The 144,179-nt window shown below is 40.6% G+C and overlaps 3 protein-coding genes across 11 annotated transcripts in view; 2 read left to right on the forward strand and 1 right to left on the reverse strand.

Annotated features, from left to right (window-relative positions):
- The first annotated feature begins 6,678 nt into the window (after positions 1–6,678).
- Positions 6,679–8,430, forward strand: LOC139305618 (doublesex- and mab-3-related transcription factor A1-like). The gene is made up of 2 exons (XM_070929515.1): positions 6,679–7,213; positions 7,459–8,430. The coding sequence occupies exons 1-2, from the start codon at positions 6,754–6,756 to the stop codon at positions 8,235–8,237; spliced, it is 1,239 nt and encodes a 412-aa protein (XP_070785616.1). The 5' UTR covers positions 6,679–6,753; the 3' UTR covers positions 8,238–8,430.
- Positions 8,431–9,500: 1,070 nt separating this feature from the next.
- On the forward strand, positions 9,501–117,158 carry LOC139305617 (glucosidase 2 subunit beta-like). The gene is made up of 15 exons (XM_070929514.1): positions 9,501–9,582; positions 9,996–10,112; positions 10,777–10,872; positions 12,898–12,955; positions 13,944–14,061; positions 18,556–18,685; positions 25,193–25,259; positions 29,280–29,358; positions 44,309–44,395; positions 54,823–54,892; positions 81,052–81,121; positions 82,868–82,957; positions 98,544–98,615; positions 112,997–113,096; positions 116,857–117,158. Exons 1-15 carry the CDS (start codon positions 9,501–9,503, stop codon positions 116,992–116,994), a joined length of 1,374 nt encoding a protein of 457 aa, XP_070785615.1. The 3' UTR covers positions 116,995–117,158.
- A 21,573-nt stretch (positions 117,159–138,731) lies between these two features.
- LOC139305598 (ELAV-like protein 2) overlaps positions 138,732–144,179 on the reverse strand; it is a 19,452-nt gene continuing 14,004 nt past the window's right edge. For 3 of the 9 annotated variants that reach the window (XM_070929488.1, XM_070929484.1, XM_070929482.1), the window contains exons 4-7: positions 144,115–144,179; positions 141,903–142,128; positions 141,125–141,163; positions 138,732–139,059 (exon numbers count right to left, since the gene is read on the reverse strand). The exon at positions 144,115–144,179 is cut by the window's right edge and continues 89 nt beyond it. In XM_070929488.1, coding sequence (XP_070785589.1) covers positions 138,732–139,059; positions 141,125–141,163; positions 141,903–142,128; positions 144,115–144,179 — 658 coding nt within the window. Of the gene's footprint in view, positions 139,063–140,485; positions 140,507–141,124; positions 141,164–141,902; positions 142,129–142,328; positions 142,334–144,110 lie in introns of all 9 variants that reach the window. The other 6 variants (XM_070929489.1, XM_070929483.1, XM_070929487.1 and 3 more) reach the window with 5 other exon arrangements.

A 144,179-nucleotide genomic window follows, 5' to 3' on the forward strand; every position in this document is an offset into this window, starting at 1 on the left:
CATGCACACAAACTCTCTTCTAAATGCTTCCGCTTCTCTGACGGTTTCATGTTTCCTATAATCTCAGTAGCAACTCACATCTGATCGGTTTGCAGATGCCAGTTGCTATCAGAGACAATGTTTAACAATTTCTAAGCTGTTATTGTCTGTAACTGAAAGCCTAGAATATTTTCCCATAACACCCTGGCAGAGATGTACAGCGCTGATGTCTCTCTGTGCTCAGTGTTCATCTGATAGCAGACTCACCTCCGTCTTTATGCTTCACCTCCCCCTTTCCTTGTTTGTCGTTTTGTTCTCAACGGTCCCTTGCACTTTGAATACGGTTATTGCAATCTGGACATGTTGAAGATTGTTTCACAGTGGCCTGGTATTGCAACAGTGAAACAGTTGACTATCATAGATCTGTGGGAAGGGTAGGACTGGAAGAAAAACACACATTTTAAGGTTGTATATAAAGTATTTCTCCTTAAAGCTGCTATGATCACTATTTTTACATTAACAATGAGTCAAATTACTAATTGAAATGTGTAAGGGGTTGCTCATAGTGATGAACCCACAGAAAGTTGTCACCCAATTCTGCCGTTCCTTTCACATTTATGGAGCGTTTTAGCATCTTTTAGCTCAGTGTTTTGTTTTTGCTGCCCACAACTTAACTGTTTTGGTTCAGTCTCACCACTTTCATCTGTGCTTTCCAGCGGCAGCAGGCAGCTGTTTTTATAACAAAACAAAGCCACTGTATGCTACCTGCTCAGCACCAAACAGCTAACGAGACAGATATTTTTTCTGAGGAGTTAGTGGAGACCAAAACAGAGCTACAAGAAGAGTGACTATTGGTCTTCAATTCATTAGGTGACCAGAGACACATCTCCAAATGAACTCTAATGTTGTTCTGTGTCTGCTGGATGTGTATTAAGCTAACACGCCTGCCTAACTTTATAAGGTGATAATGTATCAGTGTTGCTTCTGCTGCCAAGTATCATTGAATTTTGTCCTTCCTGTTATTTTCTAACTTTCCCAAGAGCTAACATCAGATTTAGTGTACTGAGAAGATTCTTAACGCCTCCTCATCCGATCCTAACGTCATCTAAAGACACTCTGGAGGGGCTGGAGGAAATCTTTTCAGCAAACAGAAATGAACCAGAGTCCTTCCCCATTAGGATGACGACAGATCCTCTCACTCGAGACCCTGTAAACAACGCTTTAGAGGTCTGATTGTTTGCTTATTTGTAAATGAGAATGAAGAAAGGGAGAATCTCCCTTACATTAGGGTTTTTATGTGATTTTTAGCTCAGTGCCAAGCCAAAGTTAATTTTATAATTATTATTTTTATTAAATGTGAAATAATCAATACACTAGTTTTTTAAACGTATGTATGTCTTTCTATCACCTCTGACATGTTTACTTAAGCCTCAGTGTAAAGTGTGTATTCATATTTGAAATTCACCAACAGGGAGTTCTTTCCCACGTTGTGTCTATCATTAGCAAATCCATTTCCTTGTAAATGTCTGTCCAGTGCCACATTTTTATGAAAAAATAACACACACTTAGAAACCTGATTCTTCAAACCCTTCACAGGGGGTTGTGCTCATCTGCCACTAAGTTATGCATTGTTGAGGTGCAAAGCTTCTCTTGCAAGTGTATGCGTGAATAAAGAAGCATCTTTGACAGGAAACAAATAGAGAGTGTAGCCAGAGTGAGTGCAGAACCAGGAACTCTCAGGGTTCAATCTTAACCTGTTTAGACAGTGAAGGTTGCATTCATTGGCACCTGACCAGAACCTTCCAAGGTACTAATCCCCCCCCCCCCCCCCCCCCCCCACCCCCCACCCCCCCGCACACTGGTAATTAGCACTTAAAGCACTTAAATGCATACGCAAACACACACTCACACACAATGAGCCAGTATGTAAAAGTGAACCTGCATTTCCTTATAGACGCACAGTGTTGATGCAGATGTAATATGCATGATTAAAACACGTACACATGGGTGCACACACTACCCACCCACCCACGCCCACACACACATCCATACCCAGTGCTCATGAGCAAACTTGGCTGTCTTTGGCCCACCATTGTTCGATGGCGCTGAGGCATTGCCGGGCTAAGTGAGGGGCCCTGATGGATACCTACCAGACTCAGACCACCAATAAAGGTGTGAGGGGAGGAGAAAGGGAGTAAATGGAGGGATATTGAATAGGGGACAAGAAGATGGCAGAAGATAGCAGAATGGAGAATCCAAGGGAGAGGCAAGGAACGGGAGGAAAACCCATTGTCCCATGTATTCAAATGCACAGGTGTGTGTATGAGAGTAATGTGGATGCTTCCCTTCTTCTCTGCGTGGGTTGAAATATAATATGTCAGTTATCTTTACGGATTTGAAAAGCTCAACTCAACAACAAAGCTGTTAGCTGAATTTCCATCCACCCATATTTGAAAAAGAAGAGCAGAATAGATTTAAGATCATTTTAGTTGAGCTTAAGTGAGCAATACCACAATGAGAAAATACATAAAAAATGTGTTTAAAGCTGCTCTGATCAATATTTTTGTATTAAGAATGGGTAAAATGACTATGCATAATGTGAAAGGGGTCGCTTGTGTGGACAAACCCACAAAAAATTATCACAGTTTCCCTCAGCTCTTCAGAACATTTTAGCGTCTTTCAGCTCATTGTTTTGGTTTCATAGACAGCAACGTTACTGTTTTGGTAACATTTAGTGTTTTCGCTTTGCTTCACTCTCACCGCTCTCATCAGTGTCATCAGAATCATTAATTACGAATTACGATTATTATAATCTCTTTTTGTCCACCTCCAAGTAAACTAATACAGCATAATGGTCAGATAATCATAAAGTAATTTGTTGCTTAGTATCTGCTCACAGTTTTGTGTACCGTATTGTAAACTGTTGTAATGTATACAATATCTGAATCTATCAAATGCTTTGCATATAAAAATGTAATCAGTGAAGAGAATCAGGGAATCAGTGAAAAGTAATATAACGAAAAGTACAATATTTCCCTTCAAAATCTAGTGGTGTAGAAGTAAGAAAGTAGTATCTCAAAGTAGTTGACTCATTGTTAGTCAGCCACATGAGTCACCTGCATTCCCGAGTAACATTATTGCTTTTACTTTGGTGTTATCAATGATTTTTAAAGACTTATTGTCACCTTTTTGTCAAACATGACAAAGATTTTATTTTGGAGCAAAACTCCACACAATGCGATTTTTTTGCACCTCAAAGCAAGCTCCTAATCTGATCTCCAGAGAAAGATGTGTGAGAATGTTTCCGTAGGATGCTGGCAGAGGCGTTACTTGTGCTCCAGGCGTTGTAAACAGAGACGCCAAGTCCAACAGCACAGCAACAGTCAGCATCCCCTGGCACAAAAATAAAAACAGGGGAAGCAATCTTGAAAGCTCTACTAAAAGCAAAGTTACTTGTTGAACTCCGCTGAGGCCACACACGTCACATGGAACACAAATCAGTTTGCTCTGTGTTGTTTCTTTTTTCTCCACAGAGCTTTAGTACAACAAAGTGTCAGCGACATGAAAGTGCAACGGTGGAGAGAGACTTGCATTCACATGAAGAGAAATTAAAACCATCATATCTGTTGATCACAGCAGCAGCCCAACTATCCTGAAGGCCATCACTGGTCATCCGCCCGTCAGCGGTGAAGTGGAGGCTACTGTGTGGCACTTAAGTGACAAGGGTGTGAAGTGACAGATGAGAGGGCAAACACACAAAGGTCAAGGCGCTTCGCTTGCTGAAAGAGAGGGAAATTTGTTGTAACTCGAGTGCTGTGTTTCCAGAGACAATGTCTTGAAACTTAAGACTCTGAAATGTTTCCATGTCACAGTTGTGTCACGTGAGGACTCTTTAGCATCTGTGATTCAGAGCAGGCAACAATAACATGATGTGATTTTCACCCTGTGCCTAAGAAGACTTGCAGCTGCAGGGCAATTAACTGGATGTAGATATAATTGGACGGACAGTGTGACAGTATATTTTTGATATGGAATCTGAATGCACAACATGTCTTCATATGACACTATAAAAGAAAATATATACGTCCAGATGCCATGATTTGCTGTTTAATGATGGGCTTCTCTTCCTCTGTGATACCTCCTTAGCTCTCCACCCCCACTCCTTCTTCTCCATCTTTCTATCTCTCTGACAGTGGGAGACATAATCTGGTTTTGTGAGATTTGGGAGTAGATTAGCAGCCACCTTGCTTCAGATAAGAAGCTGTGCTGATAAAACCCGGTCCTATGAGGCACATGGCTGTGATTAAACACCATATCTGACATGAGCACATCTGTTAAGAACACAATTAAGACACTGTCCAGCCATATCTACTCTAACTGCACTTGTCCCTGCTAAGCCATTCGTTCTGTGTCAGGGGTGAGGTTGGAAAATTTCAGATTAAAAACAGATCATTCGTGCAAACTGTGGAACTGGATTTAAGGTTTTCTATTAAGCAGAGATAACAGTAGTGTATACTAGTGGTTCTGTATATTAGATTATGATCAAACAGTAGAATGACACAAACTAGCTGAGAAATTTCCTTGTCTCAAGGTGAAACTGATCTGGTTTGAAGGCACTTTAAACAACCAGCTTGGCTTGGCCTTGTAGTAATCCTATGATCCACAGACAAACAGAAGAGGCAGTAAATGAGTAAATATAACACTACAGCTTTTATCCATAATCCAATTTATAGAGGCTTTTCCAAAACAGCTATTTTTGTCCTATTTTCCTCCTCTGGGTAATTAGAAATAAGACTGAAAAAGGAACCTTTCCAAAAGCTCAATATATTGTGACACACACATTTGCATTTGCATTTTTCAACACCACACTGCTTCCAGCCACCCTCCCTGCCAGAAAAGACTGTAACTGGTCCGAATCAACCGCCTAAGTGATCGGTGAGAGCAGCTTAATGTGCCTGGATAAACTCGCCAGCCACAAATCCAAACCTCGAATTCCACTTCACAGTGGATGAAATGATAAAAAGCTGCATGTGCGTCCACACAGCATCTGCATTCACTGGCGTTTATTTATGCTTTCAGTTTACGTATTCTTTGTTGATGGATGCATTTCAGATTATCGTCATGTCCTGCACAGCTGGAGTGAGTCTGTACCAACCCCTATCTATCAAGGCCCATAACTTGTGGAACATCTTTCTGCAAATAGCAGACTCGCTTCTCATTATCTGGATGCTTTTGTTACGACAAATGCCCGTGCACACATTGGTGCGGATTTTGTGATTTTGCACAACATGTGGTGGCTCTTTGCATATGCACATGCATGATTGTAATGGGGCAGCTGGGCAGGTATGCTACTGATAAGATCCCTCACTTAAGGATGGAGGATGGAGCAGGCATCCGTGCGAAGAAGAGGTTAAAAAAGGCGCCATCTGTCACTCATAAATCTTCATCATTTTAATCTTTTATCAGCAAGCTGAAACACCCACCAATCTGTACGTGTGGCAAGTAGTGATATTAACGAATAATAATAATAGCTATGTCTGCATCCAAATAATTGTGTATTGTACCATAAGTAATTTTCCTGGCCTCTGCTGTAGCAGACCTTCCTCAGAGATGTCCTCCACGGAATCATTATCTCAGTAAAACACTACAAGGGGGTCGAGTGCATCTGCTGCCTCTTTAACCTACATCCATTATTCAGAGCTTGTCTGGTGGAGTCAGAACTACGGTGAGACCAAGAGAAGTCACTGATGTCTCACTCTTATATCTCCAGATGATTAGGAGATGTCTAATAGCTGAGGATACCATCATTACTAACATTGCAGTTACCATTTCAGTGTCTGTTAGCACATGACATCTCAGACCAGTGCAAGCATACACTGTACACATACACATTTGCAGAGAATGAAAAGGAAGGAAGACAGTGTGCCTATGTGCAAATGCATGACCTACAGTGTTTTAGTTATGTGTTTCCCTTGGTGACTGCCACTGTGTTTGTCACATTATGCTCAAGTAGTTTTCCATGTAATAACGGTAAGGCAATCTGTCGGCATGTAACTGGATCCAGTTTGAATGGAGAGAAATGAATGAAACATGTGACAAGGTGTGATTAGTTTTCCATCTTCCTGGGTGTTTGTTGACAGATGGGTCTTTTGTCAAGGTAATTTGTTCAACAGAATAACCAGGTAGATAATTACCTGTTGCTTTTGTGGCCATTGTTGTGTTAAAAACATCCTAATAGTGAATATTCATTGCTCAGTAGGGCAACCAAAGAGGGTCATTGTGTCTCGCTGACCTGAGGCAACATGTTTTTCTTTGCGTTTTGAAAAAGCTATAAGTCACCTAAAAGTCCACCGTATTGACTGGCAGTGCAGATTAAACATAGTAGATCTTAAAGCAACCTAAACTTCAATGCAAATTTGAATGTAATTTCAGATCACAATTTCTGAGTGTACCATTACAGATCATGCAGTCTGGTCTTGGCAGGCCTCCCTGTTTCTTAAACTACAGCTGCATATAGGCTCAGTTGCATCAGATTAGACCACTATTCATCCGGGATGCAAATAAACATGATAGGGTATTAAGAGGTTGGAGCGGAAAGGGGTGTGACCAGGGTGTTGTATTTCACGTCAAACCACCTGGAGAGGAGACACTTAAGGCGCACTGGTTCAGGGTGCCAGCTCAGTACAGAGACGCCAGTCACTAAAGAAGGCCACATCCTCGAATGACGACACTTGCATAACTGTACTGGACTTTGTATTTGCATCCCCTCAGGTAATGGACAGCAGGATCAGACCGCTTGGCCTGGCCGGGCACACCGCCAACCCGCTCGGTGGCATGCAGGTGCCCCCTTCCCTTCTGCGTCCTCCGCCTCTCTTCCTCCGGGCTTGCAACCCCGCGCTGGAGAGGGGATACCCCCGCACCCCGAAGTGCGCCAGATGCAGGAACCACGGCGTGGTCTCCGCGCTGAAAGGCCACAAGCGCTTCTGCCGCTGGAGAGACTGCGTGTGCGCAAAGTGCACTCTGATCGCGGAGAGGCAGCGGGTGATGGCCGCGCAGGTGGCGCTGAGGAGGCAGCAGGCTCAGGAGGAGAGCGAGGCCCGGGAGCTCCGGCTCCTGTACCCCGGCTCAGGGATCGGTGGGGAAACAGGGATCCCTCAGGGGTCACCCGTAGGCACCAGCAACACTCCAACAGCTTCCAGTTTTGATGTTTTTGGAGCAGAGAACCAAAAAGATGGTATGTTAAAAATATTAGATTGGAGATTATTTTACCCGTCTCTGTTTAAATAGAAATGGGTCATCATTCAATTGCTTATTATTATTAATTTGAATTCAAAGTGAGATGTTATTATTTTAGGTTTATTCGCAGTTTGTGACATTCAAGTGACCAGAAAATATAATAGCATATATACTTAATAAGACTGCATTGTTTCAAGCAACTTTTGATTTTAAACCACTTGTTTTCTTTTGTCCACATTTCAGATGAGAAATTGAGCAAGTACAACTTTTACAACGGACTCATGGGTCGGCCCCTCTTTGCACCCCAGACAGCACGGCTGCCCTCCCCAACTGACAAGAGGGACCTGTCTCCTAACAAGGACAGCGCCACCTTATTCAACGACGGCAGCGCAAGTCCGTCCCCGGTGTTTGATCACACAGAGAGTCCGCAGAGGTCGCCTTCCCCCTCGGATCCAGAGTCAGGCAGCGAGTCGGAGAAACCCAGGGACTACCCGAGCCTGGACCGGGACCCCACCGACATCATGGCCAAGATCTTCCCCCATCAGAAACGGGACATCCTGGAGTCTATGGTGAGAACGTGCAAAGGCGACATTGTCAGATCAATTGAACTGGCGTTGAGCTCCAAAGAGAACAAAATTGACTCCGAGAGCTTTTCTCTGTCGAATCACCCAAACGCGCTCAGGCCCTCTCTTGGACTGCCTGGAGCGCTTGGTGCTCTGGGGAACAAGTCCGCCTTCTCCCCGCTCCACATGCCTCCCACGGCCGCCGGGGGAGACAGTTTGTACGGGCTCGGGCCTCGCCTCGGTGCCAGCCCCTTACGGCTAGCCTATTCCTCTGCAAACGGTGGTATGGCAGGTTTCATGTCGCCATACATGACATCCGGACTGATGCCAGTGTTTCCACTGCGTCCACCCTTGGACTCATATTCCTTCCCGAGCATGATCCGAGACCTCTCTTACCTTCAGAGCAAAGAGTCACTATGCAGCACAGGTCTTTTCACACGTCCCAACAGTGAAAAATGACAAATTCAAATTGACACCTGAACATTTTTATTCTTATTGTAAACTGGCTTTTGGATTTAGCTTTAAAGTGTCCCAAACCCAGCAAAAGGGCTTATTGAAATCACTGCTTTCTGACAATTTACTTTTAAAACTTGACTGTTTTTTTTATAGTGTACATGTTGTAAAGAGTGTTTATTATTAATAAAGAAATCAAAAGGTGCTCTTGTTTTATATGTGTTCATGATTTCGTGCCATAAATATATCTACTTTTCTTCCCACAATGAGATAAATAAAAAAAAAACTATTTAGTGTTTATAGTCTCACACAAAAAAACGTTCTCCTTCACCCACACATTTAGTGATGGATTCTGTGTTTTACGGTTGATTTATCCCCTGATATGTATTCTGACCTGTTTTTAGCCTACAGCCCACTACTGGAGATCACTTTAAACTGTATAAGGCTCAACACAATAAACCATTAATGATATCACACAAAGTAAAATCTGCATGGCCAAAACTGCTGTGCAATGGAACTCTTGGGACTGTTTTTCATTTTAGTCAGGCGTCTACAGATTTTCCTTCACCCATCTCCATGATACAGTGATGCAACGCTACAATGCAGTCAGTGAACACAACACTGGGACGTCTAAGAGTTAAAAGCTACAATGAAGGGAATGAACAGGACGCTGGGACTTCACACTATTCAGTGAATGAGTGGAGTGTCGATGGTCAGTGAAGTGTACTCTCAGTATTCAGTCAGCAGACCTATGCGGTTGGTAACAAGGGTAATTACTGCCCCCTTTCGCTTCTGAACAACTTTGCGTATTTGATAAAATGTCCTCATTACTTGATGTGCTTGTGCTAGTGAGGGGTGCACATTTAGTCACAATATTCATCACGTTGCCCGACATGCACTTCTTACCGACTAGAAAACGTGAAAGATGTTTATTCAAAATTACAAAGAAACTTAGTTAAGCCTAAACAGCTCGCAGACTACTCGTCTTTCCATTTTGAAAAACGTCGATAAAGTCTAAACTAATAATGTGAACAAGTGTATTTCTTTCTCCGCCTCACATAGCCATTCTCACTCATGATTGGTCAAAGGAAGCACATGCGGCTCGGATAAAAGCCAATGAAAAGCCTCAGACGCGTCACGTGACCGCATGTTTCAGGAAGTCAGGCCATGGCCAGTTTAAATGTTGGATGTATTATCATGAGTTTGAAACGCCTTTGAGCGGGGTTTTGTGAGGCAAGAGGGAGGCAGTTTACAGTTCTGCCATCTGACATGCGTTTCCACATTATTATCGCCGCAGTCTGTTGGTGTGGTTTCGTAGACTCGCGGAAAATAAGAGGAATATCTTCGTCTTGTAAGTTAACTATCCCCTTCTAGCTAGCTTAAGGCTAAGTAGCTATCATCATATTTGTAAATAACACAGCATGGTGTAACGTGCTGTGACTTTAACAGCTTCTTAGCTTCAACACAGACAACATGTTGCAAGTGCTTATGAGGCTGTCATCGTTGAATATGGTTTGTAACAACTGTACACCGCATTTAAAGTTTGATCAGGGTGGTAGCAATGATACTAGACCTAGTTTGTTTTAATAGTTTCTGTAGCATTTCTTCACAAACTCTAGACTTAAGCACTGAGCTTTTATCCTGAAATAAATACTATAGATACAAAGTGTTGTTATAAGTCTACTCCTTTGCTTGGTTACATTTCTAGCTGCAGTTCAAGGTCATCATCATGCATCAGTCCGTAATGTTTTTGTTCTGTAACAGACAAGCGGTTCTACAGGGAGAGGAAGTCCTTTCTGTGCATTGATGGGTCGAAAATCATCCCCTTTGAGCAGGTGAACGATGACTACTGCGACTGTGAAGATGGCTCTGATGAACCAGGTAAAAAGTTAACCTATGGGTGAGTGGGTGTCTGTTTACCAATGTTAGCAAACTGTGAGTCACCTCTGTGACCTGTGCACTGTTAATAATTATTAGTTTGTGGGAAAATAGTATTTGACTTGACTTACTGTTGTACTGTTTAGGTTTTCAGATATGTTAGATAAGTTAGTGTTTGTGTGCCATTTCTTTGTGATAGGTGGAGGTAAATAATGGGCTGCACTATCTATCAAATTAACTGACACTGACACATTTTAAAACTGACCATGTGCTATTCAGGCTCTATTATAGCCAGACATTTGCTATTTGCCATCATGAACCTAGGTCATGAATTACTGTATTAAATTAATTTTATTTAGATGTCATGCTGTCTCGTGACCACTCCCTCATTGGATTATTAAACATATAAAGCATACAACACATCACTGTCATCATCATCATTCATCATGGTTGCAAAAATGAGGCACACTAAAACAAAACAACAATAACAGAACAGAACTTAAGCATCATCTGTACAAGTGCCTTTTAAAAAGGTTGAAAAGGACATACTATATTTTACTCTCATCAGCCCCTGTGCATGTATTATGAATAGTTTTGATTAGATTAATTTGTCTCTAAAAGTTATTTTATTTATGCAGTGCTGACCTCTGCCCCTACCCCCATGTAGGCACCTCAGCCTGTCCGCGTGGCCGATTCTACTGCACCAATCTGGGTTTCCGCCCACACTACATCCCATCATCGCGAGTCAATGATGGCATCTGTGGTAAGGTTTTTTATATTGCATTATATTGGATGAGATAATACTCTCCTGAGAGGTGACTTTAATAAACTTTATAATCTTTTGAAGTGAGGCAATGGATCAACAATGTGTTCTGCTTCAGTGTTTTTCAAGGACAACAAGGGCAGCTCTGCAAGTGCTGTAGTGATAAACAGATTTCTTCTTGCAGAAAATGAATCGCTGTCTTATTTGTTCAAAATAGCTGGTCGAAGGGTTTGATGCTGAATGTGCTCCAATATCTTGCCACTTATTAATTTCATACGTAGTTGTTGGTTTTAAAGTTCACGTCCCTTTTTTTTATCAAGTAAGAAGTTGTTCTGTTTGCCTTTTCCCCATTTGTGTGTTTTGCAAACATGGACAGGAATTCATATTTTACATGATGTCAAGAAGCTGACATGTTGGTGTACAAACTGTCACTCCCTTTGGAGCACAAACAAACAGATGAAGCAGACACAGCAAACAAAACATGGCTTTCTAACACACACATACCAGCATGCACACACACTCTCTCCTCTCACAGTTTTCCTTGAAAAACATCCTGTCCTTTTCCTCAAGGCTTTTCTCCATTCTCTCTTGTAAAATCTGCCACACTCTATGCCTAATCAGATAGTTTTTCAGCCCCCCTTCTCATCCACTTCCAGTAGCTCTCCACTTTGGATAAAATCAATACATTCCATTGTCGACATCTCCTCTCTGTCACCGGCACTTTCAGCAACATTAGAAGGCATGCAACCATCCAGGGTAAAAAACTGAAGGAATGAAGAATGAAAGAGCAGTACTGGAATGTTTCTCAAAGCCTCCATCTCCCTTTCCTCCTTTCTTTTTTCTACTCCCACCTGTCTTCTCATACCTTCCCTGCCTTGAATGGAGCCGCTTAATAGGTAACACGTTGTCGCTTTTCCTCCTCGGCTGGTTGTTGAGAGATTTTCATTGGCCCCCCTTTCTGGGCTGTAAAGGTCTTGTTCCACTGGTCACCAATGGGGTTCTGGATAATTGAGAAATATCACACTGTGTCCACTCCCTTGGGTGAAACATCTAAGCAAAAGCCAGATCTGAGCACTTACAAAACACCATGCAGCAGATCTTCTAAGTGGTCGATCTCGAGAGACTCTCTCTGAACCAGAGAGCGATAGATATAGCGCAGACACAAAAATCTGCTGGATGCAGGATGAAAAGTGAAAACAAAAGATCAACAATATCTGCACTTAAGAGAGTATTTATACATTTGTCAATTCTATCAGTGTAAGACAGTTGATGTAAGCCACGTAGATATGCCATTTAATAGGTGTTAATTGTCAATATTGGCAATTGGTGCTAATATCAGAATTACACAGAAAATCATCACAATGTAGTTGTTTTGTGCAATCATTTGACAATTTTAAGGATGCTCTCATTTAATGCTGCAACTCACGATCATTTTCATATTGATTAAAGGAATATACAGTTACATACTATCATTTTATCTATGACTTACTGAAAAATGTCCCTTATAATTTCCTGCAGCACAAGATGACATCTTCAAATGTCATCCCAAATATTCAGTTAACTACCATGGAAACTGGAACGAGTGAATATTTGACATTTTCTCCTGGAAAAATGACTGAAATGATGACTCGATTATCAGAATAGTTGCAAATAAATTTTATTTTAATAAATTGTTTTGGCTCGACTATCATTATACCATGTCTTGTTTTTAATGATGCTGTTTATGTGTCTAAATGGCTATGAAAATGATGTGCTGTATGTTGCAAAGTGAAAGATTGTAGTGGCCAAATCTTCAAACGTGAGTGATACTCTGCTCCAAAAGCACCTGAAAACAAATGATTCATAGTTGCTGATAATATGTTTTTCACGAGTATTGTTTTTGTGTCCTTATCTATTGCCAGATGATGTATTAATCACATGATTTAGAATAAATCTCTATTGCTCACCTCTACTTGCTGATATGTTCAATGCTCTTCTGTTCTCTTGTATGTGCATTGGATTGGTTTCTCCCGTGTCTCGTGCCAGATTGCTGCGATGCCTCAGATGAATACAACAGCCACGCTCGCTGCCAGAACACTTGCTGGTCAGTTGAATCAAAACTGAGATTCAATATTTATAAAATAACACATGCAGATTTTGACTCCAAAATATTGCATTAAAGGCCCACACATTACCAAAGAAATAAATATTCAACTAGTCCATTTTAATTTTGGAAATGTATCAAACAGTACATTTTGGGCAATTTGATAAAAAAATGCAAATCTTTTTAAATCCAAGTTGTCTTTATCAAAAAGCTATTTATCATAGCAGCAGTGTCATAGACTGTTCACTTGCTGCACTCATGTGTAAGTGACTCATTCACTGTGCCACCAGGGGGCATGGTGTCACTATGATTTAAAAACTTGATACAGTTCAGACCTTCTCTTGTAATGTTTTTGCGTCACAATATTGTTTTGAAGAATTCATCCATGATAAAGTCAGATCTGACTCACCACCTCATTATATTTTCCTTCTCGCACTATAAATTGTTCTCTCAATAACCCCATTCAGAGGTGTTTTTCATGCAGATCATTCTACAGGATATAAATTGCACACACTGCATAGATTGTAGGTCTGTGAATAAAAATACTTATAGAACACAGGCTCCTGCCAGGTCATATTTATCATCCTCTCTGAGCTGCACTGCAAACATTGACCATGCTATGATGCTGAAATGTAGCCCGCTGTGTAAATGTAACTTCTAATATGGTAACCCACGTCTTTTGTTGACAGTTCTCTGGTATTTCATTCACAGCCATTCGCCCCCAAAACCACATACAAGCCGAGTATATCTCATTATGTTTTCACAAGGTCCACACTCACATTGTGTTTGCCAGACTTCAAAAACAATTTAGTTCAGCCACAGAGCATCAGCCCCCATCTTATTTACTCTTCTATTTCCCATTTGGATTCCTGCTGCATTGTGGGCCCTTAAAAAATTGGATTGCACCATTTCAATGACCGTAGCAGGGGTGGCCGATGTTTTCTCAGTAATGATGGGACTATGCATCCTCTGTCTCGCTCTCCTCCAGGAATCTGGGACAGAGAGAGAGAGCGTATGTGGAGGGCCAGATGAGGACCTTGGACGAGGGTTTGCAACTCAAGCAGCAACTGATTGAGGAGGGAGTGCTGCTGTGGAGGGAGAAACAGGTACAGTGTATTCTGCTGAAGTAACCACTACCGTATGGTATGTAGTAGTAACAGAGGATAGTCATCAGGGTTTTCCCATAAAAGCTTTATCCTGTTCCCATTGTGAGAAAACCAGTGACTTTCACTTTTGCTTTTCAAACTTACTTTAGTTTGACCTGCACAAAATATACACTAGGTTCATTAAGTGATCTATATATAGTCTATAGCGGCCTATATTTTAACTTAATCCCTTGATCAGTAGAGACCAGGTGACCTTACATTGTTGGGAAACACCCTAAATGTAGCGTTTTAATACATGAAGTACCAAAAATATATCTCTACTGAGATCTTCTGAGAGCCACATTTGCCACTAATGACCTCTTTCAACCTTTCTCAGCCCTTTGTGACTGTATTTCACAACTGTTGTTACCTATTGATTAACTGTCCAACCTTTTGGTTTGCTATGGTCATCCCCAGGTTTAGTTTGGTATGGTTTACTGTGCAAACATTCTGTACCTGTAACCTATTTCCTTACACACTGAGATGCAGAGTGTGTCCTGTAGCCTGCATAATAAACACTGGCCTGGTGTCAGAGCCCATTGCAGTCAACATGGTGAACCCATGGATGTATTCTGAACTGCGGCACAGATTCATGTGCGTTGTAAGCTAATTTCTGGCTGCTCTGCATTCAGTGGATTAATTTTGCTCTGGAATATTTGGTTGCAATTTTATAGCAATGTCCTGGGTTTGATTCTGGCCAGTGGATTATGTTGCATGTGGTTTTTCTTCCTCTTTTTTTATCTTTTGTTATTGTCAACTTCCAAATTATAGCAGCATGCCCCTAAAATGATCATAAAAATGTACCAATGTGCGTCTTACCTTGTAGTTACTATGTGTAGATATTTTTCCATTATTCTCAATAGACTTAATTAACTTTTCACCTTGGCTACTGTTGTGTTATTACCTGGTTTGCTAGCTAACACATGTGATTGATAGGGACGTTGAGGTTAATTTGCTTTTATGTGTGTTGCGCTCAGAGAGTTCCTACTCTAAATGAGCAGCTTGTGATATTGTTTTGACCATGCATGTACACGACATCTGCTGCTACAGGCGTCTGCTGTGCAGTTTCCAACACCAACCTCAGCCTGCTGTGCTGTTTTGTTTTTGGCATGTCACCGTGAGATGTTCACTATTTTTTAAGAACTGTTAAAAAACCTTTTCTTAGCCACTACCCACCCATTTTAGCATAACAAACATATCACTATATTATGATTATATTCAAAATGACGTTCAAAATTCGAAATCACGTCTCCTATCCAAACAATTCTAGTCATCTGTAAAACATCATCATATTCTTCTCCTGTCATAAACTTTACATTTTACTGTATCTCAACCACCCTGAAGCCATCAGGAGTAAATGGTTGGCAGTAAGTCGCCAAAAGTAAACGAGTACCTGAGTGATCAAGCCCATTTTGAATCAGCATGCTCCTTTACAGAGCTTCAAGGTAAGCAGAAACTACTTCAGTTTTTTCCCTGCTCTCCATTTGCACATTTAGTTCAACAAGCACTAGGGCAAATTAGAAGCTGGAGCCCTGGAGTTCGGCGCAAATTAAATTGGTAAATTTGGCAGCTGAGGATCTCTTTAGATGTTTGTAAGTTATATTTACTGGTTCAGTGGTCTCATTACGTGACACATTATCTTAATTTAGGAAATACAAGTTGCTCTCCCTGTACTGTTTGATGGTCAAGTCAATTCATTGTCAAAGTGTGATTAGTAATAGAAAACTGAACGTTGTAGGACCAGAGTATTGTTCAACATGTAGTTATGGTAATTTTAAAGTATGTAATTGGGATTCTGAAGGACTCATTTCAAGCCGAAAAATGTTGCTGCAGCACATTTCACAGTTCTGTAACTTTCTCAGGGCTGCCCTCAATCCTAGTGTTATTTATGCATTGATTATGTGAGAAATTACTTTATTTCAAGGTGGCACTTTACCGCAACATTTGTGTAAATAATGCATTTCAGGATTGTCAGGCTTGTTTAAAACACGCATTACTTGTAATTTGGAAGATACAGTTGAAAAGATGCCACTTATTTAACAACAGAGATTTTGATCCAAGGCCACTCTTTGTCACACACACGCTCACATGTGTGGTTTGCCAGCTGATGGTCTCTTGAGTGTGTACCTTGCACTCTTCTTTTCTGTTCTGTTCTCTTTTTTTCTCCCCATGTTCTTTTCTGTTGCGGCTGACTGGCAGATCGAGGCTGAAGTGTCACCCAGCCCTCCTAGCCCAGCCGCACATTGTGATCTTCTTCTCTCTGTGTGTCTCTGTTGATATGGCGGGGTTACCTCAGGGGCCACACAGGGACTCAAAAGTGAACTCCCCCTGCGGTTCAAGGGTTAAAGAAGAATCTGCTGTTAAAGAAAACTTTTAAATCAAATTAGAAACATTTACAGTGAAAGCTGAGTGTCGCGTGTCAGAACCAGCGGAAATAGGAATGCTGCGGTTAATTGACTACAAATTGGTATTCAATGAAATCCTCTTTCAGGTTTGTGATTATCTTTCTGTTGATTGGCCCACTGTAAGATGTAGCAATGTACAATTTAAAGCAGGGACTGGTGTGCAGCATTTGCCTAGTCCTCAAAACCTTTTTAAAATGTTTAATATTTTTAATATGGCTTTGTCTGAATTTTGTCAGGATTTCAGAGGACATAGCAGGGAGAAGTCTCAAACGTGTACTGAATCAGCACTCAATTTTACTCATCCAAATTGGAATATTGCTTATTTTTTCAGGTTAATGTGTAATTTAACAGATATATGTCTTTATGGAGCTCTTATTTTTCTATGCAGTTCATTGAAAGACCTTATGCAGACACAAATACTGTGCGCATTAGTTACCGGTGTTTTATACAGTATTTTTTACATTGTGGAGGAACCTTTTACATGCTATGGGTGTTATTCATAAGTAAATATGTTCTTGTACGCTCAAAATGGAGCCCATAAATCACTGCAGCAAAATGAAGGTGGCTAAGCAAGCAGCGTGGCCTAGAAAGGTAGTCATCCCTATCCGAACCAAGCAGAATCCATCACTGCATTATGAGAGTCTCTGAGGAGGCATTGGAAAGCAGTATTGACACACACACACACACACACACACACACACACGTAAACAAGGAGCCGCTGCTCTTTCATATTAATTGGTCCATTACAGAGACTGATGATAGGTTATGCTTTGTTGTCAAAAGCTGTCATATTTGGGGTGACAGCAACACTTCCTGACGCAATTGATTTAAATAGTTCTTTGCGCAGGCCCGACTGCTAACGCACACGCTTTTGATATACGTGGCCCGGTTGGGGTCTGGAGGTAGATACATTGATGCATAAAGACAGAGAAGGCAAGAGAAGGGGATAAGACCAGAGACTGATTCAATCCTAAAAACATGTTAATAGAAAATAATACTGTGGTTCAGATTAACAAGGTTCTTTTAAATGGAATTGTACTTAATTATACTACATGCTGAATCTGTAGTAGCTAAAAAGAGACTGCAGCCTCTGTGAGGCTGTACTTAGAGCTAAATGCTAAGATCAGCATGCTAACATGCTCACAGTGAAAATGCTAACATGCTCATCTTTAGCAGGTAAAATGTTTGCCATCTTAGTTTAGCGTGTTAGCATGCTAAGATTAGCTAATTAGCATTAAACTCAAAGTGCAGCTGGGGCTGATGAGAATGTATTTAGTTCTGCAGGTATTCGGTCATAAACCAAAGAATTGGACAAATAAAAATGTTGACCTGATGATGGTGCAAGATGAAAATTCAAAAGATCATCAAAAGTTATCACAATTCATCCTGAGGGGAACACGAATGTCTGTACTTAATGTCATTGCCATCTCTAGAGCCACAACACTAGCATGGCTAAAAATGCTCCAAAATGATCTACATTTTCCAAACTGGAAAGTACTAGCTCTACGGTATGCTTAATCTACAATGCAAGCCTTAATAATCAATTTTGAAATATTGTATCTAATATCCAATACCTGAAGTAAAGTGATCCAGTACCCCTGAAGAAAAAGCTAAGACACCTGGCATGCAAACTAAATGTCATTGTACAGTATATGGTCTTTGGTCATTTGTATGTTCATATGCAGTGGATAATAGCTGCAATTTACAAAAAGGACATTTAAGATCGAGTTTGGAGCTAAGAGTGGTGGGAAAGTTACATGGGTGATTTGATTGGGACTGAATGTCCAGAATTTTCAAGATGGAATGGATTTTTTCATTTTTGGAAATTGTATTTTCTATGTAGATATGTGCCACAAATCAGTGATAATATCAGGAAAAAAATATCAGTCTGCAGGTACAGTCAAACTTATTTCCTGACTGTAAACTAGAAAAGCATGGCACTAACTGACTGTACTAAAACTGTGTTTGAATAGTATGAAAGTGTCCATCACCTCTTTGCCATGTTATGCTGATCTTAGACATTGTGTGTTTCTGTATTGTCTCTCTTCAGGCCCAGCTCAGAGAGCTTCAGCAGGTAGCTGAGGACCTACAGATCAAATTAGAGGAACACAGAAGGAGGAAACACGAGGCCGACCGACTCAAAGAGCAAACGTTAAAGGCGCTGGAAGCAGGGGAAGGTGGTAAGTGTCCTGCCACCTTTAACCTGCCATGATTTGGTTTGAGTCCATTCAAAGCAATTTGGACAATCCACAGAATTGCTTCAGTTTGTAGATATAGTTAGTTCCTTGTTACGACGACCACAGGGCAACTTCCGTTTTATTACAGCTCAGCCTTACATTGAACAGAGGTAAATTGACCTTGGCACCTCAGGCCGGATGGTCAGGAAGACAAATGGTAGAACATCAGAAGTGGCTAGAAGGGTTAAATACAGATGCCTATGCCATTGAAATAAATGAACTAGGAGAGGAGTGCTGAGCAGCAGCACATTGCAGTCCAACAGCTCTCCTTTTACGTTCCTGAAACCTTCAGAGAGAAGTTTCTTATGACTCACAGGAAAATTCCCTTATCGCTCCACGCACTAGCTGGCTCGGCATTTAAATGATGTTCAGACTTGCGTATGAGAATGTACAGAACGTGTGTGTGTGTGTGTGTGTTGGGAAGGATAGAGATTAGTGGAGGTAAATTAGCTCAGTTTAGAATTTTTAGATTGTAGCAGAATAGATATTTACATATTCCCATTTGTAATGACCTATAAAACACACACCTTTAACACAAGTTAAAACACAAACTTTTCTTTTTAACACATTTATTCTGTTGTTTGAATGTCAGTACACCAAACAAAAAGCAACACATTTATTCAGAATATCATTTTTTTTACTTTTCACACTTTGCTCTCATGTTCTTCTGTCATGAAATGCTGGCAATTGATTGTTTAGTGTCAAACTGGCCCTCAAGTAAAAGTTTTGGTTGCAATAAAGGTCATTTGACTTTGGTGGTTCCTCTGAGCATGCATCCATCATGCTTCCCACTGTGTGAGCTGACCTTTGCTAGTCGTCACAGGCCCCCCGTGTTCTTATGCCTGTCATCCTTTACTTCCATTACTGCTCATCTTCAGGGTGTAACAACCATCAATTTTCATTTCCGTGGTGGCGTTGGCATGTCTTGTCCATGTTGACTATTCATCTAGGCTTTTATTATGCAGTTCGAATGACAGTTTGTGTGTGTTGAAGTTGAAGGGAAGTTTCAGTGACTTAAAGGCTACTTATCTTGCCTTTTTCAGGCCTGCAGCCTATGACATTACATGTTGATTAATACTTGAATTTTATTTTTTTAACACCTTTAATCTGCAGACATTATAACTCAGGAAATGCTTATGTTTCTTAGTTAAAACATTCACACAGTAAAGCAGATATTGTACAAGTGAAGAAATCATCCAGGATGTATTTTCCCAATGTGTAACTTTTATATTTGATGGAATTCTTAATGTGATCTGGCTGATGCATGGCCCTGAGCTTGTTTTTTAAAATACTTTATCAGAAGAGCAACCTAAGCACGCCCTTACTTACTATCTTTTTTAAAATGCTACTTTTCTTGTGCTAGGCAGCAGTTAGGGATCACTTACACTACAGTTTTAAATGATGCATTTAATTTCATATTCGTGCAGTAAGACCACACCCATATTCAAACCGACTTGAATGCCTTAAATTGGGTTTAGTTTACTTGTCTCAAATGTTTCTTGGATTACAAAGTAAATGGCCACAGTTTTCTCCATGTTATTCTATATCTCTTTAACATCATGTCGTTTTGCCATCATGGCAAAATAAAGAATAATAATAAAGTATTTCTGATTCTGATGACCTGTCAACTGATTGTCGGGCAAGAGGACCTTTAATTGCTTTTTTCACCCCTTATGCATTGACTAATACATCTTTTAACCTGTACCTTCTGAGTGCTTCCACATTATTTGTTAAACCTTCAAAACAATTGCCCTAAAAGATCCTTAAACTACAGAGGACCCAAGAGGACTAATATTGAGATGTCTCAATTAAATATAGGAACATCACAACAAAGAAACAGTTTTTAATGAACGTCTTGTCTTTCCCTTTATGACCTGTCAATAGAGCGTCTCAAAATAGGAATGAAAAGCCAGAAGAACAAGCAGCTGAGCCTGCAAAGTAGAACTTAACAGTCTTTCCCTTTACGGCTGCTGTCGCTCAAACATGTCTCCCGGGCTTCACGCACAGTTATTGAGACATTTTAAAGGGCCAGGTTATTTGTACCCACAAAGACAATTGCAGTTTCTCATGGTGCAGTGCTTTTGGTGTGATGAAACAATAATGGCAGGACTTGGAGAATTGGAGATACTGGATGTTGTTACAGTATGAGTGCCTCATTTTATTCAGCATTAAAGCTTTTTTGCGTACATGCTTTTATAGGACTCTGAGCAGGTGCCAGCTGATGTGATACCATAACACAGTCCATGAAATAATGCACATAATGTATGATTATTACGTTTTCAGGATACAGGGATACTGCACATTGTTTTCACACATTGACAGCACGTTCCTGAGCTGTATCCTGTCAATTTATTAGCTCAGTATTTACGATTCTCTCACATTTTGCAAAGCATGCTAGGAAATCTGGATAAATCCCCATTGAATAACAAAGACTTTGCTGTTCCCGGCTAGTCAGAAAGGACACTGATCTTGTGTGCTTGTTTTTTTGAAAAGATCCTTTTTAATGCCAACCCCAATAAGCGTTAGGTTCACATGGAGGTCTCTTCCTCCTCTGATGATGTTTATTTGATATGATCCCCTCAGATAAAGACATGCTGTATTTTATGTCTGTTACTCTCTCTAATGGTACGTCCCAATATGCAAAGCTACACTGTCTCAGAGTTCACCCACAGTTTGAGGGGATTTCCTCAGGTTCATCGTTAATCCAGCAGTTGACCTGATTTCTCTAGCGGACCATCTTGCGAACCACCTCCCTACTACTCATGTTTCCAAATGTACACGAGTGCAGTTAGACTCCCTGTAGCATAAATTAAGTGTACTGAGATGGTAGGATGCCTCAGCCGTAAGCCCAGCTTAGTTTGTTGTAATCATACCACACCATGTTTTCTTAAACATACTGCACATTTTGTATGAACAAGATTTCAAATCAATAATTTTGCAGTTATGTCAAATATGGACATAATTCACGGTCTGCCCATTTGAATATGAGGATCATGCAATTTCACTTGAAAAAGATGTCCTTATTTGACGTAATTTCATTGCGTTGCTTCTTGTTCACATTTAAATTTTAATGTACCTTAAAGGGTCTGATTGGTAGGTTTTTCCAACAATACAGTCATGCAGCTGTCTGAGTCATATTCATTCATATGTTTCCCCAGCAGTGGTAAACCCATAGCAGAGTGTAATTATTACATAGTCAGATATGTCATTTTTATTTATGTAGGTTTTCCATCCCCTTCTGAATCACTTTTGTCATTAGCAATTCATAAAACACACTGTAGCGCAACAAATAGCACCTAGTTCTTATCAGATGGTAATGTTAGACTGACAGTAAATAATCTATTGTCATCTATGAGTCTATCATCAAATAATTTTGATGCATAAATAAGGAAACCACATGGGCATTCATTTAGTATAAGAATGTGTGGCACTTAAAGTAAATCCTCCTAGAACAACAAAAGCTTATCTGGTGCTCCGCCATACCTTGGCCTAAGGGAGATCATTGTTGTTTGTTAGGGAGATCATTATGGATTTTACCATATTCATTAAGTCATTTGACTAATTATCAGAGGAGGCCTAGAGGCATAGAAGTATTAAGTATTTCACAAGGAAGTGCCAATTACGTAAAAATAAGACATTTACACCTGGTAGTTTTAATTTATACCTGCGTGCATTTACACCAGCATTACCATGCATTTTTCCTCATCCAGATAAGATATCCAGATACAGATTGCATATTAATAGTAGGTGTCATAGGTTTACTGTAGAAACCCCCAAAATGATCCTTTAATCCCAGTTTCAAAAGCACTGGTTTAGTCTTTAGTGAATTGACAACCTTCCCTCAGCCCATCAGGTTGTGCTAACCCTGCTAGAGAGTTTAATGAGTGACTCATACTCAGACTCAGATAGGTTTGCACTCTACCTCCTCTCTTAAAACACAGACCTCTGCTGTTTTTACTTTTGCTTCTTGCTGCTGTTCTGACACATTTAGGATATAGTACGTTCAACTTGCACACTGGCGCTCACTGGTGAGCTTAAATGTAGGACTAATATATCTTATATCTCAGCTATTTAGGTATCTAAAGTCACTGTCAAACACATTTTCAATTTGTTGAGTAAAACAGAACCAATTCATTTAATGAGTAGTCTTCGTTAGATTCGAGAGAGATGGAAAAAATAAAAGAATGTTGAATGTTTAAACCTAAGTAAGTGGCGTACTTATTTCTACAGGCAGTAGCACAAAATGTTCAATATTGTCCAGACAGTCCCATTAAAGATATACAGGGCCAGTTACTGTAAATGGGGTACAGCTGAAATGTGTACTATTAGAGATACTTTTAACAACTTTGTACAACATGTCTTGTGAAAATGTGAATTTTACACATTAATTTGTCTCATTTGTGATGCCTGTCATAGAAGCGCTAGGTTGTAAAAAATGTTTCGGAAAACTGCTTTCAGTATTAACATGAGAGTGCTGAGAAATACGGCAATTGACTCAGAAACTTTAAACAAATTTAAATTAGTAAGCTGGTGATCGTGTACACCGTATTTTTATTATTGTGCTGCAGTGTTTTCAGAGTGTGATACAGTATCTGAATCATCCTGATTCTGTAGACCCGCACCATCCGATGCACCCTTTAGGTTAAAGCACTTATCTGCAGATTCTATTATTTACAGAATCTCCTCTTCTCTGTAAAGTAAAAGTTCAGTGCAGCACATGCAGCCTTTTGATCCAGTTCCATCTCAGAGCATTTTTTCCCTCAGAAAGGGGTAATTTCCTGCCTGGAAATGCTGCTTAATAGTGTATAAAAGAAAGCAAAATGTGTGTTTTGTTAGCCTTGGAGTGCAGAGCCTACAATAACAAAGCAATCTCTGTGTGGATAACATGGTCTGTAGCCTAGGCGCAGATCTGCAGTCTCCTGCTGATATGTTCCATTTTCTCTGTTCTCTTTGTGCCTCTCTTATTTTACAAGTGTGCTGTGCTATCGCCAGGGCAACATGGGTGGATGAGTGATGGTGTCCATTAGTAAACATAGCCCCCTATATGTGCCATCGGCCTAAAGAGCCAATGTCTTGAACCTCCTTTCTCTGTTTTTTTTTCTGCCCTCCTACTCTCTCCTCACTTATTTTCCACATTCTTCCCCACTCTTTCTCTTACCTTTTACCACATCATCCCCCCACCCCCACTCCATCTTTTCCTTTCCCTGCCTTCCTCTCCTCCCTTCTCCATCTATTCTCCTTATGGTTGTTTTTCATAGCTACAGCTCTGCAGTAGAGGGAGGGATGAGACCATTTCTCTTCCTCCTTTGTGCACTCATTTTTGCGAGACAGAGCGACTAGAGGATGGGTTGAGAATGTCAAGCATTAGGTTGGGAATAGAGCGCTGTTCAAACAAAAGAATAGGCCACTAATATGACAGATGCTGTGTGTATTGCAGAAGAATATTAGCAAATCTTGTTTTTTCCCCTTGGTTGAGTAGAGTCAACAACGGGGGTGAGGAATCTGGCTTCTCATAGACATTTGCTGCTTCCAGTCATGTCGTGGGTGACAAGATGTGGCGTACAATCTTTTTAAACTTAAATCCAAAAAAACAGCATGGCTTTATAAATATGGATTAAAGGTTCACTTTGGCACGGCTGCTTTTTTGAACTAGTTTTTTTGTGGGGTTTTTTGCACCCCTGCAGCACACACTCAACACAGGCGCTCTACTGTACACTGGAAAAAAATGCTAATTTCACAATTAGCTTTTCTGTAATTAGTACGGAAAGGTAATTGCGGCGGATGTGCAATTAGCATTATGTAAAGTGCTTTTCCCCAGACTTAGGGGCCAATCAGTTTGCCCCTTTACATTCTCCGTTCTGCTGATGATGTGGGAGATGCTTAGTGCCGAACATAAGAGAACTTCCTCTCCCTCCCACTTCAATGAATGCGATTCACAAAATGAATCAGTTGGGGTCACATGCTCGCTGGAAAGGGGGTTGAGGAAGTTTTTGCGTCTCCTTTTCATCTGCCTGTGAATATGAATGGAGAAGCGGGAAATCACTGTCATACCAGCCGTTACAGCACAAAGCCTCCTGATTGCATTCTGGACTCTGACATGCTTTTTTTTCCTACAGGGAAACCAAATGTTCTTGCACAGCGTGACTGACTCATTGCCTGATTGCCCAAAAACCTCCACCCCCCCCACCCCATCCTGCTCCCCATATTTTTTAAATCCAACTCCAGCTCTGTCCTTTTCTCTATCCCTGCCGCTCAGTTTGCATTCCAATGGATTAGTGTTTATAGCGGTGATTGGTGATTAAAGAGCAAATCCAACATAGCTTTGCAAAAACAACACCACCTCTTTGTTATCATGACTTATTGTGTTTTAGAACATGGACAGCTACAGTGTTTGTTTCTGAAAACTATGAGGTAATTGCACATTAACCAAGATATTATTTTTCTTTTTAGGTCTCAGACGTCAGAACAGCACAGTAAACAGCATTTTCAAGTTACTGGACAGCAATAAAGATGGCAGGTAACTAACTTGCTGATTTGTTTCATCGTTGACATTTGAGGACCTTGTGGCTCCAGTTTTCATGTTAATGTTCTGCCCAATGCTAACCCATTGTTAATGACTCTTGAAACTATGACACCCCTACAGAGCCCATGCATGTCTGATGTGTTGGCCTTAAAATGTTAATGAAAATAGCAGTAAATTGTATTATTAGTTGTAAAACAGAGTTGGCATTTTTAGATTTATTTAGATTTTTAGATATTAGGGATCCACATCTGATGTTTTTTATACTGAAACAGTTTTCCCCTTAGGATTTTACTCTTGCCAGGGTGAGAAGGCTTCTGTCACAGTATTTAGATTTCTATAAAATCCAATACTAAAGAAACTCTTAAAGCTTATTTGCTCGTAGTTTTGGCTTTTTCCTCCTGCTGTGCAGTTTTAAAAATGTACCAGAGTGGGCATGACGGCTGAGGAGTGTGGGGAAAAAAAGGAACATGGTTGAAGGTTTCAATTCTGGCTTTATATTTCAGTGGTACTTTTTTTCTTCCAAATGATCTACTGTCCTTGAACTGCCTATTTTAACCAGTGGATGCTAAAATGAGCAAGGTTTAGTGAAGTGAAGATAGCTGTGGCACATTTTGGCCTCAAATGTTGACAAAAAGACTGACATTGTCATTTAAAATCTTGTAAGAGTGAAGTACAAAATAGAAGTGAACAACTTAAAAAGGAGGGCTATTTGAGGGTCTTGCAGGTCCTGATATTAATGGTAAATTTAGTTGTAGATCTTTTTCAATTCAGTTTTTCAAATCTGATTAATTTAATAGCCACCAGCTAATTACATAAAATTGCACAAAAAACAACACTGAGCATGAAAATTTTCCTCGAGAGAAATCCTGCTAACACAGCACAGTGAAACGCAAACAACACAAAAGATGAGTAAGATAGAGATCCATAACGCTGGATTAAAATAATGACTCATATTTTTGCTCTCACGTTTATCTTATATTGCTCATGCTATAAGATAAATGGGTTTTTCTTGAGGACCTAATTCACATCAGTATATATATATATATATATATATATATATATGTGCTACACTCATTAGTTCCACTTAAACTTCTGATGCAGTGAAGTCTCATCAGTCTGAGTTGAGTGCACACATCTCATTCCCTGAAACTCCTACACCTATTTGTTCTTCAGCAAGCTTCAAAAAGTAATTCATTGCCTTATTTGCATTGTTTAATCTTCAAGTCCCAACAGACCCACTTGTCGCCCCCCCCACCCAATCTCCCAGCTTCCCCTCAGCCACCCAAGATGACTAACTTGCTGTCGTGAGCAGTGTTTAACCTCTGCCAGCTTTAAAGAGAATGGCATCCATTTTGCTTTCCAGCAAGATACTTAAATTTACTGGTGGCTTGCAGAAAAACAGAGCGCATGATATCCAATGAGCCTGTCCCCTTCATGCTTTTTCTCCACTGCTATACCCACCCTCACTTTCCCACACCACGCCTGGGGAAAAAAAAATCAATACTGCTTAAGCTAACTGGGCATATTCTCCCGGAAAGGAAGCGGGGCTGGGCATAGTAAACTGAAAGCACTATAAAACATATGGCTGCATCGAGGACGAAGTGCTTGTGCAGCGATTTTCCAGGGAGCGCTATGTGCCCACATATGCATTCCTGCGCCTGGATGTGTACCATTATTCAGCCCTTCTGCCCCCTTCCCCTTCCCTCCCCAGCTCTGTCTCCATCCATCCACTCTATCCCCTCCATCCCAAGCGGTGTCTCTCCACGGGCTACGCTTAAACAAACACATTACTAAGCTGAAATATCTGCAAGTGCCGCTTATTTCTATGCCGCCATTGTTTCAGCCCGTCAGTCAATGGGATTCGGTGAGCTGGCCATCTTCAGGCAGGACATGTATTGATGCCCATTTGAATAAAGCAGGAGGTGGAGGCTTTGTATATGTACGCTACATCACCATTTTTTTGTGAAAGGCTCTGCTGCTCATACGCCCAAGTGTCAAGCTTGATTTAGTTGCCATTATAATAAATGCAAAGTACAAAGTCACCAGTATACCTGATGCTTGCACGTTGCCAGGCAATTTGCTGACTTTGAACCGGATTAGCATGCACATTGCAGACTCTTTATCTTGTACAAAAAAGCTCTTGGCTTTGTCCCTAATGACACTTAGCAAAACACTACCCCGTTCTTAATCCACTCGATTGGAATTGCTAATTATCCTTAATGCAGATTCACAGATAATTGTTCTCTCATTTATACTGTGAACTAATCTCATTTTTGTGTCCATTTAGCTACCCAATACTTGCTTCATGACAAAAATGGCAACAATATTTTTCATGAAGTTTTGAATCCACTCTGAAATACATAAAGGAATATGTCAAAAGCTAACATGCTACTGATAATCATCACAATTGTGTACACACACATATATATATATGTACATGTATTTCATTTTTATTTTTTTTACAAATATTAGCTCAGTAGAAATGTTATTGTTCCTGTGATTTGTGCGTTAGCGGGTTCAGACCTTTTTGGTCACATCTACCACATGCAGTTAGTAAATGTTCACTCTGGAAGTTTCTTCCGAACAGTTTGTTCTATGGGGGAAAGAAATCTGCTCCACACATTGGTCATTAAGGTAGCTTCTGGACTTCCTCACCATCATTTCATCCCGAACCTTCCAAAGCACCACACACAAGTGCAACCCACTGTGCCAGCTGGCAGGCAGTTGGCAGCCCAGTGCAGGATTAACTGGTACCAGTATGCTGGCCTATAAATAGAGTCTACCAACTGCTTCAGGAAATGAACCATGATGGAGCCTCCCAAAGGCCCACGAACAGGTTGTGCTTTTTATCCCCTCCTCTCTGTCGGGATTATAAGTGTGTGTGAGTTCCCTAATGTTTATTACGGTCTTTCAGTCAAACCCACTGTAGGTGTGCATTGCAAAGCACCTGCATTTATGATGCCATGGTCTATATGTGTATAAGTGGCCTCTGCGATTGGGGCCAAAGCCAAGTTTTCTTAACGCCAGATTTTCAGAGCCGTTGCTCTGCAGCCTCTGTGCCGCCTCACAATGGGGAGAGCCATTGTTTTCCTCCAGCACTTACCCCGAGCATTGATCCTCTGTAGTGGAACAAGCTATTCGCTTTGTATGTTTGCCTGCTCTTCCGCTTTTGATGGACTCCCGGGATTGATCCTGGCTATGCAGTCATTATCTCAGCTCAGTAATGTTAGTTTAGGTGGAACCTCTGGAACAAAGACACCAGCAGGGAAGATTGGCTGAAGAAAAGATCTAAGTGTTCTAGGATAAGAAGTGGTGAGATTTTGATTGTGCTGTGTGTTGCATTGTGTTGCGTGCCACTCGGAGTGAGATAAAAGGACAGAGAATCTGAGTCAATGCAATGTTGACTAAGCCCGAACTGACCTAAAGAATGAGCTCAGCCAAAAATGACAATGTTCAACTTGCCCTCATGTGAGAAACACCAATAAAGTTTGTTTGCAGTTCAATATACATGAGTTAGCTATAGGGCTGCTTTTTCCTGTCATCTCCAGAGGAAAACAGAAGTACTGACTGGTTCACTGATAACTCGGATAACTCCAAATAGCTTGTGCACCTTAATCTTGTGCTTTGGGTCCAAAAGTGCAATATTTATTTTATTCTTTCATCGGTTTTCCTTACTTGCAAAGCTCAAGTTCCCCTACAGCAAGTCCAGTGGAAATGTTTTGCTGGAATACAGGTTGTTCCCATCAGTTGCAGTAGTGAAGACCTCGACATGGTCAGAGACCATGATGGAATCAGCCCATCATATATAAAAATGTGTTTTAAACTGTGAGGAATGCTAATATACTAACCACATTTTGTTAATAAATGGCCATGAGGAATTTTAAGTTGACTTGAACTAAGTATCTGTACTATTTTGTGAATTTTAGTGTTGGAAGGAAAAAAAACTTCATTGTACCAAAAGACCAACTCACACTGCTGTCATCTGCTTCTGCTTATTTTTTTTAAACACAACAGTATAACAGTGGATGAAGTCCAGGCTAAAGTGGCACTCGTCCGTGATGAGGAGCGGGTTCTCTCTGAGGATGAAGCAGTGGTAAGTTGTCGTTTATTCATACGTTTTATACTACAATGCTGGTAGGTATAATGAGGGCTGGGGGCCATCAAGGGTGCAAGGGGCCATGTCCTGTCTGACTTTGAGGTGTGAAGTGTGTAACAAGGTATTGTAATATACACTGTATCATCTAAATACATTGGTATACTGCATGTCTATTTCTATTAGAGGAGATGGGATAAGGGTGGCGTTAATTCTATATTTTTCTTATTCTCAATACATCCCATGAAAAGATAAACCTAACGCTAACCAAATATTTATTAAGAAATGGCTAAATAGTTCCCTAAAACAACCGGGCACGGTAGATTTTAGCAAACATTACTCAAACAAGAGTAAATAGTAGATATGTTGGGAACTATTTACGGACTAATACGCATTTGGTGCATTAGTTTAGCATTTTTCAGATTTGCCAAACAAACAAGCTGATGTACATCTACATCCACCTTTTTGAATCTTGCTTGGGTTGACTGTCTGTCTGCCCGAGTTGACTGTTCTTCTCCACTTGTACAACAGGGTCCCTTCCACATTCATTTGAATTCCAAACAGGACAAGCACAGTTTCCCAACAGTGATTTTCCCTCAAGCTGCAATGTGTGAGAATGCGGCTGTCTGTTTCACTTTAAACTTGTTGAGCCTCCCTCTTACCAGGCAGCAGATATCAAAATCTCTGGCTGTAAACAAAATGGCTAGAGCTCAATTCTTCCTTTTCTTCTTCTCCCTGTTCCCTTTTTCTACTATAAATGGAAATTGGTATGCACAGTCATACACACATGCACACAGAAAAACGTCTGCTGGGTTCTCCTACCGCAGAGCAGGGAAAGTTCAGCTTGTGAGTAGGTTGTCACATTGCTGAAAATGTGTTTCCAGAGATTTTTCACAAATTAAGTTTGCTGTATTTATGGTTGGAGTAGAAATGTCCCCCACTCTCTTAGGGGTGACAATGTGTATCTTGCATTGGCTTACAAATTTTAGGTGCTGTGAAATACTGCTGTCAATCTTCCTCTATAATCCCATTCGAATTTCATGCCTTATTGTTTTTAATATTCACATTTTTAATGCTCAGATTTAGCCTATTATTAATATTTACTATGTACCTATACTCTGTATACACAGGCTTAAGCATTGCCAAATTGGTATCGTGGAGTTTCACAACTCTGTCAGTGATGGTCGCGTAGCTAGGAACCGTGCACCTTGGCTCAAACTTGTGGAGGAAATCTTTAAACCCAGACCCTTGCGAGATGTTAATCGGTCTCATTTGCAGATAAACCTCGTCAATTTGAGTGTAATCGCCTTTTGGTGGATTCCTCGGACTCTAGATCACCTACCTTGTCAGGGTGTAGTGTAATCAGGTGTGCCCTCAGGTAGCTCGCTGTTTAGTGACATTTCATTTGGACCTTGCATATCCTGCAGATTACCATATCATTATGTGTTATTTTCCCATTTGTTGATGGAAATCAAAAAACTTTCCAATTCCTTAAAAATGCAGGTAGGCCAAGACGAGAAGGGTGTGATTCACTCACGTCAGTCAACATAATTATTAAAAAATAATAATGATACACGTTTGAATAGTTATTTCAGCATTCGCTTTGGATTATTTGTTTTTACTATTCAATTTATATTCGACTCCCGAAATTCATTCCAACAGCCCTACTGTAAAATGTCTAACTAAAGAAACACTTTGGATGTTGTGGTGTTGATATATAACAGAAGACACATAAGCAGCACCAAAGCTGTAACCAACATGAAAGGCTCACGGATGGGGAAAAAAAATCTGTGCTCAGTTGTTATTTCTGCTGGCTAACGGGGAGGCATTCCTAATGTATTCAACTGCATCTGAGGAGGATGAATCCCTATGAATATGCATGAATATGAAAATGTGTACTTAACTGCAACCACAACAAACGGTGATCAAGCTGGGCAAATTAAACAGGGTGCCATTGACAGTACTTAACAGGCAATTTACATTAGAACTGACAAGCGGCCCTGTGTTAGCACCTTAATCAAGGTCCAAGGGCAGCAACAGTTGTACCATATGAGAAGTTAATTCTGTGTACTGGGAGAATTTTAGATGAATGATTTTGCGTCATAACCATTTATTACTTCTTTGCTATGGCCTCCTTGACATTTCTATCATAGAAATACATTTTCTGCCCACGTTAATTGTGCAGTTCTGTTGCTGTACAGCCAGTGCACACCCTAAATATGTGTAAATCCTTTCAGGTTGATGAATAAATACCACAGTAGTTGAGAGAACACAGTAACACCGGATCTTCATGCTGTTTTCTTTTTGTGTATATATGTGGACAGAAAGGAAAAGCAAATTATTTCCTCATCTGCATTCAGTTGTAATGTCTGAAGACCTTGATTATTTTTCACACTCTGGGATAGGGCCATATTTTTTTCTTCTTGCACGCTTATTCAATTTGTGTCATTTTCACACCTTTTTTATTAGTTTCCCCCTTCTTTTTCCTCTCTCTTAAGAAGCTTTGGCCTCCACAGAAAATTCAGTTTCCACTTCAGCGGCCCAGATAATTCAAGAACAGAGAGGATTTTCAGGAGAACAATTTGATGATCAAAGGAGGCACTCCACTCGGGAGGGAAAAGGGATATTCTGACGTGGCCCTCCCTTAGTATTCTGTCATTATGTTATAGCCCTCCATTCCTGCAGAAACCACTGTTAATGTAGATTCAAGTTCACTCACAATTTGAAGGTAATTATAGGTATCCAAGAAGAATGTCTTGTCATTTTACAAGAAATAGCACCATTCTTGTCGAGTTGTCTCCTCTTTCAGTACCTTAAATACATCATAGAGACCTCAAGATATCATTTCAATACTCAAACTGAAACATTTGCACTGAATCAGCTCTCAGCAAAGTCTTGCAAAGAGAGGACTGTCCTCTCCTTTGGTATTAACCGTAGGACAATACATTCTCAGAAGCACCAAAGTGTGACCAAGCTCGGACTGTAGCTGCGTGCTGGTGAACAGAGCTGGAGGAAATTGCCTTCTCTCAAGAAATAGGCATTTGTGCAGAGGTGAATTTCACTTATCCATCTCCTACCCTCCTGCCTCCCTTCAAAGCCCCTTACTGGAGGGAGACTGAGTATAAAATATGTCTTTCTTTTTCTTTTGAACAGAACGAAAAAAAACAAACTAAAAACAATACAACCATTGGTGATAAGAAGAAGGAATTTTGCTTTTTTAAAGTGTAGATGAAAAACATTGCTGCAGGTGCATGAAAGGTTGGGAATTCCCCATAATGGCTTGCTAATGGGTATGGAAATCTTGCTTGTTTCACAGTTTAACAATATTGGCTATACCCCAGAGGGTCCTATATACAGTAGAAGAGCTGTCATTAGTTGGTAACAAGGAAGACAGTCTAGTTGGGAGTTAGTGGTGCATGGACAAAGGGAAAAACAGAACCTTAAAGAGCTCATTATAATGAACTTGCATCTATAACTACATTTATCTTATATATATCCTGTGTGGTACGATAGACTAAATACTCATTACATTTTTCAGAGCTCGACAGAAAAGGAAACTGCATTGAAGTTGTATTCTATTCTCATTCAGACTGGTTAGATGTCTACATGCTGTAATCTTATACTGTGCTGTAAACTATAAGTATGACAATGTAAAACAAGTGCGTATTTTAGAGTTTATTATTGAGTAGTCACTTTAATGTTGACTTAGTAACTTTTCTGGAGCTTTTGACAATGTCACATGATCTTCACAAGCAGGTGGGGTTAGCCCAGTTGTCATGGAATTGTACATGTTCATATTTCCATTTTTGTTGGAAGCACTTCGGAGATTGAAATTGATCAAGAATGAACTTTGAAAGTCAATGTTATCAAGTACGAGTGTCGTCAAAAATTTACAACAGCAATTGTGATAATCAAGTAGGCATTTCATTTAAAATTATAAAAATGCTAAATATTCAGTGGTTTCAGCTTTGCTAATATGAGGATGTGTAGCTTTTCTCCTTTTCATATAAACGTAAATTGAATATCTTTGGGTTTTGGACTGTTAGTTGAACAACATAAGTTGTGTCACCTTTGGCTCTGGGATGAGCATTTTATAGACCACGATTAACTGAATAGTCCAAAAAATGAGACAAATGAATTGCTAATAATCTAGAAGAGAGTTATGCCTAAATACTTGCATTATGAACAGTGAATACCTTCCCTATACCATTTCTGCCACTTTTCTGTCATAGTGACAGATTGACAGCATCCCACAGAGCCAGAAAGCACCTGCAAAGCAAGCCGGCCTGACGTGACTTCACCTTTTCTATCTTGGCAACAACACTCGGCTCTCTTGATGTTCACAACATCCACTGATACACAAAAAACAAACACCCGGGCGCCTCGCGCTGCCCCTCCCACCCCTGGTCACTACCAACCAAGGTCAGCCACTCGGCCCAGCTCTTCACACCATCTGTTTGGGCTGGTTGACATTTGGCCCTAGCCAACACTGAAATCTCACTTCAGAGGGGGGTCCCGGCATATTTGCATTCTGTTTTTGTATTGAATATCAAGAGGGCAGATTTCAACTATGTTTTTATCTCAAAGGTGAGAGTTAAGATCTACTCAGACTGTGCAAGATATTAGTGATGAGAGAGATTTAGTGATACAAATTGAATCAGTGTGTGGGTTTTTAAAACGTTGTGCTATTATATGCAATATAATAGCTTTTGACTTCTCATACAATGCTGCATAGAAACTGCTCATTACATCTAGAGTTCAGCTATAACCCTAACTGTAATTGTTGCACAGTGAATCAATCCAAAAACCTCAGCCACATGAATATGAAGGCAGGCATTACAGTTCTTATTTGATGATGTCTCGGCAGCCTCCAGAAGGGGGCAGCAGGCCTCTAAGTTGAGTGCGAGCTAATGGAAAAATGGAAAGTCACATTCACAGGTCATTTAATCTCTTTGTTTTGTCATGGGCTGGGCCTCTGGTGCTGTTTTCCTGCCTTGCTCTCTCTCTCTCTCTCCCTCTCTCTCACAAAAAAGAAAAAAAAAAAGCGAGAGATCCCTCCAGTTCAGAAATGAACAATTCTCATCTGCCTCCAAGAATTTCGTTTTTCATGCATTTGTAGTGAGGTTTCGTAAGCTTGCAGTGATTCTGGGATTTAATGTGTGTTCTGAGGAGAACTCTGGCTCTGGATGGGACTATAAGAGAAGGATTTGTTTTTAACTTTATTGAACTTTATGAAATTTTTTGGAACAATATATGCTCTTACGTCACTGAGAGTAACCTAGAAGTCTGATATCTGCAGACGTAAGCTGTATGTAGGATTCCAGTCTTACTGTATGGATGTAGGCCATGATGTTACATTCCTCGCTGTATTCGCTTGTGGATTATACAGTAGTTAAGGTAAACCACACACACAGCTTACACTGTATGATCTCAGTAACTTGGATGGTAGAATTAGGTATGTGCAGGCAAGCAGAGTCATGGTAGTAAACACTGGCAGCCATATACGGGTTTTGCATATCATTTTCTGTATTCCAACAAGATTAAAGTCTTGTGTTAAAAGCCTGCTGGGTATACCGGGGTAGCTGGGCTGATGGGAAAAAAGTGTGTTGTCTGTGCGTTTCCCCCCCTCAGTACCATTCATCACCTCCCATCACACGCGTCATGTTTTTGCTTCCCAGCTGGAGTGCTTTCAAGTTATATAATGTGAAATGACAAGCTGAAACCAGAGGTGGAGTGATATGCGGTTTGTAGAGCTGAGGTAGAGAAAACTGACCTGCTAAAAAACGCTGTAATGTGTCATGTTCTTTGGAGACAGGAGCACAGTGAGGGGAGGCGGAGGAGGGCATACAGTGAATGATTTGGGTGGTGACTGTGAAAGGCCTTTTTTTCTTTATTTGTTTCAGGCCGCATGCCTGACACTCCTCAATCTCTTGCCTTGCCCCTCTTCCTCTGCACCTCTAATCCTATCTTTTGCGGTCGCAAGGGTGCCACGGGTGCCAGAACCAGTGGGAGGTCAAAGGCAAGAGAGGGAAGGAGCAAAGTGAAGAGGCTTCGTTTTATGCTGCTGCAACAAGTCCTGACAGAAGTCTCTTATATCAAGAGGTGTCTTATCTATCTGTATGTCTGTCTGTCTATGTTTATCTCTTTGTCACTTTTTCCTCTACTTACTTCTTATTTACAGTTTATTTTCTTGACAAAATGTTGTTTTTATAAGCATCCTACCAAAATATGAAAAATAATGAAAAGAAATGTGCCATGTATAAAAAAAAAAAAATGACACTTAAGAAAGTTGAATCACATAGCTGTGTTTGTACCGCTTTGACTCCATCTCCGAAAATTCTGTCTTACAAGCTGTTCTGACAAACCAGCCTTAAAGCAAGCTCAAGGCAATCATTTGTATTCTTATCAGCTTTAACCACTTGACAAATACTATTGATGTTGCACCCGTGTAAGCGCAGCTCCCAAGAACAGGGTACACACTGTGCAATGAGCAACGTCCACCGAGAATAGACATCGCTCTCCTCTGGGACAGTCTATGCTAGTGCCTCCCAGGTGAATGCATTGATCAGTGATGTTGTATTGTATCATAAGAACAGAAGGGATGTTTTAGCAGTGGGAGCAGTCTCTAAATATCCCCCTAACACTTCTGGAACATTTTAGAGGGATTATTATAAATTATGCTAATGACAGAAAGTTAGATAATCAGCTTACTTTATGTACATGCTTTTCTTTTTTACTGTACGGTTGGGGTGGGTGATTTTGTTTAAGTCAGTATCACGACATTAAAGTAGTAATCCTTAAGATTTCAGTCCTGGTTGATTTGGCCACACCTGTGGTTACTTGTGGTAACTACTTTGTCAGAAATACAACAGAGCAGCAACTGTGCAACCAAACAAATTTGCATTGTTTCAATAAAGAAATCAAAGTAATTGCAACCGCAATCTGCGACTAGTTTTCCGCTCACAGCAGAGCTCTGTATCGGTGACCGGAGTTGGTTTACATTGCTGAGAAGTTGGAGGTGTGCAGGTTTCCTGTGAATCCCTCATGTCTGTGAAGGCAATTTCAATCGCAACTAATTTTGTTCGTTTTTAAATACATTTTGCAGAATTTTGTTAAATGAGGCAATAGCCCAGACCAACAGTATAGTCACCTTCTTATTGTTAAGTTAACATCCTGCAAATGGTACAGCCTGAACTGCATTTGTTCGCAGATGAATTGCAGAATTCTGCATTTTATCTCTTCACATCTGACATCCTCTGACCCCAGACAGACCACCGGCTCCTGGAAGAACATCTTGTTGAAGAACCTCATATCCTTTGTGGTGAAACATTTGATGTGTTTTGTGTTTCCATGGTGACCCCGCCGCACAGCACATGAGACAATAATGAAAGCTCTCAAAGGCTGCAGGGGCACCAGAATAGTGCATGTCCTCAACGTTTCAGCTATTGTGGCACTTGGAGGAGTTACACAACCTGACGTTCACCCTGAGAATGTTTCCTTCCCCCATCATCGCAGGGCTTTTGAGACCGGCAAAGATTGGGCTTGCTAGCAAAGGGATGACACACGGAATGACAAAACTCCTGTGTCTGTCTGTCAGGCTTGGTCTTTATCCGACTGACATTTGCTGGCTCAGGCTCATCCAGGCTCTGGAGAAGCCAGGGATAAGAGTCAGACACAGATGGCTTTTTCCCTTGCAATTCTGTCTAGTGCAAGATTCAGAGGGGAGAAAAAAATGTTTCCAAATCTTCATCCTGTTTTTACAGACTCTCTGAAATATAATTGCCTCTACAAAAATTTAAGAAACCAGTGAGTCTTCACATACTGCAACAATGTGTTATTGTTTTTTGTACAATAATATGTTCTCTTGCAGTGCTTTATTCTTTCTGTCTGTGCTGACCCAACCTATTGGTGACTGAGGCTCGATAGGGCTCTTACTTCGGCAGAGACATTTCTTGTCCTCTGAGTAAGTCAAAAGAACAATGCAAGAATGCCTTGTGCCATTTAAAACTGATGAGCCAAAGCCAGCATGAAGGAGGAGAGGGGAGGTGTAGGTGTTAAATTGATTGGCGAGAGAAAAAAGCATCTGCTTTGCAATAGCTTAACAGTTGCCTCAGAAGCACGCCTGCTATTGTTTCCAAACAAGAATACCCACTTCTGTGTGCCGAGGAGTGTCGCCTTCAGAAGAAATGTGTGAGAGGGATAGAAATTGTTGCATAAGAAACATTTAGAGACATCTTTTTTTTGCAGCTTTCCAGGACCTTGATCTATTTTCTTTTTTCATAGCTGCCTCAACTCCTTTTCTGTTCTCCAGGCAGTTCAGAGTTAATACGTGGGCAGAGAACAAAAGACAGGGGATAGAGGGCTGGAGTCAGCAGCTGATCCGATGACAGAAATGGCACCGAGGCGAGCGGGTCCCAGGTGTAGTCATGACTCAAGTAGCACTCCAAGATAGGGGGTTGTGATTGAGTGGGGGTGGTGGGTGGGGGGGGCAAGGAGCAAAAAAGAAGCATGGGGCATCATGGACGCTTGTGTTCTGTGTGACAAGCTGCCTGTTGTGTGCATACTCCTTGACAGCAGGAAAAGCAAAGAGACAGGACACCTGACCCCTTTGACCTTCACCAAAGTAAGACTGAACTCAGACCTGTGTTACTGAACAGCAGTGGCACGAGGGTGCACCTCTCCTGTCTCTGCAGTAAACTGGATCGAACAGTTAGACGTCACTGATGTTCAGGTACCAGAAGTTTTTGCTGACTGGAAAGGCCAAAATGCTACAAGAAGATATTTTTGTATGCAGATTTCTTTTCTTTTTTTACGTACTGTTCAGTCTTTTGTACATCTACATTGGCCTCTAACACAAAAAAAAGCATGTTTATTAGCAGAATTTCTACTGCAGTGATGAGACGGGTTATACTTTGGGCTTGTACATTGATTGTGAGGTACCTACAAGCAAGAGGGTGAGGCTGAAACTAACTGCCATGAGCTTTACAATACGAAATCAGCCTTGCTGGTCACTGGACAGGGATAGGTATTAGTAGAGTATGGAATTCATTATCTTCATTCAATTTCATAAGGCTTTGTTTAGACAGACCATATAGATTATAAAGTGGTCAACTCAATTGTCAGTGTGTGATGTACATTTGGGGAAAATCCTTGCTGTGGTCAAAGGAATTAACACAGTCCTGTATCAGTTCTTGTTTACCAAACCCAATTGGTTTTGATGCCTGGCTGAAAAGTGCTATGCATACAAATATCGCTGGCCATTGTCACTTGGAATTAGTTGCTTTTTTTATGGAGAAAAATACAGCTAAATGACAAACTAAACGCACAGCTCGTCGCTATTCTTTCGCCATTCTTTCAAGTCTAACTAGCTAATTATTGTAGCTGTCAATCACACATAAAAGGCGACACCCAGGGAAGAGCAGAATTCCATAATTGGAACCCCCCCCCAAGAATTACGCTACAATAAAACTACTTCAGCCCTGTCTCGTAGAAATTATGTTGATATAATACTAATTATTTTTTCCAATTACGTTGTGGTGGGAAATGTTACTGCTGCCTATTATACGAATGTTCCCTTGCAACGTTTGTTTCTCCTGTAGAAAATGCTACATTTACAATTTGACAATCCTGTAAATGTAGCAGGTGGTTGTGGTGGTCGACATTCAAAGTGAGGACTTCGACCCTGGAGACCGGGGATTGCATTTTAAGTTTAGCTTTAGGCAACAAAACACTTTGGTTCAGATTAGGGAAAGATTGTAGTTTCGGTTAAATGTTAATCCAGTAAACGCGTCATTGTCTCAAGTCGTGTGGACTTTTTCTGTGTTAAACCAAGATCATGACTTTCCCTGAACTAAACCAAGGAAAACAAATGAAATACTTTTGTATGGACATTTTGCAAAAATAGCAGCAAAATGTTGTCAGCCAAGACGAGAACAAATTTCTCCCAATTTCCCCCCCAATATTTGTAACGACCAGTCATCAAATGCTAAAATAAAGCTAATTTTCTCCCGTCAATAGCACACTGGATGGTATTGAACTCCTCTTGCTTCATGTTGGTGTACATGTCAACCAGCAACAGTGAACACAACAGCTGTGCGCGCAGGTGTACTACACAGGTGAAACACAGTGTGTTTAAATCACAGCATCACTTATACACGTGTTAAATATAAACCAGTGTATCACTGCTGGTGTTTGCAGCGGAACAGGCTGGAGGATGATCAGAGTTTCACTGAGTCACTTATCTTTCTGCACTTGAAACTAAACTGTTGCTGTGAACTGACCAGGTCATGATCGTGTTGTTGGTCAAAACGCACACATGCAGACTTTGCGTCGAGTGTGTGCATTTGGTTGAAAATAGGAGCTTGTAAAGGCACGTCCTCATTTCCCAGATCAGCAACATTAGCCATTAGTGCTTTATTTTAATGTGCCGATGGTCGTTCATTACCTTAAAACATAAAGGATTGTAAATAATTTAAAAAGTTGTGAAATCACTTGTTGTACTTTCTTCTGTCACTATAGTTGCATGTTTTATAATGAGGGTTAAACTAACAAACTGATTGTACTCATGTTGTAATGCTTGTATAATCTCAGTGTCCTGTGTTTGTTGTAGAGTGCACTTCTACATGCACCGGGTGTGGCCGTGTGTCTGTGGACTTAACTCAGGATCAGTATTGTTGTCACTCTGACTCCCTCCCTCCCTTCTTCTTTCTGTTTTCTCACACACTCCCCTCACTCCCTCTACGGAGTGACATTCATTAATTAAATATGGTGTACTGCCGCAGGATGTGCTTCCCTTTCCACTATCTCCAGACACTAATAATTACATTGGCATTTAGCTCCGTGATAAGCCGACCCTATGGCCTTTATGAAATGTTCCCTGGGCCCGGATACTGAGCAAAATATAGACTGATGTGATGCTATATATCGATCCATCTGCCTGTCTTCTTGCTTTTATCTTAAGAAAAGAGGCACTGCTCATTAAAGAATCTAACAACACCTGATTTTTACATGAAATCAAGCTTTGCTGGAGATATGCATGGTGTAAGCCTGTACACAGGTGGGCTGTTTAAATGAAATTAGAGCTGCTGGTAAATGCCACAGGGACCACTGTTGTTTGTGAAACATACTCTTATGTAGCCTTAAAGCTTAAAGGTTTCTTTTCTGTGGTAGGGTCTAGATTTTAGGGCTGCAACTAACGATTGATTAATCTACTGATTATTTTCTCAATTAATCGTTTGGTCCAGTGAAAAACACCCATCACAAGTTCTTTGAGCACATGCAACAAATGTCTTGTTTTGTCCAACCAATAGTCCAAAACCTAAAGAGATTCCATTTACAGTCATAGTAAAATATACTCATAAAAGTAAGAAAACCAGAAAATATTCACACTGTTGCTAATTGTTGCAACTCTAGTTGATTCATTGCTAATATGCTCTGAAAACAACACGTTTACCCCATGAAATGTCCTCAATATGCTTATTGTTATTTTTCTGCGGTCACTTTAATGTTTCTAAAATAAAACGTGTAAAAGTGATGGATAGATGGATGATTGGATGTTAAACAAGTATTTAGACATTTCCTTTTTTCATCATTGACTAATCGACTAATTCATGAATTGTTTAGTCTATAATAAGTCATAAAATAGTGGAAACTGCCTCACCATTTTCCAGAACCCAAGGTGATGTCTTCACCTTGCTTGTTTAGTCTGACCAACAGTCCAAAACTCAAAGATATTCTGATTACAGGGATATAAAACACAGAAAAGCATTTGGAACCAAGCTGGAACCAGTGAATATTTGGCATTTTTGCATTTTTGAATAAGCAAAGAAGTGACAGGGATAAGCTGAAAGCTCAACTGCATCAGTATTTCCCTTTAAGATTATGCCTCTGCAGATCTTAGTGAAGTTAGCCAAAAAGCTTCAGAGTATTAAGTTTGATTTTGCTTTACCTAATTACTTTGCCTCAGGTGGCCTAATCAGGCTGCTACATTGCAAGATTATTATGTGGCTTATCAGCTTCAGGGATGTATCAATTGATGCTTAAGTCACAATTGCTGTAAACATGCATTTAGTTTGTTAAAAGCTCACTTGTACCAGTTACATTTTAATAAATTGTCAGCAAATAGTCTGCCATATCTCCCCTCAGTTATTATGGTGTCATGTTCCCTTGATTCCCCTTCTCCTTTCTTGTTTTATTGACAAACTGCTAATATTTGCTGCAAATGTGGGACGTTACCTTTATCTTTCACATGACTATGGTTATTTCTTATTTATAGCCCGAAATATAGTTTTCACTCCACTTCACTCGGCAATCGCTCCAGGTTTGCCTGAATAATCTCTGATCACCAAATTAAACTTGAGATTCGAGTCTCACTTGTTCCAGAATGGTCTTAGCTGAAATTACATGGGAAGGTTTCCATGAAAACCATCGGGGCTTCAAATTGGACCTTTGGACTCGGGGGATTGTATGTACCATTCAGTATTGGCTAAGACGACCAGTGTTCTTGCTACCTTGGGAAATCTGCATCTGACTTCCATTATTTTGGTCGATGTTTCCGGCCTCGTCTGTCAAAGGGCCTGAAAGTGGATCACCAGCGAGTACTTTTCTATCTAAACATGCTGTGTTTCTGTATTTGTGGCTGGGTACTTGACTGAGCAAAGGATAAAAGCCCAAATTGAGTGACAGAGATGCTTAGATGAGGCAAACTGACATATGTAGCTGGCAGCTGTTATTACATGTGACTTTCTGCTCATGCATGTGTACATCCAGTATGCGCACACATGCTGTATAGGCTTTAATACTGTGTGGGAGTGGTAATATTTTGGGTTGTGTGGGTTCATGGTAATAAATGTCTCATCTTTTTGTTTGTGCTGTTTCCACATATTTGCAAGTTGATGCATTTCATAACTCCGACTAGAAACCCAATATTCTCCTGCCAGGTGGATATAAGTGGTATTTGCAGAACTGTGCTTCTGGGACTAGCTGGATCTATCAAATAACATAACACGGTATGTAACAATGTTATTTGATCTTTCCTCTCTTCCCTCTGCCTCTGTAAGGCAATATCTTTGCATACTGTTTTATCAGCCCTCGTGTTAGTTTGACTAAATCAACTGCAGGGCTTATTTGTCGGAACTGTGGGTAACTTTTCACATAAGGGGAGTCAAATCTCTCAGAAATTGCAGTTCAGATACAGTTTGCAGACTAACTGTACCGTACATAGAAGTGATACATACTTAATGTGCAATTTAACCACAAGAATTTAGATAACAGTACAGTATGGATGGGGATCTGACAATTCTGAAGGAACTTTTCACTTTTCTTTTCGTCACCCACAACTGTAGCGTTTTAGTCTGCAAACAACACCTTGTTCCCTTGTTGTTCGCCAGATTTAGTTTTGTTTCAGTAAATTTACATGGACAAGGTTGAAGCTCATTACAGTTGTACACAGAGGGAGTGGAAAAGTTTCATATTACTTCCCCAGTCGTCTTTTATGTTGAATTTGTGGCAGCTGCTAAACTGAACAGAATATAGCAAACTGCAGTGCAGGGATTATTTTTATTGATTAATCTGCCAATTGCTTTTGACATTAATTGTTTAGTTTATGAAATGTCAGAAAATAGTGAAAAATGCCCATCACAAGTTCTGAAACCCATGGTGACATCTTCAAATGTCTTTGTTTTGTTTGACCAACAGTCAAGATTTTCATTTAGAATAATCTAACATGATTTAAATGTTGTTAAATTACTTGAATGATTAATTGATGATAAAGATTGATGCAGATTATCTGTCGATTGACTAATGGATTAATCGACTAATTGTTTCAGTTCTACAGAATCGAACCATAATTTTGCATATTCCTAAACAAAGGTCGAGCTCAAGATACAAAGAGCATGTCACCAATAACAAATAATGAAGACTGAATACTGCACAACAAACAGTGAACTTCAGCCTTAAACAAAACTTGCACTCAGCCCATTTCCTCTCAGCGCACAAAGCATATTGTGTATGCGTTTCAAACAAACACATTTCAATTTGGCTTTGAAAAGACTACCCAAGCACACAAAAGAACTTTCCGCCGCTCACGTCCAAGGTGATTCACAGCACCTGCCTTCCAGTGCAAACGTCCAGATCCACAGATGTGTTTATTAGCTTAGCTTAATTGTGCATAGTGTCTAAAGGTCAGTGCCTGCTGTGATACATCGCTGCCAAAATGGCTTCCAGGGGACACTGTTTCAGATGAATAAACACTGAAAGCTGCACCACCTTCCACCCCTCCGTCCCCATCCTTTACCTACCAATGTGCAACAGCATCGCGTTCAGCTTTTTCAGGCCCTTGCACAATGTCCTGTGACTGATGGGCATCCGCTGGTATGCGCCGCCTCACTGACTTCCATTTCAGCTGGCAAAAGGCAGCAGATTAATTCGCTTGTCAACTTTTTTTAGTTTATTCAGATCGGAGGAATGATGTGTTTGTCCTCCGGTGAATTAACACATGCAGTATATCTGTATAACTACTGCCTTCCCTGTGATTAATGGTATTTGACTTCTATAAGCAGTAAACTTCTTCCGTTTGGCTGTAAAAGCTGATTTAATGAGAGAGTGACTTGAATAGATAAGCAGATATGGCAACGGGGATTATTGGGAGGTGAGCTGAATGGGAGACGAATGATGTGCAGTTTATTATCAGTTATGTAATGCACTTTTTATAAGGCCATACCTGTGGGGCCAGCAGCCAGTCTGCAATAGATGCGAGATTGCGAGCTTTTGTGCATCGTAAGATACGTGTCTGAATATGTGCGCCTTTGAGGAGATGTTTGATTTATATACTGTGTTTGCACATGCGTTTGTATGGTGTTTGACTATGAAACTAATTGTATTCAACTGTTCAGTTACAGTGTTTATCATGTTTCGATTAAAAAGTATTTGACTCTTACTTCTTACCCCCCAGGCATTGTTGGGAGGAGGCCATCACATGGACCTCACCAAGTTTCAACACACACTCTGGGACATCCTGACAAAAGGAGACAGTGTCAAGGTGAGCTCCATCATTCCTCATTTTCACCACCCACTTCTCTTTTTCTTTCTAGCTAACTACATTCTTCATTCACTCCCCGTTTACACCAGAAACACAGTGAAAAGTAGGAGGTGCTGGAATCTTGGTGACATTATGCAGTGATTACTTGTGGGTTTTGTGAATGCTGGAACATACTTCTCCACAAATGTGCAGGGGTGTCATCCATAAACCTTCATGTCACTGTTTTTAATTGTACTAATTTGAATATATTTTCAGCCATGCTAGCCACCTGGCTCTTAGATGCCAGCGTCAGTCTGTCGGTTGGTTGGTCAGTCTACCATTTTGCTCCAGACTGAAATGTCTCGACAATTATTGGATGGATTGCCATTCAATTTGGTTCAGACATTCATGGTCCCCAGACGATGTAACCCAATGACTTTGATGACCCTTGACATTTCCTCTAGCACCTCCGTGAGGTGGATATTTGTGGTATTGAGTGAAATGTCTCTTCATCTAAGTCAAAAAAACCTGCAAAACTAACTTCCACCAACCTCAGCTATACTTTGTGTTAAGTGCTGGTATTTAGCGGAACATTGAACATTATACCATTTAGCTTAAAGCGCCACTGTACCTAATACAGCCTCACAGAGCCAGTAGCATGGCTGTGGACTTTAGGAGATTCATATTTTCTCAAACCTTTCCCTCTCTGTGTCATTTTGCTTTGATCCGTACTCAACACCTTTCCACTGACACCATCCTAACAATGGTTAGATAGATGCACATAGGAAAATAAAGCAGTGATATCTTCACTGACTATGCAATAACCTCCAGGAACAATGTAGAGGCAAGAGAAAACCCAGACGATAAGCACAAAATTAGGAATTATTGTATTCCTTCAACTGAAATGTGCAAAAGCCAGATTACTCCAGAGTTGTAAATGTAGCCGCTGGTGTTTTGACACAGTGATGTTCTTCTAGTTACCAGAGCGTGATTAGATTTATCTCATGGTTCTATCCTGCCTTGTCAGCCACAACACAAATAACCTCATAATACCTTTCTTTCTGGAGTCTGTGTTAATTTAAGGTCCCTAAACTGCCGACTTTTCATCCCGAGCACAGGTTTATAAAAAATAAACCGCATGTTTTCATCTGACAGCTAAGGCCTAAAAGAAAATGTCCGTGCCTCTCTCCATCTCCTGAACTGAGGACGTGGAGAGATACCATCCTTTCATTTCCGTTCCTCCAGATAAAAAGATGAGAGAGGGAGAGGACGAAAGTGAGGCCTATCGCTGGGCAGCAGCGATTGAGTCCCTTCGCTAAGCCACAGCGAGGATCTGCTCAAATAACCCACTCTGCCGATAAGAAGCTCGTCATTTCCATAGACAAAAAACATTGGGGTTCAGATTAGATTTCACCATCCGCCCATCAGAGAATGTGAATTATTAGGCAAACTCCTGTCCCCAGTCTTTTCATGAAAACACCACTGAAATAAATATGGTCTCAATTATGATGCTCACGTCACCAAAACTCTACAAAACAAATGAACAAAAACTATTATTATTATTATTTTTTTTTTTTACATAGAATTATTGAAGGAGTTATCCCTTTTCTGTTGCACGTAAATGCTTTCATTGTTAACAGGGTTGATTACTGTGATGCTCTCTTCTCTGACAAGGAAGTCTTAAAAATGAAAGGGCAAATCATCCAAACTGCAGAATTGCTGTTGTTTGTTTTAGAACCTTTTAGAAGAGTCTGCCCTTTCTTTTCATACCTTAGTTTTGGGAATGTAAACACCTTTTAACTCTTTTTGTTGTTGCCTAAAAACTATTGCGGTTTTGATACCAAGCCTTAGACTGTTCTTTAAGGTTGTTCCACAAATCAGGACTAACGTGAAATTCACACTAGAAGTAGAGTCATTGGGGACTGATATGTTAAGTGCACCTGTTCTGTAAGATGAACAAGTGACATCTAAAACACAAAAGAACGTTGCAACGTGGATTTCCCTTTAAGACTTACGGTTAAGCAGCAGAAACAAGAAAAGGCAAGATGAGAGATCGGAACATAAAGATCAGAAGTGAAATAACTACATATGAAAAGGTGTCTTGCCTCTGAGTGGACAGAGGTGTCCAAATATGACCGTATGAGATATTTCATTTATTAATGACAATGGCTTTTGAGCAAATAGGTGCTGAAAAGCATTGAAAAGCTTGGTTGTTTGAGGACATCCTTCAAACTGTCATTTCACTTGTAAATGTGGCCATTTGTGGCACACAATAGCTCTCTCTTGCGTTTGTAGAGGAGGACAGGCTGGTTGTTCAGTGCACTCAGATTTCTTATAGAAACAGTATAAAGGATTGATGCAGTAGAGAGTATGATAAGATGTGTGCCATCTGCCTTTTACTCTACCACTGTTGTTACTTTTACTAATGTTTCTTGTGTACATCTTGTGTTTTCTTTCTTCTGCTGATATTTTATCATCTCTCTGTGAAAAGTTTTATTGGATTGTAGGGTATTGCAAATTCTTGATGTTAACAGCTTTCCACTGGTGTGATGGAGTTGATTTATTCATCATTACATGCCAAACAACTACAAACCAGCTTGTGCTGATAAGTGATAGCCAGTTTTATCAAGAAATCTTAAGCTGTCTGTGACTGCAGGAGACATTTCAGCTTCTATATGACGCTTAAACATCAGTATGACACTCGTAAGCATTTGAGTTTGCTGCCTTGTTCTTCCCTGTCAAGCATCCCTGTCACATCTTTTATGTTCCAGCCACATGTTCAATTCACTTAGGGCATTCTTTGAATTTTTTGACATCCTGAAATCAAAAAACCAGATCAGGAAAAGAGTGTGTTATAGAATGTGCTACATTAAGACTGGTGACAGATTTGACCTTTTCACACATACACAAGGACTGTGTCTGATTGTGTTGTGTGCCTTGCCCGATAGCTAATGGCGCTTTTTCCTTTTCGCACTGTGCACCATGCTTACGTCCCTTCCATTACGCACATCCCGGCAACCGAGGCCATCACAAATGCAATGGCCATGGCAGTGCTTTCAAAAGCAAGCATTGCCAATGAATCACCACATCTCTCATACAGCCTAATTAGGAGCTAATTATTCAGTCTTTTCTCTAATTTCATATGACTTTAACCTCCCCTCCTTTGCCTTGTCAAAGGGTTGCCAGATTACTTCTGGCCTTAGTTACAGTAAATAACATTTGAGGAGATTGGGATTTGGGTTGCTACACAAATCCCTATCACATTTCCTCTGCCTTGATTTTTGCATTTGTGGGTTTTGAATTAAGAAAGAACACATACATAATTGTTCCCTCTTTCCAATCAGCACAAAAAAGATTGCAGATTGTCACACTCGGCTTCGCTTGGTTCAAAGTTGGTCTAGACTGGTATTTGCGAATAGATATCATTGGTTAGAACGGCGATAAATATACAGCAGCTCCGTTTCAAAATGTCAAAGGTTGAAAGCAATGAATCCACTGTCTATAATTTACCCACAATAGCAAGCGCTGACTGCAAGTGTTGTGACAATACGCCACATTCACCTCAAGCAGCAACAATGAAAACAAAGAATTGTCTTTACGCTTAAAAACCTTTTGGAAAAGCAAGAACCACCAGTGTCAGCAGTACTGGCAAGATGCCAGTTGGATATTTAGAGAGTGCAGCAGAATTAGAAGAATATTTTTTATTGGGTTCTGTGGAGACTGACGCGCTGTTAGGGGTACATTTGTGTGAACATTTAATGGACCGCCTGCTGGTCTCTGTGTCACCCCCCCACCCCCTCTTGTAAAGAGGCCTAAGCAAACCTGACAACAAGAGCATTTGGGGGACTCTCCATCTATCTATTGCAACACATTTTTTTCCTCCCCTTCATTCTCTCCTCCAAAGACAACTTTGGTGAATATTTCATGGGGTACATTGCCTCAGTTTCACTGTGTCAGACAGGGAGAGTGGCACGCGATGACGACTGACAGGCCTGTACGCCGGCGTCCGCTAGGAGACAGCCCTTCTTTTTGGTCTGTCTTCCTGACACTCTTTTTTCCTTCTCCTTTTTCCCCCTCTCGTTTTACTTCTGTCACAGACAACCGTTCTTTCAGGCGAGAGTTTGGCTGCTGACCATTTAGCTGTTTCTTTAAATTTTAGTATGACTGCAGAACTTCTGCCGATCCATCTGATACTGTTAGTTAAAATGCCAACATACGGATACAAATCTGTTTTTGCACAGACTGCAACATTTATAGCACTTAATGATATTATTACACGCCTTTTAAGATCATACAGAAACTTAACTGGGCTTCTTTTGCCAACTTTGATGTTCACATTAATGACTGAATTATTAAAATTTTCAAGTGACTTTAAAAATCATTGACTTTTTCCATGCTACAGGATGATTCTGCCTGCCTCTGCCTTTTAAGCTGACCTCAGCCTTCACTCAGCTGCACATTACAGAAATATGCTGTATCAACCATAAAATAATACCACTAAATAATCACTTTTGTTGTTTCTTTCAGCGCCACTCAAACTCTAGCGCCAGCCTTTCAATATTACATTTCTCAAGTGCAAGCTGCAATGATTGCCTTTACTGTTATTGGAAGGCACACTTCATTTCCCTCCCCAACATTCAATTTCATGGAGGGATGAGAAAATGCTGCCTTTCCATGCTGCTTACCAAGATTTGACAACACTACAGCATGCTCACTTTGCTGCCGCTGCCGCCGCATCACCGCTCTATCCCTCCTCTCCCGCTCTCTTATTTAATAAACAGTGTGCTTGCCTGACTTACAGTAGGTTTCCACCTTGCCTTGCTCAGTGTGACGAGCAGCTGAATGGTGTCACAGTTAACAGGAGCGGCTCTGTTGCTCTGTTGTGACAACATTCGTTTGATGTAGAAATGGTAGTCCTCAGCTGCCATGTTCTCCCCTTCTTTTCCTTGTTCCTGCTCTGTCTGGATCTCACCGCTGTCGCACATCGGGGAAGCCAACTGGCGTGACCTGAAAGTGCGACGGCGACACGCAAGCTGCCATTTTGTTCTCCCCCGTTGGTAGCCATCCAATACGCATACATACATGAAGAGAAATGCAGTCATTTTTCTAGATTAAAGAACTTTAATTGGCTCTCACTCCTGGTGTCCCAGGATGCAGCAGAGGGTGCCAGTGATGTATAAAAGATGTGTTTGTGCATGTGTGTCCCTTATTTTCATAAAATTGTGTGTTTTCACCAAACTTAGTCACATATAAATCTGCCATATGTCTCACGAATTTACCGTTGACTGTAGTTTTACCAGCATCACACACATACTCATCTCTCTCTCACCTACACACACACTCGAACAGCTAGCCATAGACTTCAGCACAGGTATCCTTTTGACTGTATCAGTGCTGTCTAAACATGGTTATCTGGGTGACTCATAGAGTAAAAGGTGCAAAATGTGCAACTGCAGTTACCGCTGTGATCTTTTTCAGTGTCAAACATAATCTCAACTCATGTGTGAAAGTAAAACATGATAACATGTAATACTAGACAGGAAAATCTTCTCCTGGTGGAAGATTTTGTGAGGAAGTGCCATTAAAATTAATCAAAAAGATTCACTTGTTAAAACCACCATGACTCACTCAGTCACTCCTCTCGCTGCGAGCTGGAGATACAGAAGAGGAAAGTTCCAGCAGCCATGTATGGGATCGGAAAAGGAAAACCACTCAGGGCGTCTTTGTCCTCTGTTTAAACAGTGCCGGGGAGGAGGAGGAGTGGATGGGGGACCAGGGGAAGGGGGGATAAGAGAGAAGTTTCTCACAGCTGCCCAGCCTGAGGCCTAAAATATGTGGCGCTTTTCTCGTCACCGCGTCACCAGCCATCCGTTCTCGCCTGTCATTATTTTACCTCTCACAGAGCACACATGTCGTCTCTCGGGCACGCATATGCATACTTCCACCACCACACACTGTCTGTGCTGCCTTGATCTACTCTTAAATGCTGCCAGCATCAGATCCTCAAACATGGCCAACTTAAACGGAATGGAAAAACACAGATTTTTGTTATTGGTAACGGAATTAAGTTGTCATTAAACTGTTAAAATACTGCATGACTGGTCTATTATATTATAAGTATGACATGTAATACAGTGGAAAAGTTGATAAATCAATTGTTGATATTACCCAGTTATTACTAAGTGCTCTTAAACCATACTTAACATTGTTATTTGCCCAACAATTCTAGTGTTTTGCAGAAATACTGAATACAGAAAAAATGAGGCAACAAATGGGGCAGGAAGTTAAGTCTGTCCATGTGTAGATAAATGTCTAAGTTGAGAAGCTCTACCTCCTCTCCAAGATTACAGCTGCAAACAGAAGACAAAGTGCTTTGTGTGTGGCGCATTTTCCCATAAATTGTTCAAAAACAGTGTTGCTTATTTTCACGGTAGCTCAATACAGTATTTTGGACCAAAATCAGTTCATTTGATGGAATCGCTGCAATCCGTGTATCACTTTTTGAGCTGAAGGGGATTTGTGCTGTGATTCCATAAAGAGTTCAACTTTGGTGAACTTTGACACCCAAATGTCGACCAGTTGAACATTGGCCTGCCAAAGCTGAACTTTGAGGGAGCAGAGATGATCCAAGAGTCCAAAATGGAGGAAGCTGTCATAGTAGCTGTATTACACGACCCACAAATAGTTACTACGTCACTAAGCTTCCAGCACCACCTTTTTGGTGAGGATGTTTTGCTGTGCCACTTCTTGTTGTGACCTGGACCTCAGAGAGGAGGTCGAGGTGGATGGTTGGGCATTCCCACTCCTACCAACAGCCAATTTAGATTTCGTTTTTTTATTTTTTTATTTTAAGAATGACTGGGGATCTTTCAAGTAACTTCAGTTGCCTTGTTCAGTTGGCAGGTATGAATCATAAGGGCTTGCTTGGAAAGGCACTGACAAAGAGAACTGGTCTACGCAGGGTCCACATCGACCCTCCACTCTTGCACTCCTGTCCAAAACTTAAACTCTGCGGAGGCTTTGACAAATGTCACAGTCAAGTTCAGTTTGCATTAGCAACAGTGTCACGAGTCGGAGGAGATTCTGGGAGCTCGGCAAACATTGTCTTGCTGCCACATTTGCCATTAAACTCTACAGAGATACCGGGTTGCGTCGTGAGCGCCGCAGCCCCCCCCCCCAGATTTTACTTTAGTACAGCTGTTAAATATCTGTGGCCGCTTCTGTTTAGATGAACAGAGCTGTTGGACTTTTATAGAGAGATGTGGCTTCACAGTATGAGCAATCTGTTGTATCAGGCTTTGTGGCAGTAACATATCCATCAAAACTGTGGCTGATTGGGAAACGGGATGATCCATTGGTCTTCAGGTTTCACCTTAGCTAGACATCACTGACCGGCTATAACAGAGTCTGTAAGCTGCTGGCTGTTAAAATCAGTCACTGCTACATTTTGTAAGAAATGAGGGGGAAGAATGCGGAGGAGTAGATATGTAGGAAGTCACGTGTAGCACACAGATATACACAAATGTAGAGAACGCACACGTCATAAGTGCATTCAAACGGACAAAAAGCATGTGACACATTAAATATTAAAAATATTCATGTACAATATGACACATTCTCCAACTGAGCATGCTGCTGAGGGAATTCAACATAACACACACATAGAAGGAGGCTGTGTCTCTCCCACTTGGCTGTCATGAATATAGGTCTGCCAAACTGAGCAACAACAAAAAAAAAAACAACAACACTGAAAAGTATTACATAAGTTAGGATTCTTTGCGATTTGAACCTTAAGTCGGTGCACAGGCGGCTATTTAAATTGCATCAGTTCCTCTGATGTAAATGTGTATAGCCTTCAACTCCCTGAGAGCTTTTAGTCATTTATTTTGATTAGGGCTGTATTTATAAGATAAGTCTCTTAAGTAAGTCGCCTGGGAAGATGGGTTGGCGAGGATGGTGGTGGGGGAACAAAATGAAGTCTGTTTGATGATTATAAATTCAGACATATCTGCTTGTCAATTAATTAGGTGCTTCCTGGGTACGTGTGCCCCTCTTTTCAGTTACTGGGCCTGACTCTCAGTGGACAAATACCCGCGGTGCGCCCATTGTATGTCTAAGCCGTTACACACATCTCTGGCAGCTGGGGAGCGGAGAATAAAGATCCTTCAAAGGCAGACAGTTTTCAAGAGCAAGCCTCTGTTTTTCGTGTGCCGGCTGATTTCTCGAAGCAGCGTTATGTGGCCGCTTGAAGGCTTTGCTCTGCCGATGTCTCGTTCTCAGACACAAACAAGAACTCGAGAATGGACATGAAAAGATAGGTAGACTGAGAGGACTGAGCTTGAAGTGATGCCTCCATTACTTCTGCCTCTCACAGTGCAACAATACGTACAGGAGACTTATCTTGTTCAGGCCACTGTGGCGAGGTGAGCATTGTTTATTGTCATGAGGATGCTTCTATTTTTATAGCAGATCAAAACCAGTGTTAAAAAATGGAATGTGTATTTCATATCAAAAATTGAAAAAGGAGTCAAACATACCTGGATATATCCTTCAGCTTTTCAGTTTCTCAATATGTTGTTGGTCTGCATCCATGGCCAGAAGACATGGATTGTTTAGTAATTCCACATAGATACTGCGGAAGTATTTTATGTCTAAGCAAGCATGCGTGAAGGGCGAGTCAACAGTTGGCTTGTCAGCTACAGCAGTAGTCCTGCGAGCCGTCTCTACATCACCAAGCTTCTGCCTGAACCTATTTCGAATAGGGTACGTTTTCTTCCACTTTTTATCTTATATTTGTAATTTGGCACAATAATTTTCACTTTGGTAGTTGAAGTTAGTATATATGGCGCGTTTTTCCTTGTTCAATACAGAAGGTAAACTGGGTAAACAAAAGCACTCGGCAAAGAAATCGTACACAAGCCCCCATAAAACCACAATTTATAATGTGTTTTTCAGAGGCCTTTAACCTGATGACATCTAACCTTTTTTGTACTGAGATTTGTGTCCACTTAATTTTCTTATATTGGCCCTTCTCAACTTGCCATTCATGTTGGATAAGTGTATATTTTTGGAATACTCTTGAGACTGTGCTTTGTTTGCTAGCATTAGGGGAAAGGGATGATGGAGCGGTGAGTGAATGGATAGTGGGGAATCTTAAACTATTGAAATGTAAGTTCTCATTTTCTATTTTGCTTTTGTATTTAATGGAATAAGGTAATGTTCTGAATTATAGATTTACATCAGCAATCTCAGTGCTTTCCTTTTAAGACAGATCAAATTACTGTAACCTGGATGTTTTCAGGGAAAAACTATCAACAACACAGAGCTGGGATCAATAGACCAATTTTAGGATGAATAGAATTCCCATCCAGATGTCTAACGTGAGCTGACAAAACTTGGGAATAACGTGTATTGTTATTTTAAAAGATTTTTCCAACAGAGTTCCAACAGATTTTTTGTGTGTGTACATTTGTATCCAGTCCAATCTGTCAAAATATTCTCAACCACAAATACTGCATGCGATGTCACAGTGATCTTAAGCAGGTTTTTGTTCTCCTCAGAGGTGGTGAGTCACATTGCATTTGGCGGCGTCTGTCGCTTCCACAGTTGAGTTTACAGTCTGGTTTCCAGTGACGGAAAAAATGTCAGCATGCAGCATGCGACAAGTCATCAAATCAGACCCATATTTCCTTTGCCCCGTATGTAGGGAATTTTGTCATATTTAGTCCTCCTCAGCATCATGAACACTCTGGAAAGAATTGACGTTTTGCACAATAATGTCATGATAGAGACTGCCTACAATCAACAACAGAATGTAGCACTGTAATAACACACATTTTTCTAACCTCAGGTAGATTCCCTGCAAGAGATAAATGTCAATATTTTGAAATTCAGTATATCAATATTTTACCAGAGCTTAGCAATCAACAATATTTACTGCAGGACGGATTTAGCGATTATCTCGCTAAAACCTTCCACAAGGTGAGGATCCACAACGTGCCTTGGATCTTTGTAAATGAATGTGGCATCTTAAAATTAATCTGGAAAATTAAAGACCTAAAATTGTTTTGGCTCTGCCTGTTTTTCCCCTTAGACCTAAAACAGAACGCTAGCATCCAGGCATGTTGTCTTTCATCATTAAACTGTCTCTCAGAGGCTCCTGGGAGCCTCCTAGAGCACAGAAAGGAGCCTTGTATTTTGCAACATCAAGCGCACAGTGTCTTCAATGTCTGCTGGGAGGTGCATATTAGAGTCATGGACTTGAGTTGAAATGATCTTTTAAAATCACTTTCTCTGTCACACACACACACACACACACACACACACACACACACACACACTTTTGTTGTCTCTTCATACATTAATGCAGGTGATACCCAAGGTCTTATAAGTGTATAGATCTCTGACCTTGTTTTCTCTTCCTCTCTGCTTCCATTATGTGCTTGTAGATCAAAGACATACACGGTGCACCAGGTAGTCTTGTGGGTGAAGATCCTCACTTAATGGCAGCTGACAGAGGTAAGTTATTAAACCTTCTCACCGTCCTCTCAACCCCCACTGCTCTTGTGGCCCCCACTTATAATCCCTCCTTCTATAGCCATAAGTGTGTGCAAATATCAATGCATACTTTTTAAATGCATTTTGATACAGCCCTAAGTTTACTACTGCCCTTAACACAAGAGCTGAGAGGTTTGCGGGGTTATTTTGCCTGATGCTAGTTGCATGTGTTTTTATCAAGGTATCCACAGAGAATCAACTACAACGTGCAATTGCGCTGTGTTTAGAGAATTTATAGTGCCTCCCTCAAAGTAAAGGCTGTGGATGGAACACACATGCGCCTGTCCACGGCAGAAATTGCTCACCTAAGGGGGGAGAGTATAATCCAGTTGCACAAAAATCGTGTCGTTTGGGAGGTACGAAATGGCTGATGTATTAACTTAATTTTGGCTGTCATTACAAAAATATCCCCCGGAATCTTTTTTAAAACATAGTGTGTAGTGTTGACATGTGCAGGCACAGGAATTGAAAGGAAATCTACAGCAAATATAGCTATCCAAAATATTCTGTTGCCTGAATAGACGTATTTTGTTGCATACCTAGAAGCTTGGCTATTGTCTGAGAATAACAAAAAGATTATCCATGCATAAGAGCCCTTTGTTTACCATCTATTCCTTTGGCCACCGTTCCAAACAAGTGAGGATGCACATAGTGTAGATGTGTGGCTGGTGTGGAAGGCTGTGAGTGTTTCGTGTTTTATTTTCAAGGTGATGCAGCTAGTTTATTCCCCCTTCACACCACAAACATATTATCCCGCTCCAGCTGCTGCAAGGAGACAGGCCCAGGTATTTATGGCTAGCATAAAAAGCGTGTGCATTCCCTGTCACCCTACAGCCCGAGATTTACAGCACATTTGACAAACACACTGAATTAAAAAAGGAGTGCTCAATTTGTATAGGAGTTTAGACTGTCTGTTATGCATGCTCCCAATGGATTCTGCTGTTAGTACATGTGTGTGTGCTGTGTCTCGCTGTCTATGTACGCCTCCCGCTGTGTGAGAAAGTGTCTGTCTGCCTGCGCGCGTATGTGTGTGTGTGTCTGTATGCCGGTGTGTATTTGTGTGTGTGTGCACACCGAGCCCGCCTGCTCTGAAACACCAGCAACAGATAACAGATGGTCCCCCTGCATTAGAAGTGTTTTATTTCCCTGCGGAAGCCAGATATGTCAAAAATAAGCATGTGCAACATTAGTCATTTGGAATATTCATGCCCCTGCCGTCCGATGGTTTCCTTTTCACAGCCAAAATACCACCAGCCCAATTCTCTTAAGGAAGTGAGGGGGATAAGGGGGAGAAGGAAAAAAAGCAGTCATCAGCTGAACTGATGGGGGAAAAGGCTGAGGCCTACATGCGGCTTTAATGGAAGTTTTTTTTTTTTCTCCTGGTCGCTTCTTTAGCATGCCAGGACTGTAATTAAAAAAGGGGCTACAGTCTGTAGATGTGTTCATATTAAGAACCACATCCCCCAGCCCCATTAGACACAGTGATGTGAATATGCACACATGTCCATATGCCTGCCTGGCTGCATACATGTACACACATACACACACAAAATGGTAATTTGCACCCACATTAATAACCTCATTCAGTGGGTCAGACTTCTTATGCATTCCTTCATAGACTCATCTTTGGGAGTCCTCCTTCTCCTCTCCTCCTCCACTACTACTTATCCTCCTATTTCTCCTCTCCACCTCCATCTCTTCAACTATCTCAATCCTCTGTAGCCTCAGTCTCTTTAATCTCCACCTCCTCTCCTCCCAGGCTTTCTACCCCCATCTCCCACCATTGAACGCGGCTGCCATCCTTGTCCTTGGTGGCGGACATGGGCATGCATCATTATCAGGCCTGATTAACCATCCACGTAGTTGGCAGTCTGGTCCCCACCAGGGGCCAATGGCATGGTTTTCCTACCGCCGAAAACATGAATTTTGAGCAGCACTTTCTCACTTGCCGTGGTCCCTCATGATCAGGGTTAATTCGTGGCAGCATGTGTGAATGGCGTAGAAAGAAGAGAGGAGGAAGAAAAGGAGGAGGAAAACCTACCAAACAGTAGTGCACTGCTTATCGCAGAAATGCAATATGATTTATTCAGGAATATGCAAATCCAACAATCACTCTGCCTTGTTTACCAAAGGGACCTGCTGATTCAGAGTCTGAAAGACAGAGAGAGAGAGAGAGAGAGAGAGAGAGAGAGAGAGAGAGAGAGAGAGAAACAATCCTAACCATAGACGCCATCATACAGTGCACGCACTAAGGCAGCCACCAGCAACAAAACCAGTGTTTTTTCTTAGAATCAGGAAATTAAGGGTGTCGGACGATTTCTTGGTTGTTTCACAGCTTCAAAAGCCTTTAAATTTATTCTGGTGAGGCTGGATTGTTGATGTAAAGAGCAAAGGGACATATGCAATACATGTCTTTTAGTATGTAAATACAGTACGTTGCTCACAAAGCCTTACATTGGATTTGTTAAATACCACTACACTACATACTATGGCCTGCAATGATTACACATAAGGTCTCTTGCAGTTGGTATGGAAAGGGCATGGTACACCAATTATGGATTTGGGCAGCATACGGCTGCATAATGTCTGATCAGATTTGTAATCTAGTCTACTTTTTTCTGTTTCTACAATTTGTCCACATTAGACTGCATTTTATTTCAGCAAAGTCCTTATAGGCATCAGCAGATGTGTGTTAGGGGTTATGGGTTAATGTGTCCATACTGCCCTGTCTCTGTTTTACCATTTAAAGAACCCATTGAACAAATTATGCCAAGGAACACCTTGTCATCTTGTCACTGTGTCACTTGTACTTGTAAATACACTGATAGCAAGACTTAGTTATGCATTATGTCCACAAGAAATGGATGGAATTCCCAAAAGTTCCAGGCATGCAATTTCGTTGTAAGCACAAAAATGAAAAGCCTTTCTTTATTGTCGCTACACGATTGAAAACGAGACAAACTTACTCAAATAGTCACACGCATAAGTAAATATTATTAACACGTGAGAATTTGAACAGCAATATTCTTACCCTTAATACAACTCAGTAAATGAACACAGCATCAGAAATAATAGCAACGACAGCATATATAGCATATATACATATAAGTAGTATTTCTGTATTACTCCATGTTGATGCCTTTTTCTGGGGTTACCTACATGTCAAGTGTGTGAGTAAATGCACTTGCCAATTTAGACTTTTGAAAGCCTACTCAACAACTTAACATGTTACCTTTGCTGTAGCCATTTGCATTATCATGCCTTCAGTTATCCCCATCTACAGTATTTATTAAATCTATTTCATTTTACCTGCTTATAGGGGATTCACTTTTTTGTCCTTGTTTTGTAAGACATTGAAGTCACATCAGCCTGTGGATACTTGTCTTACGTACAGTAGTATCACTAGAAGGCAAAAAAGTCCAAGGTGTTGTAAGCTGATAAGAGTTTTTAAGATGTTATAAAGGGCTACAGGGAAATCTAATGATTGTTTGACTGACATGTACGCTATGAATCAGTATCTTTGAAGCGGTTTCAGCACAGGTAGATAAGCTACTGTATTACTGTGCTGCTTGCCTAAAGTAAGTGAGTAAAGATTTTCTCTGACCACAGAAGATCTGATATTCAATATACTGTAGCAAAATAGAATGTGTGGTTAAAAGATTTGAAAAGACTGCTATGCACTGTGAACAAAATGTAACATACCATGTGAAACTGTCCTGCGTTGAATGTTACCTGGACAGACTTGAATTGGATCTGAAGCTGACGTGAGAAGCAGATGAATTTAACTCTATTCTATTTGCAGATATGCTTTTTTCATTGGTGACTAAGAGGTGCACAGTCTTGCGTGTCACATTCAGTTTTTTCCTCATCATCTTCTTTGGGTTGTAGAAATGAGTGAGAGTTGCAGCCATTCCCTGGCTCTCTGCTGAAAGCCCAATTAGAGCTGTTGTATTGATTTCCCTGCACAGTATTGCATGTATTTTACCAGGTGAGTCCCTACAGCTAGCGCGAATGTATGGAAGACAACAATTATCCTCTCCAACAGAATCTCTGAGGCCACACAAAAGCAAGCAGAGCTCAGAAAATTGATCTCCTCAGGCTTGTGAGCCATTGTGTGGATGAGCAGACAAATGCACCCACAACTTGGTGACTACAATATGCAACTTTTTGATGTCAAAACCCTGTAATTATATTCTTCAAACCTATTTTGTTCAGTTCATTCTCGCTGTACCATTGAGTGACTAGACCTGGCCTGTGAATAAAACATAATGAACAGCTTATATCATACCACGTCAGTCATATTCGTGTAGAATTGCCTGAAATTGGCAAATTGGTGCTTTTTTTGAGGCAGATATCATTTGCAGTGGCCATGGTCATGAACTAGGTTGTAGCTTTCAAGCACAGCATAGCAACAGCAATAATAGCGGGAAGAAAGCAGTAAGAACTGAAAAAACCCTGTGAATCTAAAACCAGTTAAAACAGATGGACAGGACATTAACACTGATTTTAATTGTAGTTTTCTTCAATGTGTGTTGGTTATGATAGCCTCAGCCAGATGTTCTGAAGTTTTTGTACTTGACTATTTGAGGCAAAGAAGATGGGGCTAGAATTGTATTTGCTGTCAAAACAAGTTTTTGTTATATTTTTGAGATAATAGCTTTAAATTGAGATATTAAAAACACTGTGCCATGTAGCCTAAAGCTGAGTACAGCTCTAAATCATGCACGAAATACATTCTGAGAGGTATAGCTTCAAATTCCTACAATATTATACTATTATTGGCTACATCTTTACCTTTACCTCATGATTGCATTGTCAATTGTTACACTTGTATAGTATAAATAAATCTTTGAGAGGTATATTTAAATGGTGAACAATGAACAGCCTATGACGAGCAGAATGCTCTGTTTCTCTTCTCTAAGCACTTTGAAAATTGAGAGTGGGCAGTCCCTCTGTGTAGTTTTATGATTGTTTGATTTGTGATTTTTTGAGCAGAGATTAAGTGTCATGCACTTTTTTAATGCTCAGTAGGAAACCACAGACATACTTTATATGGATTTATTTACAGATTTTTACTAAGAAATGCTGTCTAGGTTTTTCTGTTAGTTAGATAGTTCCCAGTTGTTGAGAAAATCGTCTTGTTTTGACTGGTTCTTCTAAGTAGCTCTTTAGCCTCCATCCTTACTACCTCTTTGACAGATGTGCTCCCAACAGTGACAACAGTTTTCACAGTGAGCATCACGTTTCAGCCTATTTCATGTGGGTATTCCATTTATTATGACAGAGGCATTATTGTTTGGAGAAAACATTGGCTTTTTCTGTTATATACTTATACATAGTGCTTATGTGGAGTGTACAACACAGTGTTTGCCACACTGGGGGGAAATCTATTTAGACAGGCTGCCTGAATTAATTATATATACGGGAAACACTGAAATGTAATTGCCTTTGTTGAACTGTAAACAGACAGCGATCCTTAGTGCTTATAAAATCAGAGAGAATCAATGCTATTCTGATTTATACCCTTGGATTTTCTACATATGCAGTATTTTGAGTTGCACTCGTTTCCTGTGAATAAACCACGTTCCTCTCCTCTCCCATCTTCATGCTACAACTTAAATTGCTGGAAGATTTAGCTCTTTTTTTTCCTGGGAATGTATGTCATATCAACAACGTGATGCTAATCTGCTGGAGTCATACGCCCTCCACCATGCTATTTTTGCCACACACATGTTGCCTGAGAGGTCAGTAGCATAGCAGGGTTCTTACTAGGTTGAATTGCTTGGAGGCAGAAGTTAATTTCCAACTCAACAGAGATAAATGACTTTGCTTTGACCTGCTCGCTGGCACAACAAAGACTTTGTGCTTTTCTGGGAGACAGGCACCGTGGATATCTGTAATTTAAAAGCATGTTTGTTATTTTCAGTATGAAGTGATTTAATTTGGTAACAATGATTAACCCAATTTGGCTGTGTGCTTTTCTGCTGTGCTCAAATAAAACTATACTTCTTTTGTTTGATTTTCTTCTTGCCTGATCTTTTACTTCCTTGTTTTGTACTAAGTCGGCTCTATACAGAGAAGAATGGCACTGAAGAACAAAGAAATAAAGCATAGTTTACTATTAACAAATACATTTGCATGCACACTAATACTACTGATAATCCAGCTGTTGAAATCATATCTGTTGAAGCTTGATTATTCGATTGAGATGTGTTTTTTCTCATACCAGCTGTCTGCTCAGTGCACTTTATCTATTCAAACATGCTTAGATACCTCGTGAGTGTCAATGTTATTACAAAGTTTAATTGACACCGTTGTTATTTACAATACTGTGACTACAGTTTATTATTAGTTAATTTGGAGTAGTTTTCTACAACCCAGAAGGTTGAGTTGTTACAGAAAATGATAGAACATTCAGCACCATCAAAATGCCAAATTTAGATGCAATCTAGGGCAGAAATTAAAGACAGAATTCCATTTCCTTCAAATGTTATTACAGATATATTCAGTATATTCATTTTTTTCATAGCCATTTTTGAATAATGACAGTCAGGTCCAGTCTTGTTTCAGACACACATTCTGAAATAATTCAAAACAGCTCATTAGTAAGAAAATGTAAGCACTGAATGCAATTTTGACCATTTTATAACTTTTCTTAATTGGAGTTGAATTGCGTGTTTTGGAATCTTTGTGCTATAGAATCAGTCCTTGTCCCCACCATTTGTAATATTAGCAAAGATTTCCATGGCTAGACTAACCTTCAAGTGGGCCCTAGGACAAAAATGACCTTTGGGCCCCTATTGACCCCATAGTGCTCCCATTCTCTGTACATCGTGTATGCTGCCTGCTTGACCTTCAAATACAGTGCACACAGCGGACTCATGGCAAGTTCATTATATTTTGCCTCAAGCCCCAGAAACCTACCATATTGTCCCAGGTTTGCAATGTGTCAATTACTTCAATTTTAATAATGCGATTCAAGACAATCTTATGTATGTGCGCTGTATAGGTACTATGTCATTTACAATGTTAAAGGTCTTAAAACTACAGTAGCTACAATAGCAGATTCTGACAACCCTCAAGATTAGGTAATGATGCAGCACCTTCCTTAAGGGCTCTTAAAATTTCAGCTAATAATTTGCTTTAGTGGTGCATACTCCTAAACAAATATGCAAAGCAATGAATCAAATTACCCACAAGCCAATTGACACACAGTAAACCTGAGGCTTTTGGGGGCCCCTGGGGGTCTGGGCACTGGGACAGTTGTTTACTCTTCCTGGTTGGTAAGCCAGCCTTGCGGGCTGCAAGCATAAACAGGAGGTACTATATCTGGTGGAAATCACATCTAAACCACCAAGTGTAAGATAGTAATCCTGCAAGAATTTTCACATCCTCGGTGGAACTGCTCCTTTCAAACATAACCCTCATCGAGTATATTGTGAAAGCCTGTTATCTGATATGCCGCTCACTGTGGACTCCTGGCTATATTCAACACAGGGGGTGTACAAGTGACCATTATGCTCTCAATTATCACCATATATTCTCCCCCACTGCCCACCATGCTGCTTTAGCACTTATTAGGGGCACATACTTGAGGCTCACCCACACAGTTCACCTTCAACCCACATTTTCCAGGTAATGAGCTTGACAGAGGAGACTGCATTAAATACATTTCCTGCCAAAGATAATTGAGAGGTGACCCTGCTGAATGCCAGTGTGGTGGTTTGTATTGATTTGTGATTCTAAAATGGTAGCAATGGTCAAAAGATCGACATTATTCAATTACTAATTGACCTAATTTCCTCTTGGCCCTCGAAGATTTGACCGTGCTGTATGATAGATGTCTACGCCTACAGACTGTGCAATAACAATAATCTTTCAAGTTCATTGCTTGTCACATTGTGTGAGATGGGTCTAATAAAGTCTTGGTCGCAATCTGTGTCAAACTGTATGATACACATTTTCTACCACAGTGATATTCAGCCTGACCATCCAAGGCTTTCAAGTTCTGTTACAATCTATCCTGCCAGTAGCCGACTGAAAGGCAGTTCAAGAAACTGAAATTCTGCTCAAGTCCCATGTTGCTTTGAAAAACTGGGCTATTGGCAGATATGCTTATCATTAGATGTGCCTGTCAGATTTTATTGGAACAAAAACTCCTTCATATTGAAGAATTAAAGAATTCAAGCACAGCACATCATGGAGACAGGTGGTTGCCAGCCTTGTAATGATACATAAAAACATAAGTTGTCTCCCACATTGGATTGGTGTTAATTGCAGGGTACATTTGGAGCTGATGCTTTTCGACAAGCTTGGCTACGGATACATTGAGGAGACGGTGACATACCAAGACAATGTACTCTTCTTTGTGCTGTCTTTGCTCAACCTATGTTTGCTAAGATTATGTTCTCAGTTGTTTAAGTTGGTTTCTATATTTTGCAAGAGCTGCAGTCTTGTGGTCTCAAGAGATTTGATGGTCGCTCATACACAGAAAGTCTTTCATATGGAAGCGTGTGAGCAGCAGAAATGCTCAGCCGTGGGATTTACCTGTCAACTGCACTTAAGCATGTAGGATAACATGCGCTTCACGCTAGCTAGACGCTGTGATGGTAAAATAAAGGCTGGCACGCCTTTCCTGGGATCTTCGGTCACTGACGACTTCATGTATGTCAGCACCTCGGAGAAAATAAAGTAGAAAATAAACTTCCATTAAAAGATGGTTGGATGGATGTGTGTGTTTTGAAGCCCTCAGTGTCTTCAAAATAATTTTCATGTCAGCTTATCACAGTGAAATATTTGAAATGTAAGCCAATGTTTTCTACTCGCTTCATTCCTTTGCTTCATAGTTTAATGGATTATTTACAGCATGGGAGGAGTGCAAATTAAATTATTATGTCAAATTGCAGAGCTGTAATTGACAATTTCTCCAAGATTTCAATAAAGGTGTGTCTCTTTTCAAATGAGAATTCACAGTTTTTCCCCACAGTGTATGATTTTTTTAATTCTGGACAATTGAAACTGTGCCAAGTGATGAAGCCTAGAGATGTTTGCTAATGCCAAAGTAACAGTATATTTAAACTTCACTGAAAACCTCAACTATTGCAGAAGCTCCTGTAATGTCTCCCCATAGTTTGAGAGCAAAGTGAAAAATGAACAATCTCATCTAACCTAACAAGGGACAAAATGTAGCTCCGTATTAACATTTGAAATCTGCAGTTCCTTGCTCAGTTTCAGACTGCTGTGTCTGAAAGTACCGAGCAGAGTTTGGGGATTTAACTAAGCACAAGAACTCGGCTCAATTCCCAAAGCATCCGCCAACCACCCAACTGCACAGCACTTTTGGAAAATAGACACACAGGTAACTGATTTCTCCACTGATTTCTCCACTGACAATGCAACAGAAGAAAAGCTTGCTCTATCATTCCAACCATCTGGAAGTCTGGCTCAGACTTGAGGCTGATGTGTAACTTTTAATTGGAGAGACAGTGGTGGGAGGTGGAAGAGTAGGAAGGAATGATCCCAGTGGATAGACAGGCAGTGCCTGCTGCCAGATGGACAACCTGAGTTTGCTGGAGTGCACACCATTTCATTCTCGGCCCAATGTGATGTGTGTTCTATTTCACTAAGAGCTTGTTGGAGAATCGTAGTTTGGCCCAAGACATCTCAAGTGCTGCAAAATGCTGCTATTTTCACAGGACATAATTAGGCAGGGACAATGCTTAGATTTTCTTCTGAAAGGTTTGACAACAGACATTTTCCATTTCATGAGATGACATCAGAAGTTTAGCCTAGCTTAGCATAAAGACCAGAGGCAGGGGGGAAATGGCTAGCCTGGCTCTGTCCCAAATTAAAGCAATAAGCTACCCAACATCTCTAAAGCTCACTAATTGACCACAGTGAGGATGCCAGGTTTGGTACAGTTGTGCCTGTACAGACACCAAAACCACAACCTGTGCTCACCCACTGTGTTTGGCAACCTGCCTTGTAGCCAGAGAGGTTATGTACGTAACATAAACCCCCCTTAAATCCCAAATTGGCTCTTTACATCTGTTCATGTAAATTTTAAATTTGGACAGAGCCAGGCTAGCTGTCTCCCCCTGCTTCCAGTCTTCATGCTATTCTTCTGACTCCAGCTCCATAAACAACACACAGCCAGGAGAGTGATATCAATATTCTCATGTCACTCATGGAAAGAAAGAAAATAAGCAAATTTCTCAAAATGTCAAACTATTCCCTTAAATCTGAGTGTTTTCAGGTTGACTCGGATTGAATATTCCTCTACACTGAGTGCACCAGCATTGTCAGTGTAAGATAATCCGTCGATGTTAAAAAGGAGACAATGACTACATCAGCTAGCTGCAGAGATGTACAGTATGTATAAACATTTTTCTGTGTCTAAGAAAAATTTGTGTATAAGAGACAGAGATCTGGGCAGAGGTGTACTGTGGGTTTGTTGATGCACTCAGTTGTAGATTTCTTCCACAAAGTTCTCCTTGTTGTGAAACTGAATATAAACAAGCAGTTGTGCAGCACTAGCTGTTTTCGCTTTTATTCACTTGGAATGCAAAATCTATGTTACGTATGAGCTCCTGCGAAAGTTGAAATGTTGAAATGACAAATTCTGTGCCTGGCCACTGTGTTGTGCTGAGTTGTATTGTATCAACTTTCCCAGCCGTCTTGTCCCCCCAAGTATTTCAGGAACAATGAAAGATCTTCACAGACGGTTTGGGGTTTCTGTGCGGGCCATCTGATACAAGGCTATAAAGGACCCCTTCCGGGCTCACTCAGGAACGGTCGCTTGTTGCTTCAATACAGTTGACTGTTGTCTGTTTAGCTTGTCTCACCTTTCTCTTTGCTGTGGTGAAGCCATACTTCATTCAGGAAAATTCATATTTGTGCATCTTAGTGCTGACCTTTTGTGTGTGTTTTGCAGCTGAGTCATGAACTTTATCTTTATCTTTTGTGATCTTGTGATATTTTGTGAATAACGCTAATTCCACCAATTAGTTGAGTGACTTTGCTATTTTGTTCAGCTCTCACAAAATGTCCACAAAAAAGGTTGAATTGGAAGACTGCACAGCCTGGTAGTGAGCACTATGGCTGAAAGGATTTATTCACTTCCGAGAAAGTGTCCAATTGATCAGCTTCCTGGCTAGCTACATGTATGCGTACAGACTACCAGCTATTGACTATTACAGGAATGCTCAGGCACTGCCCAAAATAAAACATTCTGCACTAAACCTTTTAGTGTGTGTCTGAGAGTGTTTTGCGAATTTCAAGTGAACTTCTAGTGATATTCAATGGGCTTGAAGCTGAGTACCACCAGGGCAAAATAGGTAAAAAAACAACAACACAGTAATAATCTGATCAGCACTCTCTCCTTATATTTTCAGTGGCATTAAACAACAGTCCTAACTTAACGTCTTGTCATTCAATGCTTGCACTCTATAAAACAGGCAGCAGAATTCACTTTCTAATAATGTTAAATGATAGAAACTGATGCAAACGTGGATTCACTGTGAGAAGCGGGGGCGATTGCCCCTCGCGCTCACAGCGGTCATTAATTAAGGCTTCAACAGCAAAATAAGTTTTAAAATCCACCAGTGATGCAGCCTCATAACATTTTTACCTCAACATTGCTCATTGCCGTAAATGTCCTGTCATGTTTGAATGAAACCGCAGGAAACATTAATGTAAAAGTCACCTATGTCTGGATGAAAAAAAAAAAAGCCATATTTTTAACAGATAGATAAAGCCAGCAATGTTTTGTATTCCATGTCTGTAAAGGTCTTTATTCATAGGAGAAGCAGTTTAAATATATTACTATTTCTGTACAGCTACAGTATGTATAGCTCTAACTTACTAACTGATGTGCAAATCTCTTAAATGTCCTGCCCTTTTCTTGTATTTTCCGCTCACATCAAAACGATACAGTTTCACATTTTTATTAAACTTTGTTGTTTGTATTTTAAATTAATTTGTCACATTTGTGCAAACTGTTGTCTGATTGCTCCCCAGGCATGATTGTAGTCTCACTCGAGCTCTGGAGTTGAAAGAAAATCCAAGGGCTGCATAGGTGAAACAAAGAGTGATAAACGGTCGATGGTGTTTTAAGCAGTGCCTGGCTCAAGAGTTCAGGAAAGGAAGGTCCAAGTTAAAATTTGAAATGTGCAAACTGATACCTTCCTTGGCATTCACCTGCCTTCTTCTAGCCTCCCTCCCTTTCTCCATTCACCAGGCATGTGCATGTTTTTCTTCATTTCACACCTCTCTCACACTGTATATTCATTTTTCACTAGTATTGCCTTCCTGCTACCCCCCACCTATCCGCCCAACCTCAAACCCCTTGACGTGGGAATTCAATTTGTACTGTATGTTTCATTTCTACTCAGATTTAGATTTATTTCATGTTGGCTGCTTTTAATTAACTCTCTGGATATGCGACGAGAGGAGGGGAGGGAGGGAAGAAGAGAGAGTTAGAGAGACGGAGAGATAGATAAAAACTCCTCACACCCGCCAATGAGTTACACCGGCAATCATTTACCACTTAGACAGTAGTGCAGAAGCCCCCTGTTCGTTGCCCTGGCAACCGGTGCCTTGGTGATTGATTCCTTGCCAGTGTGGCATCGCTGCGGGGAATAGAGCGCGTGAGCTTAGCGTGCTCGCTACATCTTTCTAATTAAAATGGGATTACAGAGTCATCGCCGTTGTATGTTCAAACAAATGCAAGGCTGTGAAGGAAATCAATTTTGGTAAATGTCAGGGATGTTAAATACAACTATGGATAAACAAATGTAGGAGAGCTCAATGTATTGATACGCACACTCTATACATGAAGATGTGCCTCCGTATGATTTGCATGTTGGGGTTGCAGCGACTGACAGCCGCCGCGCGTCCCTCCATCCAGGAGTCGAGCTTGATTGACAGTGCATGAATCATGTTATGCAGCACAAATCACCAGACACAACAATTAGTCTGTTTGTTGCTGTCTGCTAATCAGAAAATATTCTTCAAATTGGAGCTTAATGTACATCTTAAATGAACAACGGTTTATTAATGTAATTGGATTAGGCAAGTCAATCATATCTATGCAGTTTTTGCTGTTGTCTTTCAGACTAGTGTGTTTTGAGGGGCTAAATATTCGATATGCACAGAGCCGAGACTTGATTACTTAACATTTTACAGTGGCTGCTTGCACTTGCACCATGGGGATACTGAAGCACACTGATATTATATTTTGAATTATCATGATCTTACATACATATGAATGAAAAATTAGTGCAGGATGCAGCAGAGGTAAGGGAATATCAGATAATATAACAGCATTCACTTTAATAATTATACTATTTTTGTTAGTCTAGTGCTACATTTACTTTCCTTTATAACCACCAGGATTTGCTACATAGCTATATCTATAACAGTCTGCTGGTACCATATTGTTAAAGGCCAATGCACCTACAACTTTTTGAAAGTGCTATTCTTCAAGATAATTGTGTACTCGAGAATCACATTCTTAAGTCTGTAATTCATGATGTTTAGTGGGCTCTTGAAGCCAACGGCGACCCCAGAGTGGCCCTTGAACTCCTAAGCATAATAGAGCAGAAGATAGAGAGCATGCAAAGTGAGTGAATGAGCGAGACCAGAAAGAGAGGAGTGTGGCATACAGAAAGAAAGAAAAACGAGGTCTTGCACTCGGTTTTCAGATTTCAATCACCACAACGCAGTTAGCAAGGTGTAATGTGGTGCCTTGGGCCTGTTCCCAAGTGTAGCTCTTTGGCACTGGCTGTGTGGGATGTGTCATTACAGCAAAGGTAATAATAGACCAGGGAATTTATAATGTGACGCTTTTTACGTGCCTATGAAAGAGTGCCTGAAAGCCCGGGACTGCTGGCAAAAAAAAAAGGGAAAAATTAATGTTTGGTTGTAAACAACAAAGAGCCATATCATTGGCTGATATGTCACGCGACTGAAACTTATATTAAACCTCTCATGAAGGACCTCTGGGGTGGAACACACTTCAATTTCACCCATATAGAAATGCGAAGCGGGTCTACCTGCAGACCGGGGGTGCACCACGATTCCCAGGTACCTCTACTATATCATCGCACGAAACAGAGGTTTTTACAGGGCTTCTTGTGGGTAACAAACTACTCTCTGAAATGAAAGTGCAGTTACAGCCTTATGAAACTGAGCGCCCAGATTAGGCATAAATCACATTCAGTCTTGTTGTGCCCTCTCAATCATTACTCAGTGTGGGTGCCCGGCTTTTGTGTGCTCAGTAAGCATGCATGTTTTTTTTTTTGTCTTTGTGCTGTGAAAGAAATATGAGAACATGAAGCAGCATGAAATCCGTCATTGCACTTTAAATTGTGTAAATTGTAAACGTGTCAATTTCTGTGAAAACCATTCAGCAAGTCATCTACTTGATTCAGTGGAGTTCATGCACATGGCTCTGATTAACATACCATACAGACTTTTATTTGAATGCAAATCAGCAGGAATAAATGTAGGTGTAATTGTATAGTTGCAGGTTATCATTGCCATGTCTGTCTTTTTACTGCAAGTAGCTTAAAGTAGCCCAAAAAATAAAATGATCGTAATAATTTTTAACCACGCTAGTGTTGTGGCTCTAGGGATGGCAATGTCGGTCGGTCAGCCAGCCCATCACTTTGATCAAGACTGAAATGTTTCAACAACTACAGGATGAATTGCCATGAAATTTTCTACAGACATTTATGATCCCCAGAAGATGAAGCCTATTGACACCGTGAGGTTGACGTTTTGCATTTTTTGTGAAATGTCTCGAGCTATTGGATGGATTGCCATCAAATTTGGTTCTTGTATCCATGGTGTCCAGAGAATTAATCCTAATGACTTTGTTTATCCCCTGACTTTTCATTTAGCACCAAATGCAGGTCAGGGAAATATCTCAACATCTAACAGATGGATTGGCACAACATTCATGAGACATTCATGGTTCCCGGTGGATGTACCTTAACGACTTTTCTTCCAGAGCCACTATGAGGTTGACATTTGTGTCCTTTCAAATTTTGGATGGCTTGCCATAACATTTGGTACAGACATGCTCCTCTTGTATGAATGCCCCCCTCAGTATGAATTATAATAACTTGAATGATCCCTTAATGTTTCATCAAGTGCCATCATCAGGTCAAAAATGTGTCCAATACTTTGCTACTTCCTATTAGCCTCAGCTGTACTCTGTGTTCAATGCTAATTAGCAAATGTTGGCATGCTAAACTAGGACGGTGAATATGGTCAACATTATACATGCTAAACATCAGCATGTATGTAGCAATGTAATATACTAATCTGTGAGTGGTTACGTTACACTCTCTGAATTGTCTTTTTGTGATCGACGCCACCGCTTCTACTCCAAACAAGTCAAAAGAAAGGAAATATTTGCACTTTCTATGTAGCCATGTCTGCAGCTTACACAACTCGAAGCCAGGTTAACAGGAATGGGAGCCTGAATTCTCCAAGTGCCTCAAATGGCTGAAGGAGGATGACAGTGTACGTTTTTTTTTTTCCTCTTGGGGTGTGTGTTAAGAATCACACATACGTGTGCGCGAATGGCGTCGGGTTCGCTCTCCTCCTGAGCGGTGAAGAAAACCATCTGGGATTGTGTTTGTGTTAAGCAAAGTGCAACGGTTTTCCTCTCTCTCATTCACACAGGCGCCTGGCATCATGTAGGGACTAATGTGGAATCTAAATCTGGACCTTGTTGATAGAAAATGGCAGGTCACACTGTTTGGCATGTGACTCTCACAAACCCCATTGCAGGCGATGGTGCTAATAGATAATTGCCAGCTTAATAGGAGGTGACATGTTGTATGATGTTGCACTCAGAGCCAGCGACTCTGTCACCAAATAGCAATCTTTGTCGAAAATACAGTCTCCATATTTTTGTCTATTTCAGGTGGAGGCCTTGAACAGTGTTTGAACTGATTGGAATTTCATTTAGTTTTCTTTTATAATGAAATATTCTTTTACAGGAATCTGTTCATCTAAGAGAATGTTTCTCATGTGTTGTAATTTTATAATTACTTATGATAATACAAACAGAGATTTTATGATACTTAAAACTAGACTTGTCACCACTACTATTGCTGCAACATGTCTTCCTTTACATTACGCTGCATGGGTGCAAAACAATTCATCACATGAAAAGCAGCATTTCTTGCCTTCTCTTGGGAACTTTTGTTTCATGGATTGCAACAATTTGCGTGCAGAGCTCTCTGCCTCTCACTCCCTCTCACACACACACACACACACACACACACACACATGTCCTCTCATAGACACACACACACATGTCCTCTCATAGACACACACACACACTCATCATAACCGTTCGCTGTGGACTCACACCCCCTCCCTTCGCCTCCCACTCATCCTACTGATTGGAGTTGTCAGGAGTCAGAGGGTCACAGTAGAGGATGTCAATAGGCCTCATTCACAGACACAGTGAAGCGCACACATGTACACACACACACACTCACACACAGACAAAATGACAGACAGACAGTAATACAGTCCTATCTTAAGTGTGTATAAACACACCCCACAATCACCCCATCACGTCAACAGCTGTGCATCAGCTCACTCTCCCACTCACCGCAGCCGTGCACGCCAACGACAGCGAAGAGCATTCAGTTTATATTCATTATTCACCAGTCAACTGCCTTGATTTCAATGATTGGATATACCCTCTACCACCTACTGGCTCCTCCCCCCGCTTCCCTCAGCCCCATGGGAAGTCTCAATGTCTCCCCTCAGCTCATAGAGTGGATAGCTGTGTGAGTGTGTGTGTGGTTGTGTGTCTTTTTATGTATGTTAAATGGTGCTTGGTGTGTGGCAGTAATAAGGCTTTTGGGATATGAGTAGAGAGCACATGTGATTGGAGGGATTTTATCAGGACCAAAAGAAAAGAGGCAGCCTGTAGAAAGTTTCAGAGCTTTTTTTACTCAATGTTTGAGACTCACATTTATACGCAAATTCATGTATTTTAGACTTTTCTATTTTTTTCCACTTTTGTTGATATTGATAACAAAGTAATGAGCTACATTCCACATTTGTACAGTGATGCCGAAGCTGTATTTGCAGAACTGTTGCAGTGTCATTCACAAACCAAGCAATTTGAACAATTTGGGAATTGTAAACCGCATTTTCCTGTATTTTCTTACAATTTGTAGATTGTATAGAACAAATCGCAAAAATGATTTGCTTCATCAATCAATAAAGCAAATGTTAGTTAGTCAGTAGATTATAACCCCTTTTTGTCAGCTGCAGTACAATAACCCAGAGTCCTGCTCTTACGAACACGTCTTGAACTCAGACCAAACTTTAAGGTGAGAACAGAACAAAACCTTCCCCCTTCAGCAGGTGAATGTGAAAACCTCTGCAAATACATCATTCTGCCCAGTGAAGGTCAAACACCAAGTGAAGTAACAATAAGCATAACACATTTTTGAGTGGAGTGGGACTGTGCTCAAAACTAAATTCTTCTAGTTCACCCCCTACGGTTCAACCACAATCCCCCATGCTTAACTAATAATGACCCCAGATAGGTGATTACACAAGATTTTGTCAAAAACGTTGATAAAATTCACAGCAGAAATGTAAAAACCATGGCATTTATGAAATTGAAGCCTTGTTAGATAATTCAGCATGTAGTATGTAGTTTAATTGCCTTTCCTGTCCCCTTCATGCCTCCCAGGTCTATTACAATAAGCTTCAGGTAACTGGTGAAACCACCAACGCGCATCATCTCAGTAACAACATGCTCATCAGAAAGCAGCGTAGTGCAGCCGAGCCCAGCTGAGAAGTAACAGAGATGTTTGTTTGACGAGACATTGGCTTGGCTATCTTTATCTCTAACCATACGCAGAGACAACCACACGCAGAAGCTCACAGGCAGTTTGCGCTCAAATTGTTTTGGGCACCTGTCATCCTCTATTATAATTAGCAAGTGGACGTCTAAATAATTGCCATCAGGCTGCGGCTGCTGTATCAGTGTTGGTAGCCAGAGCCCTGTCCCTCGCCTTTAGTTCGAGGATTATTTAAAGGGCCGACGCGTCGTCTTCACAAAGCAGTGCCCTCAGCAAAGTCTTAAGCTGTGTATTCAGTCAGCAACAGCATCTGGAGCGCTGAAAATAATTAACTGACACAAGAGGGTTTGGTGTTGGCTTCACCATTTGTTTTGTCCACACTTGTCCCTGACACACACAAATGCACATATGCGCGCATGTACAGGCAGCTTTTGATCATAATTGTGACACTGCCAGGAGAGAGGGAGGTAACGCGCTCATCCCAGTGGGGATTGAGGATGCTTGTAAAAGTAAATGAGGCAGATGGGTCTGTCTTGAAAAGTAGTGTGGGAAAAAAATGAACAAGCTCCTTTGAGGAATAAAGATAGAATAGTTAAGTTGAAGCGGTTGTGTAATTTGAAAAGAACTGTACTGGCACAACTATTGTAGGAATAATATCGAATAAAAGTATAGTAATGATGTAAAGCTGCATGATTGTACAAACCTACAATTTTATATTTTCACAGAAAGGTCCATAAATCAATAAAGTATGGAACCCTGATAAGTAATAAAGTATACAGCAGCATGTGCATCACGCAAAACCAATTCTGCCTCAACTGTATGGAAACTTGTCTGTCAGTTGAAATGCAGGTGCATTGTCATCATCCAATGAGAGGAGTGTGTGTGTGTTTTTGTGAGTGTGTCTCCGAACCGAGCTTGCTGCTATAAAGAGCTACGCTCCAGGGCCGGTGAGAGCTATCCCGGAGTGTATCGCCAGCCGTAGCGTGACGACTTGACTCACACTTGTCGTTCTCCCCTCTCCCTCTTTCCCCCCGATTAGACTGATGCAGTGTGGAGATGTATGTCAGGACCACACACGCACGCACACACCCATATATATATATATATATATATATATATGTATAGCATATTCACAAAGAGTTGTTGCCTGTGGGAAGACCATAGGTCACCAGGCTAGTCTCCACCAACCCCCTCCTTCAGGGGCATTGAAGCTGGTTGAGGTCACTGTTGCTCAGGAGCGCCCTCGCTGCGCCGATAGCGGCGCTGCTTATATCAGCCAGTCAGTGACGTTCAATTTAGTCAAACAACAGCTGACACTAACATACACACACATCATCTCCCTTCCCCCTCCTCCATATCACCCTTCCCCCTTACTCTCTGTTGTTCTACAAGCTACCTCTGTCATACTCATTGGCTTCCTTTGTTGTTATCTCACTGCACAGTTGTATATGTGTCAGCATGTCTGTGTGCTGTGTGTGTTTGCGTGCGCGTGTGCATGTTTTGTCTCTTTCTCTCACCTTCTAATGCTCTAATTTGTCTGACATGTCCTGAAAAGCCCCCATTTGGAGGGACATTAGCAGAGCACTGCTTAGAGTACAGTGGTGTCTACAGAAATCACTTCCTGTACAGAGACAGACAGGATGGAGTTCTTCTGCTGGGCACTGTTCTCACAGTATCCCCTGAAATGTGTCACTTGCCAATGTGGCTTCTACTAACCACCCATTATGAGCCAGGCGCAAATTTTCAGGCCCTCTGGTCAGATGGGGTGTAAACGGAGACTGGCAAAAGAAAAAAACAACAGCATTTAGAGGACTGTCTTGAATCTGAATCTCTGGCATTGTTTTGTAGTTGCAGCTCAGTGAGTTACTAGCCCAGCCTTCTCTGTGTGGTCTATTTTCCTTGGTGCCTGCTCAGTAAGCTCTTTCCGTGGTGCTGACTTAGATGGGGCAAACTGGTGCTGTCCATGGTGCTATCATCACTGGTCCAATTTCAGCTGGTCCTTGCTGAGCTACAGCTGACTGTGTTAGCTTTTGTCGACTCTTGTCCTTTGTGCTACCTCATCTGTTTCGAGCGGAGCGCATGCCATCTGCAGTGCTAACGCTGCTGGTTTGGGCCGTGATGCAGTTTGAGCTGCCCAGTAACCACTTACTGCAAGCAGAGCCAATGTCTGCCGCAGATTATAAGCTGCTAACTGCCACTCTGGATCCATTTTCTGAATCCTCAGGAGTAACCTCTTTTTATACCCAGCTCATGTCCTGCCAGTTAAACGTGTGTCAGGAAGCAGATTTGTCATTGCTCTAGCTTATGGGCTCTATCTTTGTGCAGGCGCAGTGGCATTTTCCTGAGGTGCAGTGAGGATTTTCCTTGTTCTGTATTTTGGTGACTCACTGTGCGCTGCAGTAGGGGGAGTGTCCCAGACAGTCCACTGTGGCCCTGCAATTTTTGTTGACCACATTTTGCGCCGTCTGCTACCTGTCTGCTCTGAGCAGCTCTGGAGCGCACGCTGCACCAGAATTCTGGTTGAGGTGCACAAAATCACACAATCTCATTTAATTCATGTTTTCACTTTCATTATCCGGATTTAACCATGTGACACTTCTGTTTGCTCAGAGAAGGTGTCCCCAGGAAGCTGTTCAGGTTGTAGGCCCCAAAAATCCTGATATGTCTCCTCTTGTGACAGCCTCATTAGATATCTGGCTATTGTTTTTGTCATGCTTCTTGTTTAGATGTCTCTGCTTTAAGTAGTATAATTAGCTTTATATATATGGGTTGTGTGAAGCAGGGTTCACTTTGATCTAATTTAGTGAGGTTGCATCTAAAGATATGAGGGCATGTCTAAGAATAGTAAACTTACAAGGAATTAAGAGTCATGTAACGGTGAGAGAAATCTCGAGATAAGAGTTTAAGATGGTATGAGATTAGGTATTTGGATGTGTAACAGATCACAATGACATCAACAAGATACTCTTCTTAAACATTAATATTATTCTATGATTATGCTCTCTGTCAGCATTCCCCTGTTAAGCATAAATGGGTTGCTTATTTAACAAGCATCTTGTCTTTGAAATCAGTCCTACACCTCTGTCTCCCACATGCAAAATGCTTCAACATGTCCCTCAGTTCACTTTGGGGTGACCAGGGAGCTTTTGGCATCTCAGCACTCAACAAATGAATTGGCATGTGAGGCAGCAGCGCTTCAGTGTGTAAGAGAGCGCGGGGATTGGTGCTCCGGCAGGTTACAAACCTTGGCGAGGGCTGATGTTAATTAAAGGCTCTGTTCAGCACTTTCCAAATTAGATGTGAAATGTTAAGCAGGAGGGGTTTGCCATTAACGTGGTGCTCGGCGAGACCTCTGACCCCGGCTGAGGGCGACGCGTCCTTGAGACATAATTGTGCTCACCTTGAGTGCTAGTTCGACAGAAGGAGCAAAGGGAGAGTCAAGAGAAGAGCAGGGTGGAAAAGTGTACAGAGCTTCCCATTGCTATAGAATGAGCGGCTAGTACATTTTCCCTCTTCTTCCATTAAGCTGTCGAGAGGTTGAAACAATTTTCCTCTCACCTCTCTCTCTCCCTGTTCGTGTGTTTTGATAGCCACAGGAGGAATGTATTGGATTGCAACCATATGAGGGATACACCAAATTAGCCTGTTTTCACTTATCAAATGTTGGAAGTCTGATTTGAGCGGCTGCCAGCTTTCTGTCTCTTTATGTTGTCTGAAATAGATTTTTTCTTTCCCAGCTCCTGAAGCTAACAGTGCTTGGCACCGTACCAAGATGATCCCGGATAAAGATATTTTATGAGATGGTGCAGACGAGTACTCTCCAGTGTGCAGCCCCAGTTATGTCGAGAGCTCTCTTTTGTCTGTGCGTACTTGTCCATCACGCATTTACACCATTTCCTGCATCTCCTTGTGTTCACATCACATGATCACTTGAGTACACATCCCATTATAAACATTAGTCGTTTATTTTTTGAACATGACTCCCTTAGAACCAGTATAAATCAATGTTTTTGATTCTAACATCTGCATTTAGGCAAACAAAAATGCAAAAACTTGTCAAAACTCACGTCAGTGTGCGCGCAACGAATGAATAACTTGTCACTGGCAGATCCTGACAGTTCCTACAGCTACACATCCACCTACTGAGCGCCCTCCCTCAGCAGACGGTGATCATCACTTGCAAAACCATCAAAAGGGAGACTGTTGATTTGTACATGAGAGTCGCATCCTTCCTGCTATTACAGTATGTTGCAAGATGACAGAGTTACCCCGGAAGGGGACCAAGTCATGAGCAGAGGAGACACAGAAGTAGGTCAGCTCCTAGGCGTTTGTTACATCATACATATTCATAAACAGCACCCAGTTGTTGCAGAGTGAACTCACTCCACACAGACTGTTTATTCTGTTCATTGGGCCCCCTTCTCTGTTTAAATGTTAAATAGTGATTACGCATCATGATGATAATGTGAGCAATTGACTCTGACTGCTGCATTTATGCGCATTTTACCGCTATTACATGGATAGTATACTGTTGTGATCACATATTTATACCTCTTCATCTCAGTCATGCGTTTAATTGGGGTTAAAACATCAGCAATGCCACATTCAGTTGAAACATGTTGGACATGGACAAGTTAGGACAATACAGTATTTAAAGGAATAGTGTGACATCTTGAGAAACATGCTTACTTGCTTTCTTGCCGAGAGTTAAATGAAAAGATGGAAACAAATTTCCTGTCAATTTATTAATTCGACTGATTGTTTCAGCACTAATTGTAGCCTTCATGTATGATGTTCACTGTTACATGTGACCAGCAAGGCCTGAGTGATTTAACTAATTCAAGGGCAATACAATATACATATCTGTGTACCGGATAATGCATCAGTCTTTTTCATTTCAGTTGAAACATCTGACTGTATTCTAATAATCAAATCACATTATGTGTGGTCACTGATACTCGCCATTCTCATTACCGGCTTATTTAATTTGATATAATAGCAGTTGTGCAGTGAATGGACCCATTCTTAATTTCAGTGTGTCCTAGTCGTGGTACTGCACTTGTCCTTCAACCACTGTGGATGAAAAGCGAGTTGCAGGAGAGTGTGGGAGAATGAATACAAACTGAGTCAGTCACAGGGCTATGAATTGTACTGATAGTTCAAAACATGATGCTATTTCTGCCAGCTACTGTTATTCACTCAACCCTAATATAATCAGACACTCCAACACAACGATTATGCAGGGGGCGAGATTGACCTCCTCTCAACTCCCAGCAGCCTGTGCTACAGTTTCAGAATCATTTGGATGGATAAAGAGAGAAACATAAGGAAATGCAAGTGTAACTCTGTTTCAATTAAATGTTTGTTTAATTTCTATTCATGGTGTTTGCTCGTTCTATTAAAGATTAATATGCAAACATTCATTGTTCTTTCTATCATGTAACACCTCTCTTGCTGCCTTTGTTGAATTTTTTTTTCATATCAGTTTCCTAAGAAAAGAGGAGTAATTTGCACCTCCGGGCGGTCGTGTTTGATGCTAGCAGGTGGCTATTAATGCTATCACTAGCCCTGTTGACAGTATCTCAAAGCCCCCTTGTTGATTGTTACAACCTCAAAACGTTTCATTACAGGAATCCTCAACCTATATTTTAGCCCTCACCACTCTGCAGGCAGGACAAGTTCGTCATTGAGGAGAGAAACTGAGAAACTGGAGCTGGACAGAGAGAGAGAGAGCAAGGTGAGGGTGATGGGAAGACTTTTCATGCTGAAAATATTGAAGGAGAGGAGAATGCTGAAGTCAAAAGTAAATAGGAACCAAAGTGGAAGCTTGAGCATGCTGCCAGTCTGTATTTTAAAGAGCAGGCTCTTACAGACAACAAAGCCAACTCCTACATGTGCCTTGTAGTCGACGTAATCTAGCTAAAGGTGTTGCTTGTGTGAGTGTGAGGCTCCAGGGTAGCCTCACTGCATTGCCCTTGCGTTGTTAAGCATCGCTGTGGCGCACATTGCAACGACTCGCAGGCTTCTTTTCTTAGCGCCGCGGAGAAATTGCCTTGTCTATTGATCCATTCGCATGTAAACAGAGCATCTCCGGTCTCCGGCTCAAGGTATGTATGCACAGGAGATTTCCAACAGAAGATGGCATATACTATACAGTGGATTCCTCCTCCTCTATTTTTGTACACGGCCGCTGTGATTTAAAAACCCTCTTGATACCGTCTAGTACAGTAAACTTCCTGAAGTGGAAAATTTAGCTTCAACTTGAGATCATTTGTCCTTAATTTTTGTCCTATGCACGACAATAAATGAATGTTAGGATTGTTGAAGTGACTCATTATGTTGATTTGATGTAATTTGCACACCAACAAAAGATGTAGCGTGAGTACAGGAGCAGTTCATGTATGCTTGCTGTAATTGTGATGCCATGACATCCATTGACCGTATGACGATAATCTCAGCCTTGCAGTCATTAGACCGTAAGCACGAGGTCTATTTGGTGTACTGTAAATCGATGTTAGGTTATGTCGGCCTGACTGGTGCAGAGACCTTTGGAGAGGCTTTCTCACCCTGTGTTCCCTGCTCTGGATACTTCTGTACGACTGGCTGCCCCCCCCCCCCCCCCACTCCCCATCCCCTGTCACCACGCCCTCCACATACGACTGGGCTGCTGCAAGGGGTCAAATGTCACCCACTTGGGATTCTGCATCTCCTTTTGTCATTGCTGAGCCTGATGATTGGTGTGTGTGTGTGTCTGCGACAAAAAGAGAGAGAGGGAATCTGAGAGTATGCAAGAGAGAACAGTCTTGTGTGTGTGACTGACTTTCTGAAGGAGTTTGAGGGGATCGGGGGTGGGTTAGGGACAGATCTTCCCCTTCTTTGTGCAATAAAAATAGCCATTACAGCATGGAAAATCACAGCTTGCCTCTTGGACACACCACATCTGCACCGAGTTCGGCAAGAAATAGGTGCTGGGGGAATTGTGTGGGGGGTATCTTTATGGGCAACCAGCTGAGACCACATGCAAGGAACATGCTAATTGGTATTCAGGCCAGGGCTGTGACAGCTTCCCACACAGTCCTTACTGCATACACATTCCTTTCTGTTGCCACGGCGCCGGGCCCCAGCGAGAGTTTCCTCAACGACAGAGACGAACCTGTCCACTTCCAGAAACCCCAGTAAATCCCCAGGTCCATCAGCTCTGGACAATTAAAATGGAGTCTTTCCAGCCTTTCTTCACTTCTATTTTCTGCCATATTCTCCTTCTTCAGGTTTTCAGCCCCTTGTTTCATGTTTAATCCTGCAGTCAAACACACTGTCGCCAACACGATTCACCTATGAAATGACTCTGCTACGGTTTCACTGTATTGTGTTAGCCTCTCTTGAAAAGTGATCCGTAACAGATAACCAACGACTGAATCTGATTAATTTAAAGAAGCATAGTTATACACACATCACATGTAAGTGCCAAGAGTGCCTCCAGGCCATATGTCATGTACAATATTTTGATGGTCCTCTCATGTAACTTACAACTATTTTGGACATTTTGGACTTTTTGAGGGTGTTTTTAATTAAAAAAAACCCCCAAAACTACTTGCCCAACACTAAATGACAGAAAGACAAAGTTAGCGACTAGCTAACAAAGGCAAAAGAGCCAGATATTTCCCTCTGGGTTTGTTTTGAAACCAAAACAGAGCTAAAAGTAGTGTGAATATTGGGCTTACAATCATCACAACGCCAAGTTGAGTTATTGCTGCTTTGAACAATTGATAAATTATTAAATGCTGTCAAATAATTTTGTGTATGATGAAATATGCATCAACCATTTTCAGGATTTGCATTGCGATTCATCACATGGTGAAGTATGCAAACAACAGGGTTGTACATAAAGACTTTTACTTACAGTTCAATTATGTTTCCTTTTATCTATCACAGTCACTCGAAATTACTTTGAAGGTGCGTAACATCTTGTCATACCAGAAACATACAAGTGTGACAAAGAGAGACAAACATATCATCGCTGTGGCCACCTCTGCGGCCCTCCCTCTGACTTCTGTTCTCTCTCAGTCAGTTGTCAGTGTGAAGAGACTAATAAGCCTGCGGGCCTTTTGGCAGTCACCACACCTGGAAATAGGATTTTTCTGTTTATATGCAGCCTTGCTTCCCTCCCAGTCCTAGATATAACAGCCTATATTAAGGCTGTTTGGCAACACGCAGCTGTTGAAATGCAACAACTCCGCATTGTTAATTTGTCTGACCTTTTGTTTTGTCTAGCTGCAGAGTGGGAGGCTACCAAACTGAAGAAGGTAGAAGAAGCCTATGAGACAGTCAACATGGAAATAAGGTAAGGGAAGAATAACAAAGAAATAGAAGCAGAGGGTAGCTTCTATTGTCACATATTTGTGGCTAAATCCTAACATTTTGCACTTTGTGTGGACGATGCATTTGCTACAGTATTGTAAGCAGCATGGCATGGTATGTAACCAGGCCTTAAAATAGACTCCATCCTTCTGTGCTAAAGTAGTGATGAAAGCTGCGCAGTAATGATTTGCACTGTGTGATACCTAGGGCAAATTTTAATGAAGAAAAACAAACGCTATTGGTTGCCTACTGTGCTCTGGTGGGTAGGCCTATTCCAACTTACTTTGAGCAGAGGAGTGTCTGTGTGGGTATGAATTATCCAAAACTTTTATTTTTTTAGAAACAGACATGCCATTATTACAGACATTATTTTGTATTAATGGAAAAAATGTCACAACCAATTAGCTACATACTTTTCCATTATGTAGCTTCCATTCCACGTATTTCCATCTACAAAATCTGTCAGCATCAAAATGCTGTATACTAATTTTGAAAATATTACATTCTATTGCTCCCTCTCAGATGTTTTCACAGAGCTCTGAGCCAGCCAGCAATAGCTGATAAGTGGCTACTGTGGCCCTTAGGCCTACAAATTGTTCATTACAGTAGGGGAAGAGGAGAGCCAACCACTGAGATGGCAGTTACAAAAAGGTCAAGATTATTTCCCCCCTAAACATGCCTGCATGAAGGGAAAAGAGGGAAAAGAGGAAAAAGGAGCTGGCGTCACTTTGGTTGCTCTATTTCTTCATTGTCCACCTTGCTTCAATTGCTTCTGGTCAAGTTACTCACTATCATGTATGTGTGTTGGAGCCCTCGCCTCCGTATTCTCTTCAGGCCATGTACTTTATCAGTATGCTCATCTAAGTGTACTAGTGCTAGCGCTTGTGTCTTCATAGCTTTTGGAACTAGCATGAAATTAAAGTCTCTTCCTTATTTATTCCTTTAGCGTGCTGTAAAGGGCAATTTCCACCAAAATTGGCCCTGTGCATGAATGCTATGACCCCTGCCCTACAGAGAAAACACACAGTTATGCAACCTGCTTTGCTTTTTCTGACCCCAAATCATCTCCCTATGCCACCCTACCTTATCAATCTCAAGCGAAACAATCACCCTCCCTAAACATTTGTTAACCCCATTAGCAATTCTGGGTTATGAATATGGAAATAAGGGCCTGTGCACAGTAAAGAGATAGGGCTCAGTTCCCTTATTTGCGATTAGTGAAGAAAGGCAGCCTTCACCAGCTCAGATAATTGGAGACGCTGCATAGAAATGGGCTTTAAAGGGCCACCTCATCAACACATTATCCAAGAAGTCAGTCACTAAAAGCAGCAAGGAAAACAAAGCTACATTGTCAGCACAGTTAGGAGTCATCTAGATTATTAAAGCAGCTTGTCAGGGACTTAAAACAAATGGCCTACATCCAGAACATTCAAAAACACTTGTGTTTCTCAAATTAAGCATTTGTGCTATGTTGTGCCATTACATAACTTTTACTTTTTAACGTGTAAGCTTATTTTAAAACATTTTCAACAATATGTGACATTATTTGCTTAAAACTATACCACTAGTGTAATTTCTGTCTGTTTTTGAGTGCCATGCTTTTAGATATATCTGTTAATTGTCTAAAATCTTGCATGGAGTCACATATCAGTAATAACTCAGTTCACTTCAATTAAAAAACTGCTTTAAGGTTGCTCTTGGTCCAATATATTTGTTTTGGTTTCCTCAGTGATCTCCGGAAGAAGCTGGCCATAGACTATGGAACAGATTGGGAGTTTCTGTTTTTGAACAGCCAGTGTTACAAGCTGAAAGTATACGAGTAAGTACTGACAGACTCTTCATAACTTTTTTGATTTATATGCTTATTTTTGTCTGGCGTTAATATGGAAACTCATCCTTAAATGTGTGGTTGCGTACAAAAATATGCTTTAATTATAATAACTTCATACAAAAACACACACACTGACAGAAAAATACATTTTAATGGTTTTGACAATATTTCTCATGAATTGTGAAAGCTGTTAATAGTTAAGTCTACTCTCAATAATGGAAACCAGGCAAAACAATTACTTTTGCGATACCTGTGCACTGCAGGTAGGCTTAAAAACCACTGGATAGAAAAGCAAAACAGTTTCAAACAACCATCACAAAATCAGTATGCTAACCAGAGTCTGGAATCCATCTTATTTTGAGCAACTGTACTAAAACAAATTCTATCTGTAGCAAATGTGAACCATCTCCGTAAAGATCCACCATTTAAAGTTGATAATTTTTGAGCTCCAAGTCACCCTGGAGAAAGCCAAGCAGCTAAATCAACTAAATTTAATCAACAGAATGAGCTTCTTTTACTCTCTCCCGCTGCATCCCTATGGCCCCTGCTGGGGTAGAATCTGTTCTCCTCAGGATTGCTTGCCAGCTGGAGCTTTAGAAGCCTGTGGGTGGTTGCAGTTTTGAAAGAAAATTATCTGAGATCTGCACTGAGATCTGCACTGCAAATACATTTTTCAGACATCCTTGGAATCAGTGGTTTTCCCATGCCCTTATACACCAGTGTGATTTGTTTGCTTAGTTTGCCATTTAGGAGGCAAATCTGAAAAGGAAAGTTGCAGTTCTTGTAGGTAAGCCAGAAAAATCCATCCCTGTCTTTTCACTGGAGACAGTATTAGATAACAATATTGCACATTGTTTGCGAGATGCTTTAATGTCATGATGTAGCGATGGAGAGCTGGCTCCTATGATACTGATCGTCTGGAAATGCAAAGGACTTAAAGGAACAAATTCACAGGTTGTAGACACAAGTAGAGGAGAGCCAGAGCAGGAAAGCAACCACAACAATAATGGATTAATGCCACATCAGCAGATGTATGCAAAAATATACAATTAAAGGCACGGCAGGCCTGTCAAGCTTAGATTTCTCCACGAGGGTGGTGTCTTATTTTTTGTCTTTCCAAAGGATTGGATTTAACATTGTGTTTATCTGCAAACATCAGCATGTGCGGCTAACTAGCTTACTACCTACAGTGGAAACGGAGCATTACTTTCAAGGCCAAGCACCTTATCATTAGCTAGATTTTGGGGTTACAGGTTTAAAAAAAAGCCATGTTCACAATAGAACATCCACTGTTCAATATTTGCCCCGTGTTGAAGCCGTTCCTGGTTTAGGCTAACGCTAGCTTTTTTCTGCTTTTTCTGGGATTTGGGGAACATTACACTCAAGCAACCCCAGCCAAACTCATTGTCTGAGAAAGCATTACACTCGCTGAACACATCAGACTCAATAAGCCTTTTCAATTGTAATGTTAAAAGTGAAACAAATATATTTATAAATGATAAAGCATAAATCGAACCTCTGTCTTGCTTGTCTTGGCTGGACAAACAAACATATTAACCATACCAAACCAAAATATTTAGTTGTAAATAGCTGTTTTATAGTAGTATAAGACTATATATAATATAAGACTTTTAAGTTGAATTCAATTCAAGCTGTATCAAGTTAGATTATTTCTTACACCCTCAGCCTTTTGCATAGAAACCCACAATGTACTCTGTTACCTTTCTTTGCCTGCCCTATTGGTATCATACACTTAATGTTATTTTTCATCCTTCAACTCACTGAAGAGCACAATATCCACCAGCGTCAACTCAGTTGAAGGTCCTTTGACCTACCAGCACCCTCTCAGCAATGTACCAGTTCCCCTCCCTGCCCCCCTTTATCCTTGCTGTTAGCCTTGAACCGTGATCCTGAAAAGACATGACATTGACAGACACATAAACCAACGGCTTTCCATAACACTCCCTCCCATGCCCCCGAGTAGCAAACTAGCAGCTCCTCTCCAATAATGGAACAGAATCACACACTTCTTTCCAGCTTCTTGATCATCGCTTGAAAACATCTTACATCCACCCTCCCTGATGTTTAGATCTCTCACGTTTGATTAAATTGCTCCCTCTTTTTTCTTTTTCTTCGAGTGGAAGCCAATATTGGAGAATAGTGCCTGGAGCAATAAAAGTTAGCTGAGCTGAAACACTGTAATATAACTAATAGCTGTGCATTAGTTCAATGAATGTAATTCAACTGGTGCCGGTGTGGGGTTTGGCAGGAAAAAAGTTTCAAATGCTACCAGTTGAGGATCATTTGGTGACACGTGTGGAGCAGCTCAGTGTATTAGACTGCCCTAATGGTCCTGTTTATTCTTACAGGCCAAACTTGTTAACGTTGAAAGTGTGTTTCATTTTTGTCTTAGGGTGTCAGCTGAGATTTCTCCTTTTGTCTTTGCGAAGGAGGATCCTATTCTCTGCACCTCTTTGTTGAGTTTCTTCTGCCTTGCCTCATGATGGTGTGAATCACTTTTGCAAACTAGGGCTTTGAGCCTTCTCCTGTTTGTCCAGGGGGAAAAAAATATATAATTACTTTGATTTCAAAGGGAGGGAAATAGTGCCTTTTGTTGTTGAACACTTTCAAGTGGAATGATTAACGGCAAGATTAGAAGCTAAATGCTGCGTAGTAGAGCACTCCACAGTGCCTTCTCATCAGTTTCTCTAAAGACCATAAACAACATGAATAAAAGCTTATAGAGGGAGCTTGCTCGTGGTGCATTATCATTTAATGACATTTATTCCTCTCACTTCCATGCACCTCTCCCCAGAGCAGGGTTACCTATTTTTTTTACATTACATCACATTCAAGCTATTGAAGCTCACCTCCCAAAATCCCCCCATTAAATCCATGTATTTCCCCAGAAAAGGTCTTTAGGGTGCTGGTGGGCCCTTATCACGAGTGGGGAATTTAAATGTAGGCCTCTGCCAGCGAATCAGAAATAAGCTTGGCAATTCAGTCAACACAGCCTGGCACAGCATGAAGGAAGACACCCCATAATGAGTTCTCAGAGGCGGAGTCCCTACCTACAGCAGAGTCTAATATTCCTCCTGTGGATTTGTTGACACTCCTCAAAGAAACTTAAATCGAAGGGTCGTGATTTATGCAAGACTGTCAGGTCAGATTGACTCAGCCTCCGCTCTCGTGTCATTAGAAAGTACAGCACTTCAGTGAGTCATGCCCGCCACTGTGGTTCAGCTTTGACAGAGAAGAGAGAAGGATAACGCAGCACAAGTGACACTTCCAGCTGTCTGTAGAACATCACATGGCCTTAACAGTGCACTGGGTTCTGCTAGGGAAGAAAGAGACAGCATCGGGATAGCCTAGAGGGAGCTGTTTCAAATTGGATATAAACCATGGCAAGGCGGGTGGTGTGGAGTCCTGGATGTGTCTGCTGACTGTCGTAAGAGTAACGTGGAAATGAAGAGCCATATATGTGGTAGATTTCGGCTGTGCCATGAATGCGATCTAGTTGCAAATAGCGTTTGACAGGACCATTGGGATCGTTAGAGGCATGTTATTTGCTGTCTGCCTGTGGATGGCAAGTATTAAGCAAACTTCTTGCTGGTAATAATATTCTTAAGAGCATCTGCCATGTTATGTTTCCTGGAAATGAGAGCAAATAATTAAAGGAAGAAATTTAGCACAGTCATTCACTATTCCCAGCTTCAACATGAATGCTTTTTGCTGTTAGAAACTGATCTAATGCCAGAAAGCAGCCCCGACTACAGCTAACAATAGCCAAATGCATGCATGTGCACAAATGAAATAAAAACCTTGTTTGCCCGGGTTTATCGAGGGGACAGAAAGGCAGAAGGCCTGGTTAACCATAATTGGAATGTTGTTGAAATAAGTGGTTGTGCTGCAGTGGCTGTTTATGCAGATCCATGCCTTAGAGCATGAGTACTTTGTCACACCCAGTAGCTCTCAAATTATGATAGATGTGGCACAGACACTGTTGTTAAATTAAAGCATGAAATTTAGCATTACTCTTAATGAGCTGCTCATGCAATTAATTAACTTCAAAAGGTCACGTTTGGTCATTTGTCAATGGGGGGGATTGCATTCACCTGCTTTAAGATACTCATTCTGTAGTGTCAAGGGAAATGTGACATTATTAAAAGATAAGGCGATATTTTATATATTAGGCAGCAACTATATATTATATATTCAATGTGTTCCTCTCTCAATACTTTCTGACTTCTCTGCCCTGTTTGTGCCCCAAGCCCATTGGTTCATACTGAGGTCTTACATCTTTCTAAACATATCACGTATGCATTTTTAGAAAAGACTGATGAACAATTAAATTTGTTAAACTGGTGCAGCATCTCTGGTGGGAGATATTTATTTGTAAAATTTGCATTCATTGCTTCTAATAAGTTTAGAGAAGACTGTTTTTGGTCCTGTTTCTTAGATAAAGAGCACAGTCGGTTTATCTTCCTGTTGACTCAGTGCCTCCCTCACCCAATTGTGATTCAACAAAGCCTTTGGCTGTCAAGATGCTCGTCCCTTCCTGTAAGCAACTGAAAGCACATGGAGATTCTGCTCATTCCACAGCAGGGCTGGCCATCTGAAGTAGCAGGAGTTTTCCGTTGGTCCAGTAGACCTGTGGGCTGGCAGTAAGTGCGTGTGTGTCTGGTGGGGTCATAAATTCATCACATCTCATCAGTTTTTGTAATGCTGCCAGCTTTATGGCCAGAGAAGTGGGCAGTGAGCAGAGTATCTGTGGGTTGGTTGTGTTGAAACTGTTTTTTTGTTTATCCCAGCTTGTCACTGCACACCAGGACTTCCTGTTTCTAATTCAGAGTGAGATGTTTTAGAGCCAAATTAATCATCTTTATTGTTATTGTCATTATTACTTTGTTAGTACCGTACCAGCTGTTGCACAGGCATTACACTAGTCAGAGAGCACATAACCTGCCAAAACACCAAACCTAGCCACTAAAACATGAGTTGCAATTATGCTTAATTTTCTCTGCATCAAGGGAACCACGAACCACAAACAGTGGAGCTTGCCTATGTTGGGTCAACTTGGGCAAATGGTTTTCATATTTAGGCTTTTTGTTTGTGTGCAGTAAACTGGAGGACTCGTCTGATCACAGTACAGTGTTTTCTCTGAGAAAATATCCAATGAGCGCAAATTATGGACACTTATGACGGCTATATTTAACTGGAAAAACATACCCTGTGTTTCCTTTTAATTTGGAGAACTGAAGCCTACTAGTATTATGCTGATAGCATGTATTATATTTACAGACAACTATCATGAGTACTCGGAGGCTAAAGAATGGGATTGTTGAGTAAAAGTCAATGTAAATATCCAGTATTTGTGCAGGAAGGAGCTTTCGAAGGATTGGCCTAGCCACCACTCTTCCCTTTAGCTTTGTATACAAGGTCAAGCAGTAGAATATTGAAAGTTATTGAATAACTACAATTACAATTTAAAGTAGGTCACTCCACCATCACCACTGCTGGCAGATGCATTGACATCCCTAACAGAAAATCATATGGATTTAATACAAGGCTGAACAGTAACAGTAATTTTCCTGACTCTGCTGATTTGATTAGGTTTTTTTAGCCTGTGGCTAAAACGGACAATGAAATCATCCATAGGTTTAAAATTAGACCCAGAAGAGAATTAAGCATGAAGTAAAAGTCAATAAAACCCAAAAGAGAGACAGCAAAGTGTCCTAGTGTAAAAGAATTACAATCTGTTAAACAATGTTTGTATTATGTTTCTTTTCATGCTGTGTCTCATTTACGGTTCCTGCTGTGACAACCTGTAGTTCCTAGTGAGATCAACAGAGTTTATCTTATCTGCTGAAATCTAATATGATCTAATTCAGTAACTGTAAGAACTTCAGTGAAAGTGTAATTACTCTCTAACTACTATAACTAACATTTTTCTTTTAGACGATGTATTATAATGAGTACTTTCTACTCTACTTTCCTACATAATAGTGCAGCTTGCTTAAAAAATGGCTGCCTTTTAATCTACAACCCACATGTAGACAGAGTTTTGAGTCAAAGGTTTCAGTTTCAGATGTTGCATCCTCAGTCCAGCTGAAGCACACTGGTCTGGCCTTGTTTTTAACAGTTACACACTTACTTACACATCTTAATGCATTGTCTATAATAATACATACAGTACAAACATAGTATGACTGCATAAGCACATTTATATCAGCTGTAAAAAGAGCCACCTTCTCCTGCACCCTGTAAGATATTTAGGTATGTATTTACTGAAGAGTTTGTGGTTGCATTAGCACAGCTGTGATGGTTCTGATCGACTAACCTTTTACCCCAAGCATTTTCTGCTTGGAAATGGGCAGAGACTTTTAGTGTGTTTGACTCGATTAAGTAGTTTGAGGTGTGATGATGGTATCGTGCAAATTGGAGTAAATTATTGAAATGGATCACTCCCATCAATTTACTACACCAAAACGCCTATAATTGAGAATGATATTTTCAGCCAGCGGGAGTACATCTTAACTTCTCACCCCGAGAAAGCCATTTCTGCTCTGTTGTTCAAATGTTCAACATGCAGAGACAGGAAATAAGACTGTAATAGGATGTTCCATTTGAAAATTACTCTCTTTCAAATGTCAGATTACGAGATGAAGTTATGGAAAGCAAAGTCATATTTAGGCATAAAAATAGTAGTCATAATGGTGTTATCTCATCACCTTTAGACCAGAGGGGATGATGCACATATGAATTGATCAACACTGTATAAACCCTTGATCTCCCAAAGTCTGGCTTAGCTGCAGAGCAAATTCACGTCTTCTGTCACGTCTACCCATTGTTAAAGTAGCTTGCTATACATGTTTCACCTTGAAAACATGTATATTCACGTGTGATGCTCTGATCCAATATGCTGGATTTTATATTGGCATCAATACTGATCTTAGAACAGGCACTGGGTATTGGCCAGATGTGACCAATCTACATTGAATACTGTTGACAATACAAACAATATACTGTATTTACACTTAAAGACTCGTGAGAACAGGTGTTTCACAGTCACTCTCCAAGTTTCAAAGCCTCTGATCGCTGGCTCAGTTCTTCTTTTTCACTTTTAATGTGGGAACTCTAATTATCACCTTAAGTTATCTTGAAGTATATTTCCTAACACGTTTTAGTGTTAAGAGCCATTTTCTTTACACCTTTGAGCAGGAAAAGTGTAAAATATTATTTTGAGCCAACTTGCTCCACACCTACATAGGATCCATTACATTCTGTTATATACTGTATATGTATTATTGATAATCATTTGATGGGAAAGGTCTCTTTAGGCATGTCAAAGAATAAAGCCCCCTGATTTAACATTTAAATTTGTCTGAAAAGCACATGATATCTTTACACTTATCTAGCTGAACTTGTGAAATCTGTTTTATGTATTAATTGGAAAATGGCGTATTTAAAACAAAACAGAAAGTACGAAACAGCTACTTTAAGTTAGAAAATGAAAAGTTTTTATTACACTTCCATGAATAAGTATCACTTAAAAGTATTAACAAGAGAATTCAATCTAATTGTACTGTACAGTTGCATCAAATTCTTATAATATAAAATACTATCTAATTTAATAATTTTATTAAGTATAAACACCATGATCCTGTCATTCAATTAAGGCATTTTTTCAGACATTTGAAAGACCCATAAAGACCAGCTGTCCCTTACTGCCTATCATATCTTCCACATGCCTCAACCTTCACCTATTTCGAGGAGAAAATGGCAGCAATAATAATGCAACATCTTGAGAGATGACAGGGAGAATGCAGTTTTAAATGATATGCCAGAGGCTATTTGCCTCATTGCCCTTAGTGATGGCTCTAAAACTAAATTGGCTTCAAGTTTGGCTTGTTTTGTTTCCCATTTTTCGCATATAAATTGAGGCATCTTTTGAGAGAGGCTCTTTTGCTCTGTATTGTTTTTTTTCCTGGGTAATTTATGTGGGAAAGAGGTCTCTGCTGTGCATTCACCTTCCCTCTTGATGTTGTTTCACAGAAGCGTAATAAGAAAAATGAAATATATATATATATATAAATATATATATATATCTTATGCATTGACTCTCAGCTCTGCATAAAGAATTTCAAGGCCAAAATATGATAAGCTGTCAGGAAAGTGAACTTCAATCAGACTCATAGTAAAAACACTGTACGGCATTTTATTCAGACTTGCATTTGTGGTTCGCCATGTGGAAAATGAAGGTAAACTGAAAAATGGCCCACTTTGAGTATGTCTCTTTCTAAACTGGCTCTACGAGGGTGAACTGGCATTGGGACTCTGGGCTGCCAGCAAACTCTAGACTCAATTATCAAGTGAAAGGAATTGCACTGACCCAATCTCACAATGATCATTATGCTATTTTTTAAATTATATGAGTCCTGGAAATAGTCCTGGAAATGGAATTTGATGCCATAATGGCACTTAAAGCCTGATGAGCTGACCATTTGTGTGCAAAAAGTAAAGCTCTCATCATAGCTGCACTTTTATGCTTTTAGTGTAGGAGAGAGATCCAAATGCTGCAGAACTTTTTCACCACCAAGACATAAATCAAAGTGCCTCACTCCCACCTTCATGTTCTACAGCAGGTGCGCTTATATGAGTTGCACTGGGGGGAAAAATCCATTGTAGTACAACAGCACAATTGTTCCTAAAATAAGAATAGTTAATACAAGTACAGTAACTGCACTTATAACAGTACACTGATTGTAAGTATAATGGTGTAATAAAGGTTGCACTGAAACATTATTTAATCTCTGACTGTAATATATGGAGAAAAGTAAAGTGCCTATTCTTATTCATCATGCAGTATAGTATGTTCATAGCCTGTCATGCAATTTGATTTAAATAAGGCTATACTGTCTGTAAATACCATCTGTGTCTGTATTCAAGACACTACAGCAGAATCAGAAAAGAAACAGCCACAAATAAGCACAATAAAATATGTCGTAGCATTACTTGCTCTGCATTTTTGTAAGTTTGACTCAAACAAAAAAACTCACCTTATCAGCATTTATCTGAGAGGGAATGCCCTTTTCCAGGTACCCATTTTATTCATACCCATTATGCGTAAAAAAGGTACACAGTGTGCAGGTTTTCACAGTAAAGGCCATGATACAGAATAGCTGTTTGTTTTCTGTTTGGTCGGTTAGTGTGGACTTTACACTGTAGTTTAGATTCGACAGAGCATCACAGTCACCTATAGAATTGGTATTGTGGCCAGCTGTAACCTGTTAACAGGAGTGCAGTTGCAGCTGTAACCTGCATCAAAGACACTTCAGCAAGGTGTAGACTTGTTGACACAGGGGCTTAAAGCTGGATCTGCTGATTAAAGGACAGACAGGCGCCAGACAACTCCGCTGCCTTTACAACCAGGTCAGATAATTCACTATTGATTCAGGTCTTTGAAAAAAACAAAAACAAACCCCATCTGTCAGGTGTCTCCAACAAAATGCGTGATTCTGTCTAAACATTTAATAATGTGAATGTGATTCCAAAAATTTGTTTCACAACATCTCCTTTTAAATATACGAGCGTGTGAACCTGATAGTCAGGAAAGCTTTTAGTTACTGAATAAATATGTCATATTGTCACTTCTCATGGGAGTGCCAAATCCTCTTAAAGGAATAGTTCAACATTTTGGGAAATATGCTTATTTTCTTGCTGAGAGTTCGATGAGAAGATCTGTACCGCTTACATGTCTGTGAAATATGGAGCTGCAGTCAGCACCTGATTAGCTTAGCTTAGCGCACATACCGAAAACGTGGAGAAACAGCTAGCTGAAAGTAATAAAATCCACCTATCTGCACCTCTTAAGCTCAATGATTTACACGTTACTTCTCGTTTGTTTATTCATTAAAAAAGCTGAGGTGGAAAAACAACAGGTTGTGGTTTTATCTGGGGATATGTGCAGGACTATTTCTTGGCCAGTATCTTCCTGGAGTCATGTCGTCATTGTGAGGCCGCAAGGCGACCAATGGAGACTCCAGGCTAGGCTGTCTCTTTCCCCGTGTTTCTACTCTTTATGCTAAGCTAAGCTAACTGGCTGCTGAATATAGCTTCAACTTTCTCATCTAACACATGACAAAAAACAAAATATCCCAAAATGTCAAACCCCAAATCTGTTCCTTTAAATGCATGCACAGTGAGGTTATGACAAATACCAGAACATTTCAAGTGGCCTGTCCTGAATTTAATTGGAGATTTAATTGGTTTCATTATTGTACAAGGTCATCACAGGACAACTAATACTTAGAAATGTCATAGTAGTGACAGTCACTCTCTTCTGTACATAAACTTTGCAAGTTTTTACCAGTTGCAGTGCCAATAACACAGAACACCAGAGGCAATAAGATAAATAGGATAGAGCCAAAAAAAACAACTCCTCCCAAAATGATCACTATATTCAGACAGATGTTACTTGTAGATATTGTTGCTACAAGTGCATGTCCCCTTGTATCTGTGTAAATGTAACCATTATTAGCTTTTAATTGTAAAACACTTTGTGCATTGAATGAAAAAGGTGCTAAAGCAATTAATTCTTCTATTATTTTTAGCTCTCGCAATTACTCATAGTTTAACAGAAAGAGAAGCTTATTTATTTTAGAGATTCTTTGTTTCCATGGTGTATTTTAGCTTCATCTTTCTAACAATAACACAAATGCCTTTTTATGTGCAATATAATTACCGTCTTACCTAAATACCTAAATAACAGCATTGAAATATGAAAATAATTAGATTTTCATTTCTTATTTAGAGATGGCAAATCATGTAAATTTTGAAATATCATCAACATGAAGAGCAAGAAATAAAGCAACTAGAGTATAACCTGTTGACACTGTTAATGAAACACGTCCTACTTATGAATGAATGTGTAACCCAAGGTTGCTTTATGCTATCAAGATGAACAGTGCTGGTTTTCCTTAGTTTGCTACTTAACAATTAACCACGTCACTTTATATTGCTGAGTCACCTTTGACCTCTGGCATGCCTGCTGAGTGTACACAGTGTTACCTGTAAACCAATTAGCCAGTGTTGACGTTGCTGCAGTTTGCAGTGTCGCCCTCAGTGAACTCCACCCACGTCGTCACAAAACAGTCTAGAGGGAGAAGGGCTTAATTGCTGTCTCTCTCCTTCTCCCTCTCTTGACTGGATCTCAGTGGACTGAGGAATAAATATGCTTATCTCTTTTTTCCTATATAGCTCTAGTGAGTACAGGTTGGGTGCCTGTGTCAGATTTGTAATTAACCCTGGACTGTTAAAGAATAATTATGGTTTATAACAAGTTTTTATCGTTTGAGTTTTTGCCTCCATTGCTATCTGTAATAATAACATTGTACTCAGATCTGAACGCTACCGCTAGAGAAAAGTTTGGGGCAAAAAAAACAAGAGGAGTCAGATGATGACTTGAAATGATCCCTTAAAAGGTGCACAAAGCTCAATTTCCCTCACTTTTCTTACATTATATTCTACTGCACACTACAAAACATGAAGACTTAAAAAAACAAAAAACAAAAAAAACATTAAAATGCTTGCTTGTTACTGTTTATTTAATCTAAATTTGGTTTTGCTGTTCATAGTGAACTGAGTGAGTGGTCCGATCCAGTGACGCATGAAATACTGCCTGAGAGGCTAAGTGGTTGCATCTAAGATATTTATTTTCTAACTGTGTACCTTCAGGCGGCAGAACACCTGCCAAAGATTGACACAGTGGTACCAACTTATTATGGCTAGTGTCTGAGCTGCATTGTCAGACGGTGACAAATCCAACGTGGGGAACAGAAAGAGACACAGTGTGGAGTTCAGGACCTGAATGGGAGGATTGTAATTTTTGATCTGCTGCTGCTGCTGTCATAGCCTTCTAATTATTGTCAAAGGTTTAATCAGTGACCCACAAAGTTTTACCGTCTCGCCTCATCTTTCTTATTCATTGTATCCTCCACCCAGTGTCCCCCTTGCTACACGTCATCGTCTGTCATATTCGCGGCCTGTTCAGTTGGTGATTCATGTGCTCAGCGTCAACGCCGACAGTCTTATTCCCTCCCACTCTCTTTTGCGCACTTTTATTTCTTTTTATCCTTCTGTCTTCCCCTTTCCTCTGTCTTTGTTTGGCTGTTTCCTAGCCTTATATTTCCATCGCTGTCAGTCTCTTCTCCTCAAAGCCTTTGTCACCCCCCGTCCATCTCAGCGGATATTTCCTCCTTCGTGTCACACTGTGCTCATTTGCTAAGGATAGCTGGGGACAGTTTGTATAAATGTGCCTGTTTGACCTTTCTGCTGTGTCCCATTTATGTAACGCAGACGGCAGAATGTGAAGTGTCTGTCTTGGAGACAGACAGCTAATCAACCTGCAACTCCGTCCGCATGTTGGGCTCGGCATTTATAATCTCTCCTAACTTTTTTTATACCCAGCGACACATTTTCTGTGTTGCCTTGCCTTCTTTTGTTTTCTCACAAGCTGCCACATGGAGGCAAGCATCCAAGGTCAGATCGCAGTGCCCCCACACACAAATAGCCTAGCTTTTTTTTTGTGCAGTGCTGGCGTGTCAGCAAAAGTGGGCAGGGATGGATGGCTTTGCCTTGAGGCTAACAGAGAGGGTGATAGAGAGGGGGAAGAGAGGTACAGACATGGAGGGGTACTCCCATACGGGACTCGTTTGATTGCTTTTTCACTGTGTTACCCCTTTTCCTTTTCCCCTTCCTGTGCTCACTATACCTCTGTCTATCAGGTGCCATCTGTTTCTGGGCTCAGATGAGGATGTTTGTTGTTGCTAAAACACCTGCTTTACAAACTTAATGAATCTAGTGGTTTGTATAAGGAACAATAAAGCCAGTGTCGAGAGGGAATTGTATATTTTGTTATTCATTTATTTAGTATGGGAGGCTATTTGGCACACATCACATTGTTATATTTGGCATTTGATTGCACTTTTAAAGGTTTTCAAATTCAGTTTCAACTACCATGCAGCAGTTATGTAAGGTCTCCATTGGTCCTTCAGGTGTGGGTGGCCTGCTAACTTGTTATATGATGTTGGAGCTGACTGAGGGTGGTGAGTATCCTTGATGAGGTCAAGGCAAGCTGTGAAGAAACCTTTAACCATTTCTTAGCTCTTTTTGTGTCCTGAAGACAGGAACAAGACCTAGACTCTACAGTCATGCTAGCAGGTCTGTGAGGCTGTATTTAGGCACAGTGTTGTTTTTAGCTAAATGGTAATGCCAGCTTGGCCGCATGCTCACAATGATAATGCTAGCACGCTAATGTTTACCACGTTCACCATTTTGTTCACATGCATTAAACACAAAGTTCAGCTGAGGCCTGATGGGAATGTTCCAGGTATTTGGTCTTAAACCAAAGTAATTGGACATATTTGACTTGATGTGGGTGCTAGATGAAAAGTCAGGGATCACCAAAGGTATTGCAATTCATTCTTGGGGGAACATGAATATTTGTACCAAATTTCATGGCAATCCATCCAATAGTTGTTGAGACATTTCACAAAAAAACCCAAAATGTCAACCTCATGGTAGTGCAATGGAGAAAAAAACAGTAGGAAACATCCCTGGGGGACTGTGACCAAAATGAATTCATCCATCCATCCAATAGTTGTATTTCAGTCTGGACCAAAGTGGTGCACCTACTGGTCAACATTGCTTTGTTAGCTTGGCTAAAAGGTATATAGTTTGAGAGTAAACTGATAGAATAAATAAAAAAACATCCCAATAGGAACCTTGGAGGGGGTAATGGATTGCCAATATGCTTAGTCATGCAAAAAGATGTTTCTGTTTTTGTTTTTTTGTTTTCTTTTTTCCTTGTCCTCATATCTGGCGCATGGGTGAAGGGGTATCCCTGTTGAACCATACAGTAGACATGAAAGGATAAATGCCTAAATGAAAGTCTCTGAGATGTGAGAGGCATTTAATAAAATCCGCAAACAAGCGCATGAGCAAAAGAAGTCGGCAGCCAATCACTTACCTCTATCCCACTATCCCCTTTTCTCTGATGTTCATCATTTTCTTTTCTTTCATCTTGCTTTTCTCTCATACAGCTTTTGATCCCCCCACACTTTGTGGCCCACGTCTACTTACGCTGCAGCCATTTTTTTCCCTCAACCCTGCACATTCTCATTCACTCTATCTCTTTCACTCTCTCTCGTTGTGGCTGTCTGGGCATCCTCTGCTCTTCTATAACACTCAGTGTAATGGTTCAAATGTCAAGGAAAAAAGCCCGGCTGCCTTTCCCTCTGTCTGTTTCACCATTAAGGTCTTTGATCAGTTTGTTACTGGAGCCAGTGATCGTGCCTCTACTCTCCAGCACTATCCCCAGCAAGTACATTAGTGACGGTCTCTGCTAATTGCTAACTCCTTTAGACTCCTCTTTGCCTTAGTAGAAGAGCTGTGGGTGGCAGGGTAACTGGTAGCTCCTTGTCAATCTTCTGTCCCAGTAGGTAGCCACCGAGCCTAGACAGAGTCTCACTGTTCAATAATTCTGCTTAGTTAAACCCTTACTACACTAACTAACACTAACACTGCTATCACTAACTTTTGTTTTTCATAGAGCCTGGCTGATACTGGACGTTTGAGACTGATATCTGAGAGTCTACATATATTAACAATATACTTGCAATATATTAACCTATATTAACTGATTTTGTTGCCCAATTGGGTTAGTGTCAACACAGCATTGACTTACTATCACCTCATAAAGTTGTTTTGCCTAGTGCATTAGCAAACAGTTTCCTATTTTCACATCCAGACATGTAGCAACGTTAGCATTCATTTTAAGTCCTGTTTCTGGACACCTGGCAAGTCCAATATTCACTCTCCTTTAGCTCTGTTTTGGTCTCCACCAACTCGCGTGGGAAATATGTGGCTCTTTGGCTGCTAAATGCTCCATGATGTTCCCCAGCTAGTTTCTAACTTTGTCTGCTGCGGCTTAAGGGTCGTTCCTCATGAGAGTGGTGAGAATTAATTAAAAAGACTGTAAAGTCGCAGGCTGTAAAACCAAAACAATGAGCTGAAAGACGCTAAAGAACTCCTTAGAGCGGAGGGGAACGGCTAGTTCTTTGTGGATTTGCCCACATATTTCATATGTCTTGTCAGTCTTGTCATCCATTATTAATATACAAATATTGCATAGAGCAGTTTTGATATAAATACATAACATTATATTTTTGGTAAGGATCCCTCAAATTACGTTATTCAAGAATTATGACGAAGTGTGTGACATTTTAAAAATAAACTTGACAAACCATATAATGTGACACATCTTTGGCATTTCTCTAGTGCAATTCTTTGTACTTTTCAGCTCAAATGTCTGTGATGAACTAAAGCCAATCATTTTGGCTGATGTATATTGGTCAAGCTCCACCCAAAAGTTACCCAAAGCCTGGGTAAAAGAGCAAGAAATTAAGCACAACATGAAAAGACCTGTTGTGAGGAAAAGTAAAACTACCATGAATTAAACCTTGTGTACCAGTTTTCTCCATGTGGACATTGTGTTTTCTTTCCCCCTCTGCAGGTATACTTACACCCTATGTCCCTTCAATCAAGTCACTCAAAAGAGCACTGCAGGAACAGAGGTCTCATTAGGGTAAGTACCTCAATCACCTCCTCTTCTGTGTCCATAGTTAAAATCCCAAACAATGACCGGCCAGGGTATGACAGGGACAGTGGAAATATTCACTCATAGGACTAGATGTTAACAATGTAACGTTTGCACTTTGAGGGACACTTTTTCCAAAGAACTTTACAGCACTGTGAGTACATTGTGTGCTGTGACATTTATAGTCTGTAGCAGAACACATTCATACTTCTAATAGCCACAAAAAAGGTTAAACTTTTTTCTTTTGTTGTCCTTGGCCTTTCATCATGCAATAAAGCAAGAAAAGTTCCATTTTTCTTACTTATATCAGTTACATAAATTCACATGACAGCATTTTTTTCATTTCATGAACGGACCTGAAATGAATCCCACCACTGCACTCCTATGAAAGCTCTTTAATCATTGTTACAGTGCTCATATGAAGTTACGCTAAGACCGATATTTGTGCTATTGATTTTTTTTTATTATTCAATCTCTGTTAGGCTTCATATGACCTTTAATCAATCGCTAACAGATCTCTATTATAGTTTTAATACCTTTTGATCAATGACAAACAGGGGGTGAGTTTCATATACTGCTGGGGTTGTATTTCCTCAGCTCCAAAGCGTTTCAATTTCATCTTAAGGATTACGTTCTAGGCTTTTACCATCCCCTTGGGATTGGCTGTGTCGACTGCTGGACATTGGTGTGTATCAAAATGCCTATGTGCTATGAAAGATGCCACTCAGTCCCCATGGAAACGGACCTTTAGATGTCACAAGACATGTTCAGTTTTTTTTCATTCTGTGTTCCCCAGGAGTGTCAGTATACTGATTGGAAGTGAAATTGCTCTAAAGGATCAGAAATACCACCACCTATAGTATATATAATATGTGATCTTGATGTTTTTTCTATCTGCAGAGTTTGAAACAACTACTGTCATTTAGCTGCAGAGTTTTGCTTCTATAATCTCATCACGCCACCTTTTCCCACCTTCCCATAATTATAAGATCTCTGTCAAAAAGATAAAGAAAAAAACGTATACATCATACAGATGTTTTCCTTGGTTTTTACTTTTTCTCTTCTTTTTCTTCTCTCTAAATTTTAGATTTGAGGTGATAATTACTGGATGTCGCCTCACTGTCCTTTTCCACTCTCTCATTAGCTTTAACCGTCAGTGATCCGACACTTTCATAGGGTGCAATTATGGAAACGCTTTTCCATCGACATTGACACCTCTCCGGAAAAATAGCTTTTATGATTCTGAGGACTCAATTGCAGTGCTGTTTTGGTTGTAGCGGGCACATAGGCTAACGACTTGTTTTGCGAACAGACAATATAAAGGCATAAATGACCACGGAAAATTTGTGACAAAGTGTCAAAACATTTAGTCTCATTTGAGATGTGATGCCATTGGGCTTGCCTTGTCTTCTTATGGCAGTTGAAGTGAGATGTTAAAGATAATTTATTAGCAATTATCCCTTTCTGAACATGTAGATTTGCTTTCAGATGGCAAATTGATTGGAATTTGAAGCAGGGCTGTGTTCTTTTTGCACCGCCACCTCCCACACTACCCACTCACTTTTGGAGCGGAAAGTGCAATGCTCCACCATGTTTTTAGCGCAGGAAAGAGGAAGAACAGAATGCTAACTGTGAGTAATGTGACCCCAGCGCTTCTGCCTGCCTGTCACTCATGATGGTATGGAAGGGCAGAAGGACCAAACAGAGCCAGTGGTCAAACACGTCTCCGACTCGTGAGTTGATCACTCAGTTTGGAACAAAATCGCTGCCAAGCAGAACTCGAGGGAATGATTTCAAATATATAACATATTTATGTTTTCCACATGAAATGTTTTACATAGGATGATGTTACTGAATACTGCAGAAAATATTATGGATGGCCGTGTTCCCATCCTCAGCAAGTCTAGAACGATGTTTGAGTTTTCATTTACCTCAACAAGCTAATGGAAAAGTAATGCTAGTTACTTTGCTAATGCTATTACATGTTTTATCACATGCAAACACACACACCTCATTGGTATTTTCATTGTGAAGGCAGGTGGTGTAGCACTATATGATGTACTACACGGTTTCTAGAGTAGAGTAGTGTAGTGAAGGTATATGTGGAATGGTTTTGGGGAAGGAGGGGGAAGGGAGGTACATGAATCATAGCTCGCACGCTGGGAATAAAGTTCATTTTTTATCCAGACAGACCATCAGTCAGCCCTTGCAGGATATGGCTGGGCCTCCTGATATCAATCTGCATGGAGGCATCCTTCTTCTCCCCAGAGGGGGTGAGGGGGGAGAGGGGAGTGCTTTGATTTAAACGGCAGCATTTATCACACCTGCTCCAGCATCCTAAAGGACAACCATGTGAGAGAAAGAAGGGGAGAGAGAGGAAGAAACAGCATTAACATGTGTGGCCTGTCAATGTAAGTGTGAAGCTGGAACTGTGACTACTGTGGCGATGACATTGCTAATACTTGCTTGTACCATTTCGACTAATTTGGATTAGTTATGTTACGTTTCTGCAGTATTAAATGGAGGGTGTTGCTGCTGAATTGTGATTACCACTCATGGCCAGCGCTCAGTTTGTGAAGTGTGTCAAGGCTCATAAAAGTTAAAATTGTTCCCTGAGCCCTAACCTTCCTTCATGCTTGGTTTTGCAGCATAGTCGGCGTTAGACCATTAACTTTACGAATGTTCTTAAAGAACAATAAATCAGCCTGGGAACACTTTCTTTTGTAGCTGCTTGCTCTTATATTGTGGCCACACACATAGCCATAAAGATTTCATAAGGCACAGCAGTCATACTGTATGCTCCCAATTATCTGTAAATGTAGATATTATACAACTCATATTCACCTCCTGAATTCCAATGTCTCCATTTTCCATTTAGGTTTTCTGCCTTTCGCGCTCAGCAGCTCAACCGCTTCCTGAAATGGCTATTGTAACAATAACATCAGCCATGATAATGATAATAGAGTAGAGGAAAATGCTTGCATTGCGACAAACACCATCCCACTGTGACAGTGTCGTCCATCTTCATAATGTCCCCTCTACCCGCCCCCCACCCAGGGCAGACACGGTGACAGGACAGCAAACACAGGGTTTACTAAGTGCAGTCCACCTGAAAAGACAAACAAATACATATAGTGCTGTGTAGTAGCATGCAGGGTGTGTGCTGTTTGTTACCACCTTGTATAACGTGAAAGCATTGACTCTACACTTTCGAGGAAGAAACAACACACACACTGTACATACAAACAGAACATTGATCACCCTTTGTCACCAGCATGTCACATTCATTTCCCACAAGCCCCAGTGGTAGTGATGTGCTTCGCTAGAATATCACAACTGACGTGTGTGCTAATAGTGATAGTAAATAATGATGTGTTGAAGCTCATAATGTTTGTTGTTTTTCGAGACGGCCACACGTTTCGATTCAACTCGATGGTAATTTCTGAGGCCGCAGTTTCTGGTGTTGTTGAGTAAATATTCCTTTTAAGTATCTTCCAGATGTGTTAGTGAGGGTCGTCTTGAGACTGCTGTTGCTCTTTGCCATTGTAGTTTTTGTATGTGTTTGGTGTATGATCATTTTTTACCCTACTAGTTCAGACAGAAACTTTCCAGCCTCTTTGCACATGTGCATGTTGCCTTGAAGAAGACTAAAATGATTAGATTAGTATTTTGGTAAATGCAGTCATTCACTTTCTTGCTGAGAGTAAGATAAGAATATCAATATCACTCTTATGTGTGTGTGAACCATGCAGTTAGCTTAGCTTAGCAAGACTGAAAGCAGGAGGAAACAGCTACTCCAAAATTAAAAAATCCACCTACCATCTAAAGCTCACAAATCAACACGTTTTATCTGGTTTGTTTAATCCGTACAAAAATGGAAGTCTAATGATAATTTGTGGTTTTATGGGGACTATTTTTGGCCGTGAGCAGTGACGTCTTTATGCCAATCTAAGCTAACCACCTCCTGGCCCTAGCTATACACTATATAGTATATACATGACATCGTGTATCTAACTGTCTACAAGAAGCTACTTTTTTTCAACTTAATATGGCTTTTCTGACTCTTTTTGCTCATATTTTTAGTCATTGCTGCCTAAATTTCTGGGCAAAACTATGCTTTACACTTGCCAAGTGAAACATCCCACAAACGATAAAAAGTGACTTTTTACGACTCCATGTGCACAAGACGAACGTGGTAGTCCATACCCTCCCAAACAGTCAAACTGAAGAAGAAATAAAAGCTGCATGTTATGTGTCTCTGATAACAGCATAAAGCGTGATAGATACAGAATGTCAAAAGCAAACAAATTAATGAAGAAACGTCATACTGTTTCATGGTGCCCACAACCTGTCTGAGGTATAGTAGTAATGGTCTATTAATATGTGACCGCAGACCAGAGTGACAGAGTGCTTGTGGGTCAAATGTCTTGGTTGAAAAAATAAAGGCTTTAATATGAAAGGGAACTAAACATAGGGCAAAAAAAGAGAGAGAAAAGCAAAGTGTGACAGCCTTTTCTTGTTTTCAAAAATTTAATTGAAACAATAACACAATAATGGTAAACCACAGGGACATAATTGAATGCAGTGACATTGTACCACTGGTGTGAAAATGAAGACAAAGCACAGAACAAAATAATATGTAGTGTCAAATTGTCATACTGTAGGTAGAAACACAGAGTGTGCAGTCACCTACATACAACTGAAGTGATACAATCAAGTGTATAACACAAGACACCAGCAGCAGTTTCTTCCAGTTAGCACCCAATATATAATCTCATTTTAATTTCTTTCAAATGGGTCTAATGGCTTAAATACATGCAGCACCATAGCTCACTATCAGTCAGATCCATTTAAGTTTTGAAAGTCCCCAGGAAGTACATTGTCAACATCCAGTAATTAGCTTAGTGTTCAAGCCATTTGCTAACAACCACAACAAAAAACAACTCTTTAAAAGTATGCCCTCACAGCAGCATCTGGCCATAATAACCTTTCACCATGAGCAGAAGTGCATTTGAAATATTTATGTGGCCCCTTTCAGAGTTAGTGTAGGATAAACACATGGAAATAGCTCCAGCTGCAATGATATGGAACCGTCGGGACAAGAACAAGAAGTTTGAACCAAATATGCAACAGACAAATTTAAATGTATGCTCTCATAAGGCCAATCAAGAAGAAAGATGTAAGAAAAATGTAGTACATCAAACATGAATCGTTAGACCTTATAGATTGTGGCCATACAAAACAAATTTATAAAAGATGCAGCACTGTAAGAATAATAGCATCTCCATGAAGCGTATTTGCTTCTAGACGGAGGAGGGTAGGACAATTTAAATGTAGCTGTGGAGGAGGAAGGGATCAGTTGAGGGGTCATCCAATGAGTTTTTGTTTTGGGACTCCAGGGAAATCAGGTGGCCACGCTGTTGGGGTCGCGGGGTCGATGCGCCGCCCTGCAAAGTTCAAGGAGCTATGCCTTCTATTGTGCCCGGGTCAAACTGCTCTGCACTCGTCATCATCGCGAGCACACGAGGAGAGAGAAAAAGGCAGTCCTGAAATTGTGCAGCTCGCTTGTTCATCCTTCGACCTTGGAAACACACTTTGTTTGACAGGCCAAGCTTGGAACACGCCCAACATCCAATACTGAAAACAGGATAGACAAAACAGGAATATTCAACGTGATGATAACATTATTTGGCTTGGGACTGTTTATTAGCCTGATAATGTTGATTTGTTTTAATTCAGGGAACACTATCCATTACAATTTGGATGTAATTTTAGGAGTTAACATTATTTCCATGGAGTCTAACATTAGCTAGCGCACCATTTCTATAACGTTAATGACGTTAGGGCTCTGGGACAACTAGTTTATGTTACTAACGTTACCATTTTGCAGACGATTACAACATAAGTTGAGCTCCTCGAACGTTAACGTTAGCTCCTGATGGTTCCATTTTCTTTGTGCTAAGATAATATTAGCCGGACAAATACTACTACATGACATAATTAAACAATTTGCTTTTGTATTTTTTTTGGAACATGAGACTAATTCATGAGGCAATGGTGCAAATGCCAAGCTCACTTAAAACGACAGAAGCTGAATTGAAATTACCTTGTGGCAGTTTTTCTTTTATAATTGTTGTGAAATAAGCCCTGTCTTTTAATTGACCAAAACTGATGCCCTTTCATTATATCATTTGTTGCAGTAAAATGACATTCATCCCAGGGTGAGTTTTTCCTTATATGCTAATGTTAAAATCAACTGTAAAACAACATCTTAAAGCTGATATTTAAAAGAAATTCTTCCGGGGGGAGGGGTATTTGCATCTTTGTCACCTTCTTTCACCCCTGGTGAGTTTGCATCCCTGAATAATAATAACTCCTAGACACTGCTGGGCGGATATGAATAAACAAACCATAAAAGAACAGTGGAAGACTACAAAGGCAAGATTTTCACCACTCCAGTTATGACTCAGATTGTACACTGTCAAAACAGGAAAATATAACCGGGGAAGGTTATAAATGTTCTAATGTATGAATATTATGACTGAAGCAGATGATGTAGAGGCAGAGGTAGGCACAGATGTGTTACCGGAAAGATAAAAGAAAAAGGGTATTGTGAAACTAAAAAAAAAGGGCTATTAGCGTTGTCAGTTACTCCTGCAGGTTCATATCGCTCAGTATTCAAACCTACAGGTCTCCCTTGAACTGCTTTATTGAACAGTAGATTTTCAAACAGTGGAGAAGTGAGGTAGCCTAGCAACATTGAAACCACAGTGAATGACTGTGTGTGCCCACTGCGAAGGAGCCAGGCAGTTGAAATGACAGCGCAGAGCAACCCCAGAGAGAGTGGGATGTGCTGGCCACCGTGGAAAATACAAATAGGTTGGCTGTTTGTAGCAGTGTACTGTAGACATACGCATGCTGTTTACAGATCTGCCTTTTTTTGAGCTACATACAGACATAGCATAAACAATGTTTTCTCACACCTACTGCCAAGGTTCACTTTAAAACTGGCGCTATTGACCCTATATTGTTTTGCCACTATGCAGCTCTTGTAGCGCTCTAAATAAAAGATCTTCTAAATGTTACAGAGAAAAAAATCCCCAGGTGCTGAGAGAAAGAGGTGCAGCCATGTGAATGCCTCCAGGCTGTCAACGTCCTTTGAGGGGCTTTAGCTTGAATGATCCAGCTGAGCAAATTTATTGGCGCTGGCCCAAGAAAGGAGCGACTACTCTGTGGCCATGGTAATATGGAAATATGTTCATTTGATCAACAAGAGTCAATTCCTCATCTTTTTTTTAAAAGCATAAAAAGGAATGAAGTTCTGATGGAAAATATATCACGTCCCTTCTCCTTTTAAGATTAATTATTGTTCACTTGCAGCGTTCTGCAGTGGCTGCGCATGTATAAATAGGAGAAAAGTACTGTAGCTAATTATCTTGATAGGTGGCCATTTTATTGCACAGCAATCGCGAGGGAACTGTAAGATTATTACTGTGAAATTATTCAAACGCAAGCGAGTTACAAATGAGCACAAAGATATTGAATACCAAACGTGAGATTGAATCAGGGCATGGCACACCTCAACACCTCTTGACAAAATAGCCTCACGTAGGGGTTATAGGCTAAAAATACAAACAGAGTATGTTCTGGCATTTTGACAGTGTTGATATGTGATGATATTTTGTGTGAGTGAGCAAGTGTCGATGAATAGTAAGAAGAGAAACGTTGGAGCTAGAAGATGATCCATGCGCATGCTAATTAACTGCATACAATATAATATTGTCAAGCTAATTTAACTTGATGGAAAGCTGGTTACAGAAGGATAGAGGTGATGGGTATTTTACATACTGAATCATTATAGTATCGAACATATTAATTGCTAAGTGTGTAAGGTTATATAGAGACCTGACGTCACCTCCATCCATATTCTAAGGTAAATGAGCACCTCCTGCAGCACTTGACATTACAGTCAGTGTGTGTATTTTGAGGTTTTCTGACTTCTATAGGTCATACAGTAGCTGTATGCGTGACAAATGCATAACACCGTCTTTACTTCCTACTAACTATTTGATTATACCATAGTAATGAAATATTTTGGAACAACTACTTTTAAATACTGTTTTTCAAGTATTTGTTACATCTTACAGTTGTATACTTTACCATGCATTGTACCTGGACTATTTTTACATCTGAACGTTCTTGAAAATGACTGAAAAGACAAAAGTCTACCTTCTTGATACATATTTGACATTGTTTTGCCCATGCAAGTTTTCATAGTGCAAGCAGTCCATGAAAGTTTAACGTAGTGCTCGTGTTCTTAATACATTATATACATTATTGTGCTATTCAGATTACATTTTTAATCAAACTGTCATGTAGAAAACAAGCACATCACATTGCCATGCACATTTCTTTTTAGTAAAATGACTAATGACTGTTTTTGTTGCTTTACTCTCCACTGCTTTCCTTTTTTGAATGTGCTCACTTAATGAGTGGAATGATACTCCCTTTCATGTGCTCATATCAAAGCCAGTCCCGTGCCTTAATTGTTTTGATAGGCATTTTAGAAAAAGGGATTTATTTTATTATTTCATTTTTTCTCATCTTATCTAAGCCGTAATGATTTAACCTACAGAGTAGTGACAGTTCCACTGGAACAAGTGCATAATTATACATTTAAGTGTTCTACTTAATGCGCTCATTTTCAAGCTGTCAAGGTCATTCGCTGGAGTGCCATTAGCGAAGAGAGGGGCCCTCTTTACCTGGGAACATGGCAGCCGCTTAATGCCCGACGCTCAAGAGGAGCATGCCACAGTGTACTGGTGCAGCCACTGACAGATACAGAAATCCATTTATATAACACACTCACTTTATATAGGAAATAGAACGCCTATATATTTGTGTTCCTAATGTGTTTGTTATATGGTCCCTGAACCTAACAGCCCACACTTTATCTGGCAATCAAGGCGAAAGGGTAATGACTCTTGTGTGTCTGAGGAGAGGGTTAAAGTGGTAGGGAGTGGAGGGCGGGGGGAGCTGACACTGTGAACCCCTGATGGCCTCTCTGCTGGGTAGCCATGGCAACATCTAGCCCAGTCGTTAATGAGGCACAAGTGAGCTGTTAACAGAATACTGATTTGGGTTTGACATCAGCCCTGATTCATATCTGTCAGGAGGATGTTGATAAAATATGCACCTTGAGTTTGTTTTAGAACGGCCTTGGTGTTTTGTTTATGCGCCAAATGCAAAACAAAAGGTGCCATGGATGTTACTCACTGATTTAGAGTCATTATGTGGGTCAACGTGCCATGGAGAACACCGGCCAACGGAATGGTTGTAAGAAACAGAAACATCCATTATGCCGCCTTCAATTTCAATAGTAGACCTGTTGAAGATTTATTTATATCCCAACATACACTGTTGTGTATAATCATATATTTTATTCCTGTTCTGTGCCCCGCAATTCAATATAATATGCCCTCTTTGTGTATCAGTCATATGAAATGAAGTGAAAGCAAAGCTCTGACTGAGCATGTGCCCTTCACATGTTCCTATGCGTATGAATTATTTATTAAGGTGCTGGGCACAATGGGTGGTAGGAGGGTGAGAGGAGCATCAGTGACTGGCACAGTAATGACAGTGTCTGGGCTCACCTCAAAACGCCGCTCTCTGATTGGTGACCTTACACGAATGGCGGAGGTTAGCGATGCTTGGCACTGCTTGGCTATGAGTGCTTTTTTGCAGCAGCAGCAGCAGCACTGCTTTACCGAATCCAAATTAACCAGCGGCTCCCAAATTGCTCTCTCTACCTGCCAGTGCAGCGCGGCATCTCATGCTGTAAATGATTAGCGCATTAACAGCATAGTGAGGGGACTAACTTGCTGCTCCAGACCCCTTGTTAAAGCAGCGAAAAGCGTCGCTGTGAGGTATAATTCATTGCAGTGGCAGCTAATGAGTAGGTGCTGCAGCGGGAAGGTGACGGTAATAAGCACAGACTTTACACCATCTTAACACAGGTTAGGATTCAGGATGAGGAGCTGGTTGTTAGAGAAGTAATTACAAGTAACCTAATGCTGAATTGGCACATCCGATTGTGGACACCTGGCTTGATGTTGACGTTCTCTAATAACAGAAACTGATAGGAATAGATGCCAACACTCAATGATACCCAGCTCTAGAGGTATCTCCCAACAACCTTTTTTTGATACCTTACATTGAGGAATATTTCTTTTTTTTTCCAGCCGTAATGATTTAACCTACAGAGTAGTGACAGTTAAACTTTTAATTTAAATTTAAGCTAAAGCGTTCAGTGGTGTGCTTTCTTGCTGCCTCGTAAACTAATCCAGTTAATCCAGAATGTGTCTTTTGCATTAAAAATGTCTGGTACTAGAACAACTAGCTCTAAAGGACTTAAAATACAAAATAAAATACAGTCTAAGATGACCAAAATTACAATTATTCATATTGACAATGTGACACTGCAGGGGTCCCGACGCAGAGAGCTTCAGCTAAAAAATGGTACTTTAAATAACACTCCCTTTGATTTTTCAGTACAGTGCGAAACGGTAAGATCCTAACCAAGCAGTCAATGCCAGTTTGCAGTACTGACACCATGGACACAATTCAGTCGATGTATCATAAAGTATTGAAGTTAAATACCCAGCCCTAGTTGCCTCACTGTAGATACAAGTATCTGTCTTTGCTTGTAAAAGCACATGTGAAAATATAAACAGAATTCCTTCACGCATGTATGCAAACGTGTTTCATACGTATATGCAGGCAGCTTGAAGATATGATGGCGCTTCAATGGAGTTTACGTCAGCTTTCTAATGACAAACTTGCAAAGAAAGGACTGAAGGCAAATGAGCAAATTTATATTCCGTATTCTTGAAGAAACCACAGACATACCAAACGGGGCCACCATTGTTTTTTTCCCCCTGTGGTTTTGTTCATCCAGTGTCTCTCCAGTGAAGGCCCAGGGTCTCAAAACACATACATCAAGGCATGCACAAATACACTTTTGGCTCAGATGCCACCCCCCCACCCCCCCCCCACCCCCCCTCAGTATCTGCGGGGTGTTTAAACACCAGAGTAGAGTTGTCTAAATGATAATTGCTTCTGAAAGGTTGATTTGTGGCTATATCAGAGGGGGTAACTCTCCTCTCAGTGTTGAACGAGATTAGCCGTGGATCTTCGGGATTTATCACTCGAGGCGTACGGATTAATGCCGCGATGAAGTTTAAAACAGAATCACTGGCGACCGCATCGTTTTAAAGAAATAAGAGGAGCTTATATCAGCTCAAGCCATTTTCAGAAGAAGAAAAGGAAGCTAATCATCTTTTTTAATGCTAATTATTCCTAATGAGGATTAGATTACGAAAAAAATCAGCAAAACATTATACTTAATACTTTGAGACCAGTTTTGTCACAACAGATAAGAAAAGTATTTTAAATTCCAAAATGAGCAGTTTGGACATTTATGATAAGATATTATATAGTATTTTCATGATTCTTCTGTTCTTTATTTAGCCTTGCAGTAAACTTAGCTCATCAAACTGCAATATTAATGGTATTTTTGTGGGTAGTGCATGTAATTAAATCACAACTCCATCTGCTCTTCTGTGTGTCAATAGAAATCACACCTTAGTGATTCAGAGAGAAAATTAAATGAGATTGACTCCCTAATGTGTGCGGTTAGAGGCATGTCTGAGTTCTCTGAAGCCCACTATCTCACCCGCAATGCAAAGCAAATGTATGGATAATAGGTTTAGCTGGCTAGATATGCTGCTATTACAGGTTTATCCGTGATGGAAGGTGCATTTGATGGCATTAGAGGAGGCCAGACAAAGAATATGTGCTACCCAGATATCTGTAAATAAGATTCTCGAGGTTTTAAGGCTTTAAAAAGGAGCTTGCGTTCAATATCTTCCATCATAAATCATTAAAAGGAAGTCTGCATTTGTGGTCCCTGCCTAGTCTCTATGTGGTCACAAATGGATTTTATACAAAAGCTAAGATGCAATTTACTCCCCACTGCCAATGTTAATCTATTTACATACTATAATTACGTTAATTCATGCTTCTTTATTAGACTGAAAACAGAAATGTGTACATTTTTAGTCGGTATTCTCTGACCTGAAGAGTAACAGCTGGGTGTGAAGCACTTTGTTGGGCAGCCATTATGTTCTGAAGGAAGAAAATACATACTGTAACCCAGATAATTTAAGGAGACTGGCCCTGCTGCTGTAGCTGCAAGTGAGCATCATGTGTATCATGGCTGCAGCTTAAAGCCAAACTGTGATAAATTGGATGAGAAAATGAAGTTGTCAATGAGCCAGGGGGGGTCCCATTTTGCACATTTGAGTTGTGCTATATTGTCAGTGACAGGGTCAGACTAACATATAGTAATGTTTATGCACCCTGGTGCCTTGAAATTCAGCAATATGTGATGTTTTTCAGAGGTGTAACTAACTAGCTGTGCACCAGTCTGGTGATAACTGTAGAATGAAAATGGCCTGCCAATACCAAGTGAAAGTAGGTATTATTATGATTATGGAATGATCTGTCAATAAGAATCCATCTTTTGACTCCTGTGAGTGTGTTTGCCACATCTCAGTGATAATTTAAACATAATTGACAGGGCCCACACTGCCTCCAGGGGCACAGGAGGGCTGACAGAGCGAGAATGGAGATTAAGGAAGGAAGTGAGCGAAGGTGAGGCGAGGGAATGAGGTGTGTGCGTGTGTTAGGGGATGGGGGTGGGGGAGGGGGTGGCAAGGAGTCACGGAGGTGACGCGCAAGGGATCGCCGGTCAACTAGCAGCAAGAGCCGGTGCACCGTCACTTTCTCCGCTTGCCATGTCTGCTGGCCCTGACAGCAATCCATTTGAGGGCCTCCTGGTACTAACAGAGTGCTAAAACCCAATCAAACAGGCTGGAAGGAAAAAGGCGAGACGCCCGGGCCCAGACGGCTTCCACTTGTGTGAGCAATTCACCTCTGACTGACCCGTTCAGGCATCTTAAATAAGCCATGCACATCATGGATGGCAGAAAAGCCACACTCGGGGACCCGGAGACAGCCATGTATCTGTAAAAGCTGGAGAGTGCTTTTTGAAATCAAAGAGGACTCCCATGTTTGCCCTCATCAAGGTCAAATGAGAATAAAACAGCATTTAAAGATATTTCTTGGATGGGAAGAAATTCTGTTTGTTGGACACAACTTAATTTCTGTGTGTTGTTGTGGGGAAAACAATGCAATATCGAACATTAATTGTGAATTAACCTTTATTTGTTTGTTGTTGAACTTCAGAAAAATATACAAATATTAAAAGTTTAATATACAATTGAGATCAATTACAGAACCAATAAAAATATCAAATAGCTCATGAAATAAAGCAGATTCGCTTCCACAATACTAAAAGCAGCACTCAAAGAATGGAGCAGATCTCACTTCTTTAATCCCCTGAGGAAAGGTCAATGTAGGCACAGTGATCAAGTGTTGTGCACTTGTGACAGGCAGATTAAAAGAACAATACGCTGATTTTATGTCAATCAGGTTTCTTTTTCGATGTAACTTTCAATGAAACTGAAAAGATTTATTTCATAACTTGTTCTCTGTTCTGGGTATTTCAGCATTTCAGACAGAAAATAGTTGCTAGCCTATGTAGGGCAAGAGATCAGAGCAACACACATTTAAGTAAAATCTTCAATCAACCATGCACCAAATGCAGAAAAGACCCCCCCAACAGGATTACAACGTTTCACAAAAATCAATACTCACCAGCAGCACGACTGCAGCCGACGCCACCTCAAAGAAGCTGCTCGAGTTCAACTAAAGATCAGAGGAAGTTAGCTGGTGAAAGCGTAATCAAATGGCATCTGTCAGTACTGCGAGCTGTGTTGGACAGTGTCCACTGGCTCCCTGGTTTGCTTTGGTTTTCCAAATGTTTGGTGAGAATGTAATTAGCTAGCACTGGGCAGGCACAACCTCATTCAAGATGGGCTTCACCAGCGTCGTGTTTTTCTCTTCTCCTTCCCTCGTGTGTTACTGCACACAAAATTAACTCCGACAAAATGGTAATTAATATTTCCCCTCCATTGTTGAAGAGGAGAGGTGATGCGAGAGCACTGGTGCCAGGATCCAAAGGAGGGCACTGCCAGACTGGCCATCTTGCCAGCTTTTTGTTTTTGCTGGGAGGAAGTGTTTTTCAATAAGCCAACCTAGTGGTGTTTAAATTATATATGTTTCTGTGCTCAATTTGTCCCGACTGTTTAAAAGATTAGGAAATGACTGATTTTTGTTTGACTTGACTAATAGACATAAACTCATCATAAATATTCACACTAACAAACTTTCTTTCTTTATTTCAGGAAGTGGGGGATGTGGGCAGGAACACCAAAGAACCAGTACAGTCAGATGGTGTATGAGAATGGAGAACCCTGCTGGCAAGGAGGCTCTCGCAGCACTACAGTAAGTACTACATGTGTTTCACACACACACACACACACACTTGCAGTAATGGGAACATATGAGAGCACAAAGAGGCAGACATGAATAAACTAATAGACAGACAGATGAACAAATGGTACGTACACACTGACAGACTGTCAAATACACAGATGGATAGATGATCCAGTGAAGGATGAGGGAACAAAAAGAAGTCGTTTGCACAGCTCATTAGAGTTCCACCCTAAATAAAAGATGTGACACAGACCCTGTTTGGATTTTAATTCATCATGGCAAATGTGGACATCTCAGACTTTGAAAGTTAATTTAAAAAATGATACCAATTATGCTTTCTATCATTGTAATTTACATATTAGTCTACGTCGTTAGGCAACACAAATGTGAGCAAATCATTTTGGCTCAGATACCTTCATAGAACAATCCGGTAAACGCTCGCACCACAAAACCAATTTCCTTTGGTAAAACGTGTCTCCAGTGCTGTATAGCATTGTATAACATGTACTGTAAACTCGCAAATAGTGGCTGAGGCCTTTATTTACCTCCAAAGCAGAGAGTATCTGGACATTATTACAGATTTTCCCAATTTTATAAGTAGATCATATCATATTTTAGAAAGATGCCTCCCTGGTTTCTGCTACACTTTAATTTAATTCAAACTCACTTCTTCCTTCATGTTTACCTATAATGTATCATGTATCCATCAGTACAACAACAGTCATATGTGAGTTTCTCTTCTCTAACAGAAATACTGCAATTTAGTTACCGTCCATGAAGCTACACATGCATTATTATAATTTTGTTGTTTTTATTTAATTAGGATTCACAGTGTTCTCTGTACTCTTAATGATAAATAAAATAAATGCAGATACCGTAAATTCTTATATGAAAGCCTCTACTCAGTAGCTGCTCGCTAATAAAGGCACAACAATGTTACATTTTTTTGAGTTTCTGTTTTTGAACAGTTTTCATACATTAGTCGTTTCTTCTTTGCCGTACTCCTGATGGATGTTAAGTTGCCATCAACAAAATGGAACACTTCCTGTTTCTTCTTTACTACATATAAAGGAAAGGCTGCAAGACTTTTGATGTGGTTTTTGTAGACTACTGTGAAAATAGTTCACAGTGAACTGTTGTAATATAAAGAAGGTGGTCCTAGATCAGCCAGTCCTCAGATACTTAACCCTCTTTTTACACGATCCCAGGAAGGATCCTTTAGCTACACACTTTAGAAAACACTCGTCCCACCACAGATACTGTAAATAATGACTTTAATCCACCTTACAAATAAATACAATGTAAGTTAACTGTACAAAGAGGCCAGGGACTGCTTATTTCCAGAGGGGAAGCTCAAGAAAACGGTCAAATGAAGCTCCTCTCACCACGTTCATGAGGGACAAGTTGAAGCCTTTTCGCCCGGTCTGCTCTCTGCATGCCTCATTCTGTGTGTTCTGTATTTCAACAACGGGGAGTTAGTCAATCAGTGAAATTCAGTCCTCATGGCTCACTCAGCAGCCTGGCAAAAAGATGTTTTGTTCAAAGCTGACTTGCTTTCCCCCCTTCTGTCAGTCTACGTTGGTTTTATGGTTAATGTAGCTCCCGTTGCATTCTCCCTGCTCTTCTCTCTGTTTTCCCAGTGCCCCCCCCCCCTTCAGTCACTTTTATGAGATCCATTTACATTTTTGTGCGAGAATTTGCTCAATTAAAAATGTAGCACATTTAATCATCTTATTTTCTTTGCCTGGCCCCCTCTTCAAATCAGAGTCCAATAAATGTCGTTTGCAAATGTATGTACTCATGCCATCCTGGGGCCCCCTTTGAAAAGACTAAATTGAATTCCTTTGATACAACCCCCTAACCGTGTGCAGTCGGCATAAATGAAGTCTCGTCAGAAGTCGACGCTCATTATATTTGAAATGCTGAACCTCGTCTTTGGGTAGTGCGCTCTCTTTCAGCGGTGAAACACACTTCTCTGTATCCTTGAGTAGTGGGACCAGTGATGTATTGTTTCAGTGGTGGATATTGAGGTAATCCAAATTCAAGCAGCGTGCAGTGTATCTTAAGAGTCAGTGGGGAAGGGTGAACTCAACCGTTTCAGTTATTAATTAAATTCAAAGTGCTGGACTGTGACTGTTACATGTGAGCAGTGGGTTCAGCTGGAATCTTAGATCTAAACCGGCCTCTCCCATTGTTTCAAGGATAATTCCAATTTATTACAACTTAGGTCTGATTTTTGTACATTTGGACATAAGGCAAGGCAAGGCAAGACAGATAAAGCAAGAAACATGAACACTCAGCTGACCATACAGACTAACTCCCGGGTTAGCCAAAGTTGGCTTGTCTACAACCTGTCTGATGGTGTTTCTTTGCCTTTTATGCTTCTTTTTGCAGATGTTTCTGCATTCCCAGATGTCTGCAATCACTTTTGGTGAAAACCTATAGAAAGCTACAAAAAGAAGTCCCAAGTTGTAATTAATCTTCAAATTTATCCTTTGATTTTGATCCCCATTATTTTTCCAACTAAGGTTTATTCAGATGTACCCATCTTAGCGTAATTTCTTTTGTTCAGAAATTTCAAAATTAGCACTTATGTTAACATGTCTCAATTTCATGTCTTAAAGGGTTACTCCAGGGGTCATAGTATTGCACCTCCATAAAGTTGGGGGACTTGCAAGAGACAGATTAAAAAGAGGGGACAAAATTGAGGCAGCAGAAGCAGAGATATCCTGATTTATGCTCTAAAAACCTTAGATACTACATTTCCCATAATGCAACTCAGACCCTCCCCTGTCTGGTAAACTGCCTTTCGGACTCCACACTTTAAGTTTGTGACTCAGGCTTTCTGTTATAAACGAGTCCAAACCCAGATAACCCTGATGACATCACTGTGACATCATCTGGGTTATTTTGTCAAATTTTGATAGAAGATATTTTACAGGCTGAGTAGTACTAACCATGGTGAGTAAACTGTGATATTGGTGGAGTCAAAACAGAAGTACATACACAAGCTAGAAATACTTGTAACCACACAAACATAATCTCATGAGTCTAAAGCACTGATCTATGGCTCTGGCACCTGCAAGTCAAAACCCAATCGCCAATAATCATGAACACACACATAAGAACACACTTTGTCTCAGCAAGCGGCACACACCCACTTAATATCGCTGTGCAACAAGATACTAAGTGACATAACAAGACTATTTTTAATCCGAGTACGGGACAAAACCAAATCACCCGTTGTACCAGCTCAAACTCAAGTACAATAACATCTGTCAAGTTCCCATCTCGCTCCTTCTCCAGGTGCTTTTGTTGTTGCTATGGAAACCCCCTAGAAGTAAAATAAGTTGTTTTTCCCCCTTCCACTCTCTTGGAGAGGGCGTCAAAGTCACCTATTAAAGTCATGACAGTGGTAAGCACATCCTCGCCTGTCCTGTTCACGCGTGGGGACGGCAGCAGTGATGTCCCATAATGCCGCAGTGTCCCACAGTCACAGCGTCACTTTGGGTCTTGTACACTCTGACTCATTTTATTTGATGAGAGACCTGATTATGTTTGAAACTCCTCTAGTATTTTTTTCTGTGTGTGTGAATCCTGTTTCTTCACAAAAGTTTGAACATACTCGGAAAATCACTAAAAGAAGAGGTAGGACAGCGTCTTCAATCAGCCCCTTTAGGGAGATAAAACTGGCATGGCTCTTGACTCAGGCTAACAACGGCTCTTCTCCCCGCACCACCTCAACTTTTCTTTCTTTGTGCTTTTCTAGGTCACACTGACATGCGGAACGGAGACAGCCTTGCGATCGGTGAAGGAGCCCAGCAAATGCCAGTACATCATGGACTTTCAGACTCCTGTGGCCTGTCAGCCGGTGCTAAAGCAGCGGGGCATACACAGTGAACTGTGACCCCTTCCCTTACTGGCCTAGCCTAGATTAACTTACCCCCCTCCTAGCTAGCCTGCGGTGACAGGCTGGGGTCCTGAGGGTCCCCTCTGACATCTGTGTTGTCAGAACATGTATACTTCCAAGAAAGTCTTGCTAAGGTCAGAATTAGATTTTCAGTAACACTGCTCCTAGACAACTTTAGTTTCCATTGATTGTTACAATGCTGCTTTATATTGTCACGTGTTAATAATCGATTGTACACAAGTATTCCGCACACTGCAGTATATTCCTTATACGTGTTACACTTAAGGCCCAAAAAGATTACTATGTAAATAATTGAATAAGTAAAGTGAAACAGTTGCAGGGTCTAATCACACTGCCACTAATGTAACAGCTGTATCAAACAACTGCTCATACATGAGCACCAATAAAAGGACTGTGTCCTTCTACTTCCTTATAGTGGCGACTTTACTTAACTCTTACAGGAGAAGTCTGATGATTTTCAGTATTTTTCTTATTGTCAACAAATCCCATGAAAAGACCAAAAGCAACAATGATTTCATCCTGCTAACAAGTATTTGCCTGTTTAGCCGAAGACTGATGTAGCTTAGCCTAGACTATAAAAACACACCAATGAGTTTAACTGTGCAATGTGTATCAATCCGCAGCTGCAAATAGTCCCCAACATATGCACAAAACTACAGTGCCCAGCTGTTTTAGGGAATTATTAACCACTTTTTTAAAAATGTCACTATATATTTGTGACAGACTTATCATCAGAAAGAGTAAATAGGCTTGGTGGGCCGAGTGCCACCAACAGGGTAGGGAAGTCAGAAAGCATTGAGTAACACATTGTTTGCTTCCTGTTTTTGTTGACAATAGGAACAATATAAAAGAAAGTCAGACTTAGTCTTTAAATAGTGTTTTAACTGCAGTAATGTATATAGTCCAGTGTATTTATACTCAAGGCTCAACAACATTACTATGTAGATAGTTGAATAAATAAAGTGACAATGCTACTAATGTAACTTTACTTGTTTGTAAAATTACTGCTTATTCATAAGCACAAATAAAAGGACTGTGTCCTTCTGCTTTATTATGCCTCATACTTTATATTAACCTTACTTCAGTCTTCTCTTCATTCTGCTTTTACTGTCTTAATTGTTTTTTTAATTGATAATTTATTATCTCCTAAACAATCACACAGTAAAACATTTAAAAAATGATTTGAAGTATTAAAAAGTATAGACCTGCATATATATGTATGCATTTATATACTACAGCTGCATTAATATATAGTCTCACAACACAATATTTACACACTTTACACTGCTATTAGTGATGCATTTCAGAAGATTCTGCCAGCGTTAGCAGTGTGCTTCTTACAGTGCATGCTATTTATGATGTTATGTAACAGATTGTGGGGTTTCTGCAGCAGAGCCCTCTGCTCATTAAGGGGGAGCTAAATCAGATGTCATGTATCCAATAGGCTGCCTGATATATCCCTACCCTGCTGGGGCAGCTGGGTGGCTGTTTGCCTGCTAGCAATGCAATAGCCTCGGGCGCTGTAGCCAAGGGACTGCTACTTTTTATTTATCTTCAGCTCCCATCCTCACTCTCTATTTGATGGCGAATCTAACGATTTGCTTTTACCTTTGTTTTTTGGGAATAAGGACAAAAGACACAAAAGCTGTGAAAACTTCTCAAAACTAAACTCACATATAACAAAGTCCAGTGGAACAAGGTGTGTTAATACAGCATAATCTGACCACTCACACTGTAATTATCATGTTTATCTTGCATCTAAAAAGGCAAACACTCACATCGATCAGCTAATCTGACAAGACAAAAACAGCTTTTCTAAGGTTATAGTCCATGTTGATTCCCCACCATCTCAAGGAAACAACACAGTATCGCTGTATATTTGAATCTCTCTCTCATTCAGCATTTCAAATATGCAACAGATGCCAAAGCTGATGTCAGCATATAAAAAACACTAAGCCTTCACAGGCTCCAAACTCTACCAACAGCTGGAAATGCTGCCAATCTCACAGACAGTGTCGAGAGCAGCACTCTGTCTAATATTGCAGAAGGCACCATTGCATTACTGGCATCTGGAGAAAACTTTATATTGCATCACGGCCATATGGCGACCATGTGACGGTGTCTCATAAAGAACTTTTCCTTGGATAAAACTTACAATCTCACAAAGGAGCAGATTGGACAATCTGCAGGGTATCATACAACTCCTCACTGTGCTGAATGATCATCATGTGTTAAATTACTCGTGCGCTTCACCCCACTCAGCGTGGGCGGGAAACCACGTCGGAAGATTGCAGTTTAAATGGACAGTTGTTTGGAAAGAAAAATGCTAGCTAGTGAGTTTCTGGACCAGGTTTTTTGAACTGACTGGCCATTGATGTGTTGCTGCAGATCAGAAAAGGGGAGGGAGGGAGTCGTGGGAAGGATTCAGTAGGGAAACTGAGCACACGCTGAGCACACACACACAAGCACATACTTACACACCTCCATTCAGCACATTTGCACATGAAGGGGCAGGGATGGAAAGTCTTTCCAGTTGAGCGTGGGCGTATTTGTCTGTTGACTCCAAATTGCTAAAAGGGCCCAGAGGCTTTATATTGCATTAAATCTCCGACTCAGCTTTGTAGAAACTAGTTCAGGGTACCTGTTCTCTGGAGTGGGAGACAGCAGGGCCTTCGCCTGCCTGCCTGCCTGACTGACTGACTAGTGAGTGACTGACTGGTTGACTGACGCCCACCACAACCCAGCGCCGCTTTCACTCTTTTGGAGATTGTTTTTAAGCTTCCTCCTTTGAAGGGAGGCCAGTTATACCCTCAGGGCTGAGAGGGAGAAAAAAAAGGGCGCTCGTGTTGAGTCGGCGTGCGACAGCCACATCCATCTCCCTCGCGTCCACATTTGCTCCAATCTATTCAGTCACGATACTGACGCTTCACAGTCAGCCTCTAGCCTACATATTCTTTGCAAACAACACCATTTCAAGGCGTTTGGTTTGTGAGAATACAGTATATACAGTTCCAGGCCTACACTCACAAAGCAACACAAGGCTTTAGTACCATTTCTATTTCTGAAGATATTTTACATTTCAGTTTAAATGTTGGTAAGCATTATTTACTTTTATCATGTTTTGCTTCTAATATTAAAGTCAATGGGATGCTGTTTAGGTGAAAAACATTTTAGCATTAGCATTTTCTACCAGTATTTACTTTACCAGCTACCATTCTCAGCCAAATAGTTCAAAATAGCTTTGCAAATTTCTTAACTCCTGAAAAAATAAACAAAAGAATGAATAAATCATTTCGATTGAATAAAAAGTCCAGCAGAAACAATCATCAATTATCAGCTTTTAAGTTGATATGGTGAACATGTTAGCAAACAGATGCAAATTAACATTAGCATTCATTTGGAGTCGTTTTTATGGCCTGATGAATGTAAATCCAATACTATCACTATCCGTTTAACTCTGTGGAGGGGAAATATCTGTCTCTTTAGCTAAATGATCCGCCATGTTCACCTGCTAGTCTCTAACTGTGTCTGTTGCTCGGGGCTGCAAACAGCTGCCTGAGCGGTGAGACTGAACCCAAACAATAAAGGGGGCGGAAAAAAACCAAACCAATGAGCTAAAAGAGTTATGTGCTACGAGGGACCCCTTTCACATTACACATAGCCATTTGATCCATTGTTAATGTTAAAATATTGATTATAGCAGCTTTAATGTTAATGCTAAAACCTAGCCTAATAGTAGCCTCTAACTCAGTGTATACAGTGTGTACTGTGTTATTTCTTCTTTCAAAAGTTACATAGTCTGGCTTTAAAGTTGCTCCATTGTGCCTTAATTAAGGTTTCTGAGAAGCTAAAGGCAACTTCGTCCACACAGGCTGGTTCTATTTTACTGGGCAATATTTCAGAAAAACAACAAAACACAGTCTAATCACAGTCTGAGGTAATAACTCAAAACCTACACTATGGTGCGTTGCTAGATAGACTGTAGAGTATCTTAAGCTTTAGCAACACACATTGCTTTACTCAGTGAGAGAGCGACACCATATAGGAGAAGAGGAGTGAGAGAAGATGCAGATGAACAAAGACTAATATTGACAGGAGGGGAAAGACAAAGATACACAGACAGACAAAACAGCAACAAAAATGACGAAGCTTGAGGGGAAAATGTGCTTTGAGAGGAGCAGAGAGACAAACTGAGTAGAAAACAGCGATGGAAGGAGCAGCAGAGAGGGGGGGGGGGGGTATACGCAGCACCGCCTATCTAGCGGAGGGTAAATGTTTCTGTGTTTGTGCTCTCACGTCGGCGAGCGAGGCTCAACACTTCCCCTGCGGAGTGGATGAGTGTAAGCGTGTCGCGGTTGGAGGCTGGAAGGCCGAGCTGTGATAGCATGTGGTTACCAGGGGCCTCCCGCGGTCGGCTTCTCCCACTTACAGCAGAGGACGCTGCTTGAGAGGAGGTTCAGGGAATACATGGGCATTTTTATGTTTCCCATAACTTTCGTGGAAATAACCATCATTTACAGGGCATATTCAATTAAGGATAATTACTAACACTGCCACAAAGGTGAGCCAGGCTGTAGCTGGTAATCAGCGCTTTGATATTTGAGCTTTTCTAAGGCAGAATGAGAGCACCAACAACAAACAGAGCTCTGTGCCCAAACTGCAGGTGCATTGCTTAAAAAAAAATAAAACAAAAAGTAAAATGGTTTCTAATGTCAAGGGGAACGATCCGAGTTATGACAGCATATTTCAAACAAAGAGAGTCTGCACTGACAAAAAGGAACAGTGGTTACAAATTGAAATTAACCAACAGGGACATGACGGAAACCAACAGTGTTGGGAGCTGCTGCTCATTTGCATAAAAGCTAATAATGTCACACCTTTGCAGCAGTGTTTGCAGTGGGGATTTAGTTTGTTCAAAGACAAAGTAATCAAATGCTGAAGAGCAGAAAGTGAACTGCCTGTCTGTTATTGGTTAGTGTTTGGTGTCAGCTGGACAGTTTTTGGTTTTTACTGATTTGCATGTAAAAAAATATATAACTGATGATTGGTTCTGTAGAAGCCAATTTTCAACCATTTCATCTCCACGCGCACCTGAAACATAGCATAATGTTGGCATGTTTGTGTATGTGGACGTATGCGTACCATTGCAGATGACAATTTCAGCAGCTAGGTTGAGGTCTGGTCCTGTGCCACGCCAACGTCACGTAAATAAACCGATGACAAGCTGGAACTTGATCAACAGTTGCAATCCAAACACTTCCCTTGCCCCTCCGTGGCTGTTTCTCCCTCAGCAAATTGTTGTTTTTTCCCTCTTGTAGCCCCCATTAGGATGATAGATGAGAAGAGATGCGGAGGGGATGGTTAATCTTTCAGGGAGAGGAAGACCAGAGAGGGGAGGGAGGTGGACAGCAGCATGCCTTGTACATAAATAAACAGGATGTTGGGATTTAGCAGGAAAATGCGTGGAGGGAAGAAAGATTACGGCGATCGCTGCTCACAGATAGAGGGATGGAAGGCCGAGAAGGACAAAGAAGAGTGAAACAGAACAATGTGAATAACAGATGGAATGAAAAGCAGATCAGCATGAAGAAAGAGGAGAGAGAAACTGGGATGTAACGAGAGGGAGATGTGGAGCGGCGGGATCCTGGTGGGCGAGGGGAGGGGATTCTGGAGGGCTATATTGAGCTCAGTTTCTCCACAGGAGCTGCTTAATGAGCACAGAGTTTGTAAGTAATTATTGGTTATCAACCTGATAATAGTCATTGCTTCATTTTGTGTAGCGGTTTCCACATACTTATACAATTATGGCAATTATTAACGAAGCGCCGCTGCTTTTGCATTTCACAGTGTGGCCGGGCAGGGCCATTATTTTTGTGTTGCACAATACAAGTTCCCAGGGAGGGGCAAGGAAAGGTAAGGACTGCATTCTTCTAAGCAATAGGGTAAACAATGCCGAGCCAATTTAGTTTTCAAAACAAATACCAGAATTTCATTTAGGAAAGGAGGAAAACACAACCTCGCTAGCTTCAGCAGCAGCAGCTAATATTTGCTCATGTGGCCGTCGTGTAATGCCCCAAATTTAGATCAAACAAGTGGGCAAAAAATGAGTGTTAGCACGCTGCAGGGAGGGTTAGAAAGGAAAAGAGACAGAGAAGAAGAAGAAGAAGAAGAAGAAGAAGAAGAAGAGTGATGGGGGAACCAAGTGTGCATGGCAGCCTCCGCTGTGCAAGGAAGTCATCCATTTTAAGGGCTGCAGCAGAGTACCTGCTAGCTTTTCATTAGCAGGTGAGACACACCGACAGGATCTGAGGATGCGGGCAGACGGACGGATGGACGGACAGACTCTCCATGCTCCATTACCCAGGGACACAGCGTTGCACTGGCCCCATCATACTCTCCACTCCACACACACACACACACACACACACACACACACACTGGATTGTAGGCCGACAAAAGAAAAGAGCACTCGACTCTTCTAAGAGAATAAAAGAGGCGGAAAAGCGTGTAGAGATGCATTGAGTTGATGTACAAATCTGCAAAGAGCTGGACAAGAGATGTGAACACACTGACAGTGTAGCCTCAGGATTTATAGCCCTGAGTTTTTGTGAATGAAATCTGTCTCTTTAAATAATAGAGCTTGTTTTGGGTTTTTTTCCTGCTTTTGGAAGTATTGGATTTAAATTTCAGATGAGTGCTGAGAGGGGAAAGAGACGCGATCGCTGCTCAGCTGAAAAAGCAAAGAAGTCAGCGGTTACTTTTCCACTCTGTGTTTGATTCAGTCATCAATTACAGCAGCAGCAGTCGAGATAAATAAAAGTCAACAACTGACTAACTGCAAAGCCCCGTCACTGGCGCTCATCCAGCACCCACTGCAACTTATTGAGTTATAGACCTACAGTACCTGCCTGCCTGTATACACACATCATTGATCTCTATAAGTTCTTCTTCAAAGTCTACACATTTGATCAAAGCTAGCGGAGGGTGGATGGCATTTTTCGAAAGCGAAAAGACCAGCGATACACCGGAGGAAGAATGGGGGGGGGGTGTCTCTTCTGCCGCGACAGATCTGGATCAAAAGTACCTATTGCAGAATCAAAGTCAGCGCCATCAATATTTCATCATAGGAGAATCTGCCAGTCGTCGCACACCCCCTCCTGCAACCTTTCCTTTCCTACTGTTTTTGTGGGCTACAGGCCTCCTAAAGAACCATTGTATTTTCCCAGATTTTGGTGTTTGCCGTGATTTTAAATATCACATACAGCAGCTGTGTCGGCCATCAGCTGTGGCTACTGACAAATATCCCTAAATCATGTTAATCTCTAAATGAGATTTTTGTCCATCCTTTATTCCTAACTTTGAGCCTTAGGAGGACATTTTTGGTGAACTGCAGAATCCCTTTACATCTTCAAGGCGTAGTCCTGCAATTTGCTATTACACCTTCACATTCAAAAAGAGACAGATTAACTAGAAAGAGTCTACAGACATGCTAGCGGCTCTGTGAGGTTGTACTTGCTTTGAGCAAAATGATAACATTAGCATGCAGACATGCTCACAGTGACAATGCTAACATGGTAAAGTATACCATGTCAGCCAAACATCAGCTGGTAATGTTCACCATCTTAGTTTAGCATTTGTTAATTAGCACTAAGCAAAAAACACAGCCTTGCATTATTGTATTGTAGTATTTGACAAATTTACTATGATAAAAACTATGATCAAAAGAGGGTGTTATAATAAACCACAAATGTCAACTAGAGTAAAGGTCAGTAGGATTCATCAGCTGGGAACCATGAATGTCTGAATGTATCATGGCAATCCATCCAATAGTTGTTTAGATATTTCAGTCTGGACCAAAGACAGACAAACGTTGCCACACTTAGAGGCCGAGATATCCCTTTTTTTAGTATGGATCATACATTTCCCATAATGCAACTTGATAACATATTTCATTAGACCCGCCCTGCCTGGTCTACATCAGCTGTTTGTAACTCAGCCTTTCTGTTGGCCTAAAACATGAACAACATTGAAAACGATCCAAAAGAAACAAATTGTAGTGAGAGGAAAAGTGGCCCCTCTTTGTCCCTGTTACTAAGGGACGCCTGTTTTTGTGTGGCAAAATAATTTGAAAGAAAAGCCAACAAAAGGCTACTAGATACATGAATGACCTGTCTGTGTGAGCTCAATGGTAGATGACTTGTTAACAACAATAACTATAACCACGGCAGACCCACTTTGACTTGAAGTGTTTTAGATAAAAACCATGCAGCCATCCCTTGGCCTAAAAATTAAAACAACGCCTGCAAAATTGTCTCCAGGTTCAGTCTAATTAAGGACAAACGATAGCGGCGGATCCAACTGTTCAGTACGGGACACTTTGTCTGTGCAAATAATTACATTCTGTGTGAGTATACACAAAAGATGAAAACTTATGAGGAATCTATGCTAATAAAACTCCAACAAGTTAAAAGAACTTTAGCTAGACAGTATGTCATATTCATGAATACAACCCCAATGTGTCAGAATTTGGATTCTTTTCCAATCCCAAAACAGGGAGGCAGAAACGTTCACGCTGTGCAGAAACTAGGCTACACTGTGCTTAACATGGCACCACACCGACTAATACAGGAAGAGGTTAACTTAATGCATTTGAGAGAGAAAGTGGGGGAGAGTTTCTCCCCTTCACACACAACAGTATTAAGGGAGGGGAGGGGAATGAAACTGCATTATTTTTAGAAGGAAATTATGTCGGTGCATCTCAGTAATTATAAAGCAATTCTGAACTGACTGATAGGCCTCCGGTGGACTCACAGCCTTATCTTTTCCCACCACAACTGCACAGACTCCTACATGCATTTTAATATGGTAATTATCGAGTGAATTCTAAACATTAACCAAAAGGAAAAGCTGGCGAAAGCATTTAAAATGGGATTCAGCCACCAGTTTCCTGTATCAACACAACTCGCGCCTCTCCCGCTTCCTGATTAGGAGGATTTATTCAGGGTATTTATAGCCCCTATCTCTTTTGTGTCTGCTGGCAGGCGCGCTATTTACAGTATTTTGCTGCCGTCATTTGGCTGATTTGCAAACGTGATAAACTTAGTCAATGAATGAGGCAGCTTATTATTAAAAAATAATATCATTGTTTAGCATAGCAGAGCACAGGCCAGTCTGAGCTGTTCTTTAAGACACAGTCGACATACATTGTTATGTACTACAATGAAGAATACTCTTGGAAAGCTGAGTTTGCAGATTGTTATTTGCTTCTGCACCTCAGCTGGGGGGGTGTTGTTTGACAACCTTGGTCCCAAAGTTGTTTTTTGCCAGCTAAAATAAATGGATACAGAGAGGGAAAGAGGGGGGGCGGGGGGCGAGGACCTCCCCACGGACTCCTCTATCTCCAGGCAAGTTTTTCTCTCGTTTGATGAAGCTCAACAGACAAGAGTTTCCTCACTGAGGCAAAGTTAAGGGGAAGCGGCAACTGCGGTGCCACGGCTGAAAACATCTTTACCCAAAAATCGGTTGCAGGGGGAGGGAAACCAAAGTTGCTCCTTTTCCGCTTTGTTTAAGAGGTCATGGAGGCCAATAGATCTGTTTGTTTCAAGTTTATGTTGGAGTGGGCTGCACTCAGATATCTTTAGATTTTAAAGAGTCCTCTCTCACTGGAGCACACGTCTGCTGTCAGTCTCCTTCTGACTCTACCTCTGCTTATTCCACAAGGAGAAAGCTACACTGGGATTGTAGCAGATGCATTTTTAATAGAGTGTAAAACATCAAAATCTAACATATTCTATCACGCTGTAGCTTGTAGTCTTGGTGAGTAAATGCCAGGGCTGTCCTGTATCACCTTCTGAGCTTAATTCAGTGTTGAGGTGTGACTTCTCTTCCTGTATTTACTTGCAGAAAACACAGCGAGGTGAACCTAAACACTGAATCCATGCCTTAAAAGCTGATCTGTTGCCGCCTCTCCAAAATTTGACCCTGACACCAACTCAACACACACAACCCCAATAATGGCCTGACTCCACAGGTGTTGCTGCAACAAAAGTTGCAGTAACAGCCTGTTCAATTCTACGTAGTGGAAGATAACGGAAACAGCATCTGAGACAAAAAGACCAACATGTCCGAATTTCTTCTCTCGCCCAATTGGACAACTTCCATGTATTCTGTGACATTGAGCCAAAGAACCACAGGCTTCACAGCCAAGTGACGATGGATGGTCCCAAGTTCCTTTTCATTCATAAAACCATAATCAGACAGTAAAAAGAATGTTTTTGCTGCTGTCAGGTGGAACAGTGAAGTCGATTCCTGGCACCCTACCGATCATATGTCACACATGTGTTGAAAGACAGGGTCACACGTCTCTTGGCCAATTCACAGCAAAAAAATTATAACTCTATGATCACTTAATTTGACATAGTCATAGTCTGATCTCAGAGTTAGGATTTGGTCAAAATGGCAAATTCAGCCACATCCGTCTGTCAGGTGTGTGATTTAAATGTGTTTTCGCTTTGAGACAAAAAGAGGCAGTCCTAGCAGGTGCTGTAGCCTTCACAGTTTTATTCTCTCTGTGTATATCTATGATTCCCACGCATGATTTGTCCTCTCTTCCATCCCTTTCTCTGTCTTCCTCACTCTTTCTCTTCCTCCCTCCTGGGTTAGCTTTGCAGCCTAGCCTGTGGGCTCAGGGATGTTGTATTAATTAACTCGCCTCACTGCACTCTCATCAAGCTGCCGGTAAATGGCCCCGCTCCAAGTTTCCCTCCCGGAGCGCACCAAGATGGCAGCATCCGTAAACAACTTCAAATTTACGGTGCTGCAGTCACAGCGGCGAGGGCCCTGCTACTCCTTACACTGAGGGAAGGCAGGCTGGAGCGTGCAATTCAAACAGAGCTTCGCTCCGCACGCTGCTGTGTGGTTTAATATGTAAATGCATTTTCGCTAGACTCAAACTACCATCGCAGTCATCTGTTTTTCCTCTACCTCTCTGACGTCTGTGATTTGCAATTGCCGCTCGGAACAAAGTGCAATCTTTTTTAATGTGCACTGCGGTACAGAATGTGCCTATTGCTCAGCGGTGTAGCAGTCATAAACAACTTTGTATACCTTTTATGTGGCATGATTAAAATGGTTGCAAATCTTTGTCAATATTAACATGGTTTGACAAGCAGACATGCAAATGACTCTGCTCCTCCGAGAGAGAGCAGCCTGTAATGAGGTAAATACTACAGTGCGATTCTGTAGCATTCGAGCTGAGAAAACTCAAGGTGGGTAAATACAACCAACAATCCCAGAGGATTTTCAAGCCCTATTTTAGCTTTGAAAAGCCACTACACATAATAAATTCCAATCAGGATGGACATTTTAATAAAGTGCTTTGTTAGAAAAGGTAATTAGTTTAAAGTATTCCCTTTTATTGCTTGTTTTTCCCATGTTTACCTCAGTACACATGATCAGCAGTGACAGTTTATTAAAGTCTTGACAGCGCATGTCTGCTTTTCATTTCTGTCTGCACTAAAACAAACAAACAAATGTTTCGCCAGAATAAAACATTAAAATCTGATTCACAATAAATCCATCCATATTAGTAAATCAATCAAAAATACTTAATGCAGAACCCAAAAGATCTATTTTTGGAGCTTCACAAAAACAGATGAGAAGTTTTACTGTCATGGATGGATTACTGAACAGGCCTAGGGGCCAGAGTGGTCAGGGAGCCCCTGGGCAGAAAGTCTCTTCATCTTCATATACTGAAGTTCAGCTGCAGTTTTTCAACCAACAGCAGCAAGAGCTCTGCCTTAAAGGTTCTGCTTTACCAAAGCCACACAAAAGGAATACAAAAAAAACTAAAAGAGAAAAACTAAAACTATAAAGAGACACAAAATGTCAACAAAGAGATGAACAATTACTACAAAGACACAAAAAGAGACAACACGACTACAGAGACACAAAATGTCTACAAAGAGAAGAGAAATGACTACAAAGAGACGCAAAACTACTACAAAGAAATGCAAAATTACGACTAAGAGATGCAAAACTAATACAAATAGATGCAAAATGACTACAAAGAGACGCAAAACTACTACAAAGAGACGCAAAACTACTACAAAGAGATGCAAAACTAGTACGAATAGATGCAAAATGACTACAAAAATGACCACAAAGAGACACAAAACTAACACAGAGATGCAAAACTAGTACAAATAGATGCAAAATGACTACAAGGAAATGCAAAATTACTACAAAGAGACACGAAATGACTACAAAGACACGCAAAATGAATACAAAGAGATGCAAAATGACTACAAAGAGATGCAAAATGACCACAAAGAGAAATGACTATAAAGACACAAAAAGAGACAAAATAACTCCAAAGGGACGCAAAATGACTACAAAATGTCTACAAGGAGATTATTACAAAGAGATACAAAATGACTACAAAGAGACAAAACAATCAAAAAGAGACTCAAAAGTACCACTAAGAGAGACAACACGACTACAAAACAAGGTTTGTGTCCTTGCTTATTGTGCTATTGGAAGAACTATTCCTTTCAATGTCGAGCACCTCAAATGCAGCCTCACACTGATTCCAACCTGAGTTGGTCAGGAGCATCCAAGTGAAATGCAATAAGCTAAGAAACAGAGTGTGAGTCACGCTACCAACAGTGCAACACAGCAGCTCTTCACTCTGAAGGCCAGGCACAGAAATACACCAACCTAGCATCATCCATAAACAATGATCTGAGGTTTTTTTTTCCTGTGGACATAGCTTCTGTCTGTTTTCTCTCTCAGTGGCAGCAGTGGATGAAAATAGCCCTCACAGAGACACACCCAGAAGAGAGTCAAATCAAACATCATTACTCCCTGGGTAAATATTGTGAGGAGATCTCATCTTCACTGGCTGCAGAGGAAATGAGCGACGAGGCACTATTCCTGGTGTGCTCTGGTCAGCCTTAAATCAGGCCTTATTACAGGAGAGCAGAAGCTGGCAAAGCAGCCGGCAGCTACTTCACCCTCCGCCTAACACACATGTAAACACGCAGCAGTGCAAAACTCACGTTCCATAAATGTATGGACACATCATAAACATGCAAAATGCATCCAGATGTGCAACACACAGAAACTGACTTCTAGGACAAACAGACACGCTCATGCTGAGCTTTCATCAAGGCCTCATGCATATATCAACACGCCCAGTGGGGTGTTGCAATCTGTCAAGAGTGTCCACAAAACCTCTATGTCCTCAAACACGCTTTTGGTCTCTTCACGCCCGGAATTACATTTAAGACATGCACACAAGACAATGCATGAGCAAGTTCATTAGAGGTTGTAAATCTAATATGCCTGCTTTATGGGGAAATTCTAGAAGTTCTACCATTGATGCTGGAAAAAAAAACATTAAACGCTGCTGCAGTCAAAGGGAAAATGAAATTACAGTAGTAAACCTGACTCAAGCATGCAACAGAGGGTATTCTGTGTTGCCCACCATCGTCATTCATATCATTTCCTGCAGTTGCTGTACAAGTGGCAGAAAATGGCCCGAACTGCAGCAGCTCATCAGTCTGTGTTGCTGCAACGAGAGAACCTGACACTGATGTTGAATCCAGCTACAGCTGCTGCACAACAGAAGAGGGACCTGAGATGATTTCTTGGGGATCTGACTAGAGAACTGTACAGAGTACAGTGACAGGTTTCATCAACATCATAATAGAGCTGCAACCAGGATATTTTTTCTCTAATGATAGCTAGTAAAATGTTTGCGATTGTTTTATCGATATCAGTGCCATATTGGAAAGTCATGTTAGTGATAATACAATGGTAAACCTAAACATTTATATAATAATGCTTGTGGTAAAGTAAGCTATGGATCCACCTATTGACTTAGCCTTGCTGGATTCATACCTTCTCTGACACGGCTGACAATATATTCTATTAAAGGGCTTTGATTAACTAGCTTGCAGATTATTTGCCTGATGGGTCACAGTTTCCAGTGTGAGCACAAAGGAGTTACTCAAGGATCTACTTTGAGTAATTTCCTGTTCACTATACATGAATTACATTGTATCACATTTAGGTACAATATGACTGAGTCATCAGCATATATCATAATGCTCAAGATACACACCTGGCCATTGAACAACTGCAGCTTGCTTTGACTAATCTCAAAAGAGCATGTCTAAAGCTACATGCATACAGTGCAGACTCAAGCAACATAAACAACAGGACGAATTAACAATCTCAATCCTCAAACTGGCATTCTTTATGAAATGCGTATTGAGTCTACTTGTCCAAACTCATCTATGTCAAAGCATTAACTGACAAATTAAAGGTGAAGCTAAACTTATAGAAATGAGGCCCGTTTCCCCAGATCCTTCAGACTCTGCAAGCCATCTGTCTCTCGGTCATAAATTGACATCATTTATGAAGGTGCAACAAATTTCACTCTAAAACCCAGAGATGTTATCTTTCACTGCGCGGTTTCTTCTCATGTGTATTTTGTTTTTTACTTGCAAATTGGACACACTCATTTTTTGCTCAATGAGTTTGAACTGAAATATATTTAATGTTGTGTCTGATCTTGATCTTAATATTTTATTAACTGCAGGACAGTAGGGGTTTAATCTTCTTTGGAGCAGCAGAAGTTCTTTTCAGCTCAACTATCTCAACTGTTTTTATCCTTATTTGTTAGTAGTTTTACAGAGCTTAATTGGACCAACTCTTTCACATAATAGTTTCTTAAATCTATGATACTGCCTACTGTAAACCCATTTGACCAGCAGGGGCCCCCAGTGAACACTCGCAGCCTGGAGGAGTGAACCCATTTTCAAAAAACTATTGGCTGGAAAGCCTCATTGCTTCAAGAAAGCCTTGCTTGCCCATCACTGAAGAACAAGACTTGTCAATAACAAGATGAGATGGGGGCTGCAGTCCTCAGTAGTTTCCTCCGAGCTGAAATTCATCTTTGATTTCCAAAGTCAACAGTCAGAGACATGGATTTCCTCTCTGTTCTCCTCACACTATTGGCGGGAGCTGAGAAAAAGGAGAGAGGAGAGAGGAGAGAGGCAGGGCAAGAAGCTATGTTTTGTTGATTGCCGTCCTTGTGCCGGCGGCTTGCCACAGCCGCTATTCTTGGGGCTTGTTTTGCGTGGGGGGTTGAGAGAGAGGAGAGATTTTGCCATGGCAGTGCAAAATGAGAAATGACACGGTTTCCCCAAACGTGGCGCCTCAACGGCCTGTTATGGATTAGTTAAGGCTGTTATTCTAATCTGCACCCCTTTTCTTCACTGCCTCATTATGGAACGGAGGTGCCAAGGCCTCATAGGGAGAATAACATGGAGTCGTTAGGGAAGATGGATGATGCCTTGCTGATGGAAGTCAGTGCGGATCGGACAGGGCTGGAGGAAGCCAAGCACCAACCATTTGTGATGTAACAACTTAAATCCAATCACTGAACATGTTTGACCGTGGACTACAAGAAATAGGAAGACAGCTGAACAAGGTCCTACACTGAGCCAAATGTCTTTGATGTCTGAAAAATGGAAAGATGATGCAAAAGAGAAGCATTCGACATTGTATACTGCACTATGTAAGCGTGGCATTTCTGTCAGTGGCAGCAGGGATAGAGGGACACCTCTGCATGTGGTGTATAAAAGAAAAGGGGGTCTTACTCCCTTTGACCTTCAACATTTAATTAATTTCAAGCCGGTCAAAAATGCTACTTTAACTCCATTTCACTGTTTTCAATTTAGCAATTGACTCATTTTAATTTGTGCGCAATCAACAAGGACCGCTGATCACCACTTATCCTCTCAAACAGACAGGTACAACACGTCTAACCCTTCGTAACAGCTCGCTGAAAAGAATGTGTCAGGACGTGCTTAATGGAAGAACTCGCACAAAGAGAAAGTACTTGTGAATTTACCTGTGAATTATTCGTGACGCCGGGCCATTAAAGGGATCATATACAAGTGACATAAAGGACGGCTATTCATCCACTCCACCCCAATCAGCTTAAAGGCCTTTTCATTTAAAATGCTCGAGAGCGTTTCATTGGTGGAGGAAAGACAATGTTCTACAGAGGACAAATGCTCAGTTAACAACTGTGCACGGATAATACTGTATATCAGAGGAAAGTAAGATGAGACAAATGACTCTTAGCCACTCTGTTATCAATTCAATGTTTTAAGCCTAGAATATTTAGGTTTTATTACTTTTCATTGACCTACAGGACAGTATCTCACATTCAGGTAAGTAGATAAACTTCATAGCGGTAACGCTTGCAAGGGATTTGTTGGTATGCAAAATGCCGGTGTTCCAACTTTTGCAGATTTGTCGCTTTTGTGCTCAAAAGTACAAACATCCTGCCATGAACAAACTCCTATTACTCCATTTATCTGTGCATGAATACAAGCTCTCAACATACAGAACTGGAGAAAACCGTGACACGAAAAAGGCCTTTGTGTCTCAGTTATACTGTGGAATCTGAACAGGAGGGTGGGTGCAAATTATAAATGAGCGTAATAGAAAATCTGGTGGGCCATAAATCACATCAGCAGACAGACCATATGCAAATATGTTTATGTGCGCATGCTGACATCAGCAGCTCTGGACAAAATGTGCGAGCATGTTTTATTTATCTCCTGTCCCATTACATACCATGCTACAGTATGTTAGGTTTCACAAGTGCAAGGGGTGGTTATGACGATGAGTGCAGCAAATGGGTGGCATGATAATGGAGGGACCATCTGTGTGACCCTGTCTTCTTCATTAACACACACAGAAATCCAGGGTAGGGTACAGAGAACATGTATAGAGGACACACTGCTGGAGCTCAAATCTGCACATACTGGCCATGTGGGAGCTGCAGGTCAAAGTATATCACTTTATAGCTACCGTACATCAAGGGCGTACAGGATAAATGTTTTTTATATCATAGAAAATGCAACCAATACGCAAAATTGTAATAGCAAAGACATTTTACTACTCCTTAAATCAGTTATTCCCAACCGTGGGTACTTGCACAGGAGGAGATGCTTCTGCAGCTGCCAGGGGAAATTATGATTTGATTAAAAAATACATATCCACAGTCAGCTGTAACACCTCAACACTTTAGATGAAAAGTGTGTGAACAAAATTTTAGTTAGCTAACTAAAAGTAATGGATAAATGGTTGATAGCTGGCTAAGAGAAATTTATTAGTTGCAGTTGCTAAATGTTGTGGAAATGGTTGAAATAGTTAGCTAAATGTTACGGATAAATCGCTGAAACATGTTTCTGCCACTCAAAATGGGACATATGCAAACTTGACCAAACCAACCTAAACATCAAAAAATTATTATAATAATGTCCACTTTTACATCATCATAAAATAGTGCCAAATAACATCCCAAATTAACACATTTAGAACTTGACAGGTTGACGACAAAAAAAGGTTGAGAACCACTGCATTAGACAGATCAGATGGTGCCACAGTAAGGTAATGACTGTTCCTCCCTTTTATGGTCCGAGTTAGTTTTGATTTGGCAGTTTCCATCAAAACACAATATTTTGGCCTTTACATAGCAAGCACTGAGACGTCACTCAAGATAAAATGGTGTCCTCTTCAAAGTTAAAAGCTCATTTTTGCCCCTTGTACTTCATTTTGTGATCTGAATGACTGCTTGTCCAAAGCATTCAAAAAAGGAGTCAAAGTAATTTTCAAGCACCAGTCAAAACTCTGATGATTCAGAGCGCTGCCAGAAAAAAAACCCACCGACTAAAAATCTGTTACTTTACATCAAATAACTAAGAGGGACGTGACATCAACTTACACCGACTCATCTGTGATGGCCGTTATCTGCTGAAACCTAATCCCATTTTTACTAGCAGCGTGTAATCACAACATGTAACTGGAGAATGCCCAATCACAGAACTTGTCTGCCATGATAACACCAGTTTCCGCTGGGAGAAGAGCCTCAAACACGCCAGATAAGAACCAAACATGCTGTCACTCAGTCAAAGCTCCTCACATCATTATCCGTTTCCAGTAAAGCACAACAAACCAGAGTTGAGTGCCATGCAACCTTAACATCGACATGCGGGCTGCTTTTAAATTGCAAAAATGACTCCTTTCATAGTAAAAACTGCTGTCAGGAAAGATTACTTCTGGTCTAACATGCAGGCTAATGGAACAGTAAATATCGCAGAGACTCTGAAAGCTTTTTAAGCAGCACACAGATTAGCCTCCTTATCTTCTGCTAGCCAAACAGAGTGCTAGAATGACTACATGATTGAGCATGCCATAAATATTGTTTTCTTTAAACTGAGCGACGTGCTGGAACTTTTATTTACCCAAACAATGAACACTTTAAGAAGCTTTCTTTACAAAAAGGCAGTGTGGTTTCCTCAGCGGCTCCCATGTGCGTCCTTGCAATGCCCCTAAAAACGACAGTCGGGCAGTGTGAGGTGGCAGCGCAGTGGGGAAGCGCACTTCAAAGCAGGCCATTTCATCTTCAGCGAGGCTGTCTGCCTCAAGTGGAGCATGAGATAAAAAAATGAAAAGGGGAAAAAAAAAAAATAAATAAATAAAATCGATACTCTAGATCAGGCGTCTTCCTTTAAGCCTCGTGCTGCTCTTTGTGATGGCACATTCAAGCCAGCACCTGAACTCTGCCCCAATTATGTGTTGTGGCAACTTGAAAATAGATTTGAATTGAAAGCTTTCAAAACAGTATATCTAAACTACTGTGCATTCGGTCTTCCTTTAACCTGAATGGCAATCTGCAGGAAAAGGGATAAACACAAGCCACAATCTAATCTACGGGCTGAGATTCAACTTTACAGCACAAAGTATTAATCAACAAGTGATCACTAAAACAAAGAAATGTTGCGTTTCAATAGCTATTTTGAAGCAAATGTACGAGATAATGTCAATAATTCACAAAGAATAATAATGTCGCTAACATGAATGATAGGTATTGCACCGACTGGAACGAGGTAAGTGGGCAAGGCAAGGTTAGCCCCCCCCCTGCTTCCAGTCTATATGCTAAGCTAAGCTAAGGTCTCCTGGCTGCGGCTTCATATTTACTGTACCTATGACATTGGTATTGATCATATCTAAATGAAGAGAAGGCGAATAAGCATATTTCCCAAAATGTCAAACTATTCCTGTAAATGGTGCATTTGACCTACTTGAACAAATGAATAAATACGTTTTAAAGAGCAGAGCAATCACATACAGTAAATAAAATAATGGGTGTGCTTTTTGTGTAACCTAAAACAGGGATAGATTTTTTTTTTTTTTTAAAGTTAAACAATCTTAAATTTAAGACAAAATGGTGTAAAAATGTGAATCGCTGACATCTTTGTGTTAAATTGGCAAAATCATTTTTAGCAAACAGGAAAAGGGAATGATGGGATCCATTCACAAAGCTGCATTGCCCTTCAACTTATTTATTGATGTACTGAACATGGAAAAAATCCAAAGTATCCAAACACAAAGTAAAGAACATGTACATCCTTTTAAATACTCAACAAAAGATATTCTATTCCAAAAAGGCTGTGAACCAAGTCAGACTATACAACTTCAAATAAATAATCATTCTCATATTAAGAATTGAGATAAGAGGGGTGGGAGGGAACATTTTTCCATGCCAGACCATCAGCACAATTTGTCAAGACCAAATAATCATGAAGTTACAAAAAGAAAAATTATTTTCAACAATGACAGGTCAGGCATGAAAAATGTAGTCTCTACCCCACAGCAGCAAGTATCACAACTCATCTAGACTTAAATTTAACTTGTACAAGTAACACAAAGAAGGAATAGATAAACAAGAAAAAGCAGTCGCAAAGATAATTATATAATGCATAGCACACTGCTCATTTAAGGGGAAGCATGACTAGTAATTGGTTTAAATACCAAGCAGGATGCAGGTGCAGTATTCAGTGCATCCGAGGCTCGACCAGCCTCCATTTGTTCAAGATGAGTTAGATGTTGTTCGACAAACTCTTGCAACCAATTTTGCTATCGTTAATGGAACTGCTTCACTGACCTTCCCCCAAAGTGAATAAAGCAATATACACCTTTTTACGATTTTAAAGACAGGTTATATGCATTACGGATATATATGAGTATGAAAAAAAAACTAATCAAATAGTTCAAAACTGTGGTTTATATCCATTCTTTACCACATAAATATATATCTATAATGTTTATATATAAAAAACAAAACATATGTCTATAGTTTCTTAATACCTTTTTTTTACGAAGCAAGACTATCTACAGACCAAACAACCAACAAATTTGATGCACTGTAATGCTAGTCCATGGGACAACAAATCAAGTATTTTAACTGAAGGGAAACTGAAATTAAAAAAGGTTCATATCCAAAATGAAAGACCTTACATACTCCATAAAAGAAAAAAGAAAACGATATATATAATATCACACTTTCCGATGAAGTCCAAACTAGAACCAAAAGAAGTCCAAATACTCAACATAAAAAAGGACTTATTTACATAGCTCAAAGCTCAGGAGTAATCCGTTCTATTCTTCAGACTAGTTTTTCTTAAGCTGCTGCCTTCATTGGCTTGTCCTCAATCTTTCATACAAAGTATGTAAAAACCCTTATTGGTTGATATTAAGACAAAATCAGTCTAATGATATATCGTAGGTACACCACAAAACACCATGAGCTCCGTCTGAAGGGAATCCTTTAGGAAGAACTGATTTTTATCCCCCATTTACCTTTTAAGATATCTCCGCGTTATAATTTTGCATGCACTTTTTGCGAATAAACCTTTGTATTTTTGTACGTTTCCAAATCAAATCGGAAAGCGAGTTGCTAGCCATATAACAACCAGGATGACAGGGGGACCCACAGATGATTTTACAAATGAAACCAGCACGGCCATTGATTCTATAATCTAAAGATAATACAAAGATCTCAAAAGGTATCTTTTACATCATAAATCTCCCCAGAAATTTCAACCACTGCAAACTTTCCTGTAAAGTTCAAAAGCTCACAAGGTGTCATATGAAGATATTTCTCAAAGTATCCAAGTCAAAATATTTTGTTCCAGGTCCAGTAAAAAGTTTCTCCAAATTTTTCTTTTTATAAAAATAGATGCTTTTTAAACCCACATCAAAGAGGTTCTTAGCTCTTTGGCAAGGTACTGCTTTAAGAATTTTTTTTTTGTCTTTTATCCGTTAAGTTTACAATAAGCAACATTATGCAGCCAACCAATAACCAACTCATATTACAATGAACGGAATACTTACAAATTCAACAAAACTGCAAATAGTTCAAAATAAGTACTTGCTAACCACTGAAGGCATAACGCATCTAAGGCAAATCAGGACACAGAAAAGTACAAAGAAAATCACTACACATAACTTTACAAGACTTACTGTTTCAAAGCAGATGTGCAACAAAATGACAAAACCTATAGTAACGTTTTAGATGGTCCATCTGTAAAGACAGCAAGAGAATTCAACATCACAGGCATTCAAACCTGCTGATTTTTTTTCCTGTTTTAAAGTATATTGAGAAGATTCAAAGCGTAGCAATGAAAAGAAAAGAAAAATCACATTGTTGGACGCTAAATATTGTTTTTTCTTCGTAACACTGATTTACAAAGCTGTTTTTACTAATGTAGAAAGTTACGGTCAATGCGCTTCCATTTTCTGTTTCCATTTTCTGCTGAGTTTTCTAGAAACAATCTCAGTGGGTATTAGGCTTTGTGTGTTTTGTTGGTTTTGAACGACACTTGCAACACTCTGTCCCCGAGGCGGTATCCATTCAAGCTGGCAATGGCCACGGCTGCCTCGTCGTAGTTAGTCATGGTGACAAAACCAAATCCTTTGCACTTGTTTGTGTTGAAGTCGCGGATAACCTTGACGTTTGTGACGGCACCAAACGGCCCAAACATTTGCCAAAGGATGCTTTCATCTGCGTCTGGAGCCAGGTTGTAGACGAAGATACACCAGCCAGTGCCTGCGTGCCCCGGGATGTTGATGCCAGCCAAGCTGGTCACCCCGTCAATGGCCATGGGGGAGAACCTGCTGTAAAGACAAAAGGTAACATGGTTCAAGGCAAGAGCCAAAATGAGGGCAAAATGGGCCTTTTATGAGACGAGCGATGGTGCCAACAAGCCTAACAGAATGTGACAAGTCTGCAGAGATCAGCTAGCCATGCAGCCATGCTTCTTTCTGAGCAGTGTTTACATTGCTTTCATTCCAGAAAACTCTTTTCCATGAATCATTAGATGATCAAGATTTAATAAGTAAATATTTTTCTTCAGCTGGGCAACAAGTTATGAAGTCATCCTTGTGGGGGGAAAAAAAAAACACTGAGCAGCAACAGGGCTGTACACAGACACATTGTTCTCATTAGAAATTGTAGCTGTGTTTTGAGCTCATGTGCCCACAAAGACATGAGCACAGAAGTATTTACCCAAAAACAAAAACTGGGATATTACAATGGCAAATAAGTACCATATTAAAGTTGGAGTTTGTGCCAAGACTGGAATAAAAAGGCACACGAAAGCCAGAGCCTTTGGTAAATGTGGTTTTGCAGTTTGAAGAAACAAAATTCAAAGTGCATGGAAAGCCTATGAATTATTGCAGCAGGTGTCACATAAGATTAGCTGCTCCAGTTGGCCTCTCAGGGAACATCCACCATGACAGGTGTGCTCCCAGCATCAAGGACACAGAGAGAGATTTTGCAACGGAGACGTCAGCCAACGAGCAGGGCAGAAGAGAAATCACAAGTCTATTGTCGCCGGTGATTCAGGGGATTGGACTTCAATCATACTTGAGGAAGGCATTCTTATAAAACTGAACTTAGACAAACTGGTATCCTGGAGAATCCTGAAAGATGTCTGATGCAACAAAGTTTAAAACAGGACAGGGCTGTCCATAATAGATCAAGGTAAAAGTATGGAGCTCAAAATACAAGTATGCAATTTTGTGCAACAGCAAGTAAGAGACTGTAAAATTCTGTTCTTTGTTATGTAGACAAGCAGTGTAGACAACGCTTTAATCATGACATGTTGTGACTTTATGTCAAGATTAACGCACTTCACTGCATCACTGTCACTAACCTTATTTTACAGATGGACACATTCAATAAATTACCAGTCAAAATTAAGTTTAAATAACTGAATGTGCTCATATTTCATTTAGGGAACTGAAAGTAAGGAATTAAAGTGCGTGTTGTAGAGTCTAATAAGATAAACAGTAACAGCACATATGTTGGCAGGTATGCTCGAGGTAATTCACAATGTGTAATTATGACAGTCTTTGTTCAGCATCACAGACCAGACACTCCACTGCGTTCACTCACTTAGTTAAGATTTTTTAACTGCAATATGCTGCCTCAGGTACTTTTCTATATAGCATGGTGGCTCTGTGCTTAAGACTGCCACCTCATATTCAGAAGGTCCTGGGTTTGAATGCCTTGTTGTGCGACATGTTCTCTCTGTGCATCTTAAGCAGATATAATGGGCTCAATCTAAGAGAAACATGCCCATGCAGATTTTAAAAAAGTATATCATAACTGAGGAACAAATTTCACATGATTTCTACTACAACTGAATGTGTGTTAATACACAAATCAGCAGAACTTATTTATCCCCCAAATCAGCGTCAGCCCCAAGAATCCAGCATGCGTCAGCTCCCGTCTAGAGAGGCAGAAGGGAAGTGATTGTCCCAGGTCAGAGGAGACTCGATTCTTCCTCAGAACGTGTGTGGCTCTGGCCCTCCCTTTCCCACTTGTAACTTACACAAGTCTACCTTTGTGCATCTTGCACACAAGCTAAATATTTACATCACTTGCTGTTAAGACAAACAGCCTGATTCACTCACACCAACTGGATTATGTATGTATCTGTTTGTAGAGGGGGAGCACTAATGCACTATTTTTCTTTTTTGATCAACAACCTCACATCGAATCAGTGCTACCTTATGCAGTGTTAACTACCTACGCAATGTTGCCAAGAGCTCATGCAGGAAAACAAACATACGGGGAAAAAAAGCATCCCACCAACTCCCTTATGTTAGGTCTGAATTTCCCTCAGGATCAATTAAAGTAGACTTATGAAATCTAAAAAGAAAATCAATTTACCTTTTGACTCCATAGGCCATGTTCAGCAGATTGTCCAACCTAAAAGAACAAACACCAACACACATACATTAATGTCATTATAAAGAAAGATTTTTATGAGGTTGATGATGTATTTTGACAGGATGACTGAGATGAGTAATATTTCTGATATCATAATAAAAATCAGTTGTTCCATTCAAGTGAATCCCAAGACTATCATGTCCTTATTAACCTGTTGCCTGAACTTGTTTATCAGTGTATCAACCTACACAACACAGCCAACATGAGACATTCAGTTCATATAGCCAGCGCAGGTTAGGCTGGAAATACTGCAGCCATCACAGCATATTACAGAAACATTCAATTTCCACAAATAGAATTTTTTTTGCATAACACTGAGGCCAACCAGTGAACTGAAAAGCAAATTTATGGATTCATATCCACATTTATGGCCATTAACTAGGCTGACGTTCAGACCATCTATTGATTTATCCACCAGAGTATCGCTCATCTCATTTTCATATTTGTCAAAATCTGCTTAAACCCAATTGTGTCGTAGGCCTACATCTGCAACAGGAGGAACACAGCAAAGTTGTAAATGTAACTATGGGGATGAATTATTCTGTCCAGAGTATTGATGAGCTCCAACACAGAATATTTTCATAATACTGCTGTGAGACAATTTAAATGTTAATTTCAAAAAGCCTCAGAGGGTCAACAGACTCAACATCACTTGCAGTATTAACTAGGCTTGGCTCTAATCAGATTTGTTTTGGGTTTTTTGGTGTGCCCCTTTTACCTGAAGCGTTGTGCCTGCTGTGCGAGGGGTCCTGGGTACCTTCGATTGGGTGACTGATACAGCTGGGACAGCAGTGCCTGGCTGGTCTTCTGGCTCGGGTTGTTTGCAAACTTGACTGTAATGGGTTCGGTGGCACCAGGCGGCTTCTGACAGTTCAGACCCTTGATGGCCTCCTCAGCCTCAACTCGCCGATCAAAACGAATGAAGCCAACCCCTCTGGAAACACCTGAGGAGAGTACATTAACATATGATTAGTCCTATGTTTCTCTCGACAGCCATGAACACATTCAGCAATGATCTGCAGAATGAACAACTTAAAGAGTAAAAAAATAAATGTTTATTTAGTGGGGTAGAGTAACTGATTACCAGTGAACCAATTGTTTAACTTTTCCTTCCCACTAACAGTGAGGTGATTCCATATTTTACCTGCACTGCTGTGAGGGTGCATCACTGGCCTGCAATGCTACATTTTGAGTCATTAATAGTGAGAAACAGCTAAAAGGCTGATACAATGATGGCAGAGATTGTAGCAGGCATATAATTCTCAATTAGAACTTGAGGTATATGAACAAACCTTTTTTATGTATACAAGGGAGATTTGCATTTTCTGCATTAATTCAAAATACAGGTCCATTTCACTTCAATGTTTTACAAACACTGCTGACATGGTTTAAGGAAATGGGGTCCACATTCAGAAATACTGCAAATACCAAAACGCATACAGGACACAGAAGCACAGACATCAGTAGAGACCCATTCAAATCAAGAAAAGCTGCAAATACCAAAAGCAAAAGAGAATAGAAATGGGAGAGATGAAAAAGTGGACTTGTTTTGACTGAGCACCAGCAACAATATGAAGCTTTCCCATCATGGGACATTGGCGAGGAGCAGGAAGAAACAAGACCGAAGATCATGATACGAACAGACATCCCAAGACGGCAGAAGAGGTGAAAAAAGGTAACAATGTTTATTTAAACAATCACTAACTCAAACTGTACAAACTGATAGATTAGTAGAACTACTTCAGTTAGCATCTTTTTTTTTTTTTTTTAACCAACATTACTTTTCATTGTAGTTAGCTTGCTATTTCAGGTAAACACCCCCACTTCATATCATAAATCTTTTAAGTTACAGACTGTAGCCAACAGATCTTGTAAGTTCATTCAAAATTATTCCTGTAACTTATTTACCTCTTACTGCCCTCTTGGGACATCCATGCATGTCTTTTCGCTCTTGTTTCTTCCTGTTGCCTGCCAATCAGCCTTGAGCTTCAGTATCTTTGCAAAGTCAAAAAATAGGTCCATCACTCCAGTACCCCAATGTCGCTTATGATGCTCCTCCTTGCTGCACATTTGTTGTTTTGATATTTCTTTTTCTTCTTGTTAAGAAGTGCACTTGCATTTGTATGCATTTAGATAACTGCAGCATTTGATTTGGAGAGCATTTCCATAATGTTTGTGTTTTAATTCTTGTATGCGTTTTGTCCTGTTTTAAAAAGGCATCAGAAAACATGAGTAACTTTGTATGATAGCAGGCTGCAATCCTGCTTTGGCTTTTGGTGAATGGGTTTCCCCTTTTCTTACTGTTAGATCACGGATTGTTCCATTAATACTAAAGTAAAACTGAAAGTGAATTCTCCAGAAACAAGTGGTTTCATGTTGAAAAATAAAAGACACCCATTCCCGTAATGCATGCCTGAAGGAATATTATGTTTCAGCAGCACACAGGAACAGAACCATTGGGAAATGTCTCAGTGAAAGATTCTGTTTATTAGTGTTTCATACAGATTCTGCTTTCACATGACAGTTGAGAAATAGAGAATATAACTGCTCTAATTGCATTTCATGTCTTGCCATGAAATAGGCATTCCATGTACACCTTGGGGATGGAAAGATAAAGGGGGAGGAAAGCAAGAGAAGGTAAGTGCAGGCAGAAGGGAGATTGGAAGGAAAAAGAAATTATGAAGCATTGAGTCCTGTTACTTTACACCCATTTCATATTCTATCCATCTATGCATATTTATGAACACCTAGTGGAAAATTGCATTTTTAGGGACCTCATACCACCTCTGATGTATTTCTCAGGCCTGGCTGTCATTTTGTTAGTGTTACTGGGGGAAGTAGGGGGTGAAAAGAGGCAAACTAAAAGAAAAAACGAACAAAAAGAACGGGGAAAAAGCAAGACCGCAAGGCAGCCTTCATGTCCTACTCACCAGTCACCTGGTCCACCAGAATGCGTGAGGTAATGATGCGTCCATACTGAGAGAAGAGCTGCTCC

This window comes from Enoplosus armatus, chromosome 23 (assembly GCF_043641665.1).
Source record: "Enoplosus armatus isolate fEnoArm2 chromosome 23, fEnoArm2.hap1, whole genome shotgun sequence".
NCBI classification, from domain to species: domain Eukaryota; kingdom Metazoa; phylum Chordata; class Actinopteri; order Centrarchiformes; family Enoplosidae; genus Enoplosus; species Enoplosus armatus.

Excerpts from the sequence above, each read along its gene's own strand:
- LOC139305618 (XM_070929515.1), top strand. The coding sequence starts at position 6,754 with ATGGACAGCAGGATCAGACCGCTTGGCCTGGCCGGGCACACCGCCAAC. Across the intron at positions 7,214-7,458 it reads AGCAGAGAACCAAAAAGATG|ATGAGAAATTGAGCAAGTAC; the intron begins GTATGTTAAAAA and ends TCCACATTTCAG.
- LOC139305617 (XM_070929514.1), top strand. The coding sequence starts at position 9,501 with ATGCGTTTCCACATTATTATCGCCGCAGTCTGTTGGTGTGGTTTCGTA. Across the intron at positions 18,686-25,192 it reads GCTGGAAGCAGGGGAAGGTG|GTCTCAGACGTCAGAACAGC; the intron begins GTAAGTGTCCTG and ends TTTTCTTTTTAG. Across the intron at positions 54,893-81,051 it reads CTTAATGGCAGCTGACAGAG|CTGCAGAGTGGGAGGCTACC; the intron begins GTAAGTTATTAA and ends TGTTTTGTCTAG.